This window comes from Haliotis rubra, unplaced genomic scaffold (assembly GCF_003918875.1).
Source record: "Haliotis rubra isolate DU_JTF1 unplaced genomic scaffold, ASM391887v1 Scf202, whole genome shotgun sequence".
Classification (NCBI taxonomy): Eukaryota; Metazoa; Mollusca; class Gastropoda; order Lepetellida; family Haliotidae; genus Haliotis; species Haliotis rubra.
The window spans coordinates 55,236-156,325 of NW_025766026.1; the positions used below are offsets into that span (position 1 = coordinate 55,236).

At 39.5% G+C, this 101,090-nt stretch overlaps 6 protein-coding genes across 11 annotated transcripts; 2 read left to right on the plus strand and 4 right to left on the minus strand.

The window, feature by feature from the left end:
* The first annotated feature begins 12,274 nt into the window (after positions 1-12,274).
* On the plus strand, positions 12,275-18,674 carry LOC124275742 (interferon-induced protein 44-like). Its single transcript, XM_046711394.1, has 6 exons — positions 12,275-12,803; positions 13,321-13,376; positions 14,678-14,866; positions 15,661-15,807; positions 16,552-16,723; positions 17,685-18,674. Exons 1-6 carry the CDS (start codon positions 12,281-12,283, stop codon positions 17,963-17,965), a joined length of 1,368 nt encoding a protein of 455 aa, XP_046567350.1. The 5' UTR covers positions 12,275-12,280; the 3' UTR covers positions 17,966-18,674.
* Positions 18,675-21,869: 3,195 nt separating this feature from the next.
* LOC124275738 lies at positions 21,870-33,759 on the minus strand. Of its 2 annotated transcripts, none has more exons than XM_046711384.1 (9): positions 33,712-33,759; positions 28,983-29,186; positions 27,733-28,101; positions 26,227-26,279; positions 25,558-25,704; positions 25,114-25,305; positions 24,844-24,960; positions 24,407-24,575; positions 21,870-24,085 (listed from the first exon to the last, which is right to left on the minus strand). In XM_046711384.1, exons 2-9 carry the CDS (start codon positions 29,161-29,163, stop codon positions 23,793-23,795), a joined length of 1,521 nt encoding a protein of 506 aa, XP_046567340.1. In that variant the 5' UTR covers positions 29,164-29,186; positions 33,712-33,759; the 3' UTR covers positions 21,870-23,792. The 2 variants fall into 2 exon arrangements, with proteins under 2 accessions (XP_046567340.1, XP_046567341.1); XM_046711385.1 differs by lacking the exon at positions 33,712-33,759 and adding an exon at positions 32,142-32,244 and having other exon boundaries at positions 25,129-25,305; positions 28,983-29,184.
* Positions 33,760-35,333: 1,574 nt separating this feature from the next.
* On the minus strand, positions 35,334-47,180 carry LOC124275740 (interferon-induced protein 44-like). Its single transcript, XM_046711390.1, has 8 exons — positions 47,006-47,180; positions 42,331-42,565; positions 41,551-41,898; positions 40,177-40,232; positions 39,723-39,905; positions 37,480-37,626; positions 36,773-36,968; positions 35,334-36,357 (listed from the first exon to the last, which is right to left on the minus strand). The coding sequence occupies exons 2-8, from the start codon at positions 42,512-42,514 to the stop codon at positions 36,089-36,091; spliced, it is 1,383 nt and encodes a 460-aa protein (XP_046567346.1). The 5' UTR covers positions 42,515-42,565; positions 47,006-47,180; the 3' UTR covers positions 35,334-36,088.
* An 870-nt stretch (positions 47,181-48,050) lies between these two features.
* Positions 48,051-59,329, minus strand: LOC124275741 (interferon-induced protein 44-like). Of its 3 annotated transcripts, none has more exons than XM_046711391.1 (7): positions 59,230-59,329; positions 55,021-55,582; positions 53,292-53,347; positions 52,805-52,993; positions 51,067-51,210; positions 50,034-50,205; positions 48,051-48,346 (listed from the first exon to the last, which is right to left on the minus strand). In XM_046711391.1, the coding sequence occupies exons 2-7, from the start codon at positions 55,547-55,549 to the stop codon at positions 48,066-48,068; spliced, it is 1,371 nt and encodes a 456-aa protein (XP_046567347.1). In that variant the 5' UTR covers positions 55,550-55,582; positions 59,230-59,329; the 3' UTR covers positions 48,051-48,065. The 3 variants fall into 3 exon arrangements, with proteins under 3 accessions (XP_046567347.1, XP_046567348.1, XP_046567349.1); XM_046711392.1 differs by having other exon boundaries at positions 59,235-59,316; XM_046711393.1 differs by lacking the exon at positions 59,230-59,329 and adding an exon at positions 58,230-58,289.
* Positions 59,330-62,152: 2,823 nt separating this feature from the next.
* On the minus strand, positions 62,153-64,934 carry LOC124275743. Its single transcript, XM_046711396.1, has 4 exons — positions 64,850-64,934; positions 64,160-64,375; positions 63,704-63,742; positions 62,153-62,574 (listed from the first exon to the last, which is right to left on the minus strand). Exons 1-4 carry the CDS (start codon positions 64,902-64,904, stop codon positions 62,483-62,485), a joined length of 402 nt encoding a protein of 133 aa, XP_046567352.1. The 5' UTR covers positions 64,905-64,934; the 3' UTR covers positions 62,153-62,482.
* A 6,646-nt stretch (positions 64,935-71,580) lies between these two features.
* On the plus strand, positions 71,581-100,431 carry LOC124275739 (interferon-induced protein 44-like). Of its 3 annotated transcripts, XM_046711387.1 has the most exons (8): positions 71,581-71,648; positions 79,617-80,142; positions 80,666-80,721; positions 84,742-84,930; positions 97,940-98,086; positions 98,544-98,609; positions 98,969-99,140; positions 99,673-100,431. In XM_046711387.1, exons 2-8 carry the CDS (start codon positions 79,620-79,622, stop codon positions 99,951-99,953), a joined length of 1,434 nt encoding a protein of 477 aa, XP_046567343.1. In that variant the 5' UTR covers positions 71,581-71,648; positions 79,617-79,619; the 3' UTR covers positions 99,954-100,431. The 3 variants fall into 3 exon arrangements, with proteins under 3 accessions (XP_046567343.1, XP_046567345.1, XP_046567344.1); XM_046711389.1 differs by lacking the exons at positions 71,581-71,648; positions 97,940-98,086; positions 98,544-98,609 and adding exons at positions 71,918-71,939; positions 86,982-87,125; XM_046711388.1 differs by lacking the exons at positions 71,581-71,648; positions 97,940-98,086; positions 98,544-98,609; positions 98,969-99,140; positions 99,673-100,431 and adding exons at positions 71,918-71,939; positions 86,982-87,125; positions 87,922-88,093; positions 88,894-90,022.
* Positions 100,432-101,090: the final 659 nt, after the last annotated feature.

Here is a 101,090-nt window from a genome sequence, read left to right on the forward strand (position 1 = left end):
ATAACCACAGGATATGTGTCCATGGATAACCATGAGTCTGGGGTTTGTATGATACTGTTGCTAAATAGTACTAAATGGAACTGGGGACAAGATTCTAATCTGATTTTTACCAATATTTCACCTGAAAATACACCAAATTTATGAAAACAGTGACTGATGGAATTGACCAACTCGAAAACTACCTCCATATGATTCCAGCTCATCACAGTGAGAAATACATCCCTTGCTGGTGACTTTAATACAAGAACTACAGATTTGTTGGACTATATCCCTAATGACAATTTAGACTTCATACAACATGAAATTGATGATTACCCTGGTGACAACTTTGAATTCCAAAGGTTAAATAAAGACACTAGTGTAAATAATTATGGCAAAACACTTTCTGAATTGTGTAGAAGTTTTAGTATACACATATTGAATGGCTGATTTGTTATTGACAAACATGAGGAATTCACCTGTTTCATTCACAATTGATGCAGTGTGGTTGATTATATATGATTGCGTCATCTGATTTATTTCTATTTCTTAGTAACTTTATAGTTGGCGAACATAATTATTCAGATCATTTCCCTATCTCATGTTCTCCTAACATGATTATATCTCCAAGAAGTGATTGTGACACAGCTGCTCCAATAAACCAAAGTAACTCTGATGAGCCCTACAATGACTGATTAAACCAACATGGAAACAAGAATCTTTTGACATTTTCATGAACTTTCAATCATTGATGGAAACTAATACTGAGATGTTGGTGAATCTAATAAGAGATAATAGTGACTCTGCAATGTTAAAGATTATTGACATTTTTAATAATTCTGTTGACTTTACAAAGAAACTTTATACATCTACTCCAAGAACACTCAAAAAGCAACCTGTGGGGATAAAGAATTAGAAGAATTAAAACATAAAAATATGCAGCTCTTCGAGCACAGAGAGACAATGGTGTGAACTTCAATATTTTAAAATGTTTTAGATCTTCTTTTAAGTGTCTTTTTAAGCTTAAAAAGAAATGGTACTATGAAACAAGAGAAATCAACTTGTGCAAGCAAGAAATAATCCTAAAACATTCTGGAGATTACTTAAATCTGTTAAACTACATCAAGGATATCGAATGACATTGCCTCCTGTGACTGGGTCAACCATTTCTCATCTCTACTGACTACAGATGATCACTTTCAGCCATCTACTTGTGATATACCAGACTCTGTACATAACAATGTGTGTAGATACTTTAATGACATCATAACTGAACATGAGGTGAACTTTAACTTTGATAAACTGAAAAACAACAAATCGCTTGGACCTGGTGGGATAGCAGCTGAATTTATTAAGTCATGCATGCTCTTAAACCTTTTACATTACTTTTTAATGAAATCCTCTGTACAGGTAATTTCCCATATATATGGGGTAAAAGTAAAATATGTCTCATGTTTAGGGATGCCACGATACGTTTACATCGATGCATCGATACTTTTTCTAAGACGATACAATTATCAATACATTCAAAACTGTATCGATATTTAGTTTTAAAAGTGTCAGTTTAAATGTTTATGTATCATTTCCATTTTGCAGTTGTATCATGTTTTTTTTATGCAATGAGAGTTATAAATGATGAGCTTATTTTCCTGCTCAAAGATAGGAAATAATAACTTTTTAATCTCTGAGTCTGAGACTAAAAAATGTTAATCTTTTCATGGACAAGTATAAAATATGAAATATTAATGTTCAAAATGTTACTAAATTTATGAAATAATGTTGCAAAAATAGGTATCATGATGCGTATTGAATCGTGACATGGGTATAGTGATATGTATCAATTCATAACTTATATACCATGACATCCCTACTCATGGTTAAGGCTGGTTGCAATCAGCAATAACGATGGCATATCATTGATTGATTCACTTTGTAAACTGTTTACTTGTATTTTAAGCTCCAGGCTGCAGAAATGGTGTGATGATAATAGGTCGAGCTGGCTTTAGAGAAAAATACTGCACTGTTGATCACATGTTTTAAGTGAAGGCTATTGTAAAGAAATATGGACATAGAAAAATGGGTTGATTTTATTGTGTATTTATAGATTTTTGTAAAGCATTTGATACAATCAACCATACAGTTTTATTTGACTGTTTGAAAGATGTAGGTACAGGGGGGTGAAAAACCCTATTGCCCGACGCCCGGGACAAGTCAGTTCTCATTTCGGGCAATCAAAAAATGGTATCCTACTTGTCCGTGGACTACTTGATAATTTCTGCTTATGGTTTCAAACTGCAAATAAACTTGGATTTCATTTCATATCTGCTCAAAATGTAGCTATTAAAATTTGACACGATACAAGAAATGAAGTAATTTTTGTAGTGATGATAAACTATTTTGCTGGTGTATCACTTCTCGATAAATAGCCCATTAAACATTAACATCAAATACCATGTTGATTTATTCTTTCATAATTACATCATAATGATTATGTCATAAAAATCAGGGCAAGTGGAAAATTAGTCAGGACAAGTTACTTTCTTAAAGTCACTTGCCTTGTAGCAAGTGGCTTTTAAAAAAATTTGAACCCCTGAGGTAAAAGTGGCATGTTTCATAATGTTTTGTTGTTGATGTATTCTAAGCTGTCAGTTTGTGTTATAACACCCAGTGGTCTCACTAACAGTTTTAAGTGTAATCAAGGCTATCGACAAGGCTGTATATTAAGCCCCCAGTTATGCATTATTTTCATAAACAATTTCTACTCACTGTTTGCAACATTTGGAGGAAATCACTATTAATGTATAATCACTATTAATGTGGATAATCTTTATGCATTAATGTTTGCAGATGATGTATCTGGAATTGCTGACACTGCACTTCAATTACAGAAACAGTTAAATGCCCTAGAGTTGTTTTGTAAACATACTGGTATGAAAATTAATTTAGCTAAAACTAAAATCATGGTTTTCTGCAATTCTGGTCCTTTAAAACATTATGAAAATTGTTTGTGTTTTTTTTTTTAAAGGTAAAAAAAGCTTTGAGTTCCTAAAACCCATTGCCCCAAGAATCTTGTGTGTGCATGCACTGCTGGTGTATGCCCGAGACAGAAGGTGGCAAGGTCTCTTGGGGGCCCAGGGGCCCCTAGCAAAATTTAGAAGTCATTTCAGAGCATGCTGTCATCATTTGCAAGTCAAAGTAGCTGAGAGAAACTTTATTTTATTTTGTTGTTTCCTTGGGGGACATGCTCGGTCACTTTGCTTTGTTTTGCATACAGAACACTCAGGTAGAAAATATTGTGGATGAAATGTAGATTTATTGGCATGAAACACGCAGGTTTCTGCGTTAACGCGAACACTGCAAACTGAAGTTACATTTTATCAATATCTTTGAATTGTTTTCACCCCAAGGCCTATTTTGACTAAATCCCAACATTGTCTTTTGTCCCAGACAAATAAAGCACTTATGTCTATCTATTCCTTCCAAAGAAACTTTGACCATATGACAGTGAATGATCTTTATTAATTGTTTGATGCAGTCATTTCACCTATTCTATGTTATGGTTCTGAAATGTGGAGAACTTCTCACTGTAAGATTACTGATGTTCTCCAAAGTAAAATTTGCAGGCAGTTCTTAGGAGTTGGTAGAAATGTTAGTAAGCAGTTTAGCTCTAGGTGAATGTGGCAGACTTCAATTACAGTTTAATTATATGTCTAGGGCAGTTAAATACTGGCGTAGATTAATCCAACTGGAAACACATGGGCTCCATGTTCAGTGATATTTACAAATGTTAAAATCCCATGATGACTCTGAAAGGGAAACCTGGGCTACCTATATAAATCATATTTTATTTAAATTTGGATTTGGTTTTGTATGGCTTTCACAGGATGTTGGAAATAGAAAGATATTTTTGCTACAATTTAAGCTTTCTTTGTCAGGTAATCTTGAACAGTCCTGGCATACCTCTGTGGAAAGGCTCCCCGATTCCTTTACCTACAAACATTATAAGTCATTGCTAAATGTAGAATCTTACTTAACATTACCTGTTTCACCATACTTTCAATCTCTGTTAGCCTAATTTAGAAGTAGTAACTTTGGATTAGCTGTCAAAACTGAAGATATATATACTGGTATACCAATTGAAGACTGCATTTTCTGTCGAAGTAATAATATAACATCTTTTGAAGATGAAATTCACATTTGGTTTGTAAATTGTATGATGAACCAAGAAATAGTTTCCCCATTTGTCAAATGTTTTGATAACCAATATTGGATGGTCCGATTAATTGAAATAATCGAAGATTGGTCGCAGTGACGAAACGACCAAGCAATCAATCATGTTTTCTCATAATCGAACACAAACAATTCTGGAACACTTTTTGCATTAACACTATTTTTCACAGGATAGGTTTTGTTTGTTACATTTCATGAGCACTACAAGCTCGGTCCAAGTCATTATTGAATTTATCTTAAAGACCCCAAGAAAGTTATGTTCCTAACATACTAGTTATCTGTTCAAGATGTGAAATTTGCCCAAAAAAAACCCAAAGAACTACATGTTTTTTCTTTATGTTTTTGTGCATTAACAAACATAACCAGGACAAATTCATAAATGACGCTAACCAATTATTTTCGATGATTGATCGGTTGTAATGATGCAATCATCAATTATGAGATTTTAACAGTAACAGTAATAACAAACAATATCTTTTTTAAATATTGTTATCAAAAGAAACATAATCATGATAGTATCATTCTGTATCAGCAAAATTAAGAAATCCTCATTGATTACATATTTTATGCATGCTTTAATTCTTCAACGACAAATGATTGTATTTTGGGCCGTGGCATTTATATTGAATAAAACTGTCCGTCTGTCTGCTATCGTAATAGTAAATATGGTTTATCAGTAATATCAGCTATTTAAGATATCATACATTGCATTACTAATATCAGGATTGAATTACTACGTAACTGATTTGAATTAATTACTCAATACTCATAACAAGAATTAATGATTGATTTCATCAATATTATGAAACATTTAACTGTCATCATGAAATGAATTATTACTATTAGTCTGTGAATCAAGAAGAAAACACTGTCATCACTATCACTATTCTCCCACCACTGGGCACAGTACAATTATGTTTGTCCACATAGTACACATAGTAGTGAATAATATGGAATTAATTTAACCTATTAAAGCCTTAAAAGGAGATATGCATGAATGTCATTTTATGTCTTCAGATATAATGATTAAATATGCAATGAATAAATAAGTCCAGAAAACAATCATATACGCCATCGTTTTGGATTTGAGGGTTGATAATACTGTCGTTTTAAAACATGTATGCTTTCATTGAGGTAACCTTATTTCAGAGTAAACCTGTCCCCATATCATTAGTTTTGGACATGCAGTGAGAAAAGCATGGAGCAGGAGTCATGATTTTGTAAAAGTTGATTCAAGAGGCCTAGTTTGGAGCACAATTATCATCAGTCTGTAGAATTTGAGTTCTTCAACTTAAATAGTTGAAACATAAATACAGATATCATAAAAAAACTGAGTTTATTACATTCATTGTTGATATCATTAAACCAGACTTCGCATTGCCATAAAAAGTTAACCCAAATCATGATATCTGTGATTCTAATTACGCCAAAATGTATCATTATAATACCATTACCTAGATAACAGATATATACAGTTATCATTAAATATGTATTATGTGTGAAAACGGACTGTCATACACCTAGGCATCCTCAATAATCTCCAGGGTACACGTTAGAATCACTCTCAACTATATAGTTGAGAGTGATCCAAACGTATACCTTGGAAATTATCGAGGATGACACCTAGGTAGCGCTACGACTTTCGTAAGACTATGATAAAGTAGCTAGATCTAGCTTTACGACCGGTCGTAACGTAACACACGCTTTGTACGTGGCCCTAAATTGTTAAGACTGTAAACATGAAACCTAGTAACCTCGCACTGATCATCTTCTGGTGAATATAGGGCAGCGAGACGTTTAAGAGCCAACAAGATACTACATATGCATACGACAGAGATTTCACGTAAGTAAATCTTTTACAGATCGCGGTGCCTGATTACACATGGTTCGTCGTTAGGGGTCGACCATGCCATATTCTGATCGGGGAGGCCTGGGATTTTATTGAAATTATATAATACTTTGTCCCCAAAACGATTTGTTTTAATCCTCTTATTGCTGAAAATATCAAACTATGTTTAATACGCTCAGTTTTCGTAAAAAACATCCCACCTCTACCATCCCTGCGCCCCTTTTCCCAACAATAGCAAATGTTTTCATCTTAAGTTACATTTTAAGCGAGTTTGGTAAGTTTTGCTCCGCTCTTAGCAATTTTCCAGCAATATCACGGCGGGTTCACCAAGTACAGCACAACTTCTGAGCCAGTAGTTCCCAGAGGAGTGTCTTCGAACGGTGTTAGACTGTTGCAATGCAATCCTGACAGGCGATGAGTGTGTCAACTTTCAGTCACTTACTCACAAAAACATAATTTGACATTTGAATTTATACGAGGCGTATCATGATCAAATTCTGCATAGTATTTACTATTAAGTGTTTAAGTATTAAATTTGGCTTGGATATATAAGCACATGTCATGACTATACCCAGCTAACACGGAAATGTTTAAAAATATCCCCAAAACATTTCGTGAAATGTTCCAGAAACATTTTTAAAATGTTTTATTCACGTGATTTTTGTATGGTTCCAGAAATGTTTTAGAAACATTTTTCAAAAACGTTTAACTATAAGGTTTTTTAAAATGTTTACCTGAAATGTTTTTCGAGATGTTTTGGAAATGTTTTTAAAAATGTTTTATTCACGTGATTTTGTATGGTTCCAGAAATGTTTTAGAAACATTTTCAAAAACGTTTAACTATAAGGGTTTTAAAATGTTTTTCCTGAAATGTTTTTTTCGAGATGTTTAGGAAATGTTTTTAAAGAATGTTTTATTCACGTGATTTTTGTATGGTTCCAGAAATGTTTTAGAAACATTTTTCAAAAACGTTTAACTATAAGGTTTTTAAAATGTTTTCCTGAAATGTTTTTTCGAGATGTTTTGGAAATGTTTTAAAAAATGTTTTATTCACGTGATTTTGTATGGTTCCAGAAACGTTTCAGCAATGTTTTTTCTCCAACATTCAGTGAATATATTCCATAAGGTTTTTCTGAAAACGTTTTATAGATGCGATTTGGTATGGGTCTGGAAACGTTTTAATAACATTTCCTTCGAACATATAGTTTAATCTTTTCAGAGCATATAGAATAGCCCTGATAACAATTAGGTGGTGTTTTGTTTAAAACGTAAAACCACTGGAACAAAACGTAGAACACTAACAGTAAACAATGTACATAACATGTCTGTGGCAAATAGTTAGACATATACATAGGGGCGTGTCTCACTTAGAAACAGCGTTAGAAAGACATATAGATGTCTAGACTCAACCCTTTTACTATATAATAGGGTTGGGTCTATACATCTATATGTCTTTCTAACGCTGTTCTAAACGACACATATATCCCTATGGACATATATAGTTAATCTTTACAAGGACACCAAAACAGATAAAAGAATGGCAGACTTGTAATCAACAATTTTATTAATAATTCTGGAAACGTGTACACCTTTTCAGTTTGTTTCATTATCTTCTTCTTTGCTTTTTTGCAGTCATCCATATTTCTGAAATATAGAAAACTTTCAATAATCTTAAGCAGGAACTTGAAATGTGATATTTACTCAAACCAAGTGACACTAACCAGGAGACTAAGTCTTCTACCACGTTTTGTACAGACACGTGTTTGGTGGACATGAACACACTATTGGAATGTAATGATTGATATGATAATATCCAGAATCGTGCTGAATACCAAAGATGTAGCAAGCACAGAATATCACTTACTGGTCAGAGGCTGGGTACAAAATTACAAATCAAATCTTGCAATAAAAAGCCCAAAATATATCAACATGTGTATAGACAATGGTATTTAACAGCTGCACTTACATAATTCACAGCTCCTGGATCATTTGATGTGTTCTCCCATAAATCCATCATGTGTAACAGTGTGTTTTGTATATCCTGGAATGCTTGTCTCATATTCGCCCTTGCTGCAATGAAAATAACAATGTTTCCACATCACAAGTTATAAATTGAACCGTTTTTCCATAAAGCATATAAAGTAGCTCTAGTTAGTCTAAAGCTGAAACATACTATGTAATTGCCTCAAGCTTTTGGTGGGTGCCCATTTACAACAAACTTGGATTACTGGCGAGCGTTTCTAGCCCAGAATCCAAACTGGAATTGATTTATTACACATCTATTGTAACTAGCTACATGATTCAAGCCTTACACGCGGAACAGTTGCAGCTGCAGTACGATTTCGTTGCGAGCATTGTAACCAGATTCTTCAGTTTTCGATCACGATGTTTTCGGTTTCACCGAAACATCATTTCACCAAGAATTGTAACAACTTTATTTGGTCCAACATTTACTAAACTGAGACCACGCCATTTTCACTATGGAATACTGTACCATGAAAAACCCTAATCAACACGGTTTCAAACGATGTCACTTATATACTGGTGTCAAACCTCGACATTGTTTATATATCCTTTCTGCAAAAGCAATTAGATCAATATTTTTATGTAAATCATCACCAAACATTGATCACCTCACTGACAATATATTGTGATAGTCTGTGGCCATACACTGTGGTATAGCAAGTGGCCATACAGTGACAACTCATAGCCGAGGACTAGTCATCGCCAACGCCCCGTTATAGTGTAGACCACACGTTTATTTCTGGCTCTTGTCTAGAAGGGAAATACATCTATCCAAAACCGATCAATTAATTTGTCTTGGGAAAATTTAAGAATACACAGTGTTAACAGAGTACCTTTAATAAGAGACCATATAATAAATATTATTTATTATATCGTCTCTGCTTTAGTATAGCACTTGAAAACATGCGGTAATAGTGGACAAACAACAATCCGACAACCCAGCAGATGGTCATTTAACATTTAGTTTAGTCAGTGTTAATTAACAAGAATGCGTCTGTCATTTCTGTTAAGAAATAGTTTTTTATAACATACACACACTATGGCAGCCAGTAACTATCCCACAAGTGGATCAGAAACTAATTTCGAAATTATTTCGATTCCCATTTTCGTGGTACAAAATCGACGCAACTTTCCAACGACTTAAACGAGCAAAATTGTCATAGTTTAAAAAATTGAAAATTAGCTGCAATGTTAAATTAAGAAAATGTCCTTCAGAAATAACATGGAAAAAATTAACAACGATAAGGGCCACTGGCTTGCGCATACATTTACGATCGAAAACCGAACGTAATAGCGGCATTAACCGCCTTACTGAACTCTGCTTGAACACATATTGCTCGCTCTTGATAGCCTAATTATCCTTTTATTTATGTAACATAAAATTAATTAGGTACAAACTCTCTTAGACATTCTTCACAACGATATAATATACATGTTTATCCAAAGCGAGCTGAATTCGATGTTCTGGTGATTTCGACGATTACATTGCTCGCGCTATATCGGGGGATTACGTTCGCGATCGGAGTGCACAAACAGTTTCACTGGTAGGGCGGATGCAAAAATATCAATATTATTTACCCGAGATCGTTAATACCACTTCAGATGCAAATCAATTGCCTATATAACCAAATATAGCAAAAAATCTGTAAGATCTGTCGTCTGCTGGTGACAAGCAATATACCAGATATAAACAGGAAGCCACGTACACGTGAGTACACGTGAGTGATCACAACACTCACTCGCATGGCGGAGCGAAATGTATACAAATCCCAGATGTGGAGATGTTTCGCCGATAAGATATCATCAACGCTATTTCTGAAGGAAACACTTGATATTTTTGGTGTGAAATAGATAAATATATCCCTTTTCACTCAAGGTTAGTAAAATAAAATTACGTTTTTGTCTTACATCGTCGAAAAAACCCTGTCACCGGGATTCTCTGTTGGAACACTGAATCACGTTTCTCAAAACCCCGCTACTTTTGAGTAACACAGTATTTTAATCGAGTGAATATCAAAATGTACATAAACATGAAAATAATGACTGTAAAATTAACTCACCGCAACCGAGGTCACATCGATGATCCAGTTCCAGTTGTTGCACCATGAGTCGAATGACAAGGTGGTAGGGTCCTGAATAAACTTCAACTAAGATGGCGGGTGCAAAATTATGACGTGATGGGTGACGTCATTCCGACGTCATTTCCCGCGGTAACAATAAGGCATTGTGTCGCAACATTTTAAAAATGTTATCAAAACGTGTAGGTGTGATATCATTTCAAAACCCTTTTAAGAACAAGTCATAATAAAAAACACATTTTAAATGTGATGACAGATCCGGCTAAAACATTTCAGGAACGTTTTAAGGCACTTTAATGACAAGTCATACATTAGAACATGGCTGAGTGAGATAATTGTTTGTGATTGCAGTGTATGTACTGTTTATGTCACACCAACGTTACAACAGAAACCGTGTTTTAAAACGTGATCACAATTAAACATGTTCTTGCACATCATTTCTGCAATGTTTTAAAAACATTTCAATCATATGTTATGAAATAGTTTCACCCATGTTACAGCATGACGATTCTGAACAACATTTTGAAAACATTTAAAAAACATTTTCAGTATTTTTGAGATATCACACATTATTTGTATGACTATGTTCTTGCATAATCTCTGCAGCGTTTTAAAAACATCTCACTAATATGTTGTGAAATGGTTTCAAACACGTTATAGCTTGACGTTTTTGAACAACATTTTGAAAACATTTCAAAAACATTTTCCCAGTATTTTTGAGAGATTTAGACATTATTCGTATGATATGGCATAAATATGTGCACAATGTTTTTAAAACGTGATGACAATATTTCATTAAACATGTTCTTGCATAACATTCCTGCAGCGTTTTAAAAACATCTCACTAATATGTTGTGAAATGGTTTCAAACACGTTATAGCATGACGTTTTTGAACAACATTTTGAAAACATTTCAAAAACATTTTCAGTATTTATGAGAGATTTCGACATTATTTGTATGATACGGCATAAATGTGTGCACAATGTTTTTAAAACGTGATGACAATATTTCATTAAACATGTTCTTGCATAACATTCCTGCAGCGTTTTAAAAACATCTCACTAATATGTTGTGAATTAGTTTCAAACACGTTATAGCATGACGTTTTTGAACAACATTTTGAAAACATTTCAAAAACATTTTCAGTATTTTTGAAAGATTTAGACATTATTTGTATGATATGTCATAAATGTGTGCACAGTGTTTTTAAAACGTGATGACAATATTTCATCAAACATGTTCGTGCACAACATTTCTGCAACGTTTTAAAAATATTTCAATGACATGTTATGAAATAGTTTCACTCATGTTATAGCATGACGTTTTTGAATAACATTTTAAAACATTTCAATAATATTGTGAAACATTTTTATAACGTTCCAAAACATTTTGACGAAAATGTTTTTGAAAAACTATTTTGAAACCTTATGAAAATGTTTGGAAAATGTTTTGTGTTAACTGAAGTGCAGTTATCTATTCTAACAGTGATTTTTAACTCACACCAACTACATGTAGTTACATAAAATACATTGTCTGTCTGCCTGTCTGTCTGTCTGTCATTGGTCCAATATGTCTCTGTTTCCGTGGGGATGTTACATGTCACAAACTCATATCGATGAAAGCATGTCAGATATCAGAGGTGAAATCATTTCAAGGCTCTTTTTTCTGTTTAATAATGTAAAATGAAATCATGGATAGGCTTGACTTGCCGTACACAACACCAGGGAGAATATTTTGTTAATGCGCGGCATTTAATCTCCTTAAAACCGACAACGGACACATATACAATATGTGTTTGCAATATAAAAGAACAGTGCCAGGCTGCCACCAGGTTCCAGGGACTTTTGAAGCTGCAGGCCCTCATTTGCTAATTGTGACATAAAAATAGACATGTAAATTTATTGCAGGCCACATAGACTTTTGAAGCTGCAGGCCCTCATTTGCTAGTTGTGACATAAAAATAGACATGTAAATTTATTGCAGGCCACATAGGCCCATAACATTTTGAATGTACTGTCCCTAGACGAAATCTGTTTGCCAAGGGCTTACAGGCAGGTACTTCTCTCGAACATTTTATACAATAACATGTGGTTGATTAGTGTTTTACAACATCAGATCATGGAACGAACTTTGACGAAGAAGGATCAGAAACAACTGAACAAATGGATGAACGGAATGAAAGCCTTTGAACTTCTGTACAAGGCTTCCCGTGATGGTTGTTCCAACACCGCCTTCCACCAGAAGTGTGACAACAAGGGGCCTACAGTCACAGTCTTCTATAACACGTCGGACTGCGTGTTTGGTGGCTACACCGCGGTCAGCTGGGACTCTGCTAATGCCTACAGGGTCGACCCGACAGCATTCCTGTTCCGTTTGTACTTCAAAGGTTCCAGCAGCCCTAAAAAATACCCAGCAATAAACGGCACCAATGCAATTTACGGACACGCGACCTATGGCCCTACTTTCGGGGGTGGTCCTGACGTTTACAGTTTCAACGGTACTGTGGCCTTGAGCGGTGCATCCTTCCCACTCAACGGTTCTTTGGCTCCTGGTGCAAGCTACGCCATGGCGGGAGACAATGCCACATCACTGGCCTGTTCCAGTCTCGTCTGCTACGACGTGGAAGTCTACAGTGTGAAAGGTGGGTTGGTCAGACACTCTGATGCCAAGAGTTATTGTCGACCAGTGAAGATCCGGGTTAGAATACGTTTTCAGCAACTCATGCTTGTCGTCAGAGGTTGATAATGGGATCGGGTGGTCAGTTTCGCTTATGCATGCCATTGTATCTTAGTTACGTAGGTCAATGCTCATGACGTCAATCAGTAGATTTCATGGTTCAGACTCCATTATTTGCAGACCGCATTCACATAGCTTTAACATGGCTGAGTGCAGCGTTTAACAACAGAGTTATTGTCATAATACAATTTTATACGAGTGATGAGAATTGTGAATTGGTTAATAGTGTGTCATAAGACCCTGGCGTTGTTGATCATTACCCACAATATCAGTAACTGAATTTCTTGGTTCAGACTTGAGTAGGTCCTTCCCGCCGTCATATAGCTGGAATATTGCGGGGGCGAAACAACAAACACGTTAATAGTAACTGATATGTTTTGTGTTTTATGAGATGCTTGAAACAAGAACCATAACTTTTGCAGATGGAAGCATTATCAACGACGACCCATGGAGACAACTGACAGAATCTAAACCAAAGGTAGATCGCAGTTTTTAGTGACATACGATCACCTTAGTGCTTTGTGAAAGGAGACGCTGTGGTATTCACTTTCTAAGCTGACACTACAGAGGACCGTTAACACAAACATGATTCAGAGACAAGACATAAATATTGTCACTATTGTTAGGGCATCAGCCCACGTGTTCTGATGGGTGCCTTGAAACAGCCCCCTTTTTTCACAAATTATCCAGCTCCCATTCTTACATTTGTTAGCCTATCTCCCGGACTTCTTACCTCTATTTTAAAACCAAGACTCGCCCACTCCAGCCCCGTTTATTTTAGGAACTATATCGCATTTCTTGGACCTGTGAATAAAGTGAATCTAAAATCTGTGATGTGATTTGTTTTAATAATCTATTTTTAATGTTTCATGTTTTACTACCCCATTTCTAACTTCATCTGTACTCTTATTTACTAATCGTACTTCCCAGTATTATATATTCTTATCATGTATACTGTTTCTGCAAAAAAAATCCCTCTTCTCACAACTTCCAGTTAACCATTCCTCTTGTAGGTTGTTGTTTGTCTGGATTGTTGTTTAACGCCGCACTCAGCAATGTTCCAGCAATATGGCGGCGGTTTGCAAATAATCGAATCTAGACCAGACAATCCAATGATCAACATCAGGAAAAGCGATCTACGGGATATAATCACATGTATAAACCAAGTCAGAGAGCCTGACCATCCGATCCTGATAGTCACCTCTTGCGACAAACATCGGTTACAGAAGATCATTTCTAAACGGGATCTTCTTGCGTCTTATTCGTTGTAAAACCTGGGATTAAATTTATACGTTATCTCCCTAATGGGTTTCAAAGTAAAATTAGGTATATAATTCGTGTTTTAAAGGTTAAGTGTACTAAATCGAAGACACGTTTTTGTTTTATCACCTATCTACAGCCAGATATTCTAACCAGACTAGGGGTAGCAAAATACATTTTAGCCTATAGTGAAAGATATATTTCAAACGTCGTAGCGCTTATTTAAACACTAATTTAAAACAAATATTTAGTTGTTCTGACTGTGTATAAAACATAGGAAACATTACTACTTCGACCCTCGTGCATTTCAAAAGAAACCTTGGGGTCGTTTTTTGTTTGTTTGTTGTTGTTTTTTTGTCTATCATTACAAAATCCCGAAACCTGCAATTATATGCTTGTAAAACTTTTCCCCCTGTTTTATGACAGGTATAATTATATGGTTTTGGTTGTGGCATGCATGCCATTTTTAATAAGCTATTAAATATCTTACATCTACTGACATCAACGTTTGTGCTACAGGTTCTGAAATCTGAGATCGAAACATATTCCCCAATCGAGGGGGTGAAGGCAGGACGAGTCAACATTCTATTGGTCGGGGCGGTAGGAGCCGGTAAGTCCAGCTACTTCAACACCATGAACTCGATCTTCAGAGGTCACGTGACTAGTCAAGCCTGCAGCGGAAGTGCCGAACACAGTCTTACGACACATGTGAGCCGTTTTGTAATATTTGTGTGTGAAAGGGTCTGTCTATATAAAGAATATTCTAAGTGCTGGAGAAGAAAGAAATCACAAAAAGAAAAGTTTCCGTAAACTTCTTCCCTCCTTTGAGCTATTTGAATTCATTTGATGATATGTTATATCAGAGGCTCTAATTCCATATCCCACGCATCTTCACGAGGCAAGGGAGGTAACTGTGAAAGTAACGTTTCCACGTTTGAGGAGGTAGGCGTTAATGGTGGAGTAATAGTTTTGCTGGACTAATAGTCTATGCATATTCCGATCAAAATCGCGAAAACACCTAAAACAAAATTCTCCGTAACTGAAAATGGTAAAAAATGTGTCCCTGATGTCATTCAACTTCAACCTTCAGCATCGCTGGACAGTTGTCCTACTTATTAATCAGAACCATCATACTATGAATGCGTTCGATTGACAAATCTGAAATAATGAAAGTACTAGTAGAACTCTGTTAGATGTCATGTAAAATGTAAATCATGTGTTCTTTTAAGATTGTTGTTGACATACTTTATTGATGATTCATAGATCTATGAGAAGCGGGACTATTATTAAACCCGTTGCTATATTTATATATTTAAATTTTACTTTAAACACATTGCTAGATTTATATCTATTTATCCATTTCACATGAATGAGTATAACAATAACATTGTTTTCAATTAAGGTTTATTAGCATATCTCGATAGATCCATGTTTGTGTTAAACACAGGAACCTAGTGTAATGGTACCAATGGCAAGAAACACTGACATTTATTTTCTCTTAGTATCGGAAGTACAAAGTCCGGTCCTCCGAGACGGGTAAACCACTCAAGTTCCGCCTGTGTGACACACGAGGCCTAGAGGAAGCCCAAGGAATGGACGCGACTGACGTGGTTGCCATATTGGATGGACACCTTCCTGACAAGTATATGGTACTTCATGACGCTGTTTAGATCTCGTATCATCGATACAAACCAAAAATGATCATTAGTGACATGTCTGGTCAAATGCCTTTAAATAAGAATGTATTCCATGTTCGTCCAAATATGTATAACGTAACTCGTTTTAGTGAGAGATCCATGTTGATACGTGAATTGTACACAAAGAAAGTTTTGGAAGATCGTCCGCTTCAGCTATCGGTACTTCATGCAGATCCATACACGACAGTATGTTTTCGAAGAAAATGCAACAGATCCTGTTGTAAGCACATGGTATAGGGTGTCACAGAATCATTTTGTATTAGTACTGTCTTTGATCAACAAATGTTTACTTCCGTGGTTATATCGGATCATTCGTCACCACTCGCCCCTTTCCCTAATAGGTATTCGGCATGTCCCGGAGTAACACGAGTGGGTGACGAATGATTACCGATCACAGAAGGCACCCAGTGACTCTTATCAAGCTTTGTGACTTGGCTGTTCACACCACACTGTATCCCGGCGCTTCTGATTCTGATGTTATTCGGTCCATAGTCGATTATGTACAGTCTATGATGTCTCTGTAATATTGGGGTAAAGCGTCCGCTCGAAACACTGATTTCTGATGTCAACCCGACGTGAATATTGCTAAAGGCGGCGCAAAATCGTACGCACTCAATCTTGGGTATTGCATATTGTGGTGTCTAACAGTATGCACGCAGAATGTAGTTGTTTCAAACCTAACTATTATGTTTCCAGTTTAACCCAGCTGTGTCAATTTCGCCTGACACCCCTGGATACAACAAGTCCCCTGTAACACAGGACAAGATACACTGTGTGGCATTCGTCATGGACGGCTGTTCCGTAGACGTGTTCCCAGACAAAATTCTGCAGAATATGAAAGCTATACAACAGAAAGCTAATCAGAGAGGTACACAAACTCAAACATTTTAGAACAAACAATCCAAATTAACAACAACTTCAGCCAATGAAATTCCAAATTGTTTTGAAGCTGTTGGTTTTGAAACCTACTACCACGTTTGCTACGAGTGACGATCCGGGTTAAAGCTGATCTTTAGTAACCTATACTTGTCGTAAGAAGCGACTGACAGGATCGGGTGGTCAGGCAAGCTGACTTGTTTGAAATATGTAATCGTATCCAAACTACGTACATCGATGGTCATGATTTCGATCACTGGATTTTCTGGTTGAATCTTGATTATTTACAGGCCGTAAATAGCTGGAATATTGCTGAGCGCGACGTTGAACAACAAACAAACAAGCATTTTAGATATGTATAGTTGTATACAGTGCATAATCCAGGACCTGGTTAACAACTTTAGCCAATGAGATTTGAAATTCTTTTAAAGTTATCCTTAGAATCTACACCCCTTTGCCAGGAGTATGATACATTGATGTATCCTGCTGTCTCACTCTAACATATAAATGGTAATATTTTCAACTGAGAGCAACTGGGAAGTTTTACACCTGAATTGTAAGACCTGATTGAAGCGTTTACTCCTTAATTGTAAGACCCAGCTTTTACAGTTGTATTGTACACTATTCTTCTGTAAATATTAATTCAATGTAACTAAAAGTTACCGTGCTTTCAATTGAAAATTCTTAAACCGGAATCTACCCAGTAGCCTAAAATGTTATGTGTAATGTTTTAAACCACTCGCCTGCTTTCATGGAATTCGTTTGATAACGCGACTGCCGCATTGTTTCAATATAAGATATGCTGTCTCATTTTATTTTATTTATTTTTACTTTGCTTAGAACGAGCAGAAGAATTTTCATCGCTTAGTCAAATCCAGTATTCATTTCTTTATCTTGGTTTCACTAAACTCAACAGGGAGGTAGAAATGAGTTTTGTTCTGAATCCTTTTCAGGTATACCACAAGTGGTCATCTTGACCAAGGTGGATAAGGCCTGTCCATATGTTGAAGAGGATCCGGGGACCCTGTTCTACAGCTCTGCAGTCAGTGAACTGGTGGAACAAGTGTCCCAACTCATTGGTCTGCCCCGTGCCCACGTTCTGCCCGTGAAGAACTACGAGAAGGAAATGGAGCTGGTGGATAACGTGGATGTCCCTGCTTTGATCAGCCTCCGTCAGATGCTGAGATTCGCTGATGACTATCTCTACAACTTCCTGGATGAGGAGGACGATTAGAACTTATTGATGTCTTTGTTCAACGCAGGGTAGGAGGAGGGTGATGGGGACCATGTGGAGAAACACACTGAACACAGTTAAGATGAGCAATTGCTAATCATGACAGGCGGTAAATATGCAATGATAATATGAAAATGGAGTATCCAGGCATTATACCATCAACTGATTTAGGAAAGAAACCCAACCCGTCACACCTTGGGTGTTCCTGGAGAAAGGGCTGTGTGTCCAACTTCACCTCTCCTCTGCTGACAGATTGGGACGATGGGATGGCTTCACCGAAGTCTCTTTGAATCGTTGATCCATCGTTGAACCATCGAACTGAGCAACCGAAAAGTTGCTAAGACATGCGATAAGGCAATCTACTCTGTTGTTACTTTTTGTTATATCTTGCTTATGATATTGGTTTGTGGTTAGCTATAAAATACGGTTCGACTGGCTATTGATGTTTAGTTTCAGAGAGGGCTACAGTATTCATAAAGTACAGAAAACTCTACAAGTACTTATAAATATGTCCAATGTTTTGTGCAAAACGGATGTGTGGAATGTGGTGTATGATATAAATTGGAACATGTTCCGACAAATGAACTACACGTTTTCAATGTAACACAAATAAAGAGATGTCTGATAAGAAGTGTTGGATGGGCCCTTCATTCGAACACTTGGTGTCATGATCAGTACTATAGTCTCTAAATTAAATGTAAAAAGGTGGTGTTTTTTCGTTTGTCTTTCTTATATTTGTCGGACTGCCTGAACTCTTGCATTGATATCAGTTTGTATAACCCATTAAGCTTCGACATTTTCCAGTTTGGTATATTGTGACAGGCTATCAGAAATATTGTATCATTCCTGTTAATGGATTGTTCAGTTGTACACTTGATTATCTGATAAACTTTCACAATGTGACTGAACAGTATACTCGCATATGGCATTACTGTTGTTAGATCATGTAATGTAATGGAGGGAAGGAAGTGTGTGTTTTGCTTTGTTTTCTTTGTAGTTCAACGGCAATAAGCAATGCTCTAGCTATATGGTGCCGGCCTGTAAATAACCCAGTGATCAACATCAAAAAGCATCGATCTACGCAATGGGGATACGATGACATGTGTCACCCAAGTCAGTGAGCCTGATCACCCGATCCAATTAGCATGTGTTGCTGGAGACGTATTCTAACCTGGATCGTCACGGGAAGGGTGACTCCATAGGTGTGGTAGGGTAGGTACAGAACTTCAAATCAAAATACTAAAAATCCATTCTACATACTAATAACTAGATGCCGATAGTAATTTTAGTACTAATTAGTAATCTTAATACTAATCTTAATACTGATGCTAAATGTGACACTGAATACTATCTACACTATATGCGTTTATATACTAACAGCTGTATGCCAATATTAATACAGTTGTCACATAGTCATGGAACCTGTGGCTGCCACTATGCATTATTAAATGTGTATTGTTCATGTCCATATACTGCTCTACAGCATTACCCTACTTAATATTATGATCTTGAGTTGGATACAACTGTTTCTTTTCTTTTCGCTTTATTCTCTAAGCCAGATTACACACACATTTTCAGCGACAGGATCTTGTGACACTTCCAAGCGAGCGTGTCAGAGCTTTCTTATCAGCCAATGGACCTGAAAGCTTCTAAGTTTTCCTTACTAAGTTTCCGTATAGTTTATAGATTATGGGGGCGGTGGGGTAGCCTAGTGGTTAAAGCGTTGGCTTGTCACGCCGAAGGCCCGGGTTCGAATCCCCACATGGGTACAATGTGTGAAGCCCATTTCTGGTGTCCCCCGCCGTGATGTAGCTGGAATATTGCTAAAAGCGGCGTAAAACCAAACTCAGTTATAGATTATGTCCTTTATGAACACCATACCATCAATATTTGCCTTGGGCAATAGCGTGTAAAAAATTGAAAATTTGATAGAAGATTTGAAGATGATCTAAAAATTTAGGAAATACGCATCGACGTGATGATAGGAATTTATCACTCTGAAGTTGTAATTCTGATACCATGATGTCAACAATTCCGTGATATAAAGGAAACATATGAACTTTGTTGTTTAACGCTTCACTCAGCAATATGTGAAAGTCTTGGCGAGACAATCCAGTGGCTGACATTATGAACACTTTATAATTATTGGGATACGATGATATACACCAACCAAGTCTGCAAACCTGACCCATCCACCCAGCTGGTCTTCTATTTATAAATTTGGACACGCATGGGTGATGTAAGCTAATTCTTACCTGCATCTCCTCGGGTTAAGGCTATGATTAGTCAGGAACACTATGATACTTTTGAGTGGGACACCAGAAATAGACTTCACACATTGTATCCATGTGGGGAATCGAACCCAAGCCTTCGGAGTGCTTCTGAGTAAGCTTATTCACTTGGCTTCACTACCTCTCTCAAATACTGTATTGTGTGGGGCTTCTGTGTCAAGGTAAGGACTACTTAATATGCTAATGTCTAAAAGATGAACCCAGGTGCATATTTATATATGATTTAAAAAGAACGAATCTTGAATAACTGTGACAAAACCCGATAATTCAATTAGGAGGACGAAATCATCTCCCAATATCAGGAATTAAAAAACTGTATTACGTGAACGAGTGTCAGTTTGGGTTTTTCTCAGCATTTACTTTAAAATGCAGTCATACTGCTGAGCAATCCTATTCCCCTAGTTCACTTGTGTTTGAGTACGTGCGCGTGCAGGTGTGTGTGTGTGATATTTTCTGATGTAATCTTGAACAAGTAAGGTATATGCTTCTCGTGAAAATATATGTAGTCTTACCGTATTGTTCACAACGGATGTCGCAAATCACATTTACCTCTTATGCCCTAATCACCAACTCATTTTGTTTTTGCAATGTGAATATGTTTGATACTTATTTTATATTTAGACGTATTTATTCTAAAAACCTTCCCAGTGCTGTTACTTTCTTCAAAAACACGAAATTGGTACTGCGGATTTATTCAAAACGCTTGAGAGGTTACATGTGAAGTACATTTATTAACTGCAACACTGTTTCTGTTTGTGAAATGACTTAAAAATAAATTATAACATATTACCATCTTTACATTCACCGAAGACCGGAACCTCAGTGTCACGCCGGCAGATACTAGCATAGTACACGCTCACTGTGATCTCGGATTTGATATCATTGATGTTCAGAACCCACCATCTGTTCGATCCATGGACACCATAGCTGCTACACAACATCTTCTGGTCTCGAGCCTGAAGTGGGAAAGGAACCATACCGGTGATCGTATCTTTTAGTACACAGTATTCACTTTCAAGATGTGTGTTGGTGATAAATAACAACTACGTTCCATAATGTGTGAAAAATAGTCCAAGACTTTGGTTGGAACTGCCGTGACGTATCAATCTAACGTGGGGCGAAAGAATCGCGTCAGTAAATTATAGTTATAGCAAAACTACGGTATTTACAAAATTCACTACCAGGGTAAATCGCGAATACCATCCAAAATGACGCTTTTTTTGCAAAATAGCCTCAAGAAAAACGTGCAGGAACTTTTTTTTCACCATGTAAGAAACAGCACAAGTGAGATCGGTTTCTGGTAAGTTCAGCACTATCCCGGCGGGAATGTCAAAACAGCAGTCTAAGTAAACCTTAGGGTTTCTACTTAGGACCTTCTACTAGGGTTTGTTCTAGCCAGTATAGCAGTGTAACAAATAGTACTGAGCCTAGGTTTACTTAGACTGTCAAAACAGAAATAGGACACCTTCAAGTGTATGCATTAAAATGTAACAGTTTTTGTTATTATTTAAGATAAATCATTAAGGTCATACCGGAAGCGACCCTACGGTAAAACTTCAAGTATTTGTCAACAAGGGGTAATAGCATTATAATCACACCATGCAATCACGGAGTTCACGTTTATCTTTTAATTTCATTCAAGTCATTTCAACATTTTATCAATGTGTAGTTCCAGGGTGCCGTTGTACAAAGCTATCTTAGCGCTAAGGTAACCGTAACTCCCATACCTTAACATAGACTTAAGGTAATCTTAGCGTTAAGGCTGTTTTGTACAACGGCATCCAGGTCATTAAGGTCATACCGGAATAGATTCTACGGTAAAACTTTAAATATTTGTCAACAACGATTAATAACATTATAATCAAACCATGCAATCACAAAGTTAACGTTTCACCACCATCTTTAATAATTAATTTCATTCATGTCATTTCAACATTTCATCAAGGTGTAATTCCTGGAGAAGATAGTTTTATTTCGTAATTATAAGTAATGTACCATTTGGAAATATCCATGCCAGTGTGTGCAAGAAAACAACAATGATTAGAATAGTTTAATGATAATATTGGCCTTTCTTGTGATGCTAAGCATGCTGCCTACAATTCGTCTAACCTTTGTACGACTGGGCCCGCCGTAGGTCACGGCACTTCCCGAGACCTTAGTACTTCCGGTGACAAACAACGTTTCATACATTTTCGAATGGTCTCTTGATTGTCAGGTGATGGTAAGGAACCCGATAATCCTTGCAGGAATAAGAAATTTCCTGTCACACCATCTCTAATTTAGCCAACATTTACGACTGTCAACAGTTGTGACAGCCAAGCATAGTTGTACACTTGGTCCGATCTAGCAATGCCATATTTGGCGGTCGCGCAACTTGGAACCAGAACTGGTTCGTAAATATATGCTTGTCACCGGAAATTTGGTACCGGAAGTAATCTGGGCCCCGTCTCGCATATCGCAAGTTGGTGCGCGCAAAGGGTGCGGGGAACCAGCTTAGTACCGGAAGTAGCGCCTCGCGAGACGTATCTATAGGCCCTCTGATATCTTATCTGACGTTGTAGATGTTGTTACAGTGACCAAGGACAATTCAGGAAAAATTCTGTAGTATAGTCAGCTTGTATCAATGAGTAACACTTATGCTATAGCTAACAAGTGTGGATCACAAAATACAAGCGTCGTTGTGTTTACGTACATTCTGAGTTTTGTTCTAGTATGGCTATGTATTTGCATCTGTAGCACAAAATAAATTAACGGAAAACCACCATCGCTTATTCTGGCACAAAGCACTCAACTATAGAAATCACCTGCGTGGCAAATGCATTCGCTGTAGGGCGTCACAACGGCTGGGAACACATTCATATGATCACAGCTCTCAATATAGGACTAAATATGGATAACTACATCAAATAATCCTGTCAACCATCCCTGAGAGAACACAGGAAGAAGCCGCCGACAGTGATTGCAACTACTTTGTATGAGAATAGTCTGGAAGCATCTTTCTCCATATGAAGTATATTTGACTTGTTTAAACTAAGGTAAAATAATGAGGACAATCCTTAAAGGTGATGACGTAAACAAATCGAACAAAATGTCAAAACTGAATACAAAGTATTGAATACCATTTGGAAATATACCCTTAATCATTTGTAGACGGGTAACGTCCACTCCAAAGTCAATCAACCATGTCTTCCTGAATCGGAAGTCCCACTGAGAACCACCATCTCCAGGTGTCTACAGTCTAGGCATAGCGTTCATCACAAGTTAAAGACATCTGGTCGTATCAGGTTATCCTATTAGTTGAAGGGTTGGGTTAAATCCCGAACTCACTTTTGTGACCTTGATATTTTGACCTTTGTAATAGCTTCATTGACAGAAACGCGTGGCTTAAGCATCAGCTAGCACTAGATAAACGTCAAATTTCTTCACGATAATAATATGTGTGATATACGTTCTATACTACATGGCTGAAATGAATATTACTGTTCGGATATGGCTCTACACGATCTCCGGGAACACTCCCATGGACACCATAGCTGCTACACAATGTCTTCTGGTCTTGAGCTCTGCACAGAATCATGCTGGCGATCTTGTATGAACCGTAGCATCTGCCTTAGACTGAACAGAGTAAGTCGGTCCACCTCCTTTTCTAGTTCAATCTCCTCAACATAGTTCTTCACCGGGAAGATGTGCGAGCGCGGTTGACCCATGAGCTCTGCTGCCTTGTCAACCAGATCTGCTATCTTAGAACTGTCGAACGTAAGAGACAGGTCTTTGTCCGCCAACGAGCAAACCAAGTCTATCTTTGATAGCACCACTGTTTGGGGAATATCTGCTCGAAAAGAAAATAAGCTTAACTACATCGACAAAATTTAGTTTTAAGAGAGAAGAACGAAGCTTTTAACTCAAAGGCTAACATTATGACTATAGTGCTTGTTGTATAACGCCTCACACATCAATATTCCCGGCATACTCCGCTTGTAAATAACGAGACACGGACCAGACTATCCAATGATTGACTTGCTTATCAACAATCGACACAATGGATGACAATGCAACGGCAACAACGTTAACCTTATCAGGTGTACAACATTTTGAGTTAAGTCTAGTGCTGTTTATTAACGACGTAGGGTAAGTGCATAGTTAAACTTACTGCATTTGTTGGCTATGTCTTTCCACTTGTCAAACTCCCTTTTTATATCTCTCGGTAGGTCATCGATGACACTTCCATCAATAACAAACACAATACCATGCATGCTCTTCAAATCAGTCCTCTTCCTATAACTGTCAATGATACCGTGAATCCATAATGCAAGCTTCGTCTGAAAATAGACCAATCGACTGCATCCATACATATCATGTGGCAAACAATAACTGTGAGTCAATTTTAGCAGGATCACGGCGGGGGGCATCAAACATGAAAACAGAGCCTATTTTATGCCCTGAAGAGCAAACACTTTAACTACTAGGTTATATCCTGCCACTACTGGATTGATTCATGTTGCCATACTGTGTTATTCTTTGAATATTCCAGGTTTTCAAGCATATCAATTCTAGATCAAAACATGTTTGATTTGATGCTTAACTGACCGTGATTGAATCTGCATCAGGCGTAGTGTCTTGGGGTGTTTCCAATCCTGGACTCTCACAAAATCTCAAACTGAGAACTGCCCTGTCTTGTCCTCTTTTGATCTCATGTTCCTTCCTCTAAAAGTGATTAAATTGACAACTTTAAAATTGAGAACTAAATGTGGTAAAACGTTAAAGGAAGCTACAGAATGTAATATGTTACAAACTATGTGTGCATGAAAGCATTGAAAGAAAGTTTTACATAAATATATGAAGTAAATTCATGCATATCATTTGTCCTCTTGCCTTGGAAGTACCACTTGCAACTTCAGTGCTGTGGGCACTTGTGACATAACCCCTAAAGGCGGAGCGAATGCTGTGTATGTAGCTGGACTGGCCGGCATCTCGCTGACACACAAGCAAGATCTTCACGGGGTCAAGTGTTTGGGGCACGCTATAAGCTTCTATGTCTGCCTTCATGTTCTGAAAGTGAAATTGTGAAATAATATGAATATAGCCAATGGTATCTTTCTTAAAGGCACAGTGCCACATATGTTCGACAATATTTTGGCCCATATTATATATGTTGTGGCATATGCACTCACCTTAGCTTCCTATTGATGCAACAGAAGACTTATTATCCCTTATGACTTGCCTGAAATCGATAATTGAATCTTCGAGGCGTACAACTTCCAAACAGAGAACACTTGCCATATATGGAATGTAAAATATTACTCTGTATATCGGAAACTGTCGCACATGGTGGTGTCGGTGTTTGCCGAACTGGCTTTCACGGGTTGCGCCCATGGCATTTATAAAGAGCGCTCCAAGGCACATAACTCTGTGGGGTTCGCTTGAAAAAACGTTCGGCCGGTAGAGGACCTGAGAGTCGATTTAATACAACGTTGTATTAATTCTTTCCAACTTTTTTTTTAATATTGTAATCTAAAAACGTAATTTATTTTATATTTACGTTACGTTATTACATTATATTTATTTTCTCTGGGGGCTTCATTATGTAGTTTGAAAGAAGTGTGCTGTGCAATAACTAGTACCTTTAAGGAGAACACACTATAATGTATTCAATCAATATAGAGGACAATGCTTGAAAATGCGCTGTAATTGTGTTCTTCTTATTACTACCCGTGAAGATCCGGCTAAGAATATTGATCTTCAGTAACCCATGCTTGTCGTAAGAGGCGACTAACGGGATCGGGTGGTCAGGCTCGGTGACTTGGTTGACACATTTCATCGGTTCCCAATTGCTCAGATCGGTGCTCATGCTGTTGATCACTGTATTGCCTGGTCCAGACTCGACTATTTACAGACCGCCGCCATGTAGCTGGAATATTGCTGAGTGTAGCGTAAAACTAAACTCACTTTTCTTATTACTTCAGTACTTACGTCATTTGTGTCCGTTATTTGTGTCCATGGGGAAGGCAGGTAATCTTTATCATCTGTCGGAAAGAAGAAAACATTAAATTCACCTCGAATGACATACTTCCTCTCCGTTTCAGCTTGCCTGACTGTTCGAAAATAATTAATTGTTTCTCAAAACATACAATGACCAAAGTGTTTGCTGTTCTAATACATGCCATTAAATTCAACACGAGAGGTACACGGGGGTTAAAGAGCAAATACATGTACCCAGCAGGACACAAACAGTCGAACACCATTGTCTCGAAGTTGAAGGGACCTACGCAATAAATTCCAGTTATCCGAGAGTCGACACAAACGTATAAGTGAGTGAGTGAGTTTAGCTTTACGCCGCACTCAGCAATATTCAAGCTATATGGCGGCGGTCTGTAAATAATTGAGTCTGGACCAGACAATCCAGTGATCAACAGCATGAGCATCGATCTGCGAAATTGGGAACGGAAGACATGTGTCGACCAAGTCAGCGAGCCTGACCACCCGATCCCGTTAGTCGCCTTTTACGACAAGCATAGTCGCCTTTTGTGGCAAGCATGGTTGCTGAAGACCTATTCTACACCGGATCTTCACGGGTCAAAAACGTATAATGCTGACTATATCAGGAATATATGGGAACCAAACTGTAACTTCGAGACAACCGTGAGTTCGACACAACGGTGTTTGTATACGCATTGAGAAGGACAAATGTATATTAGTTATGTACTGAACAGGGCAAATAAATGCATTCACAATAACTTGGAAAGGTATACCACGTGGCATTCCAGTAACTGCACAATAGTAAGTTTAGTTTAACGCCGCTCCCAGCAATATTCAAGCTATATGGCGGCGGTCTGTAAACAATCGAGTCTGGACCAGACAATCTATTGGTCAACAGCACAAACAACTCGATGCAGTTCGTAACCTGGTTTTTACGTATCTCCTCAAACGAATCATTTGCACATATACCGCTGAGGGACAGACAATAAATGCAATGTATGTTCTCTTGGTGATTTGGCTGACTACATAACACCGGTATTGATGTCCCTACACTGGCTACCAATATAAGCCCGGATCCACTTCAAGATCTTGTGCTTTGCCTACACTGTTTGAATGGTACAGCACCGAGCTATCTATAAGAACTGATCTCTCCTTACCAGCCTTCATGACGTCTAAGGTCTGAAATCCAACGCCTACTTGCAGTACCAAACTCAAGACTAAACTCGTATTGCAACAGCTCGTTTCAAGTAGCAGCACCCCAGTTATGGAACTCACTATCTCAGAACATGAAAAGAATCCCTCACCCTTGAGACATTTAAAACCAGCCTAAAAACGTATCTCTTCAGAAAGTGCTATCCCCACGAACTATCTCCTCCTGTGAACTTCGCATCTGTGACTATTGTAGCGCCTTGAGCATGCACTTTTGTTGATGGAACCCAGCGCAACACAAACAGACATTCTTATTATTAGCTGTGGCTAATGTGTACAATACCCTCATACCAAGAACTTGGTAAACTTGAAATCCCGTTTGAGCCATATTGTTGGAAACCAGACGTTCATGTCTGTGGTGCCTCTGGCTGTTGTATGTCTGGCCCAGGTCAGTCAGGATCAGGAGCTTCATCACCACATCCCGCCTGTAAGGAGAGCGCCGCTCAAGTCTGGTTTCAACATCTCGTCTTGCTTTCTCATCGTTACCTCCGCCAAACGTTGGGCCGTAGAGAGGATGACAGTAGATTGAACAGCTGTGATCATCAGTGTCATATTTTCTTGGATCGAAAGAACCTCGGTCGTACAATTTGAACACGAAAGCATCACGATCCGGTTTTGATCCTGAAGGTTTGGCATCCCAACTTGCAGAAGTATACCCCCCTAATGTAAAACCGAGAAGATTCAATCACTCATATTCTTCATGGCAATGAAATAGACATTTTGCTGTAATGCTCGTCAACTTAAGATGTAATACTATTTTATCACTAACATAAATATATCAGGGGGTATCATTAATACTTTATGACAACGTTACATGCGAAATTAGGAGACATGATGGTATACAAATGGAATGCCGCTGGTTTGTTTCAATTAAATGTACCAGTGATGGATTTATCTCTATTGTCTTTGATAAACTATTTAATCGCCATGCCTGTGAAAGTGTGTTTGTATGTACTCAACACAATTAAAAACGTGTATGAAATGAATGCCTGGTTTGACTAGGTGTTAGTTAAAAAATCCAGAAAACCCACAAAACTGGTAATATTTGTGATCTTCGAAGGGGGGTAATTTTTTGTAGTTTCTTGCCACAGACGGTAATGGCAATGACATGTAGGCAACTTGGACGTGGGTCTGGCGGTAAACGTGAAATAGTTGGTCATATAGAGCGTGACAAAGCATTAAACACAACAGTTACACGATCATCTATAACAGGAAAACGCAAAAAGCAAGTATGCCGCAACTCTTGAATCAGCAACTTGCTCTGGGTGGGCGTTATGCTTGACAATCTCTTGCAGCAGTTTCACGTGACCTGGGCTGGAGTCGCCAGACAATAAAATTTTCACTGAGTTTTGATGCCATTTATAATTTAGAGCTGAATTTAGCGAGAATGCCGTCATTCAGTACTACGGATCGTTTGCAAACGAAGCGGTACATTGTTCTTTATTAGGTTAGTTATCGGGTTAGATAATTCCGTAAGGCTTCATGACAATATGCCGAAACCAAACGTGCTTGCGGAATATTTTTAAATGTAATATACTCACCAAACGAACTGTTGTCTGCAAAGAAGATGGATACAGTCGGTCCTTTTCTGTCGCAACATCTGTGAAAGTCATACGGGACGTTCTTTGAGGTTCCGCTTTCAAACAACAACTTGAATTTCTTCCTCCCCTCCAACCAATGCATTAACGTTTCCTCACACAGTTGATTGAACAGTTTTGTCATCCTGAGTGGAAATAATACGACCTGCAAAACCGGTTTACATGACAACATAAGAGCTGTTGCGGCAAAATAGTTCATTGATTATTACGTTGAGGTTCTCGGTGCCCAGTCAAAGTGGCTGCTTATATGTGCATGCAGAACAACAAACCACACTGTATTTTAAAGAAGAAGATATTTATTTACACAAGTCTGTTACCATACTAAGATTGCTGTCAAGAACGCCATTCATTTCATACACTCCAGTACCACCTTCTCACTAACACCTAGTCAAGAACGCCATTCATTTCATACACTCCGGTATCCCCTTCTAACTAACACCTAGTCAAGAACGCCATTCATTTCATACACTCCGGTATCACCTTCTGAGTTACACCTAGTCAAAAACGCCATTCATTTCATACTCTCCAGTGCCACCTTCTAACTAACACCTAGTCAAGAACGCCATTCATTTCATACACTCCGGTACCACCTTGTTACTAACACCTAGTCAAGAACGCCATTCATTTCATACACTCCGGTACCACCTTCTAACTAACACCTAGTCAAGAACGCCATTCATTTCATACACTCCGGTACCACATTCTCACTAACACCTAGTGAAGAACGCCATTCATTTCATACACTCCGGTACCACCTTCTAACTAACACCTAGTCAAGAACGCCATTCATTTCATACACTCCGGTATCAGCTTCTGACTAACACCTAGTCAAGAACGCCACTAATTTCATACACTCCGGTACCACCTTCTCACTAACACCTAGTGAAGAACGCCATTCATTTTATACACTCCGGTACCACCTTCTCACTAACACCTAGTCAAGAACGCCATTCATTTCATACACTCCGGTACCAGATTCTAACTAACACCTAGTCAAGAACGCCATCATTTCATACACTCCGGTACCACCTTCTGACTAACACCTAGTCAAGAACGCCATTTATTTCATACGCTCCGGTACCAGATTCTAACTAACACCTAGTCAAGAACGCCATTCATTTCATACACTCCGGTACCACATTCTCACTAACACCCAGTCAAGAACGCCACTCATTCATTTTCATACACTCCGGTACTACATTCTAACTAACACCTAGTCAAGAACGCCATTCAGTTCATGCACTCTGGTACCACCTTCTGACTAACACTTAGTCAAGAACGCCATTCATTTCATACACTCCGGTACCACCTTCCAACTAACACCTAGTGAAGAACGCCCATTCATTTCATACTAGTCAAGAACGTTCCGGTACACTCCCACCTTCTGACTAACACCTAGTCAAGAACGCCATTCATTTCATACCCTCCGGTACCAGATTCTAACTAACACCTACACTCCGTACCACCTTCTAACTAACAACTAGTCAAGAACGCCATTCATTTCATACACTCCGGTACTACCTTCTTCTAACTAACACCTAGTCCAAAGAACGCCATTCATTTCATACACTCCGGTACTACTAACACCTAGTCAAGAACGCCATTCATTTCATACACTCCGGTATCACCTTCTGACTAACACCTAGTCAAGAACGCCATTCATTTCATACACTCCGGTACCACCTTCTAACTAACACCTAGTCAAGAACGCCATTCATTTCATACACTCCGGTTCCACCTTCTCACTAACACCTAGTCAAGAACGCCATTCATTTCATGCACTCCAGTATCACCTTCTAAGACCTAGTCAAGAACGCCATTCATTTCATACACTCCGGTACCACCTTCTGACTAACACTTAGTCAAGAACGCCATTCATTTCATACACTCCGGTACCACCTTCTGACTAACACCCGGTTCCACCTTCTCACTAACACCTAGTCAAGAACGCCATTCATTTCATACACTCCGGTATCACCTTCTGACGGTACCACACCTAGTCAAGAACGCCATTCATTTCATACACTCCGGTACCACCTTCTAACTAACAACTAGTCAAGAACGCCATTCATTTCATGCACTCCGGTACCACCTTCTAACTAACACCTAGTCAAGAACGCCATTCATTTTATACACTCCGGTATCACCTTCTGACTAACACCTAGTCAAGAACGCCATTCATTTCATACACTCCGGTTCCACCTTCTGACTAACACCTAGTCAAGAACGCCATTCATTTCATGCACTCCAGTATCACCTTCTAAGACCTAGTCAAGAACGCCATTCATTTCATACACTCCGGTACCACCTTCTAACTAACACCTAGTCAAGAACGCCATTCATTTCATGCACTCCGGTACCACTTTCTCACTAGCACCTAGTCAAGAACGCCATTCATTTCATGCACTCCAGTATCACCTTCTAACTAAGACCTAGTCAAGAACGCCATTCATTTCATACACTCCGGTACCACCTTCTAACTAACACCTAGTCAAGAACGCCATTCATTTCATGCACTCCGGTACCACTTTCTCACTAGCACCTAGTCAAGAACGCCATTCATTTCATGCACTCCAGTATCACCTTCTAACTAAGACCTAGTCAAGAACGCCATTCATTTCATACACTCCGGTACCACTTTCTAACTAACACCTACTCAAGAACGCCATTCATTTCATACTCTCCATTACCACATTCTAACTAACACCTACAGTAACTTGTTTTATAGAGATTTACTGCGTACGTCGTAAACCAATCATTAAAAGGGTAAACACATAAAATATGACCTAATTGATGACGTTTTCCAATTTACTGCAAAAAAACTAAATACAATCATTGTTTTTACAAATCATGTTCTAGCTGTTATACAAGGCAGCACATCGTCGACATGCAACATCTGTATTTAGATATACAACGTCCCGACTAAAGTATACCCAGTCACGAATATCCTCAGAAAGAGATACATTCGATTTGACGCAACCAAACAATCAAGTGATCGATGGACCAAATAATTCAGTTGTAAATATGCAATAAGTTTTGTTCCAACATATTTACACAGATCTACTACAGGACTATAGTTATACAGTAATCTCTGCTGCTCACGTGGCCCACGTCCCCGTTGAGAATAGACGCCGTTTGTTAAAAGTATCTGCCCGGCTTACATCCAGCGCTTATACTCTTGAAGACGAGAGACTCAAACTGAGATGAAATCATTGTCGGAGTTTGCATGTCGATTGTGTCTGTTTTCAGATGCATGTGAAACATAAATCATGTTTGTGTAATATCAAAATGTATTATTGATACCGGTTTTTACCAGCTGTGAAGAAATCCATAACAATTGAGTATCGAATGAGTGCAAATATAAAAATCCAAGTTGCATAACACATGTAAATATCAGCTTTCCTTCAGAGCCTGTGAAATGTGCAGCCACTCGGCGCAACCTTGACCTTTCAAACAAAACTTTCATTCAGCAGAAATGTAAACGTGTATTATTCTCCATGAAGAGGACGGTCGATGTGTTATTTGTATTATTTCGAATAGGAAAACGTCCAGTTTTGAAGTATAATCCTAGACACCTGAAAATCTGCATTCCGAAATGTTAAATTCCTGAGTTAAGTGGCCTTTTTGTCACCCACCTCGTGTTTTGGCCAGCCTTTTCTGAACATTTATCCTTACCAGAAGTTTGCGTGATTTCAGCTGATTAGATCTGCAATTCTACAATAACCACTGCATTCAATGAACTCACTACCAACACCTATATACTCCACATACCTCGTGAAATGTCCGGCCGTTCACATGAATATAAAAATTTAAATTGGATATTTTCTCTGTCTAGTTACCATATGAGTAATCACGTAAGTTAGATGTGTCGGACATCAAACTTTTGAACTAGTACCTTGGCCTTGCTCCGAGGTTTTACTGAATGCTGAGCCCATGGATGCATAGGCGGATCCAGAATTATTTTTAAATGACCATTGAAACTCGGGTGAAAATGAAATGTGCACCTTCCCTTTTCTCAATAATATGCACCCCCCTTTCTAAAAAACCTGTATCCGCCCCTGGGATGTATAGTATCCGAAGAGGACCTCAGTCTGTTTTCTTATTATTTTTGAGAAATTATCATTTAAACTATTAATGTTCACCGTAGAGACTACATGTGCAACTCTACTAGTGCCTTGTATTATACTACGTTAGCATGTCGGCAAGTGCAATCTATACAGACACGTCCGTTCTATTAATAGATCGTTTTCCAAGAAGCCAACTTTCTCTTTCACAGAAATGGCACGAATAATGCCAGAGTATTGATTCACAGTGTATTGATGCACTCCAAGTACAAAACAGATCTTCAAAGATGTTATCGTGTAATAGATTTGTTGTTGCTATAAAAAACCCTTTCAGATGATATATTGCAAACACGTGAAGATCCGGGTTAGAATTGGTCTTTAGTAACCCATGCCAGAGGCGACTAACGGGATTGGGTGGTCTGTCTTTCTGACTTGGTTGACACATGTCGTTGTATCCCAGTTGCGGAGATCGATGCTCGTGATGTTGATCACTGGATTTTCTGTTCAAGACTCGATTATTTTCAAACCGCTGCCATATAGCTGGAATATTTCTGAGTGCGGCGTAAAACTAAATTCACTCATTTACTATAATACAAAATGTCCTTACCTGTTAGTGGTCGGTTTTGTGAGGAAACACTTGCTGTGCTAGGCTTTCGATCCGCAAAAACACTGTGGCGATTTGTGCTGTGAACATATTACGTCACTGGAAAGCCCAGCCGTATCTATTTATAGAGGACACGTCCTTGGTTAGCGGATGGACCGGTTACCAATACACTCGGTTTACTGGTCCAGCAGTAACATACATATGTAAAAGTGTAAAGGAGTCCTTGGTGGGTACAAGTGGTCGTCTTATGTTGCAGAATTACAAATATAATAGAGCAAACATTAAAAAGTGTAAATATTCTCGCCAATGGGTCAAATGTTTGCGCGCGCCCAAGTGCGTGATATTTTAATAACGCTCTTAATTAGCCGATTTGTATCATGATACTTATAAACATACTTTCATGCATTTAAAACCTCCAAAATATTATTTCTGAGTAAAAGTGAATATTCTCGCCCAGTTTAAATTATGAGTTTTTCGAAAACATTTTTTTCCCAGTTTTTCATCCTTTCATATCCATTACAACAGCATGTTAAATTTTGTCAACTCTTCTGTCAGAAACTGGGCAGCGTGAGGAATTTAGACGAAAATTTAGACAAAGACGAATATATACATATCCATGTGTGTGTGTGTGTGTGTGTGTGTTAGAGAATCAAATAATGACCAATACTCACAATAAGTGTGAAATTTTGTAACATTTGGAAAAAGGTATACATGTTGGTTGAAGCTAATTTATTTTACCACAATTAGTATTTCTATTGGTGTGTGCGGAGGGTGGGGGAGATGTTGGGGTGGGGGTGTTTGCAGCATGAAATCAGTGTGTGGTTGCCTCTTCATTACCCGAGTCTGCACGCACACACACCCATTTCTCAAGATTGTGCACCCTCACCCCCACCCTTCTCAAACACCTGTATCCGCCCCTGCTGTGGATGTAAATGTGCATCAAAGACTAATTTACTTTTACTTTTAGACTGTACCTTTACTTCCCTATTTACTTACATCCTTCTGTCAAAATGCCATACAAAAAGTCAGATGCACAGATACGTTTTAATGCTCAAAACAAACAATTCTATACATTTTTGTCTCAAGGTCTGCTATCTTCCACCAACAAATGGTGCATTTACAGAAGTATAGGAAACGATATGTAAATAATACGGCATCTCTTGATCGTAGTGTATATGTTCTGTGTAAAAGAGTATAAAAAGTCGAACAAGGAACGTAAACATTCGAACGCACAATATCAACGCATAATCCATGTCAACTCGATACCATAAAAGGTCATCTAAAAAAACATTCACGTGAGATTCAACACTGTTGTGATATTATAGATAAATACAAGGACATTTGAATTTGATATCTATGCCCATTTTTGCCAATAATACTTACATGTCTTTTCACAGTGTTTATGTATATATACTACCCATGAAAAGTTTAGATTCAAGAGTGTATTTGATACTGTTTAAAGGTATTGTTTACACATGAACTGATGTATTGTAAAACAAATTCGTAACGTTGAAAAGATTATTGTTATGACTTCAATAAATGATGAAACTCAGTGAGAATTGGCGAATTCTTAACAAAACTTTACACCGAAACGCAGCAGTTCACATGCACGATATTTACACATGCTTTTCTGCATTTTGATGCATGATCCTCGTGCAATAGCATAAAGTTTGCAGCCACATATAGTGAGTGTTGTCCAAACTTTTGATGGGTAGGATATATCGTTTTAACCTACAGGCGGATAACAGCATAACTTATGTAAGATGTACACACTACTTTACTACACACTGCTACATACTATAGTCTGTTTCACAGTTCCACATCCGCCTCTTCTCCCTTTCGACTATCTGTAATGCTATGGCCCGGACTGAAGCAAGTCTAGATTTATTCAGGTTCATCGTTCAAGAAAACTTAATCACCTGATGAGGGAGCAAGCATAGACTCCGAAACGTCGTGTTATTCACAATAAAGATGTTGACATCCATAAATCTTGCTTTTCTTATGTATTCGACTTCTAAATGCCCTTCAAAGATTTGAAGAAAACTAACTCACTTCAGTTCAAATTGGGTTTCCAACTATGTCCTGAATGGGAATACTGCATTTGGTCATTAATGGTAATTACAACAGCACTCTAGTTAGAATCACTGGAGAGAGATGCCAGAGCTTGACAAGAGCCCCAATAAATAAATAAATATGTCATTTAATCTTTTACCTGATGGTTGTAGAATGTAACTGATAATCCCCCTACCACGAGTAGCCAATGCCAATGGAATTAGTTCCTTTATCCCTCATCTTACTAGGGCTCCTTCTCAATCTATAAGGAAGTACCTGGATCTATACAAATGATATATATTCAGGTGCGTAGTGTTGTCAACTATATTCTACTGCAAATGCTGTAATAGAAAGTCGTCTGTGAACCTCAGCATCTGCCTGAGGCTGAGAAGAGTGAGTCGATCCACATCGTCGTCCAGTTCACTCTCCTGCTCGTAGTTCTTCACAGGGAAGACGTGAGACCGAGGCAGCCTTAAGAGTGTTGCAGTTTGTTCCACCAAGTCCCGTATCTGGGTGCTGTGGAACGTCAGAGATAGATTACTGTCCACCATCCTGCACACCTTGTCGATCTTCGTCAACAGGACTGTCTGCGGAATACCTGAAACGCATATCGACGTACATAAATACACACACACACACACACGTAGACACACATGCAAACACGCACGCACTCGCGCACACACACAATGAGCTGTATGATCAATACACACGTCCATGTATAGTACTCCTTATACAAAGATAAGGGGCGGTGGGTAGCCTAGTGGTTAAAGCGTTCGCTCGTCACACCGAAGGCCTGTGTTCGGTTCCCCACATGGGTACAATGTGTGAAGTCCACTTCTGGTGCCCCTGCGGTGATGTTGCTGGAATATTGCTAAAAGCAGCGTGAAACTAAACTCACTCATTCACTCATTTAAAATAAAATTCACGCACAACATAAAGTAAAATAATTTTCATTAAATCGACATTGCATATGTAGCACCTCATACGTTCGTAATATTCAGAGGAGTTCTTACCATATTCGTTGGCAGTTTTCTTTATTTTCTCAAACGCATCCTTCACCTCTAGCGGTAGACCATTGATCACTGAGCCATCAATGACGAAAGCAACACAGTGAATCTTCCGCTGGAGCTCCTCCTCGTCCTGACGCCATGCCTGCTGACGTCCTAGATGTCTATTCCACAGGTTAGTCATCATCGTTGCCAGCATAGCCTGTCCCGAAAAAATGTTCATCATATACTGGGTTTTTCACTCTTTAACTTCCCAACTCATCTGTTTACCGTTTTTTCGGGGAAAAAAAGTGTACATCAGGATTAAGAATAAAAAATGGATTCAGTTGAACATAAGTACCACTAAACAGGAAACAAATCCAGATTCCTGGGTGGAGGCACATGGCATATGTAACCTATGTAAAATTTCACTGGAACACAGTTTAGTGTATAACTGGAGTCCCAGGAAGTGTCTGGCAAAAGATGTTTTTACAATAATAAAGCATACGTTTATTGTAGATGGCGACGTTTCGTTTCTTACACCGTTTTCAAACTAAACGCGCTTGAAAGTTTGGCTTAAAACGGTGTGAGAATCTGCATCGAAACGTAGATTATCTATGCAATAAACAAACAGTTGTTATCCATAAAGTCGCATGCTTTATCATTGACTCACCAACTTCTAGAATGGCAATCAAACAATTAGTATGGTGACTTAATTGATTTTAGACGCTTACTATGTAACTTTGCGGACTTCCTTGTATGATGTTTTGGATGTCCCGTACCATACTCTGGCCCATTGCTTGTTCAAATCCTCGTGTGTCCCACAATCGAAACTTGAGTAGCATCCCTTGAGGCCAGGTATAGATCCTGTGTTCTTCATTCTGGAGCAATAAAAGGAGGGATAGTCAAAGAAAGGCATTGCAATCAACCATGCCAGTAACCCTGACAAACAGTGATTCATTATGACAATGTTGCGTAAGCTGATAAATACGCAGAGGAACCGCAGCAGAGACTACACGTCTATAATAGCGAGAACGTTACCTATTACAGCTGAATTTCACTGACATAGATTTGAGAAATGTTTGGATCAAGATATTGCAAATGATACTCTGCAACTCGATGGATCGAGGTCACACAAAGGTGAGTGACTGGATAGTTTGTTGCGCCACTTAAGTAATAGTCCAGCAATATCACTCACGTGGGACTCTAGAAATGGCTTCACAGTTGCTGCCTATATTCAAACGCCAGTTAAAATTGTTCTTCAGTATCCCATGCTTATCGTAGGAGGCGACTAACGGGATCGGGTGGTCAGGCTCGCTGACATGGTTGACATATGTCATCGTATCCCAATTGCGTTTGATCTATGCTCATGATGTCAATCACTTGATTTTCTTGACAAGATTAGATAATTTAAAGACTTCCGTCGTATAGCTGGGATATCAAAGGGGTTAGTTGGATCCTGGGTGAATGGATTACTTAGAGAATAACCAACGAGGTTCGAGTGATTACGGGAAATATGCCCGAGTTGAAATAATGTTCACAGTGCCGAGCCTTGGCGAGGCACTGAACATTATTTTAACGAGGGCATATTTCCCGTAATCACTCGGACCTCGTTGGTTATTCTATTTTTTACCCATCATGTAATTTAAAAGGAAGAACCACGAAATAAAAACCACCCGGAGACAGGACTTCTGACCTTAAACAGCTGATTCGTATTCATGCGCGTATTAAACATAACTACGCTATGGAAATAGTACATCATAAAATCGCTTTAACATACAACAAAATTATTATGCCTGGAATAATTAATTGACATTTGTTTATATGCTAAAATGATCTTTTAAATATATCATTGAACTTAATAAGAGCTAAACATTTATTTGATCAAGTCAGTGCGACGGAACATCGTTCATTCACGACTGACGTGTTTTTTAGTGACGGGTGACGGTGTAGTGTTGAAACACACTCTGGCAAAAACCTGTCAATTTTTGGGAAAGTCAACGGTTAAAAGTTGGGAAATCTAAAAGACAACCATCCAACGAATACATCTAGTTAAAGTTTTCTGTCAAGAAACTCAACAAGTTTGAAGATTAAACAACATTTTGCTCTGTGGAAGGCGTGTTACACTCTCGTCTTAGTAGAGTACAGCAGTTTCAAGAAGGATAACTCTAGTCGGAATCCGAGTCTATGAAATGTGTCCATCTCTGCATCGGCTACTGGGACCAACCTCTCAGATTGATTAGGAATGCATGTATATAAAAAGTCATCTTGAAGAAGAACATTTAGCACTGATTCCGGTAAGAAAGGAGCTGTTTTCTGGTTCGATGTCATGGACGCCGTGTCCGACTTACTTGTTACACTTTCAGATAACATCTTCAGTCGGTATCTTAAGCTTGCTGTTTCTATTTCCCCAAATTCAGTTTCAACAACAAACAGGTTTTGAGAATTCAAGGGCTGTAAAATTCTTATCACTCTTCCTATTTGGTCACCGTCAACTTTAACTAGGTAAGTGACCTTGATCGGGGTTAGCCTAACGGCGGCCATGTTTGTTTACAAACAATGCAAACGATTGTTTGGTAGGTTTTTTAAAGATTATATAATTTAAAAAGACTACTATTTATAACGCAGGTTTATTCCAAAATAATAACGTCTAATAAAAAGAATATTCATATTCTTTCACCTTAATGTTTTCTTTTTTAGATCTCGGAATGTGTGATTACATTACATAATGTCAATTTATCAATGAATCGATGAAACTTTATGAATGAACGTAGTGTGTGAAAGTAGTTCCGGCATCCAATGAAAATGTACAAATATACGATCAACCAATCAACGTCGAGAATCACTAAATTGCACATGTGCAAATATCAAAAAGATATTACACGGGATCTCCTCACCCGTATGGGTAATAAATGCGAATAATACAACTACATTGTATCGTCTGACTACTTGTATATATTATGATTTGTCCCTGCACCTTTTGTGTTAGACTGTGGAGTGCACTGCCGGTAGGCACAGAGCTTGTGACGTAACCCCTGAAGGCCGAGGTGATACTGTTGAGGTAGCTCGACTTTCCCGCTCCTATCTGACCAACTAGGAGTATATTTGTGAACGTCAAACCACCAGGAGGCTTGAAACCTTCTAAGTCTCTTCGTAAAGACTGAAACATGAAACAGGGAAAAACACATCATATTGTATAATCATTATGACAGATCATACAATATTATACACATGATGACATATGTGTTCTCTTAATTCATCTTCGTGGGATTTTTTATAGCCAAGAACTATATTGTTTTAATGTTTGTACACTCTAATGAGAAATCAATTGCACTAACTTTATTATTTTCTTAAACAGCATATAGAATCGTTTCGCCCTAGTTACAACGTTGATTCTTACAATTGCTAATGAAATATCACGGTTTATGTACCTCAACCGCCACTTGAGTGACATTTCGCCATGCCTTTTCAACATATTCATTGTCATCTGAAATAAAAATGTATGGAAACTGTAACCCGTCTCAGTTTAACGTGGAGAGGTCAAACCGCGAATCAGCGAGATAACCGCGTCTTGTTGATGTCTGGCAATAACTTTGATTCCAGCTAATCAACATGCAAAGATTTCGCAACGTTATGCTTTGGGCTCTTCGCAACGTTATAACAACCTTTCTTATAACTTGGTGTCACGATAGAGTTTTCCGTAAAACGTTTCCCTTTGAAGTTCCTTGTTCACTATTCAGCTACAGCTTCAGAAAACACAGCAAAGCAGCATGCAAACTGACGAATAAACATTGAAGTCGAATAAACATTGAAGTCAATTCTGCTTTGTTTCATATGTACTGTTCACAACTAAGAAACCCATTAAATTAAATACAACGTTAAGACAGCGTAAAATACCTCAGCATCAAATAATATTAACCTTGTGGCGACATAAAATGACCAGGCCACAACGTTGTGACAAAGTAATTCTGAGTCCACAAAATAACGTTGTGACCATTGGTCTTCGAATCGCTGTTTGGACAATACTTTTTAAACATATAAAATCTAAACTTTTGCAATCGCATGTTGTTTTTATAAGTTATGATTAACATATACTTCAAAATTGACCGAGATCGGTGAAGAAATGAATTTCTAAGAACATTCTACCGGTACGCTTATATAAAATACACATATACTCATGCCAATAATGGTTGTCACCCCCTTCAATTTTTTTGTCATGAGTATATGTAATGAGTGTTGCCTTAGAATTTTCTCAAAAATTCATTTCTTCACCGATCTCTAATCAAATGAAATTAATGTTAATCATAACGCATAAAACGATATACGATGCAAAAGTCTAGAATATATATTTTTAAATACTGTCCAAACAGTGATTCAGAAACTAATGATTTGTGACAACGTAAATTGTGTCATAATATTTCAGTGATACTATTGGATCGGCGGGGTATATACATACTTGGTTCAGGTTAACCGGTGTCTGGCAGAGTGATCAACGATGCATAAATCAAACCACCAAATCCTATTTATTTAAAGCGTTAAGTCCTGGGTGGTTTTCCGACCGGCAGTGATTGCGCGCATACAACAGAATATACGCTCGACTTTGATAAATCGCCATCACGGCTGGGAAATATAACGTACTCCAGCGAACAACTCCGATTACCTACCCAAAACAATAGCCGTGAAGGACAATAGCCGTGAGAGTAATGTGAAGTTTCGCTGAATACAATGGATGAAACCAGCTCTTCTCAAAAACTGGTAGGTAATTGTAAGCAGACAAATATTTACTTGACAACGGTTAAACTTACCAATGACAAGAAATACCTCGAACTTCACAACCTCCTCTTGACCGTCTGTGAAGTTTACACTTTGGCGTACTTCAGGGCTGTATGCTTGACCTATTGCTGTTCGCACTGTGACGCCCGCCTGGTGACCAGTGTCCGTCTGTGTGACAATATCCTTCGTTCCGTCGGCTTGACCACCTCCAAATGTTGGTCCATAGTCGCTGTGGCAATAGATAGCACAACGATGGGCTTTAACAGGGTACTTCTTCGGGTTGAAAGTGGCCCTTTTGAACAGCTGGAACAGAAAAGCTCTTTTGTCGTGCTTGTATTCTTGGTTAGAAGAGGGCTGCCAGGTCTGTCGCGTATAGCCACCTGGAATATCAGACAAGAATCTGTCAACACATGATGATGCATTTAGCTGAAACTATAATCCATTGTGTTTTCATCATGTTGTGACTTGTGCCTTGTGTGAAATTTGTAATAACTTAAGAACGATTTAAGGTTCAATTCTCAACATGGGTACAAGGTGTGAAGCCCATTTCTGGTGTCCCCAACCGTGTTATTGCTGGAATATTGCTAAAAGCGGCGTAAAATTATACTGACTCGCTCACTTGTATCTTGCTGAGAAAGTTCTTCAAAGGGTTTTTTAACGCGGGAACTCCTTGAAGTGACGTAATGAAAAAGGCGGCGTTCGAAGTATGTAGAGGATTTACATTAGTCATTGCGAGATCAGTCTGGGAATTTTTACTAGTTAGCTCAGTTCGAGTTTATGGTGTGAAACGTACTCTATTAATATAGCCGTACCGAAAACACTGTCGCCATTGGTGTAGAAGACAGTAACAGTGGGTTCACTTTTGTCACAGCGCTTATGAAACTCTTCGATCTGATTGTGGTACTGGGAACTGTCAAACAGGATCTTGAACTTATGGCTCTCCCCAAGCCACTCCTTCAGCATTTCCTGGCACAGGGGGTTGAATGACATCGACATACTGCACTTGTGTTTAAAACAGTACAGATGTTTAGGTTACTGTCTTGTTGTCTGAAACAGTACACATGTTTAGATTACTGCACTGGTGTCTAGGAAAGTACATATGTTTACATTACTGCACTGTTGTCTGGAAAAGTAGATATGTTTAGGTTACACACTGGTGCCTAGAATAATACACATTATTATATGGGTATGTATATAGCGATTTAGTCCATCCCACATGCATGCTCAATGCACTTTGTTTTTTCCCTCGATCACTGGATGTCAATCTCAACGGCACATCGTATTTTCGTTCTCAACTCTCTGGGGAGCATACAACTTGTGCAGCCACGAGGCGCACCAAGTTATTGCGGCTTTTTCCCATCCTTACGAGGTACCCATTCACAGTTGGGTGGACTGGGACACAAAGACACAGTACTTTGTCCAAGTTTTACTGCACCCGCAACTAGGTGTTTGCACGTATTCAGGTAGCCACCATCTGGTCATTTGCCAGCGAATTTGTGGGTTCTTTTAAGTGCACAGGGTTGTGTACTGTACACTAGGGGTTGTGACAACACTGAAAGAGTCTGCACACAAAGTTGACACCAAGGATTTACACCCGGTCACAGGCCCACACATGTTTAAGTTACAGCACTGGTGTCTAGAATAACACACATGTTTAGGTAACTGCACTGGTGTCCAGAATAACACACATGTGCAGGTAACTGCACTACCGTGTCAGAATAACACACATGTTTAGGTAACTGCACTGGTGTCCAGAATAACACACATGTGCAGGTTACAGCACTGGTGTCTAGAATCACACACATATTTAGGTTACAGCACTGGTGTCTAGAACAGTACATATGTTTAGGTAACTGCACTGGTGTCCAGAATAACACACATGTGCAGGTTACAGCACTGGTGTCTAGAATCACACACATGTTTAGGTTACAGCACTGGTGTCTAGAATAACACACATGTGCAGGTTACAGCATACGTGTCTAGAATAACACACATGTTTAGGTTACGGCACTGGTGTCTAGAACAGTACATATGTTTAGGTTTCAGCACTGGTGTCTAGAATAACACACGTTTAGGTAACTGCACTGGTGTCTAGAATAACACACATGTTTAGGTCACTGCACTGGTGTCTAGAATAACACACATGTGCAGGTTACAGCACTGGTGTCTAGAATAACACACATGTGCAGGTTTCAGCACTGGTGTCTAGAATAACACACATGTTTAGGTTACAGCACTGGTGTCTAGAATAACACACATGTTTAGGTTACAGCACTGATGTCTAGAATAACACACATGTTTAAGTTACGGCACTGGTGTCTAGAATAACACACATGTTTAGGTTACAGCACTGGTGTCTGGAACAGTACACATGTTTAGGTTACAGCACTGGTGTCTAGATCAGTACACGTTTAGGTTACAGCACTTGTGTCTAGAATAACACACATGTTTAGGTTACAGCACTGGTGTCTCGAATAACACACATGTTTAAGTTACAGCACTGGTGTCTAGAATAACACACATGTGCAGGTTTCAGCACTGGTGTCTCGAATGACACACATGTTTAGGTTACAGCACTGGTGTCTAGAATAATACACATGTGCAGGTTACAGCACTGGTGTCTAGAACAGTACACATGTTTCGGTTACAGCACTGGTGTCTAGAACAGTACAGATGTTCGGTTACAGCACTGGTGTCTAGAACAGTACACATGTTCGGTTACAGCACTGGTGTCTAGAACAGTACACATGTTTCGGTTACAGCACTGGCGTCTAGAACAGTACACGTTTCGCTTACAGCACTGGTGTCTAGAAAAGTACACATGTTTCGGTTACAGCACTGGTGTCTAAAACAGTACACATGTTTCGGTTACAGCACTGGTGTCTAGAACAGTACACATGTTTCGCTCACAGTACTGGTGTCTAGAACAGTACACATGTTCGGTTACAGCACTGGTGTCTAGAACAGTACACATGTTTCGGTTCAGCACTGGTGTCTAGAACAATACACATGTTTCGGTTACAGCACTGGTGTCTAGAACAGTACACATGTTTCGGTTACAGCACTGGTGTCTAGAACAGTACACATCTTTCGGTTACAGCACTTGTGTCTTGCATTTTACAGTTATGTAGGCATGATTGATATTATGGCACGACAGATACTCGTGCTAGCTTGCAACTGTGCGTGGGATCGGGCGTGTGTATATGTACACGTGTACGTGTTTGTAGTAACGGATGGCATTTAAATTAAGTTTTAAATCATTCGAAAATATGTTTTGTGCATCCCACTTCTATATTCTGAAGCTGAAGCCATCCAGTATATTGCGATTGCAACTTTCATTCGTACATCCCAAGTTTGGCGAACAGCTTGGTCACTAGCTTTTAAGTAATCCTGCAGTTGTGTGCAGATAAGATCGAAACCCCCTTTGTTCATCCGAAAATAATCGTACCAGTCTTTGTCGTCACTAGTTTTATTCACGTCGTTCCAGCTAACAGACGGTCTTTCTTGTGACAGACCTATTGCAAGAGCAGTACATATCTAATACTGGGTTTGTCTTCTAAAGCGCCAGTGATAAGAGGACATCCTTCTCTGTTGAAGTTCAGAGAAACAATGAGACATTTTAATGCATTTATTATTCACACTTTCAAGTTTACTCACTCTACATAAATTCCATGTGAACGCAAAGTAAATTTACTATTACACACGTATGTATATTTACACATGTGCAAATTTACTTACATGATTAAATTTTGTGCATGTGAATGCGGCTTAAGAATGTTTCAGAGTTTGTCTTTGATGACATGAGAGGTGCCTTGAAGTAGGACGTAGAGGTTTTATCCATATGGTCGTGTATCCATTACTATCCCCTGTGACAAGGAAGGTAGCTGACATTACAGAAATCCAATTTCCACCCTTGTCGATGTAGGCTATAGGTTCTGAGTTATATTTTGTCTTGCATAGTGAGTCCATGGCGTGTGCCGCCAATTGTCGGCCGACTTTTCCAAATGTTCATTATCAAACCAACGTGCTCGTGTGAATTGATGCATTTCGCTGTGTAAAAATATAATTACAATATTGATTTTGATTATCGATCGGATCATCTTGACGGCATTTTGTTTGAAGTGGTGCAGTTGGAGGTGATGAGAGGCAGAATCTGATTGGTCAACATACGGGCCATGGAAGGGCCATAATAGCCATTTGTGACGCTACGATCGAGGCGAAATGAAATTCAGCACAAATCGGCAATGATAGAAAACGGACTGTCGTCAAACTCCTTGCTATAGAAAGATGATCCATCTATACATAGGTTACATGTTATATCGCCGTAACAATCCTGCTTACATTATCTCCTATATCTATTCAACACAGTCATTTGTCACACAATTGGTAAATAGTCTGAGTCTGATTCCAGTCCCTGAAGATCATGAGAGCATCGTCCTACGCAAATGGGATAAGATGGCATGTGTCAACCAAGTCAGCAAGCCCGACCATCCGATCCGTTATTGCCTTTTACGACAAAGAATGGGTTAGTGAAAGACCAAGTCGAACCCGGATCTTCACGGGCCTTACCTGTCGAAGTACATGTAGTTTCATTTTAGGGTTTGGGTTTAAAAGTATATGGAGAGTATCTGTCTCTTGTTTTGTCGTGACATGTCCATTTTTCCAGGTCTCGATGTAGGATGTAAGTGTTATTTTCTCACATGAGCTTGTATGATCTTACTCTGAAAGCTATAGTCTTGTTGGGTTTGTAAGTATTCCTACTTTAAAGTGTGATTTAACTGGAGAAATTTCAGTTGTTTATTCAGAATTTCATCACAAAATACACAATAAATTACACATATATTGTGCCTTGTTTACGCCGCCATGTTTCTAGCTATGAGAACAGTAGCCTGTAAATAACTGTGTAACTCCAATGACACCTGCGTCCACCCTATTATATCCCTTTATCACAAGGTAATAATAAGAATTACTTTAAGTTATTATTTTGGACATCTTACTGTACTCAAGCCTGAATCATGTCACCTATCTAAACGCTTCTTCCCAAGGACAGAGTTTCCATTTAAGCTTCATGCAAGACTAGACTTGACTTTAATTGTATCTAGTAAACATACTTGGCTCAGAGATATGCCTAACGTACACGTGGCATAATATTACCTATAATTGCCCTACTTTCGGTTTTTCGTTTCAGTGCAGTTTACTTAGATTATACCTTTGCTGAAAATGATATAAAAATATATAAATATGAACACCTAAATATGATTATCCACCCTGTTGAAACAATACTATATCCTCACAACAGCCACGATTGAAGTATTATTGCTTTTATTTCTGAACTACAGACATATATAAAAGGATACATTTGCACTAGAAATCATTCAGTGTTATTACAACCAATACATGTGTCAATAGATAGTTCGATAGATGTGTCAATAGATAGTTCGATAGAAGATTCATACCTGGAGTATCGTAACTATACGTACCACTTACCGTTATTTTACAGCAGGGGAACATGACAGATCTAGCGGGACACACAGTGATGTACATACACCACGAGCAGCTGATTGTGAGAATTGACATCAAGGGGAGACAACTCGTGTAGCTATTTAACGGCTTGGGGTCATGATGACCCAGGTGTAGTTGAGTGATTGACGGATATGTACAACTCCGACCGAAAACACACGTTTTCCATAAGTTTGTGTGTTTTTACATGTATAATACCGATTTTTGTCATTTGTGAAATTAGCTCTAAAGGTTACAATAGGGAAATATGTACTTTCCCAAGTTTACAATGACCTGTATGATGCCATGTAATTAATATTATAACAGCAAATGAACAACCACAAGCTTACTTACTTATGTCGAGTGAGTGGGTATGGTTTTACGCCGCCTTTAGCAACATTCCAGCACCAGAAATGGGCTTCATGTAAACTATGTGGGGAATAAAACGCAGGTCATCGGCGTGACGAGCGAACGCTTAAACCCTTGGCTACCCTACCTCCCCGACTAGTCTCGATCATTTGTATAGTCCGGAACCCTTCCAAACTGTTACGCTCCATATACAATGGGGCACAACATCGTTTCCGTAATCAACACATTGTTAAATTTCTGATGACTTTTGCGGGGAAGAATATTCCCCTTGGTTAGAAACAGAATACATCATCAGCCGCTAAAATACACTGTTTTAATAAGAGGAATGTGTGTACTGAATCATACAAATAAACAGTTTAGGGTTAATAGACATGTGCTGAAACTAATTCATTCGAGCCTTATCCCCTTTTCGCAACAGAATGAAATTTCAGTAAAGGTTCTAATGACTCACAATTAACTACGATAGTAAGAATGTTATATGTGATATATATGCCAATATTATTATAGCAAGCGTAACGTGTTCGTGTACCGTTAGATGGAGGACAGTACCATGAGCAACTGCTACAAGACATAAGGCAAGCATAAAACTGTTAAAATATTAAAATGTTCTCACTTCTAGTCTTCTAGTAAGCATCATTCACAGGTCAAAGGATGCACACACTCGGGAACGGTATACATTTCAGTTATCATTTTGATCGACATGATAATACAGATAATCATCTGCCAGACGCAGAATCTGTTGGAGACTCAGCAGAGCTGGAACATCCACGCGTACATCAAGTTCTGTTTCCTTCTCATAGTTCTTGATTGGCAGAACACAGCTCCGCGGGATACCAAACATCTGGGCAACCGTGTCAACGAGATCAGACACGGTGATGGTTTTGAAGAGACCCGACAAGTCTTTGTCCAGAACAGGACAGACCTTGTCCACCTTGGTCAGCAGAACAACCTGAGGCACACCTGCACGAAGTACAGAAAAGAGGGTGTTATGCAAATTGCTGACACTTCAGGAATGAGTGAATGTGTTTGGTTTAACGCGTCTTCTAATACTGTTTCAGCTACACCACGGTATGCCAGCTTCATGTAGGATGAAAATCAGGAGGTCCTGGACGTTTACCGCTTAAGTGAACACCACAAGTACGGAGGTCTTGGACGTTTACCGCTTAAGTGAACACCACGAGTACGGATATCTTGGACGTTTACCGCTTAAGTGAACACCACGAGTACGGAGATCTTGGACGTTTACCGCTTAAGTGAACACCACGAGTACGGCGGTCTTGGACGTTTGCTGCTTAAGTGAACAGCACGAAGTACGGAGGTTTCTTGACGTGTACGAGTGCGGAGGTCTGGTGTACCGCAAAAGTGAACACCACGATTACCTAGTGCGTGGACGTTTACCGCTTAAATGAACATCAAGAGTACGGAGAGCTTGGACGTTTTACGCTCAAGTGAACACCACGAGTACAGAGTGCTTAGACGTTTACTGCTTAAATGAACACCACGAGTACGGAGGTCTTGGACGTTTACCGCTTAAGTGAAAACCACGAGTACGAAGGTCTTGGACGTTTGCTGCTTAAGTGAACATCACGAGTACGGAGTGCTTGGACGTTTACCACTCAAATGAACATCAAGAGTACGGAGGTCTTGGACGTTTGCCGCTTAAGTGAAAACCACGAGTACGGAGTGCTTGGACGTTTGCTGCTTAAATGAACACCACGAGTACGGAGGTCTTGGACGTTTGCTGCTTAAGTGAAAACCACGAGTACGGAGGTCTTGGACGTGTACTGCTTAAGTGAAAACCACGAGTACGGAGAGCTTGGACGTTTGCCGTTAAAATGCCAGGATTTTTATCGGGGACAACCAGGATTCGAAAACAAATATTTGGTTTCTGTCGTGCCTAGTGGGACGTAATTCTGCAGATCTGCTGCGTCTTACACGACTAACTCATCGATTACCCTGACTCCCTATTCAAACCAGTCAAAGTGGCACAGTGGCACATGTCCATCCCGAACGTACCGATCTCCTTATACAGAAATAATACATACCAGCATGTCATATTTCAGATCATTTTAACATTTCTTTCACACAAAGTGCGAAATGTGTGAAATAAGACATCATTATGAACATCTAAAATGTGTGAAATAAACATCATTATGAACATCTAAATGTGTCAATCAATAATAGCGAAAGTCCAGAACAGTGTCACAAGAGAAGGTACATATCGTTCTGACAATAATATGATTCACTTAACAGCTTGCTATTATATTCCAATTCCTGCCTTGATTCTACCAATAGCGTGCGTCACACGTCAGATCAAGTAAACTAACGCTGGCGGCGGAGGGTAGCTGAATGGATAACCACGCTCAGAAGGCGTGACTTGCATCTAATTCTTTAGTCGCGTTCCATACTGATGATGAAGCATATCTGTGGTTTCTTAGATTTGTTCGAATAACCCTTTCACAAAGCAGCTAAAAGCATCTGAGACTGTGATGACAACTTGGGTATGCTACCCCGATTGACGATCATGAGAAGATTTTTTTTAATACTTTTTTGAGGGAACACTGCCATCTTGATATTTTTTGCAACACTGCTACAACACACATTTTACGCATACATTATTTTACAATGGTTATCTGGTCTACAATACCTCGAGCATTTGCAGATTCCTGAAACTCTTTCACAACCTCTAGGATCTTGTCCGAAAATACGTCCACAGTAGAGGCGTCAACGACGAACACAACACAGTGAGCTGTGTCTTCAAAAGATGGAGATTTCCTGTAGCCTCTTGTCTCTGGACCCAACTTGGTTAATGGGTTAAACTGAATACAAAAATTATACTTGCACCTAGTGCAGCAATCAAGCTCCTAATGGTAAAGTGATTGCAGCTCGGGTTGATAATATGTTCTTGCGGTAAAGGGTCCGATGAAGATTCAGATAAAGAAGAACAATACCTCTATGGATAGCCCTAGTCCTGACTAGTATCGCCAACAATCGCCTGCATCCAGTGGGGTGGATGTAAATCATACAGAGGTACAGTGCATGTAACAGATGTACAGTAAATCCCCTATCCTCCGCGTATAGTTTGTTCTCATAACGTTCACAATGGTTTCAGGTACAAATCCGTGACATGTTACCAGAGATATTTCTATGGAAGCGTAGTAGTGCCACAAACAAAAGAAGAGCATCTGCGTAGATGATACTTGAATCTATTCTTTTATATTACAACGCTGATAGTTGGACAATTTGAAATGATTTCACTTAGGTGCAAAAGTATCCCAAAAGGACAAATAGAAATCAACAATCAACATGTTGCCAAATATAATAATACTATATATGTTTGTACTATATGCTTCAAGGGTCTCAACTTCCCAATGAAATTATCATCTGTGTTGATCTCTTGTACACAGATGAAAGTACCTGCTACGTGAATGAAAGTATTTTCGATGTAAATGTAATTATACGTATCGTCTACGTATATGGAAGTATCTTCTACATAGAGCTAAATATCATCAAAGTAGATATTTCTTTAGACTCTGGCAATAGCTTTATAAATTACTGTTCCTTTGCGCCAGGTTAATAAAGTGCAGCATGTTCTAGTCAAAATGTGGCTGAAATGATGCTGAAGTGACCCCAAACGTCAACTCACTCACTCAGTTACACAAAGCGTACTAATACACAACCTGAAATCCATTCTCAACGTGTCCATCGAGAAATGCCACCAGATCCTCGGGCTTCATCCCATTGTCCCCCTTCAATCCTCGTGTGTCACACAGACGGAACTTCAGCGGCGTGCCAGACTTCGACCTCACTTTGTAAACCTTGAACTATGTAATTCGGAAAACATAATGGACCTACGAAGAACACCGAAAAGCAAGCATTGGTCATCCTCGAAAATCTCCAGGGTATATGTTCCGATAAATCTCCACTATACCCTGGTTGCATCTACAGCTCGGCCCGATGATTTTATTACCTCCCTTGGCTAGCTTTTACCCAATCGGGTGTCTACGCTGGGAAGGTGAGCTTACAAATCACAACTTTCGCTTCTTAAATAATCTAACCGATTAAACTTGGCAATACAAATTATGCAGAGGTACTCTGAAAGAGGAAGAGGAGTTCTTGCATATATATTTTTAACGTTTCGGACCTGTCAATTTGTCTGTATAATTTCTCCAAACATCTGAGTCGCACTGCGCACAAACCTTCGCGGCTGCGATCGCTATTTTGTTGACACTGGCAAGCTCGGTTGTAACGGCGGCTTAGCCGATAGGCTACTGTGAGAATGCGGGCCAGAAAAGGGAGGTAATAAAATTATCGGGCCAAGCCGTATGTGCAACCAAAGTATAGTGGAGATTTATCGTAACGTATACCCTGGAGATTATAGAGGATGAGCATTGGTGTGTACATAGTCGCTTTACAAACTATAGCATAAAGTTTCACATGAATACGGTTTCACTCTGCTGCAAGCAGTGGTCAGAATTGTAATAGTGTTAACTGTCAAATCTTGGATGAATTTTCCAAACCAGTGATTGAAATAATGAGCAACGATCCCCGGCATCGGGAAACTACCTACGATCTGTGTTTCAACTTACATGACAAGAACAGGTTAACCAAGATATCAGATCTACATGGAGTTACCATGGGTAAATTCAAATGACAAAATGAAGTTTCCTACATTCCTCTGATAAAAACCTTCATTCATTCATCATTGTAATTTTATATTTCTGCATTCACTGTTACGGAGCAAAGGCTCTCGGGTACCACAGAGTCAAGAACTGAGCATTTGAATTTAATATTTTATATTACAGATTCAATAAAAGTTGAAATCCCTCCTGACCCCAACAAAGTTAAAAGAACAAATCTTCTCACAGTTACTTACAGTCCAACTTTAGAGAGAATTTCTATCTAATCTGTCTGTAGGCATGTAAAAGTAGTTATTGAGCTATCAAAACAATAACATGGACTTGAAATTAGTAAATTCTACTTCTATGTCAGGCATACACCAATATCAAACTCAAAGGAAAAAACACAATTTTTATAAGTCTGCAAATAGCGAAAGCCACCACGTCGGAATCTGTTTGATATATCAGCCATGTTTTGTTGAAAGATATTGAATGGTTTTCAAGTTGTGCTCCGGAAACGAAGTGATTACGGACGGACGGACAGAGAGACAGACAGACGAGGCGTTGACTATATCTCCCCGCAATTTTAATTGATTTCTACCTTTTCTACTATTATAAAAAGAATAGTTTCTTCATTCATATGTCGAACATACGGTAGTCTCGAAGCAAAACTTGTTCCCTGCATATTTAACATTTTGCGGTTGTTTTGGCCCTCGGATAAATCAAAATGTTTGCATATGTCCCTCAACTTCGACAGAGCATTGTCCGCAAATCTGCAACTGATTTCTTAAATACGTACCCCTTGCGTGAGACTGTGTGTGGTACTACCACTCCTCGCCTGACCAGTCACGTGACCTTTGAACATTGAGTTGATGGTGTTGAAATAGCTCGATTTGCCACTTCCTACTGCACCCACAAGCAACAGATTGACATGGTCCAGTTTCGCCTCTTCCACGGGACAGTATCTCTCAAGTTGTGTCATCAACTTCTGGTTAACATATTGCGATAATGTACCTCAATCCACGTGCACAATATAGTTATTAAGCTATATATATATAATTATTTCAACATCAATTTTTTCGCAAATGGTGGCTGACCTGTAAAACTCCCGTGAATAATTCTGAAAAACTTGAAGTAGGCATGTACATGAATATGTTTATGTACAGTGAAACCGTACATGTGATTAGCGACATTAACAATCTCGTGGGATCTCGTGGAATCTCGTAGACTGGGATAGAGACATAATGTAACAATAGCAGATGAGTGTCTTTAAGGCATATACTAACCCCGTGGTCTGCATTGCCGATGTTTCGCCACGGATCATCGAACTCCACATTTGCGTCTTCAGCAAGAAAAAGAACAAACAGATAAGAATATAGAAAAACATTTTCGGCATGTGTTTCGATGTCTACGTTAACAATGATTATGAGGGTTTCCTGTCTATTAGAGGCGGTGGGGTTGCCTAGTGGTTAAAGCGTTCGCCGAAGACCGGGTTCGATTCCCCACATGGCTACAATGTGAAGCCCATTTCTGGGGTCCCCCGCCGTGATATTGCTGGAGTAAAATAAAATAAAACAAACTCACTCATCCCTGTCTGTTTTAGTGCTGTGTGTATCATAATGTGTTCAAATCCCGATTCCATGTTTCGAAAACTATCATTCCTAATAAAATTGGATAGCGCAAGCAGCCATATATAAGGCAAGATATGGGGTAACTGAAAAAACAATCGATCACGCACAGGAAAATTCCCTTTTGCAATCTGCAAATCTTAAGAAAAAGGTTCATTTGCTGTCCACAGAATTGTCAAATAATAATGTGCACCAAGGTAAGGTTGGGATTTCAAAACCAACATTACTAGTATGCTATTGTTATTAGTTTATTAGCGTAAGTACCAAACCGAAACATGAGTCATCAACCTATTCAGACATTTACCTACCTTTCAACCCATCCGAAGTTTCTCGTGTGAAAGTGAAAAGAGACACAACAAACAACTATGGTTACACGTAATTCCAATTCCTTCTTTCATAAGAAAGGGCATTTACAAATTTTAATTTTAAACTATAAAACAATCGTATTTCTGTTTGATGAGGTCGTAAAATGATTCATAATTCATCTGGCTCACTGGTTACACTTGTTGTGTCTTCTTTGGACTAAGAAAACTGTTCAGTCAGTGTTGAAGCGTTCAGTTGAGTTGTTAATGAACATTGAGATAATATATCATTTACAGTATATTAGTTATCCATTTTCACAAATTCATTTTGAATTGGTGTTAACTGTTTAATAAATGTGTTGAACAGATCTTGATTTGGTTTCTCTGTTCATAAGTATTGACTTTACCTCTATTGGTAGTTGGAAAAAGTAAGTGAACAATTTGACATGACAGACACTATATTCTATCTGGCCAAATACCTCATCTAGCTTGTTTTTAATGCCAAGATTATTTTTATAAAGAAAAATACTGAGATTTGGATGTCAACCCCATAGGATATGTTGAATTAACTCCATGTATTGCAGCGTTCATTTTACTGAAACGAATTTTATTCTAGAAAAAACTTACTTCTACCTCTGTCAGTTCAACGCACACGCACACGCACACTCACGCCATCCCAACCCCTACCTCACACACATCTTTACTCGCACCAACTCACACACGCGCGCGCACAAACACACGGTTGAAATAGTATTGTCTTCAAGACATCAAGAACCTGACACCCCTAGGTAAAAAAGAAATGGTGGAACACTCCACTCCAACGAGACAGTTCAAGAAGACAAACTAAACATGCTATTAGACATGCTGTCATTAATTTTGGTTTTGATGACAAATCTAATCGATGGGTTTTCTGAACTGCGCTTATTCAAAATTTTATTTCCTACAAAACATTTCAACTCTTCTGGATGGATTCATCCGAATGATTTTTACTCACATTCCTGGACAACATTGACTGTTGAATGTGAAAGTATATGCATTATTATCTAGTTATTGTTTCAGTTATTGTTTCCTCAACGTCCCCTTACCTTGGACCTTGTAAACATCAATTGCCGACAGCTCGAGATCATTCCCTGTGAAATCTGTTGCTGTGTCGCCAGCCATGTCATAGTCCGCCCCGTGTTTACTTGCTGTTTTACATGGGAAAAACCCATCTTTCTTCTGATAAGGACCCTCATTTAAAAAAAGTAGGTCTTCACCAAAATAAGGACCACAAGATGATTTCTGGCATATCGCCCTTTTTTCGTGTTCATCTTTTAGCCTGTACTTCTTGGGTTGAAAAGATCCATCTCTGTCAAGCCTGAAGAGAAATGCTCTGTCATCGTAGGAATAAGAAGACGACGTTACACCCCAGCTTACATTGGTGTAGCCTCCAAACACCCATCCAGCGGTATTACGTGCAACCGTCACAGTTGCTCCTAAGTTGTCACATTTGGAGTGGAATGCAGAGGCTCCACATTCATCAGTTGCAGTGCTGTAGAGGAGTTTGAACTGTTTGTTTCCTCCCAGCCAAGTGGACAATTGTTTCCGATGAGACGACGACAGATGTGAAGTCATGTTTTCGACAGTTTACTGCGCGTATAGCAGGACCTGTGGATCATACATAACAACAGCTTTGAAACTCAAAAAAAGGTAATCATCATTGTCTCAGGGCGTAGATATACACCGCAATAAAGCTTGTGATTTACTAACTATTGAACTCTTCTCAGTAAGTTTAAATTCTGTTATTCTTTCTCTTGAGGTATACATGATATCTAAACCATGCACTAGTACAGTTTTAAATAGCCCCTGGGATGTACATTACATTATTAATATGCGGTGAAACCATCAGCAGTTAAATATATAAAGAGAGACGGTTAAATAGCTCTACAGCATGGTCTGACGTTTGGTGTGACAGGATGGTGTCCTCCCATTTCGCAGACAGCCAGTTCGCAGACACCTTAAAACAACAACATTTACGGTTCAGTGAACAGAGTATCTACTACCTGTTACCTACACATTATAATGGAATAGTCCAAATAAAAACACAGGAACAAACTGAAGCTAGGTTATTTATTTTGAAAGATGGACTAAAAGACAGTTATTTGAATTTTTATTGCTGCAATATTAAAACAGTTTATTTTTATAAACATTTCAGTTTAACCTTCTAGTCTAACGCGAGTCGGCATCATCATATTGAAAACATTAGCTTAGCTATTAGAAATTGCGACACGGTTGTATCATATAAATCAAAAAGACACATGTGAACCTAAATATTATTCATAAGGAATAAAGAAGTTATGTGTTTTGCACACAATATTAAGATACAAGACAAGCCCACTTAATTACGATTTATTTAAGACGCATCATGTGAATGTGGCCATGGATGTGAGAATGTTTTTCATTACTTCCTTGAATGTCCATTGTATACTACCCAAAGACATAAACTGTTACAATCTTTAGAAAGTATTGTTAAAATTAGAACACTGATTGGTATTAATCTGATCTTACATGGCAATGCAGGTGTTTCATTTACTGCAAATCAGAATGTTTTCAAATATGTACAGATCTATATCTCTCCAACAAAACGTTTTCTCAGTTAACTTCTGTTGTACATATCCTATTATTGGGAGGGGTCTTTTCTATCAATTAACACAATCAAACCTCTCAATGACAAAGCTGGGTTTTTTTTAATTTTTGATAGTAATTGATAGTAAAATCAATTTGAGAAGACAAATCATTTATAATTTAATCATAACCAAGTTCTATTTACCCACAATCAAACTGCTCAGTAACGAACCTGTTTCAGGCTTACCCTGCTCTACTCACTAGACAGTGGACTGTTCCATTATACCCGTAGGTGTTACCCTCATTAACCTTCCAGTTCAGTGTCTGTCAAATGGGTGTCTGATAACTGGGTGTCTGTCAATTGGGAGATAACCGACAGGATATCTCGATTTAATTAACAACTGACAAGATTCACACTGTACGTAAATCAGCATAGCGCTGTATCTATTAATCCTTACACTTAAAAGAACATCGTCATTTAAATACATCACATTGTTAATACTGTATGTGCATAATTCAACATTTATCCCGGTGTCAGGGGTTTTCGACGATGTAAGACAAAAACGTATTTTTTATCTGTAATATCATTTAAAGTTTGTATTTTTCTAACCTTGAGTGATAAAGGATATATTCATCTACTTCACACAAACATATCAAGTGTTCCGCTCGTAACATCCGGGTATTTTGTATGGGATTTCGACGATGACAAATACTTTTTGCTCCGCACTGCGAGGGAGTGTTGTGATCACGTGGCTTCCTATTTATATATTGCCTGTCACCAGCAGACGACTGATCTTACTGAATTTTCGCTTGCTATTATTTGTTATAAAGGCAACTGATTTTGCATCTGAAGTGGTATTAAATGATCTCGGGTAAATAATATTGATGTTTGTTTGCTTTTTATATAACTTTACTTCCGGATTTCCATTGTCAATAAAACTTCTCACGACAGCGACTGGGCACCCGCCCTACCAGTGAAACTGCTTGTGCACTCCGATTGCACACGTATTCCCCCGATATAGCGCGTGCAATGCAATCGTCGAAATCACCAGAACGTCGAATCCAGCTCGTGTTGGGATATAATATGTATTATCACTTAAAAATCACTTACGTTATTAATCAACAATACAAACTAAATACGTTTGGTTGAGATTATAGGTCTGAGTTCCAAGAAGGAACAGACGTGTACATGTTAGGTGTTCTCTCGTGTTGTCATTCAAAAGAATGCTGTAAACATAATTTAACGATTTTACTATTTTTTGTGTTGTTTTTTGTGTGTGTGTTTTGTACAAGGCGTTTTGAAGTGTGGTACAAAGATTTGTGAGTTCACATATATAAAACTGGTATTCAGAGGATGCACAGTGTCGGGAGTTTTGCTGACATATTTAGACATAAACACCTGACGTTGTGTTGTATCCTAATGTGTTGTACTATTGACGTTTACTGACCATAACATCATACAGGGGCCTGCAGGTTCATCTCAAATGGTGTCCATAATATCCCAATTCTGGAAGTTTCGGGATAATATGAAAACAAATGAGACAAAATATAACATGAAGCAATTGGTCAAGTTGCTGGTTGGCCTAACGATACTAGCCACCGCCAACAAACTCCTAACATGCACAAGCGCGCATTACTAAACCACAGGTAACCCAGTCCTGTCGACCCTCAATGATAGGAAGAAACATACTATTATTGTGATGATAACATCATGTCCACATTATCGTGTAGCCTGGCCATAACAGGTCTTAGTAGTAGGACAACATCATTTCTGTTAAAAATTCAGAAAAAGGCTAATAGATAGGTATTAACATTCTTCTTTCTTTACATTTTATTATCAATACACTGTCATATATTGTCATCATAATCGTAATCACTGTCTATATGTTGTTAAAGAGAATATTTCTAATGACCGAGGTGTCTAAGTTTGTGAGAGTAACATCTGATTCGATCTATGTTGATGTTCCCTGCTTCGATGTTTCTTTCCTATTCTCTGATGATCTTGTTGCAGCGCTGTCTCTGTTATGGATTCAAAATCGTCAAATTTAACAACATATGATTTTGCTATATACATTTGTTATTTCCCGAATACAAAAGAAAATAGAATAAATAGCGTTCTTAAGAGAGGTCTTTTCTTCTCTTCCAGATGCAGATTCTACATACCCACTCATAAACAAGCAAAATAAAGCAGATGTAAAGTTACAGATATTGTTTCATTTTTTATATACTGTTTTTCATTTTAAACCGACCGTCCCTACATTAGATCACGGTGTCTACGTGAAACACATTAAATTAAAATGCCGCCCTTATCTAATGGGCCCGACAGTATTAGTTGGTAATGCTACTTTCGGTTTCGTTTCTAACATCAGACACATAGACATCGATAGTATTCGGCACCCAGCTTTTGTCCTGAAAGTTTATTACATGACAATTGAAATTCTCGTGAAAACGGGGGAACAATGAACTGTGAAGACACACACACACACACACACACACACACACACACACACACACACACACACACACACACACACACACACACACACACACACACACACACACACACACACACACACACACACACACACACACACACACACACACCTTTCTTAACAAGCAGTATCCGCAGTGTGTATGCAGGATAATGACGCCATCTGACCAACAAAAACATACAAACGTCCTTCACTGACCTTACAGGGTAATGGACTCTCGAAGCTATTTCCTCTTTGTCTCGCTTAATCATATCTCGCTTAATCTTTATAAAGAGAGCTAACTCTATGAAGCAAGTGTCAGTCGATGCAGAATCGTAACGCGCTCTCACACCTGAGATCGAATCGCGTGACAAACATTTGTTGTCAACATTTACGGTTGCTGCACATGAAGGTGATATGTTGCATATGATTACCACAATATCGGGAATGTTTCCCCTCAGAATAAATATGAAAATTGGAATGAACTTGTAAAGAAATACATTTTGCTGATGCTCAGTGGGGAAACTACATGGTCTTTGGTATCTTTCATGACGTGTCTCATATATTTACTGTTATTATTCCTTTGCTTTAACGTTTCATCTGTTTTGCAGTACAGGTGAAGATGAACAGAACAGTATGTCTACAGCGTACGAACAGTCCCATTTCTATTTCGAATATCTAAGCCAAAGCCGGTTAGTTGGAAACATTTTCAAGACTCATGTAATTAGAAAGTAAGTGAGTGAGTCAATAAATAAATAAATAAATAAATAAATAAATAAATATTGATAAGAGTGAGTGATTCATTGAGTGAGTGAGTGATGGAGTGAATGAGTGAGTGAGTGAGTATGAGTGGGGAACTAACGTGGGATCGAAGCTGACGAGCGAACGCTTTCCCTACTAGGCAACCCCACTGCACTGAAAGTATATCAGAATAATAATACGTTAACTTTTCTATTGTAATAGCTTGGTCCTTACTACAATTACGCTCGGATCACACTGTACCTGACTGCAGACTTCGGAGTACACCAAGGATGACCCAGCCAATTCTCACTCTTCCGTCTCCCTGTTTCCTTCAACATGAACCAGGTCTCTGCACCTTGCCACGAATGTAGCCGGCCGTGTGTGTTTTATGTGTACCCCATGGCCATCTCCATCCTGAATAAAGCGGGCCAGCAAACAACGAAAACTGCTTTTAACTGTGTAAGTTCATGAAAATTTAATGTTCAGATTGTTGTTATTAGTCTCTAAACTAATATATACTAGGCACATAAAGAAACCGTGCTTACAAAAATTTAAAATCTAAATTTATCAAACCTGTGTAGACACATAAGGATTTAAACTTAGAGATTAGTGACATGTATCCAACATGCATGCACGTGCCACGTTCCGTGACGTCAGTGGGTTCGTCCTTGAGACGTGCAATACGTTGTTGCACGTGCATTCCGGGAAAGAGAAACAGAGCAAATGAATGCCACACAATACTGTCACTTTGGAAAGCTCAACCCCTGTCCTTGCGATCATTCAAACAATTAAACGGCTATTGCAACGCATAGCATGCCAAGGCTCACGTCTGCACAACGTCATGAGGCCATAGGGATAGTCCGTGGGGGAATGTCTCAACGACAAGTGGCTGCACATTTCCACTGCCACCGGAACACCATTTCTGCACTGGTGAGACGCTACCAGAATCACAAATGACGTCATCGATCGGCCACGTTCTGGACGTCCACGTGTAACAACGCCAAGACAGGACAGATGGATAAGGGTGACCCATCTTCGCCACAGGTTTCAGACTGCAGTGATGACTGCCCGAACCATCCCAGAACTTCGCCGTATCCACCCCAACACAGTTCGACAACGTTTACGTCATCACAGGATCAGACCACAACGTCCCGCCATACGGCCTATCCTGACACAACGTCATCGACAAGCTCGCCGAATGTGGTGCCGAAATCATGTCCGCAGACCCTTGTTTTAGTGGAGAAATGTTGTTTTTATAGATGAGTCCAGGTTTAACATTTCCCATAGTGATGGATGTCAACGTACCTATAGACGCGTGGGAGAACGTTATGCACAGGCTTGTGTCTTGGAGAGGAATCGCTTTGGTGGTGGTTCCGTGATGATTTGGGGTGGAATAACAGCACGCCAAAGAACTCCTTTGGTGATTGTTCAGGGGCAACTTAACTGGTGTGGGCTACAGGGATCAGATTCTTCGACCTGTGGCAATGCAACGTCATGGCCCTGGGTTAACCTTCCAACAGGACAATGCCCGCCCTCATACGGCAAGGGTTGCTATGGATTTCTTGCAACACCACAACGTTGACTTACTGCCTTGGCCTGCAAATTCACCGGCTCTCTGCCTGATAGAGCATGTGTGGGACGAGATGGATCGACGTCTACGCCGTCTTCCTCATCCGCCAGATAACGTCCTTGACCTTGCTACAGAACTTGAGAGAATCTGGCGTGACATCCCACAAGCCTTCCTTGCACGTTTGATAGGCTCTATGCGTCGTCGATACACTGCTGTTCTCAATGCCGATGGTGGACATACCCGTTATTGAGCTTGTGACATGGTCGTTTGACCACTGTCCCGCTTGTGGACTCGTGACGTCATTGTGATTGACTTTTCAATTGAAATTCTCCAGACTTGTTATGGTCTCATGATCCCTCCATTAAAGTTTATATGTACCTTTGACATTGTTATCGTACTTATCAACTGGGATAATATTTTGACAATGCACAGTTTCTTTATGTGGCTAGTATCTGATGTGGATTCAATTGCTTTGCTTGGAAAACCTTTTCTTAAATACATTATTATAAAGAAAGAAGAAGGTGACCTGTGTACCGGTGTACTTGTTTAGCATATCGGGGCATCCTATTTTCACAGCGGGCAGAAGATTGAGATATATGGACACTTTATATTAACAACAGGAACTGTCATAGGATAGTAGGTTAATCAAACCGATTCTTTATTAAGAAATGACTGCAAATATCAGTACATGTGGCAATCATGCCTAATTACATAGCAGTTGATAGCTAGTGCTCCATACCTCTAGGAACCGTCAAACCTTCAGTCAGACGAAGAGGCATGCTAGTTTATACACAGACAATGAATTGTTTAAGTCAATCTGAATTTATGACAGGAATCAGGACTGACACGCATGCACGTGTGAGGCGCTACTCCATGTGCAAACTACGTACTTGGGCGTTAGGTTTTAGGCACATAGATGTTCGTGCATAGGCTTTCTTCGTTTACAATCATATATTTTATGTTCCGATATAATTTATAGCACATGACAGCCAACATGTAAATGACAAAAATTGAATACATTGAACCAAGTGCTATAAAATCATTTCACTCTCTCTTTCTCTCTGAACTTGCTTCTCATTGCACAGCAGCTTTCTGAACTTCATAAGTGACATTCAAAATTTCCATTTTGAGCACGAAAATGTCTTTGAGTATAACTATAGGCTAAATTCGCCTCCAGTTGATGAAGAACATAGTGGCCATTGTAGAAACCAGCAGATAGATGTTGGCAGCACAGGATTCTCCCTTGTCTGAAACTGTAAAGATACATTACAGGAAGCATACTGGACTTCGACCACGAATAGAAATACACTGAAACCTCGTTGGTCCAGAAACTCCTCATTTGGACGCTTACATGTTAGAGTGAGTTTGGCTTTTAGCTATAGTCAAGCAATATCACAGCGGGGGACACCAGAAATGGACTTCACACATTGTACCTATATGGGGAATCGGGTCTTCGGCGTAAACGAACGCTTTAACCACTAGGATATCCCTACGCCCTCCTTACATGTAAGAACGTCTACATAAATCACAGTATAAAAATCATTTTTATCATAAACTGAGCCATCACGAGTTATCTCCCTTTATGATCGTTAACGATAAATCATGGCCAAACGTTTTGCGTCTCATTCTGCAGAAGATTAAATGTTGGTTTTCAAAGATAAGCTAAATAAAGTGATCTTAAGGTCTGCACCTCAGGAAATACGGAATTTACAAGGGTCTTACAGTTCGTACACCCTGTCAAAACACCGTGTAACTAATAATGTCTGGACCCCATGCTATATACATCCTGCACAATGTGCACAGCATGAGTGAATGAGTTTAGTTTTAGTTTTAGCTATGTGGCGGCGGGCTGTAAATAATCGAGTCTGGACCAGACAATCCAGGGATCAACAGCATGAGCATTGGTCTACGCAGTTGGGATACGATGGCATGTGTCAACCATGTCAGCGAGCCTGACCACCCGATCCAGTTAGTGGTCTCTTAAGACAAGCATGGGTTACTGAAGATCAATTCTAGCCCGGATCTTCACGGGAAGTGCACAACGTGACGAAACTAATGAAGAACTAATATTTAAAAAATGTCTGTTCACAATTGTTCCAAATTATACGTTATCCATTAAGGATTTTTTGTATTAAAATCTATTCTGATCAAGAAAAAGGTCAACAGTAATAACTTCAAGCATTACAAGAAATAACTGTAAAAAACAATATGAAGTCTGTGGCATCGTACAGCCTGTTATCAGAGAGTTTTCAACACGTTAGTGGCATTGCCTGTGTTTAGTTATGTGAACAAAAACGCAAGATATTTTATTAGCCAATCTAATGAGATGTAATCACTTCCAATGTATCTATCAAATCATAATCCTTAAAATACATTACGTACCAGGTTCACAGGTGGACTGTCCGAAGTATGGGGGGCAGGCTGAAAAAGTGCACGTGTTTTAAAACAATAGTTCTTCTGAAGGAAAGAACTAACTGATATTCACACAGTTATTTTAGACATTATTATGCCAGTCATAATTCTCTTCCGTTAAATAAAATTCAAATTCAAATCAGACATCTCCCTGACGCATGTTTGAGTGGTTCCACATTAATGGTTTTGAACTTGAAATGGACTTTCACACATTCTAATGTGATATCTGGAATCAAGAATAACTTTATTCGTGGTTTCAGTATAAAAGTACTTTGTGGTTAACGAGGTACAGTTCAAATTTTAAAAATAATTCTTGTGCTCCGACATACCCGTGGACCCACAGATCATTGTAACGATCGCTTCAAGTAGAGCCAAATACCAAGTGAGTGAGTGAGTTTGGTGAAGTGTTTGACATTGAAATGTTACCATTTTTATGTGACGTCAGTAGGAATGCTGCAGGGTTCACACACAACATTTGTACGACGGTATTGGAACGGGACTGTAGCCTTGGAGCCAGAGTCTGGCGGCGGCTCCACACGGTTGATCTAGCAGATACACACTGGCTGTTGTTCACCTCCAAACATCCATACATGACGGCAAAGCCGCTGTAGTCTGTGTCCACCACCCAGTAGGGATATTGGTCTGAAATGACAACACCAGCAATATATGCAATATACCATGAGGATGAAGGTCAGGTTTGCTGGTCTGACTTGGGGTAGTGCTGGTTGTTTTCATATACAGGGCCCAGATTTTCGAAGCTCTCTGATCGCTAAGATAGTCGTAAGTGCCATACATTAACATTAACTTACGACGATCTTAGCGCTAAGAGAGCTTCGAAATTCAAGGTCCAGCTACGTACTTGACATAACTAGTTCATAAAGGATGACATTGTTTTACAAGGAAAGAAGAAGGTATAAGAAACATCTTTCCTGAAAGCGTAGGGAGTTTTCTGCTTGTCTACAGCTTATTTAGGCGCAATATTTAGTTCCGAATAACTCATCCTACATGTCATTAGGTCATTTTATTGTTCACATAATTATATATGACTCCCTCTTCATGCCGTAAATTGTCATAGGAGTATGTTGATACGTGTTCATAACGCAATATTCACCCCACCATTGCTGTCTTTTACTTTGAGTGTAAACTTCCCCGGAGTTTCTAATGGTTCCATAATGGCCTCCCTGTAGAAACATCCTTGCTTGTTCCTGAAAAAGAGAGCGATAATTGAATCTGGTCTCGATTTATACAAGAGAATCGTTCCCCAAGGTAAGTGTTGTATTAAGTCCAGTATATAGAAATTCTCACCAGAGTGTCTTTTGATATCAATTATATCAACACGGGTTGATAAAGTTACAAATATCCGAAGCTTGCCGAGGATTTTTACTTTTATCAAAGAGTGATGATATATTTGATACCAGATGACACGAGGGTGAGATTCTATTTATCATAAAAAATCAATTAATCTTCATTAGTTTTCAATGAAAATGAACAACTAACGTGCCATTAAACGTGCAGTGCAGCGTGTCATAGCATTGTGACGTCATCGTGTTTTTTACGTCATAGCATTGTGACGCATGTAATTTATGACGCCAGGGCATAGTACAAAGTCTACTGTCAACATGATATCTCCTAGGGGATATCGTTTGATCTCACACAAGCAATATCTCCATTGGAACACAGCTTGGGATGATAAATAGAGAATCTCACAATTGTCTTCTGATATCAATAATATCAACACGAGTTGATAAAGTTTCAAATATCCGAGGCTTGCCGAGGATATTTTTACTTTTATCTACGAGTGTTGATAAATTTGATATCAGAAGACACGAGGGTGAGATTCTATTTATCATCCAAAATCACTCTTCATTAGTTTTCAATGAAAAATGTACATCTCTGAACACGGCACTGTCATTAGACTTGCATTGTTGCTATGTCATAGCATTGTGACGTCATCAAGTCATAGCATTGTCAGAGCGTTGTACAAAATCTACTGTCAAATAACATCTCCTCGTGGATATTTGATCTCACACAAGCAGTATCTCCTGTGGAACACAGTTTTGGATGACCAAGACGTGTATTCATGCTAGAGGAAACATTCCATATTCATTGCAGCACCTCCAGTGTTCCATTATCCATACCTTCCTCTGATGAACGCAGACACCTTCCCATCGCTTCCTGCAATGTACTCGTGTTGATAGTCTTGGAAGAGTTCTGACGGAGGGATATACGACTGGGCCAACCATTCCATTTCATACCAGCTCCCGGAGTACTGTCAGCAATACAAACCACAGTGTTAGACATATTTAGACACAATAAGACCCGTGAAGGTCAGAGTTAGAATTGATCTTCAGTAACTCATCATTGTCGTAAAAGGCGACAAACGGGATAGGGTGGACGTGGCTTGGTGGACACGCGTCATCGTAAAACGATGTTTATGTTGTTGATCACTGGATTGTCCAGCCTTGATTATTTACAAACCGCCACCATATAATACAACAACCTTATCAACTATATTGCATGGGGAAAAAGGGAGTATTCAACACAAGCACGTTACATATAACCTTCAATTTCAGTCACATTGCATTTAAGTAGAAATACCTCCTTAGGAAAATGATTAAATATAATGAAATTGTGAATGTTCTTTCAAATGTTACATATCTCACCAAAATTCACTTCCAGTTAATGATGTTCGACGGGTTGATAAAAGCTTTGAGCCTAACAATCAGGGAGTGTGGTAAATGGTTTGGGGTGCACAATATCTTTACAGTAATGCAGTCCACACACTTCTGACAATGACAACGGAGTTTTGGATCACACTAGTGTAAAGGGCTTCCCCTTGACGGTGTCCTCCACAGATGAAATGACGTCATAATCCGTAACATAATGTTTTCCAGGCAGGCCTTCCTTCAAGTTTGGGACGCTATTTTTAACAATGGGTATATACATAGGCGGGTAATATGTCAACAGTGGGTGTAGTTGCTTTGCTAGCTTCGGATTGTGTCAGTTAACGATTTGATAAAGTGGTCTTGCAGAATCTGCTATCTCACTGGGTAAGATTTAGATGCTGTGTACCTTCGCTATGTCGAAGTCTTGTTGTACTTGAAATGTTGAAACATTGCAGTTTTGACCCTCTGTTGTCTTGTACTGTGCTGGTACATCACATTCTGGAGGAAGGATGAACAACGATATGAGTTTACTTACAAAAGTTTGTTGCCAAACTGCATGTTGGTTTCATATACACTAACAAATGTACATTGTTTTAAAAGTTTTAATGGATGATTAAATATTACAAATGTATTCTTTCATCTAATCAAAACAACGCCATACAATTGGCTTCTGACGACATGAGTATGAACAGAAATAAATGAATAACCGATATTTAGGCACTCGTGTCGTAAACATAGTATGATATGGGCACGAATATAATATTCTGTTTATTACCGACGTCGTCAAATTGAGGAAAATAAAACCAAATCTACTTCAAACACAGGCTGGCTACCCGCCGTCGTCGCATGTAGAACGCCACGTCACAGAAGAAACGTGACGTCATAGCCTTGTTCATGACGTCACGTCACCATGACAATGTGATATTTTGCCCTAGGGCATCGCAAGAAAAATATGAACCCCGATATGTTCGCCCTCGTAGGTAATAAATAGAGAATACTACATGAGGTCTCATTACATACGAATTATACGAAACTCGTGTCCTTCCTATGGTATCTGACCTCGCTTCTCTCGGTCAGATACCACTGGAAGGTCACGAGTTTGATTTGCGATATAGGATGAAACAGTGTGATTGTTTAGAAAGAGTTCACCGTTTACGATTTTAAGGTTACAAGTTTGGCTGAGATTCGATCCTAAACATACGAAGGTCTGTGCTAATCAATAAATTTTAGCAGCCAAAACATTATACCTTAGCCGTGTCAGAGATACCAATAATATCACGAAATTGCCAACGATTGACCCCTATAAAACCCGAAAAACGCTGGTTTATAGTTTCAATAATGCGCGGTATGTACACATTTCTAAACAGCGCATGGTATGGCATGCTTATTTCGCAGTTGATTGATGACGTATTTATTTATTTATTTTTATTTCCCATATTTCATGTACAGGCAAACATGTATAGATAAGTTTCATAATTATACAATGGTATATGTATACATGTATGAAAATGTACAGTTGGCTGAAAAAGTATAATTGGCTGGATTATCTTCCAAGTAATAGATGTAATGTTGACCAATATTGAAAAAAATAATTGCTCAGTTCCCGCTGATATCGTGACATATCATGGTGACGGACAATTTCATTTTTTAAATATTAAACTTTGGTTTGAAACCATTTATGCTGCATCTGTAGATATAATGTTTGACTACTGAAATTATTTCATTAATCGGATTATTGTTTAATCCTTTCAATCCTAATATAACGATTTTATTTGTAAGTTCCACTTGTAACTGTAGTTCAACCATGCATGATTCTATTTATTTCCATAATTTAAAAACAAATTCACATTCCCATAACGTATGATTGATAGTTTCTCTTTCTTGTTCACAAAATGGCCATATTGGTGAGGATGTGCATCCAATTTTATAAAGTAGTTGTAATGTTGGGGGGATATTGTGGATAATTCTATATTGCAACCATTTCAAGTCTATGCTTCGCGAACATTTATTTGCAATGATGTTAAAAAGATTCCAGTCATTTTCAGTAAAATTACTCTCTAGAACTCTTTTCCATTTTGAAAAACTTGGCAACCGAACAAATTTTGAGTTCAAGAGGGAGGCGTATAATTTTTTACTCCCAATTATGGTGTCAATTTTTGAGACATTAAAGGGATAAATTGGTTCGCTTAATTTCTTTTTAAATTGCTTTATATTCAGTGTTCGAGCATATGTTATAATTGCCTTTTTCACTGATTCATACGTTAAGAAATTGGTTTTTATTGAAAACGTATTGGAAAATTCTTTATATGTGAACAGTCTGCCTTCTTCATGTAGTAAATCATTTACAAAAACGACACCTTTTTTGTACCACTCAAGATACAGAAAGGGATGACTATCAATTCTGATATTGTCGTTATTCCATAAAGATTGGCATTGTATGTTTTCTTCATTTACAATTTCTCTTTTACACATGGATATAAAGTTCGACCATTCTAAAGGTATGTCTTTCCAAAAGGAGTTCGTTGAAGAGGGAATTATTTCATTTTGTATATAGTAACTATCCGTCAGTAAAGATTGAGTCCTGATTTTAAACTGGTGATGAGAAACGTCCATGTGAGGTCATGACCGCTTATTCTATTTATCTATTTTAGTTTTTGTGAAGATATAATTTTTCTAATATTTGGAGTTTTTATCCCCCCCATGCTCTGGGTTTAACATCATTACATCTCTTTTAATCTTATCAGGTTTGTTGGGCGGTGGGGTAGCGTAGTGGTTAAAGCGGTCGTTCGTCACGCCGAAGACCCGAGTTCGATTCCCCACATGGGTACAATATGTAAAGCCCATTTCTGGTGTCCCCCGCCGTGATATATCTGGAATATTGCTAAAAGCGGCGTAAAACTAAACTCACTCACTATCAGGTTGGTTTTTCCATATGAAATTAAAACACATTTTTAAAAGTCTTTCAATGACACATTTTTTCGGATTTGGTAGAGATGAGAATAGGTGGTTAAGCTTTGGTAGTAGAAGTGATTTAAGAACAGTATTTCTTCCGTACCGGGTTAAGGTACGAGCTGACCAAATGTTCATTTGCCTTTCAATCTGAGCTAGTTTTTCGTTGTAGTTTATTTCAACCATATTATCAAGATCAATATCGAAATGAATTCCCAAGAGCGTGAAGTCTGTTTGTGACCAGTCAAAATTCCATTCTTTACATATCTTATATCGGGATCTCTTTTTGGAGCCTATCCATATTAGTTTAGTTTATCTACGTTGACTTTTAAACCTGAAAAACGGGCAAATAGTTCTAAAGTACTCAAAACTGCATAGAGGGATTTCTCTGATCCGTCTGATGTAAGTGCTGTATCATCTGCGAACTGTGATAGAAGATATGCTATACTTCCAAGTTTAATCCACTTTATATTTTTGTTGTTCACGTAATCTAGTTTTTAAATTCCTGATATGGGGCGATGATTTCGTCCTCCTAAACGAATTGTTCTTATTTCCAGTTATTCAAAATTAATTTTTTATATCATTTGTAAATAAGCATTTATAAATTTGCGCCTGTGTTCATTTCTTCTCATCTTTCAAACTGTTGCATATTAAGTAGTTCTTACCGTGACACAGAATCCTCGCATAATATAATATTTAAGCGAGGTGGTTGGAAAATCAAATGATTAAGCGTTCGCTCGTCATGACAAAGACCCGGGTTCGATTACCCACTTGGATACAATGTGTGAAGCCCATTTCTGGTGTCCCCCGCCGTGATATTGCTGGAATATTGCTAAAATCGGCTTAATCTATAGTCAGTGACACGTATCGTAGTGTCCCTGACCAATTATAGCCTTAAACCGAGGAGATGCAGGAGATTTATAATAAGGTGACCAACTGGATGGATGGGTCAGGCTTGCAGACTTGGTACATGTCATCGTATCACAATTAATAAGTGCTCTTGATGTCAACCACTGGATTGCCTGGCCAAGACTTTCACATATTGCTGAGTGAGGCGTTAAAAAACAAACAAACCAACAAACAAAGCTTATATGTTTCGTTTATGTCACGGAAATGTTGCTATTATGGGATCAGATTTATCACTTAATAGTTATAAGTTCTTAGCATCACGTCGATACGTGTTTCTTAAAAGTTTAGTAAAATCATCTTCAAATCTTCTTCTATTAAATTTTCAATTTTTACGAGCATTCGCACAAAGCAAATATTGATGTTATGGTGTTTATAAAGGAAATACTGTATAAAAATATGCGCGTGGTTCGTTGACTGGTAAGTAAGGAGTACATCAGAAGCTTTCAAGTAGATTGGCTGATAAGACAGCCACTTTTGGACGCTCACCTGCAGGTGTTCCTAGATCCTGATGTAGAGAAATATAGCCTGCCATAGAGAATAAAGCGAAAAAAGAAACAGATGTATCCAGCTCAAATGATCTTTACAATCATTTAGGACGAAACAGTCACAGAAATTTTAATGTTTAGTTTGTGTACACATCGAGATGACGGGATCGAGCCCACCTGTGACCGGTTGTAAAAAGCTTTGTGTTAACTTTGTGTGCAGACTCTTTCAGTGTTGTCACAACACGTAGTGTACAGTACACAACCCTGTGCACTTAAAAGAACCCACGAATTCGTTGGTATATGACCAGATGGTGGCCACATGAATACGTGCAAACACCCAGTTGCCGGTACAGCAACGTGCAGTAAACGTGGACAAATTTCTGTGACTATGTGTCCCAGTCCACTCAGCTGTGAATGGGTACCTCGTAAGGATGGGAATGCCACACTAACTCGGTGCGCCTAGTGGCTGCAAGAGTTGTATGCTCCCAAGGGAGTTGAGATTGACAAAACGATTTGCCGTTGAGATTGACATCCAGTGATCGAGGGAAAAACAAAGCGCCTTTTGTACGATAAAAGATAAAAAATATCATTTTGGTGACGTTTCGTTTCTTTCGCCAGTGAGTTTATGTATGTATGTATGTGGGTGAAAAATCTTCTAGATCTGAAGAATGGGAGTGTCATAAATTTTAAGGTGTTACAATCTGTGGTTCATTAGACGAACTGCAATTCTATATGTTATTTTCAAATTGCATGCCTCAGATGTTTGGATAACATCAATAGAATCTGTTTGTGGCGGAAATAAGTCAAACAAGCCCTACAAAATGTTATAGTTATTCCCCTTTACCTCAGGCTTCGCTTTCCTGGAAATCACGTGACAGAAAAGTCTCGACAACCCTGCACAGTGAGGTAAGTAGGAGAGGATCAGTCAGACAGGCAGTCAGTGTGAGAATTAGTGGATGTGTCGGAGTGAGTGAACAAGACTGTTGAACTATTGTAACTGTAAAATCATTTCTGTTATTTGGATATCTACCAAGATTTGTACTTGGGGCTCCCAACCATGCTACAATGTGTTCAAAGTTCTACTTTCGCTATCAAACCCTGTTATCGACCCGAGACCGGGCCATTCATGAACAGTTTTTTTATCACTGATAACAGTCGTCAGTAGTGATCCGCTTACACTGCACGCGTTGACCTAAAGTAAGAATTGCCGCCCCATCGCCTATTTTTTGTTGTTGTTGTTTCTTTGTCGAGGTGCTAGTAAACTATCTCGGGTTGACGCAAGAAGGGAGCAGAAGGCATTCGGAATCGTCCTCTTTGAAAAAAACATACGAATCATGCTGACGTATAGGATTATCCCACGGCGACATGGCGAGTTGTTTAAGTGGCAAAGCAAATATCACATTTGAGTTCTGGTGATGCACTCATTTTAAATGTTATTTAGGTCATGTTGAATTTTTTCTCCAATGCAATGATATCTGACAAACAAGCATGTCAGATATCAGAGGTAAAATCATTTCTTGGCTCTGCTTTTCTGTTTACGAGGGTCGGTCAGAAAGTAGTCGGCCTAACTATATTCTCGATGTCCACTGTTTGAAAAGGTTCCATTTTATTTAGAAGGAATCATGAGCAAAGCCATATCCAACATTTCAAATGTGGGTAATGAGGTTAACGAGTTATGCTAGTCATCACAACATATTGGGGTATAATATTTCTGAAAATATTGCAGAAATGAAAAACAATCTGTCATTTGGTGCCTCTTGGATAACGGTATGTCCTCAGATAATATCGTATAAAATATGTACAGAATAAATTATGTCCTTATGATTACGTCATCTGAAAGGGGTTGGGTAGTGTCTTCATAACAAGCTCTTTCAGTAAACATCATGGGGGAGTCACTTTAACAAGCAATTGTAGTTTCAAATTGCATTTTTATGCACTTTAATATCTACGTTTGATTCTACAGGACCCCTGCCTATCTCAAACACACTAAATGTTTCTTACATATTTTGTGTCCTGAAGTTTGTGATGCATTTATTGCAGAGTTTGTGTTTGTGGGGGGTATCAAGATAAATAGCCAAACAAAATGGGCATCGTGGGGCTGGAAAATAGAGTAGTATTAACAACAGGGGTACGAGATCACTTCCAACAAAAGACTCTGTAAAGCTTTATTTCATTGATAAAGCTTTTGTCAGGCCCTTATCTCTCTCCGCTAGTGTGCATACCACTTTTGAATCCCCAGTCAACTTCCTGATCACTATGACCGGGAATCGGCACTTTCCTGGTCACTCGGTTATGTTGTTTTCATGTCAGTTATATAATGTTGATATGGCTTTAAAGTTAATGTCGACTTTTGAAATCCTCATCGTGTGTAACTTAACTTTTATCTCGCTATGTTTTGTGTGCATCGGGTATTATATTATTAAAATTAAAAATCACTTCTTACATTATAAGATGGAGTGCAATGAACTGCTCGAAAACAAATGTTGGTGTCGCCGGATGATAAGAGCGACAACAAGTGAGATAGACTGGTGGCGCTGGCGGTCGGCAGCAAAGCCAAACAGTACTTGGGCGGCGACCACACTCCCGATAAAATTCAGAAAATGCTTCCCGATGAGATTGATAAGCTGTACGCGAGATACGAAACCCGGCTTGGGGCCGAGGTAACAAAAAGTATAGCGTCGACCATGACGCAGATCTACACCAGTTTAGCGTCATACTTCCTTCCCATTCCCCCAGAACGTCGACTTTACCTGTGTGAAGATCTCGAGAAAGATCCGTTCATCAAACACGCTTTGAGCGCCGTCAGCTGTGTGTTGTACCACAAATACGGTATGTTTTGAGCTCCAGTGACGGCAGCGATCATCACAGCAAAGCATTGCCATTTTAAACAGGGAAATAATAATAATAATAGTATACAAGATGGCAACTGCCCAGCAAGAAATGACTCCGACTGCAACACAGGAGCAGGGGGAGGAAATACCAACACAAGTCACCAAGAAGAAGAACCCTAAAAGGGTCGCTGCCGGTAGAAAAGGTGGTTTAGCTAAGCACCACGAAAAATATTATACTCTGTGGATTGCAGGCGCAGCTGCTGCTGCCATGACAACATTATTTATGTTATATAATAAACCACAACCAGCACCAAAACCCACACCACAACCACAATTAGAGGTCAACCCCCATATTATGTTATAATTTAAAATATATTTTATATTATATACATAATGTTTGAAGGAAAAACATTCGTTAACGATGCATACCAAGCAACCGTGGTCGCCGGTCTAGCTGTAGGATACGCTCGTTTAACCAAAATGGTTCTCAAACAACTGAAAGATCAAACTCGATTTCGACCTGCAGGATATGGCCATGCTAATCATGAATTTAGGGATGGCGATGGCCACCAAGGACGTCCTCATAAAACAAGGAATCATAACGGAAAATATTTTAAAGTAAAATAAATATATATAGAATGGCTACGGTCGCTATGATGGTCGGCGGGGCTTTAGTCAATGCCCTGGCATTTTCCGGGAGTAATTACCTGTTCTCGAAATTACGAGAGTCGAATGGGCCGAGGTAGAATCGAAGCAAAAACAGCACGATATAGCCATGGAGAAATTACAAGCCGCGCAAACCGAGTACGCGAAAAAACGCATGCAGAGACTCGATTTCATTAACGATCAACTCGAGCGTGAAAACCATGCCGTTCGAACGTTCAAGAATGTCGATGACGCCGCGAAAGAATATTACCTGCTAACCGGTAAACAGCTTGAACCACTCGATGAACCCACACTCTCCCAGTATTAAGTGCCTTTCCCCGGAACAAAATAATAGAGAACTGATCTTCGTCGCACTGAGCCTAGCAGCGACTGTGTTAATTGGGAAACAATTTGACTAGATATTCATATGGATATAACAAAGATGAGACCCGCTCCATATATTTGTCAATACGTGCTTATGAGGAAAGCCGAGATTTGTGGTAGGAAATGCAGGACCGAGGGGTACTGTTGTTTTCATATGAGGAGTGTAAGAAATGGTTTCATGAACTACATGTGCTCCGTGGTATTGGAGTGAAATGCCATTACTGTTTATGTAGAGCCCACGGGGCGAACGTGGTCCGAAACCAACTTATTAACGACAAGAAAAAAGTGCCTCCTCAGAATGAAAATTTAAAAAGGCTTCATTTTTTTTTTGCCTGGGAGATAAGGCTGACGGAGTTACCTCCCTTACATAACTGGAGGCACAATTAGAGATTGGCTTGCATCTAAGTATAATAATGACCGACCTACAGTTCGTGCGATCTCCTAGAACCTCAAAACCTCGAGCAGCTGGCGGATGAAAGTAACCAAAATTATACCCGTCACCGATATCAAACCTCTGATCACTAGCAAACTAGAAGAGGAACTGAACGACCTGGGACGCTTCAAATTTCGATTCGTATTGAAAACAACACGGATTGATGGGGCCTATGAGTTTGCTTTCCCCATCAAAGGTGGACGAAAAAATCGTGACTCAACCCGAGATAGATGCATATTTCAACACCTCATTACAAAACATACAAGAATACCTGGATGTTGAGTACAGAATCGAAACGGTCTATCAAAGTATAGCTGACTACAACGCTGAAGTGGACCTATTATCACCACCCCTCCACATGTTGTAAACAAAATAGTAAAAAAAAAAAAAAAAAAAAAAGATGATTTTATGCACGCTTCATTTCTTTTACTCAGTTAATAAGGCAACTGAACACACAATTAGAGATTGACTTTGCAACTAAGTATAACAATGACTACTATTCGAGAGCTTAAACGGGTTGCACGAGAGCGAGGTGTAGTCGGTTACTCCTGATTGAGGAAACCTCAGCTGTTAAGATTACTCAACATACAACCCTCTCCCACTGTGAAACAACTCAACTCCAAGCGAAAGAGATGGGGCTGACAGGTTATTCCCGCCTGAAGGAAAGCCGGGCTAGTCGAACTATTGCATGACCCCGTACAACTCCTCCCACTGTGAAACAACTCAAAGTGAAAGAGCTGGCGTCCAAATATAATTTTAATTTGGCTGCGGTTTGAGCCTTCTTGGCGATTTGGATGGTTATCCACTCGCTGCCATTGTCAGCTCCGGGTTAGTGACCATGTCAAACTCCAGCGAGATGTTGTCAAGGGTGTAACTGGCCTTATCGCCGTTCAGTGTACGCAAGACCTTGCTGTTTAATGAGAACTCACTAAACGCGAGTTCGTAATCCAGCCGATCACCCAGCGCAGCCTGGTAAAACGGTGCGTGTCCTGTGAGCAACTCGAAGTCGACGCCGGGATCTTGTCGAGCTGGTCTTGTGCGAAGCCGTACCCCAAGCGCAACCGGGACGATTTACAGTTTTGTGAACAGATGCCTTGGTACACATCGTTATCGCGTTCGCCCTTGCTTTTCCAGAGATCCATGTAACAGTAAAACATGTCGCTGTCGTATAAACTCAACACCTCATTGCCGCTGATTTTGATGGTGGTTTTCTTGACGATGTCACGATCAATGTTCCGCACGAGCTCGTGTTTGTTGTTGCTGGAAGTCAACGCGATGTTAAACGCCAGTGGAACCGTTCCTGGAACGATAAGGTCATTCTTGCCCAGGTTGGGGAATTGAACCAACAGCGTTTGGTTTTCATCTATCTTGCTCGGATTATTGGTGATAGTAACCGACTGATGCACGGCTTTGAAGCCGAGAGGCTCTATTAATCTTTGGAAAGGATCTAACTTTCTTCCGTATTGGGACATTGTTATATACATGAAATATATAAGTTTAATATAATTAATATAATGGACATTCCGATGGATGATTTGGGCGGTGGTGCACTCGATGATGGGGATTACGTTGGGGACACCTCATTCATGGGCGACACTGTTAGCAACAAACTATTAAAGCAGACCATAGACGAATATTACAACACATTGAGGCGAGATAAAAATTCTATGTCACTGTTGGGACGAGACTATTCCAAGTTCAAAATTGACAACGAAGGTCGCTGCGATTGAAAGCTCATCCAGAGATTGATCTCATGAGCAAACACATGAGAAAACCGCTTGCCTTGTCTACGCTAGCCAGTCGTCATGGTGGGCAACTGATCCGCAACGAATTAAACATGCAAGATTATGGCGGTGCACGACCCAAACAACTTCCACCCAAAGTAGTTCGTGATCTGCAAAACGTCAGGGAGGTCAGCAATGCCGGAGACGTCAAAGAAACGTTGGACAGCATCGAAAAACTGTTAGACACTCTCAAGGTGACTGGTTTTTCAACATCACGCTCGGCTCTCCCTATGTGTTCACAGAAAACAAAGAATACTACCTAAACAAAGTTGGAAACAACAGAACCCTGTTTGTGGCTTACATCCAGACGCCTAGGCGCAGTGTAATCATCAGTTCATTCTCGAGTATGGCAGCCCACATGCTATCGAGTAAACCCGGGTTTGCAAAATTAGGGGTTGCAGGTGGTGTCTGAATTCGAAGGTGTGACCAACATCCTAGAAAGTCTACCGACGAATTCCACACTGGTCATCCAAGTCTACCTCGGTGAACCATCACGTTAAGTCGAAATCGTGAAATGAATCAAACTCCGGTGGGCCAAACAACATCAATATCACGTTTGCTCTGTTTACGCGCGGGTGAACGTCGATTCCCACACCAGTCTGCAGGGAGTGACCGTTTCCGTGGAAGACACAATATCACTCACCAAAATTTTCCTACCTGACAACATACATCTCAAGGGGTTGAAGTGCACACCTGAGAAATTATCAGAAAAACAATTGGAAACTATTTTATAACATTTTTATATAGACGATGAACAATCATCATCCCAACGTCACACTCGGTGATTTAGGAGACACGGAGGGGTTCGATCTGCCTGGTGAGGAAAACACATTGTACGTCCTACATTTGAAAGACAACGTGTACGAGCGGGTGTCGTTTATCAATGGTTTATCAACATAACCCTCTCCGCACCTTACATCTCTTTAAACGAATATAGGTATGTATCTGAAATTATCAGAAACATTTTATTTTCACCCACGTCTTCAAAATTAAGGGTCGACTTACCCGATTACGAATTGTGTTATATAACTATGAAACCAGACGCCGCACTCTTCATAGAAGGCTTTCGCAGAGCCCCTGAAGAGGGTTCAAACCAACAACTTTTACCTGGGTTGACAATACATTGGGATGCCATGCAAACAGCCGCACGTTGTCGTATCGTCATACAACTGGGATCAGAACCCTTACTGAGATTGACACCCCCCAATGGGTTTCATATAGTCCAAGATTTACCTATTAAATTTCACCTATTTTCCTTTACGATGATCTAAACCTTATAAGGCTCAAAGACATTAACAAGAAATTAACGCAAAACCAATTAAATTTTATCTTATAATATATAATGCACAAACACTGGATGGGGCTGACCCAGTCGTAGAAGAAGTAGCAAAAACACTGGAAACCGTAGATGGGTTTCATTTGAGACAGTTATGTGACATAAAACGCCAACTAGAACAAGGTCGCGACAAACAGACAGCATTATGCAAGCAGTACCATAGAGCTTTCAATTTAGTGGATGGGGCTGATACCGCCCTTATGATGACCAGCATGGGATTAGGAGCGGTAGGTGTCGGTTTGTTGACCACCATCGTAGCCGCACCCATAGTGCTAGGTATTGAAATAACAGCTGGAGCGTCAGGGTTGGTGGGGTTGGTGTTTAAGTTTGCATCCCGCAGATTACATTGTAAAGCATTGAAACACGACAAAATCAGAATTCTAGCCGAAGCAAAGTTAAACACAATAGACGACCGTATTTCCACCGCACTCACTGACGGTAAAATCTCAGAGGAAGAATTTCGTTTGGTCCTCTCTTAACTCGCAAAATATCACAGAATGAAACAAGAGATTCGGTCCAAGTCTCTTAAAAGCACTGCCATCAGTGAATACGAGAAAAAAAAAGTACATAGAACAAGGGATACAACAAGACCAACAAGCTTTCATTACGAAAACCAAAGAAATCATAGGAGATTCACATTAAATTGTTTCCCTGAGATCAACATTGTATAGTTTATTGATGTTAAGTCTATCTTCACCGTTTTCCCAGGCTGTACGAAACCTATGATATGCAGAGGTGAGAAGAATAATGGGGTGTGTGGCCCGTGAGCCACCTGGAGGTCGCCAGTGTAGATCGGGATCGCGAAAGGCGATGAATTCGTAACCAGGAAAGTGCCAATTCGTGGTCATAGTGACCAGGAAGTTGGCTGGGGATTCAAAAGTGGTATGCACACTTGCGGAGAGAGATAAGGGCCTGACAAAAGCTTTATTTATGAAATAAAGCTTTACAGTCTTTTTGTTGGAAGTGATCTCGTACCCCTGTTGTCTATACTACTCATAGCAAAACTAATTTGCTTGAGGTTGACAGATAATATGTACAAAATAAAACTTAAAAACAGCTGCATTTGTATCATTTTCTAGGTGAGACCGACTACCTTTTAACCGACCCTCGTAATAATGTAAAATTAAACGATGAACGGGGTTGACTTTCAAGACAACGGAAAGATTATTTCTAGGCATTTAATCTCCTGAAAACCAACAACGTGTACAAATGTCTGGGATGATAACATATACATATTGTTTGCTATGTAAGAGATCAGGCTGACATCACGTATCGTTGACTTTTGCTGCAGGTCCTTATTTGTGATATATAAATAGACATGTACATTTAATGTAGACCTCATATTCCCGTACCCCCATCCCTTTGAAAGCACTGTCCCGAGACGAGATCCCTTTGCCACGGACGCTTATTTCGAGCACAGAATACAATTATGCATGGCTAATTAGTGTTTTACAACATCAGATCATGGAACGAACTTTGACGAAGAAGGATCAGAAACAACTGAAGAGATGGTTAAACGCAAGGAAGGACTTTGAACTGCTGTACAAGGCCTCCCGTGATGGTTGTTCCAACACCGCCTTCCACCAGAAGTGTAACAACAAGGGGCCTACAGTCACAGTCTTCTATAACACGTCGGACTGCGTGTTTGGTGGCTACACCTCGGTCAGCTGGGACTCTGCTAATGTCTACAGGGTCGACCCGACAGCATTCCTGTTCCGTTTGTACTTCAAAGGTTCCAGCAGCCCTAAAAAATACCCAGCAACAAACGGCACCAATGCAATTTACGGACATGCTAACTATGGCCCTACTTTTGGGAGTGGTCATGACATTTACAGTTTCAATGCGACTGTGGCCTTGAGCGGTGCATCCTTCCCACTCAATGGTTCTTTGGCTCCTGGGAAAAGCTACGTCATGGCGGGAGACAATGCCGCATCACTGGCCTGTTCCAGTCTCAACTGCTACGATGTGGAAGTCTACAGTGTTAAAGGTGGGTTTGACAGATAGTTTGAATGTCAGGAGTTGTTGTCGACCAATGACGATCGGGGTTAGAATATGTTTTCAGCAACCCATGACTGCTAACGGGTTCGGGTGATCAGTTTCGCAGACTTTGTTGATGCATGCCATTGTATGTCAGTTGTGAAGGTCGATGTTCATGTTATTCCTCAGCTGATTGTCTGGTTCAAACTCGATTATGTTGCAGACCACCGTCACATAGCTTTAACATGGCTGAGTGCAGCGTTAAACAACAGAGTTATTGTCATAATACTTTATACGAGTGACTAAATGGTCAGAATTAAGAATTGGTTGATTGTGTGTCATTAGACCCTGGCGTTGTTGACCATTACCCACAATTACAGTAACTGAATTTCATGGTTCAGACTGGATTAGGTCCTTCCCGCCTGCATATACCTTGAAGATTGCGGGGGCGAAACAGCAAACACGTTTATTGTAATCGACATGTTGTTGCTTTATTTATAATATGATTGAAAGATGCACTATAACTTTTACAGATGGAAGCATTATCAACGACGATCCATGGAGACAACTCACAGAATGTAAATCAAAGGTAGACTGCAGTTTTCCACGTCGGAACATATTTATTTTGTCCACTCAATTATTGACATTACATGATTAGCTCCCTTTGAGGAAGCTATTGCAGAATAGTTTTCGATCAGACAAATACGTATTAAAGCTATTCGACAAGACAGGCTTATAATTAAATGGTTCTGTGTTTGTGTCTCCAGCCTGCATATTCTGACTGTCCACAACCTCACAGATTATCTAACTCCCATTCATATATTGGTAAGGGTACTTCATGCCTATTTTGGTGACTTAAAATACACTTTTCAAAATAGGAACGCACAGGCCAAAAGTAAGAACGTGTATTAAAGGAGAATACTAACGTAAACAAAACTTTTCAAAGAGGTAAAGGCATTCTAAACGTCACCTTCCGTGATTAAATTTGAACTTAAAGTTCACAGTTCACAATGGCTCTCTCTTTGATTTTACCTCACAACTTAACATTGTCTATGGATTCTGAAGCAATAATAGTCGACGGTTGCTGATATCATTTCTGAAATGGATGTTGGACCGTATGAATACGATCCGATTATACATCTTGCAATACAATGTTCCAGTGAAGATGAAGAAGAATCAAGCGAAACGAAGCCACCGCTTGATGTCAAAATAATTTTAAAAAGTAGACCATATACTTTATCAGAAATATCATTTGTCAGCAAAATGTGACACATTCCAACCAGCACACCCACCCCTATAAATGAATGACAAGTTTCTACGAAAATATGTTTTTGAAATGTGATTGCAGTTCCCTTTGTGTCAAATGTGGGTGTCTGGGCTTAAAAAAATATAATCATAATTTTGACGGGAAAAAATAAAGAAATTATCAAAAACAAACAAAGATTAAAGAAAGAAAAATACAAATTGCACTGGAATTATTTTGTCGTAAAAAAAAAAAGGATCCTAGTTCTCATTAATAACGTATCAAGTTTCCATACAAGATCACAACCTTGTCGAGCAGAGATAATATAAGCGACGCAGATAAGTTATTCCCCGAAAACTGGTGAATTATAAAATACTAGTCAGGGCAATGTATATTTCCTTAGGTTTTGCTTACGTAAATAGTTATGGTGCTCGGTCAAAACCTTAGAAGACATCTTGTCAGCCATTGAAAATACAGAACAAATTTAACGGCACACACTACTGACAAATAGCGAGACTTATGCCGACGTGCGTAATTGGACAAAATAGAAAACAGTGAATGTAACAAGTACTTCATGATTTGCCGTTGTATTCTGCAATGTTAAATTTCGGGTCAGATTGCAGCATTTAGGCATATATAGCGAAACATTTTCAAACTTATATGACATCGCTTACTGATTTTGATAATATATATCTCATGAACTGTCCCAGTATTTAGTGTACTCAAATGTACGTAAGTAGATTATGCTTGAACATGGATGAAGGGAATTCGACACACAGATGAATGTATGTAGTGTTGTCATTGTCAGCATTAATTCAGTTTACTCACTGCACGGTAGGACACAAGGGGGCGTCCAGGTCAGTATCTGGTGACACCACCCCTTGTAGCCGTCACTGCTCGACACCGCCTAGGGAGGGATTTCACAAGTCGTTGGATTTTTTGCTTGGGGAATTGTTCATCATTCTTACTGCAATGCTTTGGCAAGTTCTGTAAATGTCTGAGGTTTACGGACGCGTCGATCAAGTTCGTCCCACAGGTGATTGGTCGGGTTCAGATAAGGTGATTTTGAAGGCCAGCGAAGGACACATTGGCGAGATAGGCACCTGTTACACGAGCTGTGTGGGGTCAAGCGTTGTCGTGTTGAAACAGTTCCCTCTGGACGTTAAAAAGTGGGAGGAGGTGAGGTCGTAGGATTTGGTTGATGTAGCCATTTGCTGTATGAGAGTGACTTGAACCACCGGTAGATCTGATCTACCCGTGTAGGACATGTCGCCCCACGCCATGACACTTTCCCCACCAAATCTGTCATCTGTTGGGAGTGGACCGCCTCCGTGGTGTAGTGGTTAGAACGTCCTCCCAGAGAGCGGAAGGTCGCTGGTTCGATCCCCGACCGCATCATACCAAAAGACATTAAAATATGGTACTTGTTGGTCCCTGCCTGGCGCTCGGCAGTAATGGGTACAACAAGGACTGGTCGGCTCAGAGTCAGTATAATGTGTCTGAGTGGGGTAGTCATGCTTCACTGCGGCATGGTATCTCAGTGGGCTAGCACTATAAAACCAGCTTAAGTCTGGGCTAGTACAAACAACCGCGCATACACATACACACGCATGCACGTCGTCATATGAGCGAAACATTCTCAAGCATGACGTAAAACCCAATTTCACCTCCCCTCTGTTGGGAGCAGTTCGGCGCAAAACGTTCCGTATCGACGTCGATAAACTCGTCGTCTCCATCCCGTTGTTGTAGAAGGAAACGCGATTCATCGCTGAAACAAACACGTTCCATGCGTTCCCCGGGCCCCATACCTGTACTCTGTTGCACCATTTGACACGTCGTTGTCGATGTAGTCGTGTCAGCTTTTGTAGATATGCTCGAATTCCCTCTTCTCTCAGACGATTTCTGAGAGTTCTTCGGAAATTCTTCGAAGACCAGGCACCTGTACTGCAGTGTCCGTTGCTGTAGCAAGTCGGTGACGAAGGTGAAACACCCGGCCCTGAGCAGGAATGGTCACTCTTGGTCATCCACTTGGTCTGGGAGGATCTTGCGTCGAATCGAAGCGGGTAAACAAATGTCATAATCGATATATGGTGCTGTGGTGGACGTTGAAGTGTCTTGCAAAGGCAGACTGGGACTCCACTGCTTCCAAACGTCCAATGGCGATATTTCGGTCAGTAGCATTCAATCTCAGCATTTTTTCTCCTCGTTTACGTGAATTTCGTAATGAAAGGATGAATGTGGTTTGGCCTCTTTTAGTTGATGTCTCCGCTCATGTGTCCATCACATTGCATGTGCATTACGATTACAACGTTTCCGGCGTGCTCTTTTCATGTATCGTTTTCATTTGTAATGACTAACGTTTAGAAACACATTCAGGGTTGTGCTTGCGCTCAATACACAACAACCACGACATGATTAACGGGATTCAAACATACAAATCGTTTTAATGACGATTGCTATCAAAATATTTTGAAATGAACTGCTGAAAACGCCTATGCGTTTCCTTTTTTGAATAGTGTATCTTTCACTCCTAAATTGGTAATGACAAAAGCAACGTTAGCACATTTCACATCAACCTGAGAAAGTATGCCCAACATCTATAACATACATGATCTATCTGGAGGTCAACCAATAAATACTGCAATTAGGATGTTTGATTCCTTGGTTTTAGAATGTTCCTTCAGTAGCCCATGCTTGTCGAAAGAGGCGACTAACGGGATCGGGTGGTCAGGCTCGCTGACTTGGTTGACACATGTCATCGGTTCCCAATTGCGCAGTTCGATGTTCATGCTGTTGATCACTGGATTGTCTGGTACAGACTCGATTATTTACAGATTGCCGCCCTATAGCTGGAATATTGCTGAGTGCGGCGTAAAACTAAACTCACTCACTTATCCTGCCAGTTAATGCAAACAACGACACTGTTCTAAGGGAAACTGCAAGACAACGACTGTATGGTTATCACATCACTAAATGTATTAAATATTGGACAACATTAATCTCTATGAACAATAACCGTCTACCTATATACCGGGAGTACTAAGGTCTCGCGAAGTGCCGTGACCTGCTTACGGACCTATACCCAGGGAACAGTGGGTTAGCCTTGGGGTTAACGCGTCCGCTCCTCACGCTGAAGACCCGGGTTCAATTCCCCACATGAGTACAATGTGTGGAGCCCATTTCTGGTGTCCCCCGCCGTGATATCATACTCACTCATTCATCACGGATTCTACAATTATACGCTTGTTACACTTTACCCCCATTTTATCATACGCATAGTGATATTGATTTTGTTGTGGAATGCGTGTCATTTTTAATAAGCTATTACTCATCTTGCACCTACTGACATCAATGTCTGTGCTTCAGGTTCTGAAATCCGAGATCGAAACATATTCCCCCATCGATGGGGTGAAGGTGGGACGAGTCAATATTCTACTGGTGGGGGCGGTAGGAGCCGGTAAGTCCAGCTACTTCAACACCATGAACTCAATCTTCAGAGGTCACGTGACTAGTCAAGCCTGCAGCGGAAGTGCCGAACACAGTCTTACGACGCATGTGAGTCGTTTTGTGATATTTGTGTGTGAAAGTTTCCGCCTTGTTCATGAAAAGAATATTCTTACAGTACTACAGGAGAAAGAAAACACAAAAAGAAAAGTTTCCGTAGACTTCCTTGTCGTGGTGACCTACTAGAATGCAGCTTATATCAGGGTCCCGATCCACAAAGAATTCGTAACCTTCCGATCTGTCGTAATTCAATAGTATAACATAGGCCTACGAATGTCCAAACACTACGAACACATTCTGGATCTAACACCATATCCCACGCATCTTCACGAGGCAAGGGAGGTAACTAAGAAAGTCAAGTCTTTTTAAGGCGTTAATGATGGAGCGATTATATACTGAAAGCCATTAAAAATGCAATTTGACATTCATACTTTCTTTACTCACACTAATTTCAACATATATAAACCTAACTGGCAGAAATGTTTTAAGTGAACATCTGTGAATAATTTCATCTGAAAATGTCCAGTCAACAACATCAGTGACGCAACAACGACATCACACAAAGGAGTGGTCACTTGCAGTCAATATCCTGTGTGTCCACCGTGCACTGCAAGACATGCTCGCAATCTTTGGGGCATTGAAAGACATACATTTCTCAGGAACAGCTGTTAGATGGTCTGCAGCCTCTGATGGTCTGTGGTCTGATCATGACACCACCCCCTCCAAAACGATCATGTTCAAGGACACAGTTTGGCGCAAGTCTTTCACCTTTACGTAGATAAATCTGTTGACGTCCATCTGCAAAGGATAAGTTAAACCTGGATTCATCTGAAAAAATGACATCTGGGCATGTCCTGTTGCCAAGATTGGCCCCATTTGCTGCCCATCGCTGTCTGGCAAGTCTGTGGCGATGCAATAAGGTTGGACCACGGTACGGTTGACGACACCGGGTGTTGAAGGCAGCAAGGGGTCCTTGCACCTTTTGGGCGCTGAAATGACGTTGACTTGTTCCAATTGTCCTCCCTGCCTAATCATCAGCTGTTTGGAACCGATTTCGCAAGTGTTAAACTCGGATATTGCGGTTTTATCCAGCTGTTATCACAGGTGGTGCACCAGGTCGCGGACGGTCAGCAGCACTTCCGGTAGCCCGAAAACGTTGTCTGAGTCGACTTACAGTGAATGGATGCACATTTAAGTGCCTGGCAATCATCACATCTGAAGCACCTTGGCTGACCATACCGATAACCTGATTCCTTTCGTTTTGTGTCAAGTGTGGCATTTTCTCAAAGTGATTGAGTTCCACAATTCCTTGTGCTTTTACAGGGCCTGAGTGCAGGTAATGCATGTGCACAACGTGTTTCATGAATGTGGTTGTGTTTACGAGAAATGTCAAAGGTTCAGTTTTAAGTATCAAAGTTCATGTGAGAGGAATGCTCCGGGACTCGAACTCGAAATGGGCAAGAATAACAGCCTTTTATCCCTACATCCTCTGTATCGCAGGAAAAAATCTTCAATAGAACTTTTGTAAGTTTCAGGACAACAAATACCAATTGCGTTTTTAATGGCTTACAGTATAGTTTTGCTGGAGACAAGTCTATGCATATTCCGAAATTGCTCTAATCCCTAAACCAAAATTTTCCGTAAGTAACGTAGAAAAAATTGTTCCCGTACATTATTCAACTTTAACAACATCGCTGGACAGTTGTCCTACTTGTTAATCAGAACCATCATAATAAACGTGCGTTCGATCGACAAACCTGAAATGGTGAAAACTACGTGTACTCGTAGTAACCTGGAAGATGCTATATATATATAAATCATGTGTTCTCTTGACATTGTTGTTGACATATTTTATTGATGATTCATAGATCTATGAGAAGCGGGATTATCAAACCCTTTGATAGATATACATATTTAAATGTAAACTCATTTGCTAGATTTATTAATCTTTAATTATTCTTTCCTCATGTATGAGTATAACAATTATAAAGTTTTAAATTAAGTTTATTGGCATATCTCGATAGATCCATGTTTGCGTTATGCACATGAACATAGTGTAATGATACCAAGGGCAGGAAACTCTGACATGTATTTTCTCTTAGTATCGGAAGTATAAAGTGAGATCCCCTGAGGGTAAACCACTCAAGTTCCGACTGTGTGACACGAGGGGCCTAGAGGAAGCCCAAGGAATGGACGCGGCTGATGTGGTAGCCATATTGGATGGACACCTTCCTGACAAATATATGGTACTTCATGACGCTATTTAGATAATAGATCTCGCATCATCGATACAAAACCCAAACAGAAGCAAATGATGATCAATGAAATGACTAGTCAAATGCCTCGGTTGGTATAGGTATTCCATGTTCGTCCAAATATGTGTAACTTAGTTCGTTTTAGTTAAATTAATCCACAATTTATATGCTACCCTAAATCCTTATTCAACATATTTCTACATAACGTTTAGTATCATTTGACGTCCCTGTTGATACGTGAAGGTCTGGAACATCGTCCGCTTCAGGTATTGGTATTTCATGCAGATCCATTCACGACAGTATGCTTTCGAAAACATATATAACAGATCTTATTTGTGTATTAATACTGTCATTGATCAATAAATGTTTACTTATATGGTTAAGTCGGATCATTCGTCATCATTCGCCCCATTCCGTAATAGGTATTCAGTATAACACGAGTGGGTCACGAATGATTTCGGTTCACAGTAGGCCCCCGGTGACTGTGCCTTGGCTATTTCACAAAACACTGTACCCAGGTGCTTGTGATTCTGTGGTTCGGTCCATAGTTTAATATGTACAGTCTATGATGGCCCTGTGATATCGGGATGGCCTTATGGGAAAAGCGTCTGCTCAAAACACTGAAGACCTTGGTTTGATTTCGGATTTTGTTTCAATGTGTGAACTTCGGGTGTGATATTACCGGAAGATTGCTAAAAGCGGCTTAAAATCATACTCAGTCACTCACTCTGTAATATAAGAGCACGCAGACTATGTTTGTTTCAAACCCACTGTTTTGTGTTCCCAGTTTAACCCAGCTCTATCTATTTCGCCTGACACCCCTGGATACAAGAAGACCCCCAAAACACAAGACACGATACACTGTGTGGCATTTGTCATTGATGGCTGTTCCGTAGACGTGTTCCCGGACAAAATTCTGCAGAATATGAAAGCTATACAACAGAAAGCCAACCAGAGAGGTAAACAAACTCAAATATTTTTGACCCACGAAGAGGCCAGAGTTAGAATTGGTCTTCAGATGCCAACCCATGCTTGTCGTGAGAGGCGACTAACGGGACCGTGTGGTCAGGCTCGCTGACTTGGTGGACACATATCATCGTATCCCAACTGCGTAGATCGATGCTCATACTGTTGATCACTGGAATATATACTGACCGCCGCCACATAGCTGGAATATTGCTGAGTGCGGCGTCAAACAACAAACAGAATTTAACAACTTCAGACGGTGGAAATTGGAATTTCATTTGAAACTGTCTTGAGAAACCTACTACTACTCTTGCCAGGAGTCCTATACATGTACATGTAGATATCACGCTGTGTCATTGCGAGTGGTACTACTGTCATGTGAGAGCAGCTGGGAAGTTTTATACGTGAATTGTAAGACCTGTTTGAAGGATCTTCTCTTTAATTGTAAGACCCAGCGTAAATAGTTGTATTAGTATCATGTAAATGTGATATTTTATGTAGCTTAAAGTTACAGTGCTGTCACCTGAATCTAACCGTAGCCTAACATGTTACATGTATATATATATGTCTAGTGTTCTCAACGCGACTGCCACGTTGTTTCACTGTGAGGTATTCGGTCGCATTTTAATTTATTTATCTATATTTTCTTATTCATTTCGTTTAGACCGTGCAAAACTTATTTGGCTTTTTCTCGCTCAATCAAATCTGTATTAATTTCTTTGATATATTGATTTTAAATATGACTCACCAGGGAAGTCAAAATTAGTTCTGTTCTGAATTTTATTCTATGCAGGTATACCACAAGTGGTCATCTTGACCAAGGTGGATAAGGCCTGTCCACATGTTGAAGAGGATCCGGGGACCCTGTTCTACAGCCCTGCAGTCAGCGAACTGGTGGAACAAGTGTCCCAACTCATTGGTCTGCCCCGTGCCCACGTTCTGCCCGTGAAGAACTACGAGAAGGAAATGGAGTTGGTGGATGACGTGGATGTTCCTGCTCTGATCAGCCTCCGTCAGATGCTAAGATTCGCTGATGACTATCTCTACAACTTCCTGGATGAGGATGATAAAGATGAATAAATATATGTTATTCATTACTCCATTTGGTCATAAACAACCAGACCAATGTACCGTTTTTCTAATCGCAAAAATGAAATATACGTTGTCCTTTTCACCCCTGGCTTATCTCAATGAAGTAGCACCGTTTTGGGAACACAGCTAGTACATGAGATTTATGGTTGATCATGATGAGAACACATTCGATGTAACCTACAAAATCAAAACTTGCCTCACCTTTCTTGAATCCAGCAATATAAAGTGCTACTGCTTTAAGTATTCGGTTCAATATATTTGTATATCTATCGGATATAGATATGACTTTATTTAATCTACAAGAAGTCACGCTATGTCTTCCCACTTTTGATTAAATGGACAGCTGGGTAACAGATCGCATCTGAGATTCAGAGAAACGAAACTTGGAACAGTGTCAATGTTTTTCCGGGAAACATTCGGTTCCGGTCAGTTATGGTGACAAAGACCCATAAACGTGACATGCCTTTTCTGTACTGAGGAAATGAGACAACTTGTGTATGTGAAAATTCCTTTCATTTGGATGTGATAGATGTGTGGTTTGTTATCGCTTAGATGTCGATTGACTATGACGATGGTGCTGAGATCACAACTGACGATTCTGTTGACATGGCCTCAATTTTATATCATCAAAGGAGCTTACTATCTGAAAATAAACAGAATCATATGAAATTACGTAAAGCCTTTTGGTTTTAAAGTTTGTAATTATTGTTTTTTCTTGCATGACTATTCAAGTCAAATGTATGGAAACTGCCAGTAGGTTTCGGATTCCTTTGTTATTGAAAAGAGCTCGATCATATTGGTTTGAAAAATAAAGGTTTCAGAGCTTGTAATACTGTAAAAATAATTTGTCAAGCGACTGTGCAACCCGAGCCGCCTGTGTGCCCTGAACATATAGCGGGCCATTTGAGACAAACCCTACCAGTGGGTAACTACGTAAGTCTGTGGAATATATTCGCCAGGAAGCTTGTATGCTTGTCCTTGATCTGGTGGTCAAGCTCTGACACCTTGTATCATATCAACGTTGCTCATAATATCATTCACCAGTTTCTCTTGTTGAGGAAGTCTCGGAAGACCCGGGTTCCCCACAATGTGTGAAGCCCATTTCTGGTATTCCCCGCCGTGATATTGCTGGAATATGGCTTAAAGCGCGTAAAACTTCACTCACTCACTCACTGACTCACTCACTCACTGGTTACATGCGGAGTTAAAAGACATAACACATTTTAACATTTTGAAGATATTTCGAAATTTGCGGAATAACCTTCTAATGTTATTGCTAATGAGTCGCTTCGAAAGTGGTATGTGACCGTAAAATTAGCAAGCCGTTCACATCGTAGGAGAACTTTGAACTATCAAATGTAGCAAGTAACACTTTACTTTCAATCAGGGATTGTGTCTTGGCAGGACCTGGTCATCACAGTCATTGGTCTCCTCGGTCTTCCAGGTCTTGGACGATCCTGCACTTCACCGATGGCAAATAACGTCCTTCCTCGGCTAATAACCGCGTGGGTTAATGTTCCGGTCAGCATCGATGTTGCCACACGACATCATTCCTGCGTCATGCATGCTCATGACTTACCCATATTCGTATATATTCGGAAAGTCCTGCCACGTCAGGAAAGGTTAAACTGTAGTGCTGTCGCCTTTTAAATCAGTCCCAAAACCTGTAGTGCACATACTGAAATTAGGAAATTTATACCCCCAAAGTGCTTGGCGCCAGCGCAACCCGTGCTCATACGACCCACAGCTTTAGAGATGAAGTATTGATGCATTTTACCTATTTCTAAGTAGATGTTGAGAAACTCACCCTCGGACAAATAATCTATTTTTTAGATACCCGATACTAAAGGCTTTCGTCCTCTAAATTCAATTTTCATTTTTTCAAGATTCAGCCTTTTTAAATCAATGAATAAATTCATTTATAAATTTGCGCCTGTGTCTTCTTATCTCGTAGACCTTCGCATATTTAGTAGTTCTTACCTTGACACAGAATCCGCACACTATAAAATGGTAAAGAGAGTTATATGGAAAGCCAAGTGATTAGGCTTTCACTCGTCACTCTTAAGGCTTGGGTTCGATTCCCCACATGGACACAATGTGCGAAGCCCATTTCTGGTGTCTCCCGACGTGATATTGCTGGAATATTGCTAAAAGCGACGTGAACATACTCACATACGAGTACAAGTATCGTAGTGTTCCTGACTAAGTATAGCCTTAATAGAATATGCTGGTAAGAATTGGTTTACAGCACCCACGCTTGTCCTAATTTCTAAAAAGGTGACCAACTGGATTGGATGGATCAGGCTTGCGGGCTTGGTTGATGCAACTCATCTTATCCCAATTAAGGAGTGCTCATGATGTAAACCACTGGCTTGCCTGGCCAAGACTCAGTTGTCTACAATCTGCTGTCATAAACTGATGCGCAAAGAAAGTACACAGGTTGTGTTTCTCCCAATAAGATAAAAATAACAAAACCTTTTGATGAAATGGAAAATGTATGTTGAAGCACACTGCAATACACGTGTTTTATCAGCAAAATGACATTGTAACAATAAACAGCGATGTAGTGATGACCACTGCAGGCGGTTCCTACGATGCTGGAAGGTCAAGGCCATTCCACGCAGCGGTCGGTAGGCCCATACATGCCAGCAGGAGGACGTCGTCTTGCCACTGTGAATCGGCTTACGCGATGACCCAATGATGTGGCTTCTGATGACGTCACCGTCAACATCCAGTTGCGTAGTTGAATAACCCGCAGATAACGATCCTCTTGGGGTGTTGTGACTCTGGAACGTCCACTTCTGGGTCGATCACATGTCTGGCCTGTCGTACTGAAACGGTTAAACAGCCGAATTATGGTTTGTATTTTGCAACCCAATGTCCTTGCAATATCGCTGTTGAAAGCACCCATTTGTGTCATTCCTTTGGCCCGTTCTCGTTGCGCCGACGTCATTCTTGGCATTTTCTCGTGAGATTTCTGTCAAGTGATTGTTCAGTCTTCACGACAAACAGGTTTTATACTCTCTGTCAGAAAAGTGCAGGTGCATGGGACAATAATCACAATTTTACAAAAACTCGTCCAAAACACGTACAAATGTTTTTGGTTGCATTTTGGCAAATGAAACATGATGGTTGCGTTCTATACAATCAATGTTTTTCAATAATTTTATTAGTTAGAACGCATATTTGGGATTGCAACAACAATTACACCTGTGTACTTTCTTTTGCTCGTCAGTATATATTGCTGCGTGAGGCGTTAGACAACAAACAGACAAACAAACAAAGTATATGTTTATGTCGCGGAGATGTTGCTATTGCGGGATGCGATTTATCACTAACTTAATAGTTGCATATTCTTAGCATCACGCCGATGCGTGTTTTCTTAACATTTTAATCAGATCATCTTCAGATCTTCTGTTTTCAAATATTTATGTTTACAAGCGGAAACAAATATTGATGTAATGGTGTTAATCGAGGACATAATGTGTAAATATACGCGTTTCGCCCTCTTGTAAGGAGAACGTAGAAGCCTTCATGTTGATTGGGTGAAGAGAAAGCTCTCACACGCTCACCTGGGGGTTCCCAGATCCTGACGTGACGTGAGTGAGTGAGTGAGTTTTCAGCAATATTCCAATAATATCGCAGCGGGGGACACCAGAAAAGGGCTTCACACATTGTACCCATGTGGTGAATCGAACCCGGGTCTTCAGCGTGACGAACCAACGCTTTAACAACTAAGCTACCTCACCGCCCCGGCTCAGTGAAGAATGCGGAAAAAGAAATGATTATAATCTCCCTCTAACTCAAGAGGGATTACCATAAACATAAACATAAAGTAGTCATTGTTTTGATATCTATTTAAAGACGCATTTGTGTCTGTGTACACATATGAGATATTCAATAGAATAAGAGTGAAATATCTGATTAAGCTGAATAATGGATTTTAACTGGTTATAATATGTGGTTCATTAGATGAAGTGCAATTCTATATCTCATTTTCAAATTGCATGTCTTAATTGCTTGGGTAACATCGATCAAATGTATTTCTTTGTTCCCTGTAGCAATCAAAATTAAATTAAACATCTTTCGTGACACAAAACAATCAAATATGCCCTACAGAGCAACTTCCCTTTTCCTCAGACTTCGCTTTCCTGGAAATCACGTGACAGGAAGTCACGACAACACTGCACACAGTGAGGTAAGTACGAGGGGATCAGTCAGCCAGACAGTGTGATATTTATTGGGCGTGTCAGAGTGAGTGTACGAGGCTGTGGAACTATTGTAACGGTAAAACCGTTTCTGTTATCTTGATATGTACCCAGATTTGTAATTGAGGCGATCCGCCTAGCACGTTTTACTTTCGACCTTGTTATCCATTCGAAACCGGGCAAGTCATGAAGTTATTCATCAATTAATATGTGTCGTCAGCAGTGATCTGCTTATGCTCCATGCGATGACCTAGAAAAGAATTTTTGGCATACTGCCTATTTGTCTTATTTATTTAATATTTGTATTTTCATAGCGGGACGGGTATGTTCATCGTGTGAAGACGAATCGAAAATATCCGGGATAGGTGGGAGGTAGGAGGTGGGAGGTGAAGGCATTCAAAATCGTCCTTTTTGAAAGGATTACGAAACATGCTGACGCAAAAGAGATGGCATAATTTACAATAGAAGCAGCATGAATATTTCTGTAAAACAAATTGATGCCTGACTTCTGTGCTTGCATTACAATAGTTTAACTGTACCAACCCTATTTCTCCAAAGAGAAACGGAAACTAGACATTCTATTTTTCGACTTCTTACCGAGAAATTCTAGCTGTAAACAGAAATGATACTTCCTCAAGGAAATTCGTGAAACAATAAAACAAAGGCTTTAGCACATGGTGCACACGACAGAGGCGTGTTAATAAAGCGGGTTATGATGATTATAGTGTTAGGTGTTTTGATTTCCAAGTTAAAACAATACGTAAATTCTGCACGCAAATGGAGTGGGTGGATAACACCAGAAAACAATCATAAAATGTTCACAATTACTAATTATATTCTAAAATTAATGCTGTATGGTAATTCCAATGGCTGTACAAAATAGAGTGACGATTCATATTTAGTGACTTCACAATTACGATGGCAGTATAAAATAGTAGCAGTAATGGCACTGAAGGCAATGGTCATCATTTACCCCTATCTCATTTTACAGATGGTTAAACGCAAGGAAAGACTTTGAACTTCTGTACAAGGCCTCCCGTGATGGTTGTTCCAGCACCGCCTTCCACCAGAAGTGTGACAACAACGGGCCTACAGTCACTGTCTTCTATAACACGTCGGACTGCGTGTTTGGTGGCTACACCTCGGTCAGCTGGGACTCTGCTGGTGCCTACAAGGTCGACCCGACAGCATTCCTGTTCCGTTTGTACTTCAAAGGTCCCAGCAGCCCTAAAAAATACCCAGCAACAAACGGCACAAATGCAATTTACGGACACGCGACCTATGGCCCTACTTTCGGGGGTGGTCATGACATTTACAGTTTCAACGGGACTGTGGCCTTGAGCGGTGCATCCTTCCCACTCAACGGTTCTTTGGCTCCTGGTACAAGCTACGCCATGGCGGGAGACAATGACGCATCACTGGCCTGTTCCAATCTCAACTGCTACGATGTGGAAGTTTACAGTGTGAAAGGTGGGTTGGTCAGATACTTTGGTTCCAGGAGTTATTGTCGATCAGTGCAGATGCGGGTTAGAATACATTTTCAGTGTTGTCGATCGAAGCTGATAATGGGATCGGATGGTCAGTTTCACTGATGCATGGCGTTGTATCTCTGTTGCGTAGGTCAATGCTCATGACCTATAGTGGCCATCAGTGGATTGTCGGCTTCAGACTCGATTATTTGCAGACCGCCGTCATATAGCTTAAAGGTCACATGCAACGTAAAACACAACTTTGCAGATTCTGATACCATTCGGTATGGGCTTACCGAAACAAATCGTCAAAAATGCAAATTCAACTTATAAAGTTGAAAAATAACGCGATGAAAAAAACCGCGCGAAATCGGAGTTCAAACGTTTCACTAATTTTCCCCCGAAACTGGTTTCAACAGGTGGGCTGCTCTCATAGCACGTGCGCAGTGAAATAGGTTCGCGCAGCTTGGAAGCAGGTTGTCCGGTGAATAATCGGTGAAGGCTTTGGTGTGAGCTATTTTTCTAATGTTTTGTTGATATCTCACAGGCGCGAGTTTTTTATACGTTATGATAGTAAATTAACTGTTTATATAATTTCATTTGTCTATTTCACCACACGTTCTTCTTACCAAGTCACTTTCTCAGTTCGATACTTAAAAGCAATGTCATTATTTAGCGTTGACAGAATTTCTAACTGTGATATAGATATGTCGTTGTCACAGACAAAACTCAATGTCTTGTTTTATTGACACCTGTGTGTCTGCCTGCCTGTCTGCTAATGACAATATTCAATAAACAGCTGCTATCACTGACCACATGCAATTTGAACTTAACACCAATCAGGCTATACACCATAAACAAAATGCATTGATTTATGGCCCGAGTTCTGTCTGTTACATTATGTAATTACACAGACAGGCAGGTGTGATACTTGAACACATGACATGTTATGATGTCTGTTGATTGCAAAATGTTATACACAAAAAATGAGCATGTAGTTACCAAACCCAACATCTCTATATATACACACACATTGGGCCGTGAGGGTATCTGCAAATGAACCAGCCGTTACACTTGAGTGCACACCCATCCGCTCTGACTGGGTTCGGTATCCCGGCTGTTTCTTTTCTTGGGAAGTAAACCCAAGTACACAATATTGCACTTTTGATTTGCGATTGTACGCTTATAATTTTGTTTATATGTTTTTTCATAACCAACAATGTATATTATATGTCATGAATAAGTGATAATTGTGTTTTAATTATGTTTGATTTTTTGGTTGCATGTGACCTTTAAACATGGCTGAGTGCAGCTTTAAACAACAGAGTTATTGTCATAATACAACTTTATACGAGTAACCACATGGTCAGAATTGTGAATTGGTTAATTGTGTGTCATTAGAACCTGGCGTTGTTGACCATTCCCCACAATAGTAACTGGATTTCTGATACTTCCTTGATACTTCTACAGACTTGATTAGGCCCTTCCTGCCATCATATACCTGGAACAACAAACACGTGTATTGTAATTGGCATGACTTTTATTAATATGATGACAGAAACATGCACCCTAACTTTTGCAGATGGAAGCATTATCAACGACGACCCATGGAGACAAGTGACAGAACCTAAATCAAAGGTAGACAGCAGTTTTCCCCGTCTGAACATATTTATATGTCAACTCAATTTCTGACATTACATGATTAGCTCCCTTTGAGGAAACTATTTCAGAATAGATTTCGATTACACAAATAATGTCACACCAAATTGTCCTGGAATATTCACTTACTAAGCGGACACTACAGAACACCGTTAGCGTTGAGATAGCCTCTCTGTCTATGTCCAGAAACGACAGGCGGTAGTGTATGAGCTCTTCGACAAGATTCAAAACAAGGCAGGTTTTTGATTAAATGGTTCTATGGTTAGGGCACCAGCCTTCATATTCTGGTGGTTACCTTGAAACAGACTCCTACTTCCACAAATTACCCACCACCCATTCATACATTGGTTAGCGTATCTCCCGGACATAGTACCTTTTTGGTGACTTAAAATACTTTACCTCTACCAAGACTCCAGTCCCACTCCAGCTCTGTTTATTTCAGGAAACGAATCCATTTCCTGGAACAGCTAGTGAATCAAGCGAATCTAAAACCTGTCATGTGGATATTTTATTTTATTAACTTGCATGCAGCTACTGACATTATCAGTGTTGGTGCTTCAGGTTCTGAAATCCGAGATCGAAACATATTCACCCATCGATGGGGTGAAGGTAGGACGAGTCAACATTCTACTGGTGGGGGCGGTAGGAGCCGGTAAGTCCAGCTACTTCAACACCATGAACTCAATCTTCAGAGGTCATGTGACTAGTCAAGCCTGCAGCGGAAGTGCCGAACACAGTCTTACGACTCATGTGAGTCGATTTATAATATTTGTGTGTGAAAGTTTCCGTTTTGATCATGCATCTTCACGAGGAAAGGGAGGTAACTAAGAAAGTCGAGTTTCCACCCTTGAGGAACTAGGCAATAATGATTGAGTAATAGTTCTGCTGGCCTGACAAGTCTATACACATATACACATTCCGAAATCACTCTAACCCCTAAAACGAAATTCTCCGTAAGTGACAAATGCTTAAAATGTGTTCCGTATTTTATTAAACTTTTACAACATCGCTAGACAATTTTTGTCTTCACTTATTAATCAGAGCCACTATGATAATAGTGCATTCTATCGACAAACCTGAAATAGTGAAGGCTTACTCGTAGAAATCTGTTAGATGCTATGTACAATTTAAAGCATGTGGGTTTTTAAATTTTTTTGTTTACATATTTTATTGATGATTCATAGATATCTGAGAATACGCTGCAAGATTTATGTATATAAATTTTACTCTAAACACATTGCTAGATTTATATACTTTTTATCTATTCATTTCAGATGTGTGAGTATAACAGTCACAACGTTTTTAATCAAGTTATGTTAGCATATCCATGAATCCATGTTTGTGTCAAACACATGAACCCTAGTGTAATGATACCAAAGGCAGGAAACTCTGACATGTATTTTTCTCTTAGTATCGGAAGTACAAAGTCCGGTCCTCCGAGACGGGTAAACCACTTAAGTTCCGACTGTGTGACACACGAGGCCTAGAGGAAGAACAAGGCCTGGACGCGACTGACGTGGTAGCCATATTGGATGGCCACCTTCCTGACAAATATACGGTACTTCATGGTGCTATTTAGATCTCATATCATCAATGCAAAACCCCAAATGATCATTAGTGACATGTCGGGTCAAATGCCTTCCGGGTGAATGTATGTTCCATGTTCGTCCAAATATGTGCAACGTAACTCGTTTAAGTTGATTTAATCCACAATTTATCTTCTGCCCTAAATCCTTATTCACAATAATTACTCATAACGTTTAGTATGATCTGAGATCCATGTTGATTGGACCTAAAGATAGTTCTGGAACATTGTCCGCTTCAGGTATTGGTATTTCATGAAGGTCCATAAACGACATTAATGTTTTCGAAAACATACAACAGATCCTTTTATGAGCGCATGATATCTAGATGTCACAGAATGTATTTTATATTAGTACTGTCTTGGATCAATAAATGTGTACTCCCATGGTTATTTCGAATCATTTGTCACCACTCGCCCCTTTCCGTAACAGGTATTCGGCTTGTCCCGGAATAACACGAGTGGGTCACTAACGATTTCGGATCCCAGAAGGCTCCCTGTGAGTCGGTGCTTGTTTGGAGGCTTTGTGACATGGCTGTTCACACAACACCGTATCCCGGTGCTTCTGATTGCGTTGTTCGACCCGTAGTCTATTATTTACAGTCTATGATGTTTCTGTAATACTGGGGTAACCTTATAGGTAAAGTGTCCGCTCATAACGCCGAAGGCATTGATTCGAGTCCCAACATGTTTCAATGTGTGAAGCCCACTTCTGGTGTCACCATCTGCGATATTACTGGAATATTGCTAAAAGTGGCTTAAAACCATACTCACACAGTCTGGAATATTGCATATTGTGGTGTTTAATCGTATGCAAGCAGAATATGTTTGTTTCAAACCTACCTTTTTTGTTCCCAGTTTAACCCAGCTGTGTCAATTTCGCCTGACACCCCTGGATACAATAAGGCCCCTGTAACACAAGACAAGATACACTGTGTGGCATTCGTCATGGATGGCTGTTCCGTGGACGTGTTCTCGGACAAAATTCTGCAGAATATGAAAGCAGTACAGCAGAAAGCTAACCAGAGAGGTATACACAAATACAGTAATTTTAGATAGGGTCTTCCATAACCCAATTTAACACCAACTTCGGCCAATGCAATTCGAATTTGTTTTGAAGCTATCTTGAGAAACCTACTACCCTTTGCCAAGAGTAACAAACCCGTGAAGATCCGGGTCTACAGCAACCCAGGAAGGAGTTACACTTCAATTGTGAGGCCCAGTTTTTACAGTTGTATTGTACAGTGTATTAAAGTTGCAGTGTTTTCACGTGAAAATTCAACGACCTGAATCTAACTAGTAGCCTAACACGTAATGCCTAATGTTCTAAACCACTCGCCTCTTTCTTGGAATTCTTTCCATAACCCGACAGCCACATTGTGTCACTATGAGGTATCCGGTCGCATTTTATTTTATAGATTTTATTCAGACTGCGCAAAAGTTAGTTGGCGTTTAACTTTTCCTCGCTCAATCAAATCTTGTTTTAATTTCTTTAGACTAGATTTCACTATAACTCAACAGGGAGGTAGAATTCACTTCTGTTCTAATTTTATTCTATACAGGTATACCACAAGTGGCCATCTTGACCAAGGTGGATAAGGCCTGTCCACATGTTGAAGAGGATCCAGGGACCCTGTTCTACAGCTCTGCAGTCAGTGAACTGGTGGAACAAGTGTCCCAACTCATTGGTCTGCCCCGTGCCCACGTTCTGCCCGTGAAGAACTACGAGAAGGAAATGGAGTTGGTGGATGACGTGGATGTTCCTGCTCTGATCAGCCTCCGTCAGATGCTAAGATTCGCTGATGACTATCTCTACAACTTCCTGGATGAGGAGGAAGATTAGAAAGGGAACCATACTGATGCCAATGATCAACGCAGATGTTCTGTACCCTTTCGTTGTATATGTTTTGGGTTCCTCATTTTGTTCATGGTTTCAAAATAGCCTGTTTGAAAGGTGGTAGGCGTTTTCAGATCAGACTGTTAAGAAAATATGAGATTTTATACCTTTTGCACTTACACATTACTCATTTACTACAACATTCAAATTGTACTCTTTGATAAACATATGCATAAATTGTTGATTTCAATAATTTTGACATGATTAGAATCATATAAAACACGCTTATGGAAGACAATAATCGTCAAACCGAATCATAAATGATAAATCGTTCCTCTCCCCAATATATATCTATAGTTAAAAAATGTTAAACGGCATCGTATCAGGTCAAGTCAAAACGATAACAGAGAAGTAACTTTATTCAGTATAACAGTTGAGAACACATTTTAAAGGCACTATATATCACACCACACTTTTCTAAAAATATATTTCATTTTTTAACAAATACCTTTACAATGTATGTATATTTAATTATCTTATGTATCACACCACACTTCTATAACGGTAAAGTTCGTTATTCATCATATTGAACACTGAACGTAAACGAAAAAGATTGTGAAAGAAGAACTCTGTTTTTTTACCTTCCTCACCTCATAAGGTCTACCCCAATATTTCTTATATCCTAGCTAACTATTTTATCGTCTGGTGACATTTTATGTATGCATCTTTATGGTATATTTCCCTTTTATATTTTACATTTTAAATGTGTCTTATGTCATTTCGTTCTATATTGTCTATCATAACCCATTTTTTTGTGTGGCTCGCTGTACTTTTAAGTAAATTCTATGTTTGTATTTTATATTAATTGGTGAGAGGTGAATAAAAAAATCTGTCTGTCTGCCTGTCTGTCTCTACGATCGGGAAGGATGGGGGTAAGAGGCTAGGGAGGGGGATGTGGGAGGAACACACTGAGTTCATAGACATACTTCAAATAACGATGACTGTGGTAACGATGACGGGTGGTAAATATGCAATGATCAGATGAAAATGGAGAATCCACGAAATGTATCATAAACTAATGTACGACTGTTGCCAACCTGTTACACACAGGATATTCAGAAGAAATCCACCTCTCTTCTCGTG

What these genes read in the sequence shown, in the direction of transcription:
- LOC124275741 (XM_046711391.1), bottom strand. Translation starts at nt 55,549, where the DNA reads ATGACTTCACATCTGTCGTCGTCTCATCGGAAACAATTGTCCACTTGG. An exon ending in TGATGTTTACAAGGTCCAAG is followed by an intron (nt 53,348 to 55,020) that starts GTAAGGGGACGT and finishes TTCTTGCTGAAG; the next exon opens with ACGCAAATGTGGAGTTCGAT. An exon ending in GGAATCTGCAAATGCTCGAG is followed by an intron (nt 48,347 to 50,033) that starts GTATTGTAGACC and finishes TACTTCGTGCAG; the next exon opens with GTGTGCCTCAGGTTGTTCTG.
- LOC124275739 (XM_046711387.1), top strand. Translation starts at nt 79,620, where the DNA reads ATGGAACGAACTTTGACGAAGAAGGATCAGAAACAACTGAAGAGATGG. An exon ending in AACACAGTCTTACGACGCAT is followed by an intron (nt 84,931 to 97,939) that starts GTGAGTCGTTTT and finishes TTTTTCTCTTAG; the next exon opens with TATCGGAAGTACAAAGTCCG. An exon ending in ACCTTCCTGACAAATATACG is followed by an intron (nt 98,087 to 98,543) that starts GTACTTCATGGT and finishes TTTCCGTAACAG; the next exon opens with GTATTCGGCTTGTCCCGGAA.
- LOC124275743 (XM_046711396.1), bottom strand. Translation starts at nt 64,904, where the DNA reads ATGGAACCATTAGAAACTCCGGGGAAGTTTACACTCAAAGTAAAAGAC. An exon ending in CAAAGTAAAAGACAGCAATG is followed by an intron (nt 64,376 to 64,849) that starts GTGGGGTGAATA and finishes TTGTCATTTCAG; the next exon opens with ACCAATATCCCTACTGGGTG. An exon ending in ACAGTCCACCTGTGAACCTG is followed by an intron (nt 62,575 to 63,703) that starts GTACGTAATGTA and finishes GTATCTTTACAG; the next exon opens with TTTCAGACAAGGGAGAATCC.
- LOC124275738 (XM_046711384.1), bottom strand. Translation starts at nt 29,163, where the DNA reads ATGACAAAACTGTTCAATCAACTGTGTGAGGAAACGTTAATGCATTGG. An exon ending in TGCAGACAACAGTTCGTTTG is followed by an intron (nt 28,102 to 28,982) that starts GTGAGTATATTA and finishes GTTTTACATTAG; the next exon opens with GGGGGTATACTTCTGCAAGT. An exon ending in GACAGTTTCCGATATACAGA is followed by an intron (nt 25,306 to 25,557) that starts GTAATATTTTAC and finishes TTTCACTTTCAG; the next exon opens with AACATGAAGGCAGACATAGA.
- LOC124275740 (XM_046711390.1), bottom strand. Translation starts at nt 42,514, where the DNA reads ATGTCGATGTCATTCAACCCCCTGTGCCAGGAAATGCTGAAGGAGTGG. An exon ending in TCCACAGTCTAACACAAAAG is followed by an intron (nt 37,627 to 39,722) that starts GTGCAGGGACAA and finishes TTATTGCTCCAG; the next exon opens with AATGAAGAACACAGGATCTA. An exon ending in GAAGTCCGCAAAGTTACATA is followed by an intron (nt 36,969 to 37,479) that starts GTAAGCGTCTAA and finishes TTTTCGGGACAG; the next exon opens with GCTATGCTGGCAACGATGAT.
- LOC124275742 (XM_046711394.1), top strand. Translation starts at nt 12,281, where the DNA reads ATGGAACGAACTTTGACGAAGAAGGATCAGAAACAACTGAACAAATGG. An exon ending in TGACAGAATCTAAACCAAAG is followed by an intron (nt 13,377 to 14,677) that starts GTAGATCGCAGT and finishes TTTGTGCTACAG; the next exon opens with GTTCTGAAATCTGAGATCGA. An exon ending in ACAGAAAGCTAATCAGAGAG is followed by an intron (nt 16,724 to 17,684) that starts GTACACAAACTC and finishes AATCCTTTTCAG; the next exon opens with GTATACCACAAGTGGTCATC.